The 123,698-nt window shown below is 37.7% G+C and overlaps 3 protein-coding genes across 4 annotated transcripts; 2 read left to right on the top strand and 1 right to left on the bottom strand.

Annotated features, from left to right (window-relative positions):
* The first annotated feature begins 2,557 nt into the window (after window positions 1-2,557).
* On the top strand, window positions 2,558-41,064 carry atp2a2b (ATPase sarcoplasmic/endoplasmic reticulum Ca2+ transporting 2b). 2 transcript variants are annotated; one of them, XM_084387007.1, is made up of 21 exons: window positions 2,558-2,841; window positions 2,945-3,169; window positions 3,642-3,659; window positions 3,753-3,835; window positions 7,136-7,240; window positions 12,627-12,765; window positions 24,422-24,502; window positions 27,169-27,254; window positions 28,375-28,839; window positions 31,303-31,391; window positions 31,486-31,588; window positions 31,938-32,069; window positions 32,234-32,353; window positions 32,495-32,713; window positions 34,368-34,703; window positions 35,328-35,548; window positions 36,850-37,052; window positions 37,148-37,233; window positions 37,316-37,449; window positions 38,361-38,478; window positions 39,488-41,064. In XM_084387007.1, exons 2-21 carry the CDS (start codon window positions 3,052-3,054, stop codon window positions 39,755-39,757), a joined length of 3,126 nt encoding a protein of 1,041 aa, XP_084243133.1. In that variant the 5' UTR covers window positions 2,558-2,841; window positions 2,945-3,051; the 3' UTR covers window positions 39,758-41,064. The 2 variants fall into 2 exon arrangements, with proteins under 2 accessions (XP_084243133.1, XP_084243132.1); XM_084387006.1 differs by having other exon boundaries at window positions 2,558-3,169.
* A 2,988-nt stretch (window positions 41,065-44,052) lies between these two features.
* bcr (BCR activator of RhoGEF and GTPase) lies at window positions 44,053-107,307 on the top strand. The gene is made up of 23 exons (XM_084387004.1): window positions 44,053-46,303; window positions 77,742-77,926; window positions 80,438-80,542; window positions 81,335-81,520; window positions 85,107-85,214; window positions 86,759-86,819; window positions 87,096-87,148; window positions 87,646-87,786; window positions 93,563-93,684; window positions 93,984-94,149; window positions 94,686-94,805; window positions 94,914-94,989; window positions 95,077-95,181; window positions 95,554-95,628; window positions 95,738-95,835; window positions 96,394-96,525; window positions 99,726-99,785; window positions 99,867-99,976; window positions 100,767-100,906; window positions 102,340-102,474; window positions 102,577-102,682; window positions 103,544-103,706; window positions 104,318-107,307. The coding sequence occupies exons 1-23, from the start codon at window positions 44,815-44,817 to the stop codon at window positions 104,405-104,407; spliced, it is 4,026 nt and encodes a 1,341-aa protein (XP_084243130.1). The 5' UTR covers window positions 44,053-44,814; the 3' UTR covers window positions 104,408-107,307.
* An 8,113-nt stretch (window positions 107,308-115,420) lies between these two features.
* gfi1b (growth factor independent 1B transcription repressor) lies at window positions 115,421-120,834 on the bottom strand. Its single transcript, XM_084386739.1, has 7 exons — window positions 120,663-120,834; window positions 120,052-120,161; window positions 118,810-118,995; window positions 118,437-118,666; window positions 116,999-117,136; window positions 116,728-116,893; window positions 115,421-116,208 (listed from the first exon to the last, which is right to left on the bottom strand). The coding sequence occupies exons 2-7, from the start codon at window positions 120,155-120,157 to the stop codon at window positions 116,030-116,032; spliced, it is 1,005 nt and encodes a 334-aa protein (XP_084242865.1). The 5' UTR covers window positions 120,158-120,161; window positions 120,663-120,834; the 3' UTR covers window positions 115,421-116,029.
* Window positions 120,835-123,698: the final 2,864 nt, after the last annotated feature.

Raw genomic sequence — 123,698 nt, 5'->3', positions numbered from 1 at the left:
TGGAACCTGTTACAGTCAGATATAAATCCATAAATTGCATCTACAGGTTGTGCCAAACAGCTTGACATTCATTGCACAGCGTTGAGATGCTGACTGAGTTGTTCTTTCTCTCTCAAGCCTGCTGCAATTAATGTGTCAGTCAAGAGGTGTGTGATAAATGGGCTATTACTGGCTCAGATGACCTTTCAGTGAATGGAATTATGATACAAAACGGAACATCTTTTGTTTTATCCTATAAAGCTTACTGTGGATGTTATTGTAGCAGTTAAAGCCTCATATGTTCACAGTTTAGATTCACAGGTTGCATTATAACTGTTAGGGAATCAAAACCTGAGCATCCTGGTTTCCACAATCTTTTGATTTCCATTATTTTCTGGTCGTTAATGATTTCTGCATAAAGAATATTTATTTCAGTTAACATTCCATGCCATGAAGTTATGAACATAACTACAAAAATCCACGATTAAAAAAAAAAAAATCCTGACATTTTTAGGCTTGAAAAACACAATTTTAAAAGTCCCTAAAATTATAATATAATAATACAGATAATATAATTAATATTTTAATCTAATATAAGTGGTGCTGTCAAATCGATTATTCGCAATTAATCGCATCTAATACAAGTTTTTGTTTATATAATGTGTTTGTGTGTGTGTGTGTGTGTGTGTGTGTGTGTGTGTGTGTGTGTGTGTGTGTGTGTGTGTGTGTGTGTGTGTGTGTGTGTGTGTGTATATGCATACATACAGTATATGGGTGTGTACACACACACACACACACACACACACACACACACATATATGATATAAACAAAAACTTTTATGTTAGACGTGTCTCGATTAATCGATTTGACAGCAGCAAATATAATATTATAATACATTTTAAATGCAGAATAATAAAGAATAAATCAGTACTGATTTGAGGTTCAAATTTCATAATCGTGTCATTCAAGGAAAATCACCTTCCATTGCAACTGTCAGAGACCTCGACAGATAGGCCATGAATCTGAGCTGTAAGATGCCTTTTTTTGGACATTTCTGTTTCCATGAGCCAAATCGACTTTTATGGAACCATAGGTCATAGGACATCAGCGTACAGTAATGTTTTTTGTGTATTTACCCATAAGTGATCAAAAGAACTTTCAGAGCTGGAAACAATTAGTGAATGTTAATTGCAACTTTGTATTCCAGATAGACATTTGACTATGAGATCGACTTATAAACAAGCAAACATGGAACGCCCCATGTCATATCTCCATGGCAACCCAGCTTTGGCAAAACTAATTTAGCTATTATATAGGCTATCTTTTTATCTGAGCCTGTAGGGTTGCAAAATGGCTGCAGACCCAGTGTCCAAGTTAATCTTAAGACATTGCTTCATTCCTCCTTTTCATCAGTGAGACAGTGTGCAGTGAGTGGCCTTATCTTGTGTGTTCAAATATAAGCTTTTTCTCCAAATGACGACTGGGTAATGGTGAAGAACAGTACAAATCCCTATATGAAGAAAATGAGTCCTCACAAGCCTGCTTTCTACATTGTCTCTTACAGAAATAAGAAGGATAACAGAAATACTTAAATGTTTGGCCACATGACCAGCTGTTTAACTGTTTAATTAGTCGGACACATCTAAGAAAAAAATATCTGTTTTAATTAGAAATGGGTTTAGCCATCCTGAGAAAAGAAGCGTGTCAATCACAAACATTTGAACTAAGGAACTGCACATGTAGTAATTGTAATTTACCCATTCATCTGTTGTTTTTTACATCAAAGGTTTGTGTGTGTAAAATAATTTGATATAATTTGTAACTGGGAATTTACCAATGTGGGAATACTGAAGATTCAGATTCAGGAATTACCTTTATATTGTCTGAAAAAAAGTTGTATAACAAATTGTCATACTTTCACTCTGGTCAATTTTTCTCAAGGTAATTGTATTTTTGGGAATTGTACAATTATGGGACACAAAATGGTTCATGAAACAACAAACATGTTAAACAAATATTTTAATGAAATAATAAAAATTAGGCCTACAACACATGTGACATTCAGGCAACGTTTCTCAATTTTATTAATGTAATGTACTAAAATTAATTTAAAAAAAAATTATATATATATATATATATATATATATATATATTAGGCCTAATGACAATATAAAGACATAAAAAAATTACTGAACCTTCAACTATAAAAATGAAAACAGATCATATAAAAATAAAAATTCATTCAAAGTTTTAATAAAAAAACATTCGGTCGTCAACGAATCGTATTTAGCGAATCGCGAATGACTCATCGACATTCACTCTCGCCACCTACCGGCGTAACCTACAGAAAGAGGCACTGAACGAGTCAGTGAATTAATCTTTTTGGTGAGTCCCCGCCTAGCATGAATCAAAACCCCTACCGTTTCTAGAATGTGCATTCTAGGGAAATTTCTTTGCTACACACTACACCCTTCTTCATCTGGAATGACGTCGGCCCGAACGAGGAGGGTCAGCTGATCCACACACTGACGTGACGAAGAAAAGTCAAAGGAAGGAACGGAATTTCCGGAGTCCGCGCAGCCAATGAACGCATTCCACATGCGGACAGCGAGAGCTTTGCATGCGGATCAGGAGAGCGGCGGAGCAGAGACACGCGATTGGTGCTGATGGTGCTAGAGCTGCGAACACCGGCTGCGGTTTAAGGGAACGAGCCGATGATAGATCCGAAATACAATTTTGACGTTATTTATCACAACATAAGGACACTAAGACTCCCAGCAGGCATCGAACATTTTCAAGATCAAGAACATCCAGCGTGTTTTACGATGTCTGTTGCGTAATTTTTGGTTGAATTAGCCCGGGTTAGTAACTTTTCTTCTAATTAAACGCCCTAACTAAAAAGTAAAATTTGGCTATCATCGCGTACCTGTTATCTAAAGTCACTACGGTTGTTTTTGGATCAAGTTGTTCGTGGATCCGAAGGTCTTGGGAGTCAGGACTGAAGGCTTTGAAGAAGCCCGTGTTTGGGGGGTTGCGAGTCCGTTTATTATCAGCGTGTCCGTCCGTCCACGATGGAGAATGCACATACAAAAACCGTGGAGGAAGTTTACAGCTTTTTCTCCGTGAACGAGAGCACTGGGCTCGGCCTGGAGCAAGCGAAGCGGCAGCGGGAGAAATGGGGACCGAACGGTGAGTGAGCGAACGTGGCTCGGCTAATGCTAACAGGGCAGGGGAGACTGGGATTGGCAGTTTACTAGTAAGCAAATAGGTTTAGGTGATTTCGCAATGTTCATCGAGTGCTATAGGATTGTTAGGCCCGTACAAGAGCTGGCGCACATGCGGTGATATTCATTTCATCAGCCGGCATGTGTCCGAAATGAAGGCGCGTGACGTCACTGCTGCTCGCCACCAGCGAGTATAGTCATGTTTTACACATTTGGCCAGTAACCAGTGTTGTAAATACAAACATAGTTGTATATATAATATAAAAAATGTAAATATTTTTATTTGAGTTAAAATACCATATTGTCTTTTGCTATAAAGCCTAAATGATGCAGATGATTTTTTTTTTTTTTTTACAGTACATGAACTTTCAGGATCTAATGTTATCTTTTTTTTCTCTTTTCTCTCACCATGCTGTGAATCTTTGGCTGTACCGCAGAATTGCCTGCGGAAGAGGGTAATCCTTTGTCATGTATTCTGTTAACGCCTCTTTTTATGCATTTCACGCCTTGGTCTTTATTATCATGTTTTCACATGCTTATTTTTTCAGGAAAATCACTGTGGGAGTTGGTGGTGGAGCAATTTGAGGATCTTTTAGTGAGGATTCTTCTACTGGCAGCTTGCATATCTTTTGTAAGTACCTCAAATTAATATTAATTTGAATACAGTAACGTTACTTGTTTAGCTTTCCTTATAATTTTTCCCAGTTTTTTTCTGGATTAGATAAAATAAGGTTAGATTTACTTTATCATTGTGCAGAGTACAATGAAGTTAGCATCTAACGAGAAGAGCAATTAGGCAAAACTTGCAATTAATATTAAAGGGATAGTTCACCCAAAAATGAAAATGTTGTCATCAGTTAGTACTCTTCCTCATGTAGTTGCAAACCTGTAAGACTTTCGAAACACAAATTAAGATATTTTAATGAAATCTGAGAGATTTCTGTTCCTCCACTGACAGTCCACACAAGTGCCACTTTGTCGCTTCAAAAAGTCCATAAAGAGATCTGTAAACTAATCCATATGAATTGAGCGGTTTAGTCCAAATTTTCATCAAAATCATGCCTCTTCAGAAAATTTGGACTAAACCGCTCAATTCAAATGGATTAGTTTTACGATCTCTTTATGAACTTTTTAAAGCTTCAACATGGTAGTTGCGTAGCTGTCAATGTAATGGACGGAAAGCTCTGAGATTTCATTAAAAAGATCTTCTTTTGTGTTTGGAAGATGAACCAAAGTCTTATGGGTTTGGAACGACATACGTTAGTGGACCAGAGCAACAGAATTCCCTTCACCACAAAAAAATGTGTGTAGTGTGTACATGTACATTTTGTTGTTTTGTTTTAATGATGTAATTATGTTGATTTATTATGGCCTTGTAGAATAGCAATTTTGATTTACTTAGATTTGATGATTTCTGTTTGTTTCATTAATCATTAAAAATGTTAGCGTTAAATGTTAATCTCTGCATGACATGTTAAAAACTGAGATGCAGCGTGTAATGAGTACCATGCTGAAAGTGTCGGAGTGCTTTATAAATGCTCTGCGTGATATTTTTATCATGTTACAATATGCTGTCATCAAGCTACGAGGCGATGATGTACAGTGGTTCACTCAGTGGTTCATTAATGCTGTCTGGAGTCTTTAACACATGTCTGTTTGGATAATGTTTCACCGCTGGAATGGCAGGCACGGTGCAAGTCCGAGAGGGCTTAGATAGCTCTCAACTGAGAACATGGTCCATAGGTTAGGTTACTGCGTTGAACCAACTTAGTCATCCACTTCCTCTGTTTGGATTTCTGGATTTGCTGAAAAAGCGTTGTTTGTTGCATCAACATTGGGGATTATTATTATTAATACAGCATGCTTGTTTACATGACAAATATATAAAAAGAGGGGGGGGGAAAGGACTTTTCTCAAATGGTGAGTTCACTTCTCTTATTGGCTGCTCGTTCCACATCTTCTCATCTGGCGACTAGTGTTGTGACTGGTAACGGGGAAGGTTGTTGCCCCTGTGTACTGTTTTAAGATGTGTCTTAGGCCCCATTTACACCTTGCTGTATATACAGGTCTATACAAAGTCCAAAAGCTTATGCTTGAATGCCCTCCCTAACCTCCCATAGAGATGCATTAACTTGCTCTCACACTCACCTTTGTTATTCCCACAAGGCAAGAGTGTTATTCAATCAGAACAGTTTATCCCGTCAGGACTAAGCACAGCAACTGGAATTTACAACCACAGCTCTTTCCACAAGAGCCTTTTAGAATTGAAGTCAGAATGATTTTTAAGTGGCATCTCATTTAATGGACTGAATATCGAGCAAGATGAAACCATTGTGCTTTGCACCCTTTCAGAAGTCGTCATTTTACCAGAAACAACATTTAATTTGTGTATTCTGTTATAATTCTAATTAAGTTGCTATGAAAGTAGCTATGAAAGTAGCACATTTGTAGTATGACCTACAGTTGTTCTATAAAGACAAAAACGTGTATGCCACAATTCAGTATATAAAAAAAAAACTAAAATTGGGGAATTAGATCTTGTGAAACATTACAATAAATGGATTATTCGAAATATATATATTTTTTATTGTATATAATGTATGCGCTGTAATTCAAAAGTTTGCGATTGGTAAGATTGTTTAAAAAAACTTTTGGAAAGAAATCTTTTATGCTCAACAGGGCTGCATTTGTTTGATCAAAACTACACTAAAAACTGTAATTTTATGAAATATTACAATAAAAAAAGTTTTCTACCTAAATGTTTATTAAAATGCAATTTAATCCTGCAGTAGTAGTGCTGCTTAATGTTTTTGTGGTTAGTGTAAATTTCAGGATTTGTCGATGAATAGAAATGTCGAAAGAACAGCATTTAGTTGAAATGGAAATCTTTTGTAACGTTATAAATGTTTTTGCTGTCAGTTTTGATCAATTTCGTGCCGCCTTGCTGAACAAAAACCACATGCCGAACTTTTTAATGATGGTCTATTCTATATTTATCTGTAATACAATGTATTAATTATACAAGTTTCTGTATAATTCTTCATAAACGTGCTGGTCATTGAACTAAATTGGGTAAATGATGCTACCAGACACATATCTGCGATTTAGCCTAATAAGAAAACAGTTTGTCTCTGTGAACTAGCTTAGGTACGCAATGTAGCACCAGAATCATGACAAAAAGCTGCAAAGGAAATCTGTCGTACAAGATCAGGGATTTAATCGAACAAAATTCAAGCTTCTCTTAGCGTACCCTCTGGGGGGAAAAAAAATACAGGATGTTACAGAAACAAAATATTCAGAATACTGCATAGGGAATAGAAAGCTTCTTGCCTCACTAGAACATGTGGGTTGGTGTTAAAATACTCGCTTTGGTTTTATGCACTTGACTGTACATAGCTTCTGTTGGCTTGTTCGTGATGTTTGCAAAGATGAGTTTTACTATTACATTTTTGGACGGGTGTTATGATGTTCTCTTGTGTGGTCCAGGTTAGCTTAAGCCCCTATAGTCTAGATTGATGAAAGCTGGTCTGTCTTAATTAGATCATATTACATAAAGGACTCAGTGCTTCAGCGTTCACTGGACCTTGTCTGGACAGTGTCAGCATGCCTGTAAATTCACATGGCTGGCTCGTTAATTACTTCTTTTTTTTTTTTTCTCGGTCGGTTGTGACACCTTAGAAGCGGCATGCATTAAATAGTCATTCTTGTGCAGTTGCTGATGACACTCTGTTTTGACACCTGGTTCACAGCCACAACTTCTGCCAAGATATAGACACGTGCTCTGGTACAGTGTAAAAACATGAAGCACTAACGTGTTTATATGTTGTCTTGGAACACTCTTCTTTGTTATTCAGTCATATGATAAAGGCTATTTGGTCAACGTGAAATCCTAAATTAAGAAGTATTTGTTTTTCCTGTTTTTCTTTTATAGGTACTGGCCTGGTTTGAAGAGGGAGAGGAGACCATTACAGCGTTTGTGGAGCCTTTTGTAATATTGCTAATTCTTATAGCCAACGCCATTGTAGGTGTCTGGCAGGTAAGTTTGGACTCCTTTTGTTTTAATCTTTGCCTTATTTTATACTGTATTTCTGAACAACATGAACACCAAGTGGAAATACAATAGATTTTTGCATATGGGTGTGCTCTGACAGAAGTTAATGAACGGCAATCGTTGAGGCCATACTCACGCAACGTTGTGTTGGAGCAAAACTGCTATTCTACTGTTCATAAGTTTGGGGTCAGTAAGATTTCTTTTTTGTTTAAAAAGAAATGTTGATCAAAGGTGACAGTTAAGACATGTATAATGTTAAAAAAAAGCCAAATTAATGCTATTTTTATTTATATTCATCAAATAATCCTGGAAAAATGTTTCACTGTTTCCACAAAAAAATTATGATAATAGTAAGAAATGTTTCTTGAGAACCAAATCAGCATTTATTCAGCTTTGCCATTACATGAATTAATTTGATTATTTTTTTTTTTAATTGTTGTAACATTTTACAGTATTACTGTTTTTACTGTAGTTTGATCAAATAAATGCAGCTTTGGTGACAGTGGTGTAATTTGTGAGGAGTGTTCATAATAATCTCCTGTCCTCCAGTACCAGCTGTTTCTGACAGCCGTTTCTCGCTGATAGAGTTTGCTTGTGCCTCGTAACGAATGTAGTCTTTCTCGTAAAGTGTAGTTAGCCTTGTTATGAAAATGAAAACATGTGGCCGTTTTTTTTCCGCTGCCCTTTTCTAAAGATAGTCCTGCTGTCCCAGTGGAATCCAGAATAGAGCCAAGACCCTATTTTCTCCGGCACCTCTCAGCGGCCCTGAAACCCATGTCCCAGATTTCTCTCTATCATTTTATTTTGGTCACCATTCATTACCCAGACTGCCTGAGAATCCTCAGCCTTGTCTCCTCCTATCAGTTTTCTACTTCTTCAAATGGTCTTCTTAAAAGGGCACAGCTGCAGCACAGTATTGAATGCCTTAGGCTAAAGTTTTGCAGATAATATTAGTGTATATAAATGGAAAAATGTATTTAAAGACCCTATGAAATCACAACTGAGTCCAGGCTTTAGAGCCTTTGGTAGCTCTGAGTTATCTAGACAATAATGTATTCTTATCATTTGCAGATACATTATTTAATCATTAATACATTACTGTTCAAAAGTTTGGGTTTGGTTTTTGAAATAAATTAATACTTTTATTAAGCAAGGGTATATTAAATTGATCAGAAGTGACAGTAAAAATGTATTGTTACAAACAATTTCTAATAAAAAACTGTTCTTTTGATCCTTCTAATCATCATCGAATCCTAAAAAAAATGTAGCACGGTTTCCACAAAAATATTAATCACAACTGTTTTCAACACTAATAAAATAATAATGTTTCTTGAGCAATTGTGTTGACAAAGAAATGAAAACTGCGCTCTGCGAGGTTTTCTTCATATAATTTTGGCTCACAGTTGGCCTACAAATGTTCCCATTACAATTCCTTATGGCTCATACCCACTTTTTGGGTGAATTGCATCCCTAGTGGCAGGTGTGATGTAAGAGGCGAGAGGACTAATTATCCTCTGGTTCATACAGCCACTTTTTCAATCAGAGCGGAGAGTAGCAGTTGCAAGCCCAGGGCAAACTTAATTTCAGGGAGCACCGGTCCATGCACCAGCTCTAGAAGATTTACAGGCCCATTAAACATCCGCGAGAAAGAACTAAGACTGTTTCTCAGCAACCAATGCATACTGAAGTATGGTGGTACAAAGGTAGTATTATCTGTTGAGTATACACTACCGTTTAAATGTTTGTCACGTCCTTTTTTTTTTTTTTTTGTGGTGGTGTTTAGCAAGGATGAATTAAATTGTTCAAAAGTGACAGTAAAGACATTTATAATGTTACAAAATATTTGTATTTTAAATAAATGCTGTTCTTTTCAATTTTTATTCATTTAATATTCAATTACTTTTCGATCTCAAACGGAGGCCCCTTCTGTTTTCAGGCCCGTTTCAATTAACCCTGCTGTGGGTAAAAGTTGCATCTTTATTTTCAGTAATAGCGGGGACCAAATCATATACACATGATGCCAGATAGGTCATTCCAGAATCACACACACATTCTTAATATCAAATGAAAACCCTCTGCTGTGCTTGCCTCATGCCAGTGTAAAGTATCTCTTAACTCTTTCCCCCCCATTGAGGGAAATTTCCAGCTTTCTGCTTTTCCGTTACATGGTAGAGGATGCTATTAGGCATCTTCTAAAAGAGTACTGAATCTCTTGATCAAAACACAGGTGAAGAAGCAGAGACAATCAATATCATATGTAAGCAGATGCATATGTAAAATAACGTGATCAACATTAAACCGCATATAAATCAAAACTGCCTAACGTTACTGAATGAAATGTCGACCCAGGACGAGCTATAGGACTGTACAAGCTTTAGGTGTGCTGATGAACTTGATCTACTCCATCTATGTTTTGATGATCATTCTGAATCCGATCTGGATGTAGTCTTTGAGCAAAAAGCTTAAAATCGTATTTTTGTCAATGTTGCCTTTTTTTATGAGACTTACCCACATTCAAGTGTTGATAAAAGAATGCATGAAGCTTTTTTTTTTTTTAAAGCAGAGGCTCTGTTTTTGCTTTTGATAAATTGCATGTTCAGATATTCATACAACAAAATATTCTGTGGGCCATGAAACTTTTGTGAAAATGATCAGAAATGCTGGCAACTTCTTTTCAAAAAGACTGGCGGGAAAAGAGTTAAATATGTTTAAAGGGTTCATATAATGCCATTTTTGTACAAGCTAATATGATTCTTTAGGGTCTAAATGAAAAGTTTGTAATATACTTTAATTAAATTCTCATTAGTATTGTAAGAAAACACTCGTTTTACCTGGTCAAAAACAGCTCTGTTTTCAGCACACCGTTTAAGTGCATGTGTCTTTAAATGATAATGAGCTTTACTCACCCCGCCCCTCTGTTCTGTGCGTACACCGTTTGTAATAACACAATAACCATAACGCGTTGTTCATTATAAACGTGGGATTATGAATTATATTGAGAACGTCGTACATAGAAAACATGCCATAGTGTAAACAGCCGCATTCATCGTGAAGCGTGCAGCAAGCGATTTGCAAAGATTAATATAAATATTAATATAAAGGTTAATAAAACGTTACACTCACTTCTTCTTCTGGAGGTACAGCAGGAACACGAATAGTTGGTACCGATCCTTTTTTCAGGAGCAGCTTCTTAGCAAAACCAGCTTTATACTGACCTCGTTTGTAAAGCAGTCTGGTGTGTGAAATGATTCGCGCAAACATGAAAGCAGTGACGTTGATCGTGGGGAATATTCCCTTCGAAAACAAACTCAGCCACTGCGTCTTCAGCGGTTTGGATTTAGGAACATCAAAATAACTGCTGTGTTCCTTATTACAGCCAAGAACAGGACACCACAATCGCTTAGATGCCATTCTGCTCATAGACAGTGCTCCAGCGTATCAACAATAACCGCGCGGGTCCACGCAGACTATGATTGACAGCTCGCTCACGATGTTGAAACGCTGCTGTCAATCAACAATCGTGGGGGGGCGTCGATTTGTGACGTCACAAAATCGAACGGCTTGATTTGAGATGGGGGGGGAAACCATATAAGAAGATTTAAAAAAAAAACACTGGATGGATTTTTATCATTTTATGATGGTTATGTACAGGCACTGCCAACACACATTTGAGTACAATCCACTTGTAAAAGTGCATGTACCATTATATGACCCCTTTAATTAATTTGCTCTGGTTTAAGTTCTTCTAGGAAATTATTTTACTCAGGAAACGCTCAACCCTGAATCCATTTGTTTTTATCTAAAGCAAATTTTAGAAACCTTATACGTTTTTAATTCGCTCTTTTATAATTTTTAACTTGTTACTTGCAATGAAAATAGCCAAGGAATTTGGCATTGGGTTAAAACCAACCCACAAGGAATTTGTTTTAGACGGTGTTTTCCTGCCACATAGACTTGTTTGAGCACTTACTATATGAATAAAATGCATTTCATTAATTCACTGACTTTGTTTTGGCAATTGTTTTAATCTAAATCCAAGTTTTGGCAGAACACAATCTGTTGGAAAGGCTCCATGCTTGAAACAAGTGTGTTTTTGGGGCAGTATGCTCTGCTTCTTCAATGATGTCTGACTCTGAATCAAAAGACAGAGTTAGATTGGCCTTCCTCCTTTCAGTTCTGCTCAGATTAACTGTGAAATGAATCGCAAGGCCTCAATCTTGGGCCAAATCGTGTGACTCAATCTGACTTTCCACCCTCTCTGGTTTATTTCTCATCATAACCGTAATGCACAGGAGTAATTTCTATCAACTTTTTTAGCCATCTGAAACGTTGTCACTGATGTACAGCACTGTGGTTGGAACAAGCATTTAGCAATTTCCCAACTGATTTTAGTGAGATATACCTTGAACTCTAGCAGCAGTTAATAATGTGGCATGTGTATTTATAGCTTATTGCCTTAAATGTCTTAGCAACCATAACCCATCCCCCCTTCATTTGTCTGGGTCCGGACATGAAACTGGTTTTTCGCCCTAAGGCTCGCCAGTTTTGTTTGTTTGACATAAGACTTTTTGTTCCCATCGTGCAAGACAAACCACAGGAAGTACGCTGCCAAATGCTCTGCCAAGCAGGCAACCACTATTAGGAAGTGTGTCCCTTGGGATTAATCATGCTGAAAGCAAAAGGTCACTTTAAACACAACGTTTAACATTAGAATAAGAAGGTTAGCGTCAAAGGCAGTTTCCCTTCAGTCGTATCTGATGGCACCTCAGCCATCCAAGACAAAAATTCTCATAGTGAGGTCAGCCAATTTAGCCCTGGATTGTCTTACCATCTCTAGGATGTGCCGTTGAATATTTAGTTCACATATGAAATAGTTTGGGTAATTTGAAGAGAATTTTTTTTTTGTAGCTGCTGATAATAATAATAATAATAATAATAATAATAATAATAATTATAATTATAATTATAATGTAGTCTTTGACAGACCTTTAAATACGATGGTCCAATTGTGAAAAAACCCATCAGTGTGATATTATAAACCATTTTAATTTACACACACACACACACACACACACACACACACACACACACACACACACACACACACACACACACACACACACACACACACACACACACACACACACACACACACACACACACACACACACACATCTGTCTATCTATCTGTCTGTCTATCTATCTATCTGTCTATTTATCTGTCTATCTATCTGTCTCAATTTTATATTTATTTTTTACTGAACTTTTCTATGGACCCCTTGAAGCCCCAGTTCTTATGCCTTTAATGCCTACTAGTACGATGTCCCAGGAATGTGAAAATGTCTCATTACTATTCATGTTCTGCTTGCAGGAGAGAAACGCTGAAAATGCCATTGAGGCCCTCAAGGAGTACGAGCCCGAGATGGGCAAGGTCTATCGCCAGGACAGGAAGACTGTACAGAGGATCAAAGCCAGAGACATTGTACCCGGGGACATTGTGGAAGTTGCCGGTAAGAATTTAAGTGACTATTCAAATTCAGCCAGTGTGAACTTTTGAATTCTTACCAGCAGTAGGAAACTGATCAGGAACAGGTGTAAAGTAGCCAGTGCCATTATCCAGATGGTAGGGTAGCTGTGTGAACAGGTTGGTTTCCCAGTGGTTTAGGCTTACAGTGACAAACTCTCTCTGAACCTTTGTGTGTGATCACACGGTTGCCTCGGAAGAGATCGTGTTTCATGCGTTTCGCAGTAAAGACTTAATAAAGAGTACAAATTAGAGCTCTGCTGGTACTTCAAGAATGAACTAATTGCTCTGTCAAGTTTGCCAAAAACATTTTTAATGTCATCTTTTTATTGCTTGAGAAATGAGAGCTAATGTTACATTTTTGTATGTGTTTCCTGTGCTTTTTGTCTTTGTGAAACTCAAATACAGCATGAGTCTCAATTGCCTGTACTATTGATGTATTTCCTATTGAAGCAGGAAGTTGAGGTGGTACATATTAGGCTTGTCACTTTTTTTTTTTGTATTGATGGAATTTAATCATTTTGAAAGTCTTTAAATAATATATACACCCTACCATTCAAAAGTTTTGAGATCGGTACGTTTTTTTTTAATAGAAGTCTCTTCTCACCAAGGCTGCATTTATTTGATCAAAAATACAGTAATAGTAATATTGTGAAATATTATAACAATTTAACACAACTGTTTTCTATTTTTATATATTTAAAAATGCAATTTATTTCTGTGATGCAGAGCTGAATTTTCAGCATCATTGCTTCAGTGCCTCATGATTTTTCAGAAAACTCAAGAAACATTTCTTATCACAATCAATGTTGAAAACCGATGTGCGGTGTAATATTTTTTGTGGAAAATTTTTTCAGGATTATTTGATGAATAGAAAGTTCAAAAAAGCGTTTATTTGAAATTGATTTTTTTTTTTTTTTTATAAATGTCTTTACTGTCACTTTAGATCAATTTAATGCATCCTTGCGGAGTCATTTCTTTTAAAAAAAACATACTGAAAATAAAATAAAATCTTGGCTACATATTTGAAGACACTTTTAAAATAAAATTATTTAACCATTATTTGTTTGGAAAGGAAATCTAGTATGAGATTATTTGCTACTTTTTTCTATTCAAAGGTGTTATTTAGTGGGGGGAACATTCTCATTCCAGAGGGTATTTTATCAGGCATTTTATTTGTGTAATGCAAGATGAGTCATAATTGTGTGTTTTTTTTTAATCCATTTTCATTGAAGAGAATGACTGTAAAAAGCATGTACTTTGTAATTTGGTTAATTTTTTTAATTAGAATTCCCACATGAATTCATCTGGAAAGGGATTATCATGGGTGACCCTTGCTCTATATTGCGTCACGTAACGCCACGTCTCTTTGCTCACTGGAATAGATCACTAGGTGCTTCCTTATTGCTTTAGTGTTTTAGACATTCAATGGCTGTTAAGGCTGCTAGACTCTTTCAGCTAGTGTGAAAGTGACAGTCCACTGTGACTAAACTAACCAAAACACTTTATCATAAGTGCCCTTAACATATTTTCATTTTTGACTCGGGGCCGGCACACAATTGTGTGCATGTGTAGCCTTTTTATTACCTTGTGTGTCCGTGCTGGGCTTGAAGAGATGTGTGCTCACCAGCTTCAGGTGGAGTTAGATGCTTAGTCATGATGAGATGAAACAGGCAGCGCTGAGTGGTGAGCCGCATGGTGCAGTAGAGCCTCCATCAGCAGGGTGGGGATTGGAGGAGCCGGTGTTTTTGCGGCTCTGACTAATAATACCCTGTGGTAATGTGACCAGGTGAGTGTACCTGTTACATAACCTGTGAGGGGTGCCTAAACAGACGGGTCCTGAAAAATTAAACGTTCCACTTACAATGCCACTGTGTGGGTGGTGGAGTTGCTAAGAATACATTTAAAGGGGTGGTATAATACCCTTTTCACAAGGTGTAAAATAAGTCTTTGATGTCCCCAGAGTGTGTGTGTGAAGTTTTAACTCAATACCCCACAGATATTTTTATATAGCATTTTAAAGTTGTCACTTTTTGAGGGTGAGCAAAAACGCACCGTTTTTGTCTGTTCCTTTAAATGCAAATGAGCTGCTGCTCCCAGCACAGAGGGCGGAGCTTCAAGAGCTTGTGTCCTTTTACCTCACACAGACATGCACTGGAAATTTCAAAAACGTTTTGCCTTTTATGTTCAAACCGAAGTCAGAAAGATGGAGACTCAAGAAGTGACATGTAGACAACATTTCTGAATGGTTAGTTGGTGAATTTATGTAGCTCATGTATAGTTATCCTCTAGTCATTAATTAGCATATTCTGTCTTGATAATCTATAAATTGTGTTCCTGGGGGCGGGGTTTATGTAAATTTTAGGGTTAGTGATGTCACTAACCCGGGAGGAATGTCGTGTGGTCCCTACCAGCCATTTGTTGTAGTCCCTACCAGCCATTCTTTAAAAGAAAATATCTCCCTTTGCTTTGTACTTCGAGCGTTGTAACTTTGCAGATGTTGTTTATGCTCAAACAGCAACATTACACACTAACTAAAGTTAGAAAAGTTAAATCATATTCAACCACCCCTTTAAGGGATGATATTATGGGAAGTGAATAAAGATTATTTTGCAGAACCTGGAACAAGAATGACTAGGCTGCTAAAATGAAACCTTTAGCAGCCAAATGTATTTATTTTTTATTTTAATAAAACTCCATCAAGAATGTGTACATTAGTTTTTACTTGAAGTTAATTATTTAAAGTGTACATCACAGTAACAGTTCCTGGTTCATTTGGAATTGGACATATGACTCAAGATTAAGTTGCTATCAGAATAATGGCTCTGAACGGTTCACTGAGCAAGTCTGATTCAAACAGCTGAATCTAAGTGAATTCAAAGGCTATTTGACTGACTCATTAAAATGCCACCAGTATTTTATTTTTCTCAGATCAGACATCACGGCTTTGACTGTTGATAGTTGCATGCAGAAAGCACTGTTGCGTCTCTAACAAGACGGTGTTTGACAACTTTGTGTGCTTCCATATGCAGGTTTTCCTGTAGTGGCTAGGCTATATTTTAAATCATTACTTGCAACAAAACAACAATCAGTTTAGTCACAGTCTGGAGCCTCACTTGCATCCATTTTAGTTTAAACCAGGGACTTAAATCTAAAGAGGGGGAAAAAGTCCTTTCCCTTTTTTACTTGGTGAGGGGGTGAGGCGGGTGATGTTGATTGGTTTAGATAGTGGTGTAGAGTGACGCAGGACAACCGTGTTTAATTTGTTGCTGCAGTCAGAGATGCAGAAAGAAAGAACTGCATTCCTTTTTGTCTTGTGAAGGACATAGGGAGGTCATAGAGGGCTCTGGTTCTCAAACTCCTGTATAGGAGGGATAAAGCTGGTTAAATGGATTTAGGTTAACCCTTCTTGCATGGTGGAAAACAGTGTCGCGGGAAGGTGGTGGTGAAGGAAAACAAAGAGGGAGGTGACTGCAGGGGGAAAGAGAGTCTCGTGAGTGGAATGTTAAGTGTCCGTCTAGTGGCAGCAGCTGTGCAACCTCGCCGTCGACACCAGAGCTCACAGCTGATCTCGCGTGAATCTTCAGCATCCACGTGCATCATTCAGCCTCTGCTGGGAGGTCGACAAACTGCCTTCAGCAGATGGTGCAGTGATGTTTGAAAAGCAATGGTCCCCCTGCTCCCTGATGAGGTCTGCATGACGTATCTTTAATCGAACCCGCAGGATTTGTGACGCAACCCCATGACGCAGGGAAATAAAAAATATTTTAAAACTCTTTAAAAGTTACCTTTCAATCAGACTGAGATAATTTGTCTTTTTAAAAAGATTGTCATTGAAATGCTTGAGTTTCCGCCGACAGATCAATTTTGAGAAGTCGAACTAACAGATCTCGATAATGCAATTGTAGCTCATACTGTACACTACCGTTCAAATGTTTGGGGTCAGTACAATTTTATTTTAATTAATACTTTTATTAAGCAAGAATCCTGAGTTGTTTTTTTGTGTTTCCACAAAAATATTTGAAGGATTTTTGAAGGATCATGTGATATTGAAAGTGGAGTAATGATGCTGAAAATTAAGCAATAAAATTAATTATTGTTAAAAGTTATGTAAAGTTATAATATTTCACAGTATGTTTACAGCATGTATGATCAAATAAATTCAGCCTTGGTGAGCATGAGACCTCTGTCAAAAAAAATGTTTTTGTAAAATTTGTCAAAATACAGACTTTTGATTAGTACTGTCTGTAACTGTGCATGCAAACATAAGTTGCTACATATTTCTCTCGTACTTAAGTTAGGGGTCTGTTAAAATTCCAAATCCTAAGTATTACATTTTAAAATGTAACCCTTCTCACATTGTTTGTGCTAAAGGCATAAATTATACCTCAAATCCTCCAGCAATCTGAGAACAGTGACAGCTGATGTAACTCCTAGCATAGCAGTGGTAGCATAGCAGTGGTAAGCCCCCATCCCTTGTTCCTGTTACCTTGTCAATGGCTGCGTCATCTTGCTAAATTGGTTAAATAGCAATAGATTGCTTGTACATTTACCTTTGTATTTTTTCCGCCTACCTCAGCTCTACCTCAGTGAGTCATAAACTCTAGTCTCTGTAGCTGCTTTTATTTCACTTCACTCTCATAGAAGAATGACCTTGCAGGGCTTTGCTGAAGATAACAGCCTCTCACATCTGTTATTACCTCTCGTCTTTCATACATCTGCCGTCTGATAGCATGTAAAGTGATGCCATCATGAAACATCTGATCTGTTGTGCCGTTGGTCCATCTCCTGTCATCTGCAGACCAGCGGCGGTAATTGACCGCTCAGCTGTGTGCATCTCCCCTTTCAAAATGCAGAAAAAGCTCTTTGTTTCTGAGCACTGCTGCTAATGCTGAACTGAGTGTATTTTGAGAATCTTTCTCCAATGAAAATATATCTGAGGCTATGTTTTGCCAGCAAAAAATCAGATTTTTTGCATACAGATATTTTCTAATCTGATTCTAACCAAATTTGGATGTGGTTTGAAATGCGATTCCAATCCAATAGAGATGCGTCTCAGTCTGGACTCTCAAACTGCCTTTTTCATCACTCGCATTAATGCGACACAAAGTGATAACGTCAAAACCAGTGACGGAAATGTGGGAAAGGTTTTGGCCGTGACTACAGCATTTATTTTATTTTTATGAAAATGGACTGTTTATTACTACAGTGATTTCCTATTTGAAATTGTGTGTAATGCATAACAGTGACTGTAAATGATGTATTTTAGGTGTTGGAGTGGGGTATTTAGCATTTGGTATTTGGTCTATATTTTGTTGGGAATTTGGCTGTTTGTTTTTTTCACAGATCTGGCAACCCTCTCTTGAATATACATGTTTTACTGCACTGGCAGTAAATTTCTTGTTTTTAATGAGCTGGTTCAGTTAGAGCTAAAATGTATGAAATTTAATATTTTGCACTTTGACAGTAGCAACCCCTGAATTAATCACATTGAGGTGATGCCTTGTCACTTTTTCTCTGTTTGAGGGTACGTTTACATGACAGCGATGTGCTAAAAACGGAAAAGTTTTCCACGGATCGTTTTGACAACATTGTCAATCTTTGTGTTCATACGGATCCTCAAAGTACTGTATTATGTATTGTTATAAAAAACTTTGTATTATGCATGCCATGCCAGTAATTGGCAATGCCACTTTGTAAAGAAAAACTACGTGCCTATACACTAAACGCATAATACGCATGCTCATGATGGTATAGTTTTTTTCAAAAACTTGCACTTTGAAACCCGTTTTCAAAAGTTTGTGTTTTCAGGGCCCCAAAATACTGTTGTCGTGTAAATGAACAGTCAAAACGCATAGTTTTCCGTTTGTACTCGAAAAGGGTGTTTTGTAAATGACACATCTTCTCTTGAGCGAAGACTCCCCTTAAAGGTAGGGTAGGTAATCCTGTTCAGAAACACTTTTTTTTATACTGGGTGAAATGGTCCTTCCATCCTGATAGTAGTCAATACATTATGTGTTTAGAAAAAGGAATGAAAAAAATCAGACCTCTGTAGCAGCTGCAGGACAGTAAAAACTCTGACCAATCACTGCCATTCGGTGCGAATGTAAAGAACCAATCAGATGCCTTCATGTCTCGTGCCCGAGCCCCACTGCGCGCGCTGCCCTGCGTGCACTCATCACATGTCACCGTTCCGGAAATATTCAGCTCAAAGCACCTGCATGCAGTCAGCGAAGGCAAACAAGGCAAAAACTACTTCCTCGGACCCTGCCCGCACTCTTGAACGACCTCCTCTGCTTCGCCCTCAACCCCGGACCTGTCCTCGAACCGACGATGCGGTACTTGTCTCCGGACTCGGAGTGTATGTTAGTCTTCATTAGAGTCAACAATGTTTTCATCATGGAAACTCTTACATGCAAAACACCGTATATGTTATGAATCTTACACGAAATTCACCTTCATCACAGTGTAACTGATGGTAATGGAAAAACGTGTATCAATGCAACCTGTTTTTAGTTTTGCCTTATAAATATAGCTCGTTACCGAATGAAACTTTACCATTATCGATATGCTAGCTTGATAGTGAGTACTAAAAGAAATCTTATGTTTATATTCATAGTGATAAAGTTAGGTATTTTATTACATGTGATTCTGACATGATGTCACTGTATGTACTGCGTTCCTTCCTCTCCACTCGTCTCAGGTAATAAATGCGTCTTCCAGCTGAGCCTGAGCGTTTGGCGTCGCGCGTTCATGTGTTTTGGGGGCGTGGCTTTGGAAGGAGCTCAGAAGGGAGGGGGTGGGAGTGAATGGAAATAATGAGCTGTGTTTATTGCGGATTAAAAGGTCTACAGTCACTCGATTTTTATATTTTCTTTTTCAGAGTACTTACATTTTAATTATGTATTGGTATATAAAGACAGTTTAAACAAATTTGGAATGTTTTTTTTTTAGAAAAAAGATTACCTACCCTACCTTTAAGGGACAAATGTCAGTGTAGTGAGACATTATCCAAGGACACTAGTTGCTGGGGAATGGAGACAAGTGTAGACAAGTCCCCACTGACCCAAAAGGAATATGGTGAAGCACACTGCTGATGTAAGCCACCTTAAAAGGGAATAGAAAGCATTAGAAACATTAACTAACTGCCGTTGCCACATGCTAACCGCGGGAGTGTGAATGCTGATCTTGTCTGGGAGAAAGTGACAAGCAGCCAGTGTAGATAGACACCGGGCTTTTGTGGTTTTAAATGTATTTTGTGACTTCCTGTTCACAAGTTAATGTCGTCTTCCTCCAAGTGACACACTTTTTTTGCATTCCTCCAGCCTCTAAATTTACTGTGCCTCTCTGCTAATGAACCAAGATCGTTTCCTTTGCTATGGTAATGGCTCGGACTCATGGGATTTGTCCTCAGAAGTATTAAATCGAGGCTGCTCTGGGATTGCTCAGGTGGGGTTTCATTGTACGTAAAACTCTGCAACATGACCTATCGGCAAGCCTGTAGTCTAAATGACCACCCTGTCCCAGTAGAGAGTGAGTGAGAGAGTGAAAGTAGGAACAGAGACAGGATGTGCAGTTAAGAGTTGACGAGATAAATAATCAGTGAGCCAGATGGCCGCTTTCTCTTCTCTCGTGTTTGAAGGGGAGGTGTTCTGCTCTTTGTCCTCTCTTACTGTCCTCAGCAGGCATCGGTTCAGTCCCATCAGCAGCAGTGGGAACAGGCTCTTGGAGGACAAGTTGTCTGCATGACAGAGAGCATATCCGGCCCTGTGTGTTTACGTGCTCGGGTCGTCGCAGCACTTGCGGCCTCTCGCTGTCAGTTCCCTCAGGAAGCGCTCCCCGGGGAGCCCCCAGCCAATCACTGCTTGGAAAGGAGTGTTCTTTGCACAAACCAGCCAAAGGCAATCAGGGACAACGCGAGGAACTGTTAATGCTTCTCTTTGAAAAAGGGATTAGACCTCCCTAAAGTTTGCTTACTAACATATTTATTAGCGGTCAAGATGTCCCTTATGTTTTCCCAAGAAAATATGAGCTAATGTGAACCAGTGGGGTTTTTTTTTTGGTACATGCTATGAGCACTATTGAGGTTTTGTGTTGTTCTTTTTTTATTATTATTTTATTTTGTTTATTTATATATTGTTTGCTATCACTTAATTTGATTACTTAAAGGCCCGGTTTCACAGTCAGGGCTTAGATTAAGCTAGGATTAGGCCTTTGTTCAATTAGGGCATTTAAGTAGCTTTTTTAAGTAGCTTTTTTAACTCTACCATCGAATATCAAAAAATGTCTTGTTCGGTACCTAAGAGGTTAATCTCGTAAACATCAGTGAGCCAATAAGCTTTCAGCATGATTCGGTGTGGCGAGGCATGAAGGAAAAACAGTAGTTTATGCCGGTTACGCAGAGACGTGACTGACACGTGAGGCTGTAGTGTGTAAGCGTCCCAACCCCCATAGATGTAAAAGATGTGATCAAACATGTGGCTACATTTTACCAGGCTTGATGCCAGCAGCGCGTAGTGCAATGTTTAAGACAAGATAATTGCTGGCAAGACCGGTAACACGACAAATCTGATGATGCTCTTGACCTGCTTTTAGCCTCTTAACATCCTTGATGTGTCATTACAAGTGCACAGCCACACAGGCTAAAAGCAGGTTTAAAACTTGCCCCATTTAAGTCAACAGGGTGCAAATTTTAAAAAGAGGATAACACGGTGTAGGCAACACCGATTTATGTCGTTGTTCTCTGTACTGACAGCACTCCAAATTTACAAAAAATGAGCTCAATGTTAAAATTGGCCGGAGTTCTCCTTTAAGAGCAGAAACTTGCTTCATCTTCGACTGCAAGAAGAACTGGAGCGCGTCACAAATGAAACGAAACTCAGAGTACAAGCTACTTGCCTCACAGACATGAGAAATAGGCATATAGAAAGCTTGAAATTTTAAACTAACCAATTTAAATGAACTAAATACTCTTATGTAATCCAAATGAAAGGTGCATTTCTCTCTAGGCGCGCACGCGTTCACTATACTGCGGAGATGACGAGTCGGCAATGTCAACTTCATCTTTGCTGCCAACACTGACTCAGAAAACACTAGTTTATTAATAAACAATTAAAATGTCTCCCTGCTTTTTTCCCAGACACATTCAAAATCAATAGGCTACTTTTGGGGGGAAAGTGACTGGACTTCTCTATCTAGACTTGTATCTAATGACCGGAATATCATAGAGACTTTGGGGTGGGCTCCCTTAACTCAACTATATCTTGACCACCTGCAACTGCATAGCAATGTACTATAAACATAGCTAGCTACCATCTTGGCTGCTTTTAAGTATTTCATAGTACTCTGGCTCTCTTTCTGTTCTTTTGGCTTGATCATCCAAAGGTGAATATCTCCAGCACAAACTGTCAAGTAAAAACGGCATCATTGTTTACCTGTGTGTGTGTGTGTGTATAACTCTCAGTTGGAATTGCTGCAAAGTTATCACAACCTAAATGAGGCCCTATTCTGTTTCTCAGGGAGAGGAAACAGCTGAAGCCTTTTTTTTAAGTCAATGAGGAGTGTTTGACAGTTTGTTTCCAACCACCCATTAGCAGCCAATATGATACAACCACTTGCTCTGTTAGCTTTTTAACTTCCCTGTTTTGATCTGGTGAAAGTGACCTTGATTTTTGTGTTTTGGATGAAATCATCTGGGGATCGATAATAAAACTCAAGCTTTATAGCATAGCGGGCCTTTGAAGGTGTTTTTTGAGCATTCTTTTAATTAAAATGCCTGCGGCTTGTGCAATTTTTAACTTTTTAACTCCGTCATTAACAAGTGTTATTAGAATAATATTAGGTGGTCCAAAAATGATTTTTCTATGATCTATTCTTATAAGACTTTCTCTCCTTGTCTACTTAAAGTAGGTTACCCTGTTATATGACCTTTTTCTAACTTGAGCTATATATCAGGATTATGTACCACATTCCTTAGTTTAGTTTAGAGTTATTTCAAAGGTGTATTGTTGTAAATTGGATCATATAACTTTTTTCTTTTTTTTTTTATATTGAGAGAACCCCTAGAGCTTCCTTAAGTGCACTTCTCTAAGTGTGTGTTTGATAAATCTAATAAAGCATGTTCATTGGCAATACATGTAATAAACAGTATGTGATGTATAGGCCTATGTAAACTATATATAGTTTAAAGTATATATATATGTATGTATGTATGTATGTATGTGTGTGTGTGTGTGTGTGTGTGTGTGTGTGTGTGTGTGTGTGTGTGTGTGTGTGTGTGTGTGTGTGTATGTATATATGTGTGTGTGTATATATATATATATATATAATATATAAAAATGTGTATATGTATGCATGTATATGTGTATATATATGTGTATATATATAAAAATGTGTATATGTATGCATGTATATGTGTATATATATGTCTGTGTGTGTAGGGATGGGAACCTCTCCATAGGAATGAAAGAACCTCTCTATATACATTCTATGGACTAACAATCTCATCTCAAACAAAATCTGTTTACGTTGGGTGTTAGCTTGACCGTGCACCATAGTTCATATCAAAATAACTTTTCCATTTTAGGAGATGTGTTGGTTGTTGGTCTGATACCACCCGTCATGTCCCTAGAGGCCTATCGGTGCTGTTGCGTGTTGGTAAAAACTTAGTCCAGAAAAGGCAAAGCATCTAAGACAGTATGCTCAGGTTATTTGAAGTTCTTTCCACCCAGAACATCCTGTGAAAAGATTCTTCGTCATGCCCGCTCTTTCATAAAATTGATTTACACATCAGGCAGATTTAAACAGACGCCATCTCAAATGACTAATAAACGTCAAGTGTTTTAGCATGCTCAAGTATCCAACGCCTTATTCATTAAGAGATTTGTTTAGAAAAGATTACGGTATTTACATTTGCTCTTTTCCTAGTAGCAATTACTAAACCCTCCTCTGTTTGTGGAAAGAATGAAGCTGAGTCTATTTTTGTCTACGTCAAAGTCAAACCAAAATGTTTCAAGCTGCTGATGCTGTTCATTAACCGCAGTGCAGGTTTTATCTGAAGATGTTGAGGTGGTCCTACTACGTGTCTTAAAAAGGACTGGATGAGATGAAGCATTGCCATAATTCTTGTGATATTTGGTTTTGTAAAGCTTAAGGACTTAGCAAGTGCACCTTAAAAGGGTTCTGAGAAAACTGTTGAAATTTAAACCCATCCAACCCATGATAACATGGTTTGTACTGTTTTCTTTTTAGATGAGTGATGTATTTTTGGCCTTCATTTCATCCCTTGAAAGCACAATCCGTTATCGTCAATTGCCAAGCCATTAACTGTTGAGATGATACTTGATACTTGCTTGCTTGGGGGTTCATGGTTTTAAATTGGCACTGTGCCTTACAAACATCGTTTGAAAGTGTAATGGCACCTTTGTTGTAATCAGTGTTAAAGCTTTTTTTGGATCCACAGAGCCTGACTTGCTTTGCTTATAGGGATCCATGTCCTTTCTCCTGAATTGTTCTTGCTCTTTTATTGCTGCTTGATTATGTTCTTATAAATTTGAAATGTCATGACATGTTGACATGTTGTTTTGGATTGCTTCGAGCACTGGATTATCTCTATCTAACAGCATGTTTTTGTTTCCTTTCAGTGGGTGATAAAGTTCCTGCTGACATTCGCTTAACTTCAATCAAGTCAACGACCCTGAGGGTGGACCAGTCCATTCTAACAGGTGAGAACAATGGCATTGCCTCAAGTTGTGTACAAAAATGTAGTCATACTAGGCTTTGAGTAGGTAAAATTACTATGGACATTGCAGTGTTTTATCAGCAACAGGATTTAATGTCACAGTCTGGAAATTCTGTTTTTAATAAATAATGAATCCCATATAACAAAATCAATTCAGAATCTTCTACTTTGAAATTTTGTTCTTAGTTTGTATTGAGCCAGGAGGTTAATCTATGATGTTGTGGTCAAACATCTTTATGCTAATTTGCTGGCTTCAGTTCATCGAACTTTGTTAGACAAGAATAGACGAAATTGCTTCATGCGTGCTTGCGTTTCCGCTCTCCTGGGTTCACATGCACATGAATGGAAGTAAATAGAGTCCAAATAGTATTTGTTCTTTGTGCCCTTTTTTTTTATTACTTTTTGATCTAAATAAAGGAAGAAAATTTGACATTGGCTTTCGCACCGGGTAGTTCTAGGAACTAGCCACCAGGGTGGTTCCCCAAGATCTAATAGTTCCCTAAGGGCCTTTTTCCTGGTTGCATACGCACCGCCAGTAGGAACTCTGAAGTGACGTAAGCCGTGCTTGTTGTTGCGACTTTTTTGACGGAGTGGCTGACTTTTATTTAGATGGTGCTGAGAACGCCAGAGCCTGAGGACACAGCGCTCCTATTTTCCATTAGTTTATGATCTGTTTAACAGTCCTGTCTTACGTTATTAGATATAATGTTGTACAAAAATAGATGTTATACAAAAAGTAGACAGTATATTAAAAAGTATTAGCATTTGCCGTGTGGTTGATGCCCAATATCTCTAGCTGAGCAGAAGTGCATAATCATGTTTTGCTTGGTCCAAAGCCGTGTTGGATTTTCTCCTTTGCGTAAAGGTTAAGAGTTCCATCTTTCACCATTTTCCATGTTCGTAGAGTTAATTTGTGGAGTAAATATATAGGCTATAATCTGTGTGTACATGGCTTTTTTTAAAATGGTGGGCGTGTGAGTTTGGCCATTCAGCAAACAATTACATCACTGGTAGTTTCTATTGCGCTGGGTTAGACCCTACTCTGAAGTAGGAGCTAATTGAGTTCCTAGAACTAAAATCGTTCCTAGTTCCTGTGGTGTGAACACACCAAAAAGCGAGTAAGGCTCAATCCCAATTCACCCCTTGCCCCTACCCCTCTGTTTTGCGCGTTCCCGTGAATTGGTAGGGTTGTCTTGATTCTCTTTTGGTTGGAGGGGTAGGAGTAGGGGGAAGGGCCAGATAGCCCTTGAAACGAAGATTTTTCGGGACCACACTTCAAACGAAGGGGTATGAGAAATGTACCTGCATACACCGGCTACAGAGGCAACATAGCTGCCAATAATCATTTTCTTTGTCACATTCAATCTTGTGTCCATATTTACAGTCATGTTCTTCAAAGAAACGGTTGCAAAAAAATCGTTAAAGTTCGTTAACAATATGACGCGTGTAAAAAGCAAAAGTTTGAAGCTAAGTGGATGGATAAACGCCTCATTTGCGCCGCAAGACCTCCAGACGCACGTAAACGCGTCTTTACATTGAAATCACTCGCGCAAGACGCTCTATTCGCGTTTGGTGTGAACGTAGCATTAGGCGTCGAAGATATCGTCATCTCCGTTGTTTTCTGCGAACTTCAGAAGAAAAATGCAAAAACAAAATAGCTGTAAGATGCGCAAGACTCACGCAGTTGTGATGACTACAGCTGACGACGGTATCTTGGAAGTTTGTGATAAACATTGGCGCATCTCCTGTGACGTAGGCGCTAGCGACAACGTATAATGACTTGGTGTCCCATTTCTTAGGGGAATATTTTCACCCCTACGCCTTGCCACTCTGTTTCAAGGGGCAAGGGTAAGGGGTAAGCGAAGAGGTATAAAATAGAATTGGGATTGAGCCCAATTCCGCCAATAGTTCTAGAAACTATGAAAAGGTTCCTCCTGTGCAAAAGCCCCTATACATTGAATATCCACAAATCAATATTTTTTTACGCAGGTGTAATTTTTTATTTTTTTTCAGCCTTCCTAATGCTTTATGTTCTTAGCAAAGACATCACAATCTTAGATGTTTTGTCTATTTTATTTTTGTATTTGTAAAATGTCACCGTACCCTTTTATCTCATCACAAAACCACGGTTAAATATAGTTTCTATTGCAGATGCGATTAAGATTTAGCAAAGCAGGGTGAACAGCAGTGCAGGAAACACTGCTGCAGTAAGCCACCTTATAAAGTCACTTCAGTAGTTGATATGAGGTGGAAAAATAAGGAATTTTTCCTGAGAAGGTTCAGTGCTACTTATTTTAAAGGTAGGTCAGCTGTGCCCAGTCTCTGCAGTCCAGTTAGGGGGAAAGACAGAAAGGAAGTGCTCTTGTAGGACTTGCGGGTCTTGCTTCACTGCCTTAATTGGTAACGGCCTGTTTGACTTTTCCACATCTTTTAGCTGCTCCATCCATGGCTATTTTTTGTTGGGATTCTTTGCCATCCTGACCAGAAATGAACCGTTAAAGCAATTGCGCAAATGCACATCAAGGACTTGAATTGGGACACCTGCGTGATGAACTGGAAACCTAATCCTCATTGTGTGGATTCGAGGGCAGTCAAGTAGTACTAGAACTTTGATTTCACCAACCTGTCACGTGTATCTTCTCTTCACAGGAGAATCTGTGTCAGTAATTAAGCATACAGACCCTGTCCCTGACCCTCGTGCTGTGAACCAGGACAAGAAGAACATGCTCTTCTCTGTAAGTCAGACCTCTAATGACTGCTGTCAGCATATTATTTGTGGTGCCTGATAATGCAAGCCTTATTATTACTCTTGCTCATATTTAGGATTAGACAAAAATACAATAAAAACAGTAATATTTTATTACAAATCAAAATAACGGTTTTGTATTTTAGTCTCCTTTCATGTCATTTCTATTATGCTGATTTGGTGCTCAAGAAACTTATTTCTTGACTTAAGGCGTATTAATGTTGAAAACGGCTTAATTTGTGGAAAACATGATTTTTTTTTTTTTTTTTTTTGGATTCTTTAATGAATAGAAAGTTCAAAAGAACAACATGCATCCTTGTCGAATATTATTGAGTATTTAGTACTGAGTGTTGATTTATTTAAAAAGATCTTGCCGACCCACTAACGTTTGGATGGTAGTATAAGTCGTAATATATATTTGAGTATTAGCATCATATCTGTAAAAGTATTTTAACAGATATATTTAAGCAAACAACCACTAAAATGTTTTTGAAGAAATTTTATTATTATCAGTTTTGCACAGATGTGAGGGATTTGTATTAGGGATTTTAAATTATGGTTAAGACCAATATGTTATGTTATGGCTGATATTAAAATGTATAGTTTTTTTTTTCTAAATAATAATACCAAAAAAAATTAGGCAATACATCATAAAACAGTAAAAAAATATTTATTTTTGGATGTTACATTTATTTTAAGATGTTAAATTACATTTAACAATGTTATTCAATTATTAGTATTTTTAATATTTACTTTAAGTGAGTATTAGATGATGGCAAAGGTAATCCGAAAGTAAAAATAGAGGAAATGAGCATGGCACACTGAAATATCCAATATTTCTCGTATGTGTTTGGTACAGCAGCGGATCAGTTACGCACTGCAAACGCAGTATATGTGAAAGCACTATTGCGCGTGCTGCTCCTGCACCGCATACGTACTCCGCACACAGAGTATGTGTGAAACGGGTGTCAGTTGCATGATTTAGAACAAATTTTGTTTCTAGAAAATTTGATCAATAGTAAATTTAATTGGGATTTTAGATTTTTTTTTATGATTGAAAATGATCATAATTTAAAACTCACCTTTTTTTTTTAACTAAACGTTTACAGGGTACCAACATTGCCGCAGGCAAAGCGGTGGGCGTGGTGATTGCCACCGGTGTGAACACCGAAATTGGCAAAATCCGTGATGAGATGGTGTCCACGGAGCAGGAACGCACACCACTCCAGCAGAAACTGGATGAGTTCGGCCAGCAACTGTCCAAGGTCATCTCGCTCATCTGCATCGCCGTGTGGATCATCAACATTGGACACTTCAACGATCCCGTTCACGGTGGCTCATGGATCCGCGGGGCCGTATACTACTTCAAGATCGCCGTCGCGCTGGCTGTGGCCGCCATCCCCGAAGGCCTGCCCGCCGTCATCACCACCTGCCTGGCTCTGGGTACCCGTCGCATGGCCAAGAAGAACGCCATCGTACGCTCTCTGCCCTCGGTGGAGACCCTGGGCTGCACCTCCGTCATCTGCTCGGATAAGACCGGCACACTTACCACCAACCAGATGTCCGTTTGCAGGGTGAGAATGCTGGGAATATTATACACAATTGAAGTGGGCTTGCAGCTTCAGGGCTCATTAAAAATAACTTACAACCTCTGCTATAATGAATTCTGTTTAGCCCATTATTTTATTCCTTGGCAAAAGAGTCTGTAATTGTTTAGGAATTTGCAGGCTGGGGTTCAGCCAAGAACCAAGAGTGATATTACTGCATAGACAATTGGCTCATGAATAAAAATGACATTCATGATGGTATTGATTTAGCACTAGTACGTTACTTGGCCTCAAACGAAAGTCGTGGGAAAGCTGTTAATCTGCAGCTTTGATATTGCCATGATTAATAATTTTATTTAGTTTTATCTTAGTTTCTCATGACCTTGTGTTAGACCACCCCAGGTTTCCTCTGTATGTCCTTTTATGTTGTTTTCCTGTTTGACATGGTTTATTTCTCTATTTCCCCTTCATTGTGTATACTGTATACTTATCTCCTCTCATCTTTTGTCACCCTCCTCATCTGCTCTTCTCCAGCTTGACTGCGAGAGCTGATCAGTATGCGGTAGTCGGTTACTTGCGGTAGTGTTACATAACTGACCGTGTGTGTGATATCTGCCTGTGATCCACAGCAGCGCCTTTGCTGTGGGCTGTACAGTCAAGCATGCAAGCCGAATGTGAAGCGGTTCTGGTTTTAATCAGTTTTGTGTGTGTAAAGGTTACAATTTAGTTGCAGGCTTGCTTTTCTTTTTAATAGAAATTATTTTAAATCTTATGCTTGATTTATTCTGTGAATGCTCAGGATGTGGTTAAACCAAAATTATTTTTACCCTAAATGTCCCGTTTGCCTCGACTGTCTAAAATAATACTATATGGGAAGAGTGCTTCTAAAATTAGCAGCGTTTCAACTGAAGGAATGTAATCTTGTTAACCCTAACCATTAAGCTTGTACTCGTGTTAAATAGTTAACTCGTCTTGCATCGTTTCCACTATAGACACGATTGATACCTCTATCTGTGCCTTATTGAGGTGCAGTTACTTTTTTAAGAGTTCATATTTAGTGGTGGACCAATATGGATTTTTGATAGATGCTGAGAGCTGGGTGCCTATTATATTATATTATATCATATCAGACCTTTTTTAAACACTGTAACCAACAGTGCACTTAGTAATCCGGCCGGTATTTCAGAAAACAGGTTAATTTACCCTCACATACACCCTGAACAGTTGATTAACCCAAACCTTGAATATTTTTTCACATTTCTTGTAGGGTTAGGGTCATGGAAATTCATTAAATAAGTGCATGGAAACATTCTGAAAACCACATAGCAACACAATGGTAAAGACTCAAGACACATAAGCATCATATCAGCATGTTTTGCCCCTTCATTCACCAAAAGCTTTTTCTTTAGGAAGCGTTAGGTTTGATATTGTTTTTCCATCACCTCACTTTTTTTAATTGCTAATATCAGATATATTTCATGTTTAAATGGTTAGTTCGTCCCAAAAAATGTCGTACTGAACCGTAAGACTCTTTAAGAACCAGAAGATCTTTTTGATGAAATGTTAGCGCTTTCCCTCCATTGACAAGCCTACGCAACTACCACTATCAAGCCCCAGAAAGGTTGTTAAGACATCATCAAAGTAATCCATGTGGCTCCAGTCCAGTGGTTTATGAAGTGACGCGATTGCTTTGTTTGCACCAAAAAAAACCATTATTTACCACTTTTTTTACAAAATATGAATCTCCAAAACACGTTCAAGAGAGCACCACAATGCATGCGTGTTGTTGACACGAGAACGGACGTTGTTGCGTGAACGAGATATACAATATTTTGTACTATCATGTCTTTACTATCTTTCTGGGGCTTTAAGTGGTTGTTGCGTAGCTGTCAATGGAGGGACAGAAAGTTCTCTGATTTCATCAGAAATATCTTCATTTGTGTTCCTAAAATGAACGAAAGTCTTACGGGTTTGGAACGAAATGAGGGTGAGCGATTTTTGGATGATCTAACTCTAAGTTTTTCTGCTAAACATGTCTTTCTCCACAGTGCCTAGCGCCTTTGAAATTAGTGCCTGTCTTTCTCTCCCCCACACTCTTCTGTCTCTGTGGTTCGACTGTTGTCCACTGGGTTTTATCACTACAGCAGGAACGCTGTTCCACTTTACCATCCCACTCACTCTCATCTCTTTTATGCTCTTCTCTTCCTTGACATATTGGGGGATCTGATTGTCTTTTGTGCTAAAAATATCCTAAATGCTCAGTTGCTTATGTTTGGGGGGTTTTGGCTAGGTTTTAAGGGCCCGTTGAACTCTTAAGTGAGTGTCATGTAAAGTGTTTACATTTGTAGTGCTGGTATATCCAGGTCAGGTGGAGTAGGGATCTTTTCATGAGGTGCTTTCAAACATCAGAGATCATCTGTGGTGGGATGGCCTGCCACCTGCTGGTTGAGATTTTGTTTGAATTCTTTTTTTATGTCTTTTTTGTTCCAGATGTTCATTGTTGATCAGGCAAATGGAAACAGCTGCTCTCTAAAAGAGTTCACCATTTCTGGCTCCACATACGCCCCTGATGGACAAGTGTGAGTTTTGCTGCCCATGTGCACACTGATATTTCAAAGTGCATGAGACACCTCTGTTTAACAACCTCTTTTTTTAATTCTTTTTTTACTCCAGGTTTCATGAGGGTAAACCAGTGCGATGCTCCCAGTATGATGCTCTGGTTGAACTGGCCAGCATCTGTGCCCTGTGTAACGACTCCTCTCTAGATTTCAACGAGGTTAGTTATTAACATCTTCTGGTATATGCAGCATCCTCTGTTCATCTATAAAAGGCAGCTAACTAATGTGCGGAACTATATTGTCTAGCATACAGCTGTCATTTAATGAATGAATTTGCTTAAATATCATTTAAAAAAATGTTTCCCATATTTTTTGTAATACATATTTTATACAGTATATTATAAAGTATAATACAAAATAGGATTGAATTTTAACATTGGTCATTTGTATTATATAACATGAAAACAAATGTCTGCTTATCAATATTAACCAGAATATTTATATCAGTGGATCCCTAGTGCTTGCGTTTATCAAACAGCAGTTCTAAAGAGTTTCTGTGTATGTCAGGCCAAAGGTGTGTACGAGAAGGTGGGAGAAGCCACAGAGACCGCTCTAACATGTCTGGTGGAGAAAATGAACGTGTTCGACACAGAACGAAAAGGCCTTTCCAAGGTTGAGTTGGCGAACGCTTGCAACTCGGTATGTCAAACATTTCCATCCGCCGATTATGAATTGGTTGCAACCCTAGTGGGTCGTGTGGTTGTGGAAGCCCACATTAATTTCCAAATTTACTTTCTGTGTTTGATGTAATGGCAGCTTTCATCTCTGAGTAATTTCTTGTATTCTTTCTTTCTTTGTCTCAGGTCATCAAGCAGCTGATGAAGAAGGAGTTCACTCTGGAGTTCTCCCGAGACAGAAAGTCCATGTCAGTGTACTGTACTCCCAACAAACCTCGCTCATCCATTGGCAAGATGTTTGTTAAGGTAACGCCACGTTTTCCATGGAGACTTTAGCACTTCAGTATTTCATTTACCTGTTCCAAACAGGATTACTTAACGTTTGAAATGTGTTGTGGTACAACAATATACCTGCAGCTTCCTTAAATTCATTATTTCTGGGTGCAGGGTGCTCCAGAGGGAGTGATCGACAGATGCACGCACATCCGTGTGGGTGGGAATAAAGTCCCTCTGACAGCAGGTATTAAAGAGAAGATCCTGTCTGTGATCCGTGAGTACGGCACAGGACGTGACACACTGCGCTGTCTGGCTCTTGCTACCCGAGACAACCCATTGAGCAAAGAGAGCCTTGTATTGGAGGACTCAAACCGCTTCATTGAGTATGAGGTGAGAAGAGCTTTTTTGTGTTACGACAATCACAATTGTGTGTGTGTATATAAATATATATATATATACGTGTGTGTGTATATTTATATATGTATGTATATGTGTGTATACGACAATTCACCATGACGTCACAACAGTAATAGACCTTAGATAATCTGCACCTTCGGTGGAAAAAGCCGAAGCGTTCCTATGGCAACGCTAGTAAATTGCTTGGAAGGGAGGCCCACCATCGACAGTAAAAATGTAATAAAAAAAAAATGTAATTAAATATAATGCATTTTTTTATCATAATAACAACTGTGTTTAATGATATAAGTAAAAAATATAATAAATATGTAATATAGTAGGCCTACACATAATTAGCAAAATACTCTCTATAGCTCTTTTTTTCTAGCCAAAATAACATGCTATATAGCCTGTCATGGTCATTAAATGGCTTTCCTGAGGTAAATGTTATGTGACAATTGTTCTCCAGCTGTTATATCGACCTTTGCGCGGTTGAAAAACACTGACTGGTCGATAATATGTATGAGGAATATACATTTCGGTAAGTTGCATGAGAAAATGGATGTGTGGCGTGAGAGCGTGTGAAAAGTGACATTTGCGTGAGTCACGGTGAATGCGTGAGAGTGGGCAGCCCTCTTTTACTTCAGGCAGTGACTGGCAATGAGTCTCTTCATCAAAAGAGACAAGTTTACTAATATTAGTCTCGAATTTCCCCGGCGGAAGATAAATGCTCTTCTGTGATTTTGTAGATGGACCGTTTTGAGAATACATGAAGCAGGGTTGGTAGCAGAAATGTAAACGTTGGATGAATCATATAATTTAGGGGATCGTTAAGATTTACTACTTTTGACGACACGACGTCCACTCGCTATAACCTCCTCACCCACAGGAAATCGATGAAACCCCTACACCTTTTGCTGTATATCTGGCAGCGCAACCCCAAACACAACACGTTTTCATCATCGTTTCAACTTTGATCAACAACAATGTTTTTAACTATGTAACTGTTGCTGGATCTCTTCAGTTAGTCAGTAGAAGCCGTTCGCGTTCTGCCACCCGGAAGTTACTCGGTGCCTATTGTTTACAAACATTCTGAAAAGGCCTTTTTTTATATATATATAAAACACACACACACACACACACACACACACACACACACACACACACACACACACACACACACACACATATACACATATATATATATATATATATATATATATATACACACATATATATATATATATATATATATATATATATACACACACATATATATATATATATATATATATATATATATATATATATATATATATATATATATATATATATATATATATATATATATATATATATATGTGTATGTATGTGTGTGTGTGTGTGTGTGTTTTATATATATATAAAAAAAGGCCTTTTCAGATGTCTCACATATATACATATACATATATATATATATATATATATATATATATATATATATATATACACACACATACATATATATATATATATATATATATATATATATATATATATATATATATATATATATATATACACACATACATATACGTGTGTGTGTGTATATTTATATTTGAATTTATTTTATTAATATATTTTATTATAATTGCTGTTTCTCCTTTAGACGGACCTGACCTTTGTGGGATGCGTGGGCATGCTGGACCCACCCAGAGCTGAGGTGGCAGCTTCCATCAAACTTTGTCGTCAAGCTGGCATTCGAGTCATCATGATCACTGGCGACAACAAGGGCACAGCTGTGGCCATCTGCAGGCGCATCGGCATCTTTGGCGAGGATGACGATGTCTCATGCATGGCCTACACTGGCCGAGAGTTTGACGACCTGTCTCCTGCCGCCCAGCGTGAGGCAGTGATCACTGCCCGTTGCTTTGCCCGTGTCGAGCCATCTCACAAATCCAAGATTGTGGAGTTCCTGCAGTCCTACGATGAGATCACTGCCATGGTAAATTAGATTGTGAAATTGTAACAAATAGTAACTGAATGATTTTATGTACAATTTCAATATAAAGTTTGGGGGTCAGTAAGATTTTAAAATGTCTCTAACCTTTGACCATTTATTTGGTCAAAATACAGTAATATTGTGAAATGATTACAGTTTAAAATGACTGGTTTATAAATGTTAAAATATAATTTATTCATTTGATGGCAAAGACGAATTTTTACTATAGTCACTCTAGTCTTCAGTGTCAAATCATGATCCTTCAGAAATCATTCTAATATGCTGATTTGCTGCTCAAGAAACATTTCTTATCAATGCTGAAAACAGTTGCTGCTTAATATCTTTGTTTTCAGGATTAGAACAGTGTTTATTTGAAATTGAAGCCTTTTTTTAAACATTATAAGTGTCTTTACTGTCAGTTTTGATCAATTTAATGCTTCCATTCTGAATAAAAGTATTTCTTTAAAAAATAACTCATTGACCTTCAATATACAGTTGTGTATATTTATGTATTAATATAATTCTTTATTAAATGACTATAAAGATGGAGGAAGGATTTCTTTTAGGTTTATATTGACAAAATCTTTCTCCCTCGACTGACTTGACATGCTGTCTTCATTCCTGCAGACTGGAGATGGTGTGAACGATGCACCTGCTCTGAAAAAGGCTGAAATTGGCATTGCTATGGGATCAGGCACAGCAGTGGCGAAGACCGCTTCAGAGATGGTCCTTGCTGATGATAACTTTTCTACCATCGTGGCCGCTGTGGAAGAGGGTCGAGCCATTTACAATAACATGAAACAATTCATCCGCTACCTCATCTCCTCAAATGTCGGCGAGGTTGTCTGGTAAGGATCCTAACCTTTTGCTAACATTTTTTAGGAATTCATTCTTTTTCTTTTTACTGGTCCGTCGACAGACCATTTCGAGTCAACATAAAATGGCTATTGCAATCTATTTAACTTGTGAAATCTTATGTACCATTAAATATTTTGGGCTTGGTAAGATTTTTTTTACAAAAGAAGTCTCTTATGCTCACCAAGGCTGCATTTATTTGATCAAAATGCAGTAAAAACAGTAATGTTATGAAACACTATTACAATTTAAAATGACCCTTTTTTTTTTTTTTTTCAGCAGCCATTACTTGAAATAGTAAAGACTTTTACACTGATCAAAAGTGATAGTAATTTTTTTTGTAACAATTTAATGCGCCCTTTCCGAAAAAAGGCCCGTTCACATAGAGGACGATAACTATAACGATGAAGATATAGTTCTAAAAATCTTTCTAAATATAAAATAATAAGTCCTCACCACAACTATAACGACACAGAGGAACGATATTGTTTGAAGCAATTTCACAATTATTTTCAGCTGATGAACAAAAACATTGACAGCAGCGGATAACAAAACTGCAGGGCGTTAAAGTTAATCATCTTTAGTTATAGTTCTTGATGTACAACGATTTGATTTAATACTATAAATCATACTTTTGAGTATCAATCTATTTCTAAGTGAAACAGGGTTTTCAGTAAGAGAAACTTATCATTTTTTTATCAATCAATGGGTGTTGGATACCAGAATGGTTATTAAAGCAATAAGCCCTGCAAAGCCGTGACTTACAGTGAATTTAGAACAGCTAAGGGACATTGTCTGCGGAGTGCCTAAAACCCCCTTAGCTGTTCTAAATTCACTGTAAAACACGGCTTCAAGGCTTGCAACACATGCAGCAACAAGGAATTCTAAACTGCAGTTGCACAGTAATACTAATGTAATGCGGTCACAGGTGTATGTTTGTTGAGTAATTTACAACGGCTTCGAACACGTCTCAACCAATCAGAATCAAGGAGCTGAACTATCTGTTTTATAATAAATTATATAAATTATATTGTATTTGTATCTTAATCTTTTTTTTAAATCGTTTAATCAAGTTTTACTATTCATCCTGTGTGCCAAAACGGAGCAAGTCAGTTTCTTTTCAATCTTGTTTTGGCACAATTTAGTCTCCATTCTAAAAACAGTACAATATAAATGTGAAAAAACACTGTGAAATGTATGCCTTGAGCAAACTCAGATCACTGCCAAAGTCCTTTTGACATTCTTCCAGTTGTTATCTAATCGCTTAACTCACTATGTGTATTCTCTCTGGCAGTATTTTCTTAACGGCAGCTCTGGGCTTCCCCGAAGCTCTGATTCCAGTTCAGCTGCTGTGGGTGAATCTGGTGACGGACGGTCTGCCTGCGACCGCTCTTGGCTTCAACCCACCCGACCTGGACATCATGAGCAAACCCCCTCGCAATGCCAGAGAGCCACTTATCTCTGGCTGGCTCTTCTTTAGATACCTGATAATTGGCTGTGAGTGCACCACTGGCTTTATTTGCTACATAATATTTATTTTTTTGTGTGTAAAGAAAGATTTGACATGTTATGTTCTCCATGTCACCCTAAAGGTTATGTAGGTGCTGGTACTGTAGGTGCTGCTGCATGGTGGTTCATTGCTGCTGAAGATGGGCCTAGAGTCACCCTCTATCAACTGGTTAGAAACTCCCCTTACATTTGAATACACTCTTTCTCGATCACTTGCATTCCAATGTCTTAATTCGCTTCTATCTCTGCAGAGCCACTTCCTTCAGTGTGCACCGGACAACCCTGAGTTTGAGGGCCTGAAGTGTGATGTGTTTGAGTCTCCCTATCCAATGACCATGGCTCTCTCCGTACTAGTGACCATTGAGATGTGCAACGCTCTCAACAGGTCAGTGTCGGAAGTTCGCTACAATAAAGGCACTTCTTGTCCCTGAAAATGTCACAATTATTTACATCTTCTATTAAGATTCATCCAATCACAAGCAGTAAGACGAGACAATGCTGTATACACCTGGAAGTCATTTTCTTATAACAATGTTATCTTACCGATATTTTATTGGACTGTTCCACTTTTAATACAAATAGAAAACATTTTTATGAAGTAAGCTCATCTAAGGACTTGTTTAGTAAGATTTTACCAGAAAGTTTTTAGAAATTGTATCATGTGTTAATGCTAAAAATCTTGTATAATATTAATTGATGAATATTACTGATTTTATTTTATTTTTTTTACATGGGTTTTTATTTTTATTGTATATAGAAACTATATTTTTGTAATCCAGTTTTTGTCATGAAGATAGATAGCCATAGATGCTGACATGGCATTAAATAAAACTATGCTGAAGTGATCTTTACAGTTTACAATTGTACTGTACAGATAGTGTAGTTACATGCATTTTCAATGAGTACTGAATAGAGTTTGACATTTTGAGGAATCACAAATCTTTTTATACCCTATTTATCCTTGTATTTGGCTGTGTCCAATTACAATCATATCAGCTAAAATGGATCTTAAAGGGATAGTTCACCCAAAAATGAAAATTGTCATCATTTACTCACCGTCAAGTTGTTCCAAACATGTATGAATTTCTTTCTTCTGCTGAACACAAAAGAAGTTCATGGGTAACTCTTTGGTTACCCATATTCTTCAAAATATCATCTTTTGTGTTCAGCAGAAGAAAGAAATTCATACAGGTTTGGAACGACTTGACAGGTTTTAACAGCATAACTGGTGGATTATGTAAATATGCAACCAGTCAATCAATTTCACAATGTTATCTTCTTGATGTCCTGTCGTAGTGTTTCAGAGAACCAGTCTCTGCTTCGCATGCCCCCCTGGGATAATGTGTGGCTGCTAGGAGCCATCTGCCTCTCCATGTCCCTCCACTTCTTTATCCTTTATGTGGAGCCCCTGCCGGTAAGATCAATTTTCATCAATAAGATCATCAGTGTCAGTATATTGGTTCTTTTGTTTTTTTGTTGTTGGTTTTTTTGCAGTCTTTGTAGAATCTAATGTTTTTTTTTTTTTTTTTTTTTTATAAATATTTTTTACTGTATAAACTCTTATACAATTAAATTACAATTAAAAACATTATGCAATACAATTATGCAATTGAGACTTTCTCTTACAATTCTGACTTTATCACACAATTCTGAGAAAAAAGTCAGAATTGTGAGATATAAACTCACAATTATGTGGGGGAGAGAAAGTTGCAATTAACTATGTTTTTTAATTCTATGGTTGGTTACTGTTTACTTTTATTTGTATTCATATTTTTAACATTTCTTTATTTGTGAAAAATACTATTATAGGATTTCAGAATCAAGCAATCTAAAGGATAAATCTTTAATTTATTAAGTTTTTTTTTTTTTTCGTATTTTCACATTTATTTCCAATTTAGGAAATATTATGTAAAATAAATATAAATTTAATTTCAGCGATTTATGCATGTATTTCTATCTTAAAATAGTTTGATATCATAAGCAAAAAAAATGTTTCAATGCTTTTGTGTTCTCTCGCTATTATATAGCTTAGGAATTATATTGTATGCAATTCACGGGCATCAAAGAGCCTCTATCAATATGCGTGGTATCGCTTTTTACCTTTGCTTTCAAATTTGTGATCAAGCGTACTCTCTGTATAGGAAGCAGCTGTACTGACCACTAATTTTACAAGATAAGATGTTTGTCAGTGATGCTCAGGATCAGTTGCGCACCAAATCCTCTGCCATCATCCTGTCAGTCACCTCTAATTGCTATCATCTCATATTAAGTGAAATCCACAGCATACCACAGCAAGCCCATGTTCCTTTAGAATGCTCCGTAGAATGCGTTATTCATTTTCCATGCTTTTCCAAATTCAAAATTGGGCTTTGGGCACATCCCTAATGTTTGTGTAGTGACTCTACCCTGGGCTTTCTCTACAGATAATCTTCCAGATCACGCCACTGAACGTGACCCAGTGGCTTATGGTATTGAAGATTTCCTTGCCCGTCATCTTGCTGGATGAATTGCTCAAGTTTGCAGCCAGAAACTACCTGGACAAGCCCAAAGACCTGGACAAGCCCAAGGGCATGGCCTGCTCACTCAGCACCTGCACAGAGGGCATTTCCTGGCCCTTCGTGGCTCTCTCACTCCCCTTGGTGCTGTGGCTCTACAGCATTGACACTAACTTGGCCGAAATGTTCTGGTCTTGACTGAAATGAGCATTGATGTGTGTAGATGGTGTGTACGTGTGTCTGTATGTGTGGTTGTGCGTTTAAAGTGTGCCTCCGCAAACAGCGAATGTGTACGAGAAGGACAGGATTAACACAAAAATAACCTTAAGATAGAAATATAACTTTTTTTTCTTTTCTTTTTTTAAACTGTCCGTTGGTGATTGAGGAGACCGTACAGACCTGAAGTCTTCAAGTATTAGTGACCATTAATATTCTTTTTGGACTTCTTGTTGGTTTCTTTTGTTATTGCGTTTTAAATTAATCATTTGTCTCGTCTATTTCAAACCAGTAACAATAATGGTAATATCCACTTTGTTTTCCCCCATATCATGTGTTCAAATTGCTGAATTGAGAAAAGTGCTTGTGTACAGACATTTAACACTATTTTATGCAATGGTTCATTTGTTATTATTTGTTCATTTTGCTAACAGAGTAGAGCAGGTTGGGTAGAAAAGAGAAAGAAAGAGAACAAGACAGAAGAACTGTTTACTAATGTTTACCTTTGTGTCTTCGGCGTGAATATCGCTCAGAGCCAATGGACAAGCATGGTGTTGCAAAGCAGCATGGGAAAGAGAGTATGGGTCTGAACGTTTGAATGCTTCATGGTCAAATCCTCAGATGAAAGCTGCATGTTCTGTATTTCGCATGCATTTTGTGTGGTTTTTTCATTTATGATTTGTACCTGTATGTCTTTCCCTATGTGTAATAACTTGCATTTTTATGGTGATACATTTTGTTTCCGCTATTACCTGACACGTTTGATTAGTAAAGCCAGTTTTTCTGCACTAGGCAGAGTACAGCTACCTCAGGACTGTCAGATTAGACTCTCTCTGGTTGCTTCCCTCCCGCCCCACACACACACACACACACACACTCACACTTAGCTTTACACCGCCTGTACACATTACTGCATGAGGCGTGCCTCTGTTTGAAAACTCAGATTATTTTGGCCCCAACCAATCTGTTTTAAGTTCTTTTTTGTGTGTGTGTGTTTGTTTTCACTGTATTTTATAATTGAATGAACTTGCATTAACTTAATTTAGAGGTTTTCTTTTCTTTTGTTGTGTTGTGGGGTGGGGTGGGTTGGACAAAAGATGTAAATGTTACCGTTTAGTTGGGTCCGAGATAAACAAGTAGAAAATTAAACAAGCAAAGGTTTAGGTGTTGCATTCAAAACATGAATTTTACAATGCAAAACCAAAATGTTTCATGCTACCTTTTTTTTCTCTACTTTTAAGAAAATGCACTCATGAACCATTTGAATTAAAGTGCGTGTCTTCATTTTACTAGCTGGTCTGTTCCTTCCTGCAATGCAGCACGGCAAGTTTTAAGAGCAATTATACTTGAATAAATGAAATTAATGTACAGAGATTTAGTTACATAGCTGAGCACAAGATTGACAGCTGAGAGGGGTTTCCTTGTGAAGCAGCCTCTTGTTCGGCCCTCACCAGCCAGTCTGGTAAGACGGGCCTGTATATTTGTACACATATATCCGAACGGTACAAAGTTTTTTTTTTTTTTTTTTTCTTTAAACTGAGCTTTCTGGCATTTAGTTGTCCATTGCATCACACTAATTGCTTGCTGAAATGGATGCATGTCCCTGACTATGCCCTTGGTGTGGTATTCTGGTGTCAGTATTTTAATAAACAACCATGCACATTCCCTTAAGACCCGTTCACACCAAGAACGATAACTATAACGATAATTGTAGAGTCCACAACAGCGGACGATATCATTCTGTTTATTCAAGCGAGCTGCAGCTTTGTTGTGTACCACTTCAAATGCTCGAGCTCTTTAACCCAGGACTGATTCTGATTGGTTGTCAATGATTTTATCGTTCTGAAAGTGAATCCAACTATATCGTTTTTCGGTGCCGTTATAGTTGTGGTGTGGACCTTGCTATTCTTTTATTTTTAGAACTATATTATTATTGTTATCCTTCTTGGTGTGAACGGGCCTTTATTAGCATTCAGTGGTCTTTCATTTAAAAGTTTTGTTCACCCAAAAATTAAAACTCTGATTGTGTTTGGCGGAAAGAAGAAAGTCATATACCCCTAGGATGGCTTGAGGGTGAGTAAATGATGGGGTAATTTTTGGATGAACCGACCCTTTAAGAAAGTGTCACTGACGTTGCCACTACACATTCCTCCATTCTTTTCACCACACGTTACAACAATCCGAAGCCTCAAGTTTTCTGACAATGGACCAACCCTGCTACGTAACTGCTAAATTCCTACTACGACTACTGCGGCTGTTTATAGCTGCACTTAACACATGGCCATATCAGCTTGAGTACATTCCACTGCAATATATGATGTTTTTAAGAAATATATAATATATTGTAAAGACTTGATGGTCAAATTACATGTAAGCATGATTGTTTTCTTTACCCATATAATTTCAGTCTTGTCTCTGAATGAAATGAATAGACTTCACCATTAGTTTTTATTAGAATGGTCCGTACACTGTGGTCTGACTTGCTCAGGAACTGAACTTGGATGTTGGCATAAATAAGAGTCAAATGTAAACACTATTGCCTTTTTTTTTTTTTTTTTTTTTAATGTTGCCTTTTGTATCATACTGACAATTATTTACACCTTATACTTGGTTATATGCTAAATGTTTATTTAGTGCACTTAAGCATTTCCATTTCATTCTAAAACATTAAAAAAAGTAAATGCTAAGTAGAATCTGCCTCTGCTTGTGTTGGGAAACCTCAGGCTTCTGTGTTGTGCATGTCTTTTTTGAGTGGCTTCATTTAGCCGAATATCAGAACCTGCATGTTGAATGTGCAGTTCAGAGAAAATAGCCACCATTGCGCTGCAGATCATGACATGTAAGAGTGGACTCAATAATAAAACTCAATAATGATGAATAAATGACAGAGAGATGAGAATAATAAGTGTGTATGGAAGCAAGCAGCAGCAGCATCATCAGTCTTCTACCATGCATGACAATGTCTACCATTGCCTATTGCTGATGCAAGGAGAGTTTGCTGCATTTTTTTCTGTGTAAATTGTCATAGTTTTATATACATGTATTATATAGTATAATGCATGCCTTCAGTTGTAATTAGCCAAATCATTTGATCTATATTTATATAGCAACTTGCTGTGTACATCGCTGCTAAATGTATGATATGATTAAACACATCATTTTACAAATAAACTGCAGTTAATTTGACCAATGCTGATGTTCATGCTTTGTGTTTCTCCATGTGTATCTGTTAGGAAAAGCCATTGAATAAATTAAAAATATATATATTAAATGATGGAGTAGGATTTTCTTTTATTACTCAGTCTATTATGCAAATTACCTGAATCAGTGCCATTGGCCAGCAGAAAAAAAAAACAGATTCCAATGTGGCCAGTATGTGCCACTTGTTCTTGGCCCTAAAATAAACAAATAAGACATTCATTTATATGTGTTGCCGTAAAATTATATAAATAATAACGATGTGTTTGTTGAAAGAAGGCGATTTTCAGTATAGAGATGTCCTAGCAGTCTCTTACGGCTGTAATGTCTAAGATTGAACACTTGAAGGCGTCAGAGACAAAATGTGGCGCTAGAATATGGTCCAATTACAATGACATCATCTTATTTCTCATGTAAACACAGCTGCATCTTTTATGTAACCAGTGACCAAAATCTGTTTAATTGACAATAGCACTGAACTGACATAATTATGAACTGCATAATTTTCCTGTTATCCCTGTACAGCTGTTTTGAAACAATCTGTTGGCCTATTGTACAAAGCGCTATATAAAAAAAGGTGTCGACTTGACAATAGCAATATTTCAAAAAAGAAGAGAAAGGTTTTATTTTTGCAAATTACATATTGTTGCATTATGTGCTGCTTGAACCACAGCTCGTGATATCTCTATCTAATTTTTTATAGATCTATATGTAAAAAAAAAAAAAAAACATTGAAAGAAAACATGAATTCTATTTAGTGCAATAACAAGGACATTACAAAAAGTGACAGCATGTCAAAGCAAATAATATTTGCAATACAGTAGTTATATTGTGCGTTTTCCTTCTCTCATAGTTAAAAAGGCTGTACGTGTATGTAAACGCGACTCTTTTTATCCGATTTTCAGGTTCAGACTGCATTCCTCCTAACTCATGTAAAAAGTCTGATATTTAAACCACGCCACACACATACTACAATCTCCCTGACCTATGCGGTGAAGCAGCCTGTCTCTTTAAATCGAACCCATGCTGGGAGAGCTGTCAATCATATGTCGTAGTCCCGCCCCTTCCTGCAGCAGCAGCAGCAGCAGCGGTGTCTCGTTCACACGGAGGCATTACGTACAGCAGACTCACCAAATATGCACAGTCTAATTATCCGCGACAAAATGGGATAATCGTGAGCGTCTTCAGAGAATTGCATCAACGGGAACTAAAAGAACAATCGAGGAGAGTGATTTTTTTAAAACCTTCAATCTACACAGACGTAAGCACAAAGGGTTTTGGGCATAATGGTGATAAAAGAGATATCACATTATCAACGCAGGACAACTGGAATACATCGCCACATACACGACCGGACCTTATAATTTGTTTATGGCGACCAGCTTAATTTGAAAAGCTTTTAAAGGAGTATTTTGTTTATTCCGTGCGCTCTGGAGAACAGATGCTGTCATTGTGCTGGGGACCGAGATTTGTGCGCGTGATATTCTGCAAGTGGTCTCGTCGGAATGGTGCGCGAGATGAGAATGCGCGTGCCTTTATTGTTTCCGCGCGATATGCTCAATAACGGTCGTTCTTCTGTCGTTGAACAACTCGACAACGACGACAATTTTGGTACAGAAAGATTGAGACTTCAAGTGACAATTCCAGGGAAATCATGAACGATGTGTTTTGTAAACATTTGTATTAAGTGTTATTAAAGAAATATCGTTTATTATGAACGGGCACTGCCGACTTTTCATACTTTCATCAGATTTGCTTTTCTTCGGCTAAATTCCACTTAGTTGGAGCTACTTGACCGTGTGTTTCTGACCAATTTGATATTTTCAACCTGAGAAAACACAATGGTGGAGCCTGTGGGTTTCATTGAAGCCTGGAAAGCACAGTTTCCAGAGTCTGAGCCTCCGAAGATGGAGCTAAGATCTGTTGGGGGAATCGAACTGGAACTAGAGAAGTGCAAAGCATCCATAAGACGTTTGGAAATGGAGGTGAACAAAGAGCGCTTCCGGATGATCTACCTTCAGACGCTGCTGGCCAAGGAGAGAAAGAGCTATGACCGACAGAGATGGGGTTTCAGGAAGCCACCTCACATGACAGAAGGGGACCCACAAGCTGTTGGGGCCGATTCCCAGCATCTCCATGCACAGGAGCACGGACAGTCAGAGCGCAGCAGGTTTCAGCCTGTGGGGGAGACCAGAGTGAAACCACGACCACCCCCTGCCAGAAAGTCAGCCTCCCATGGCGATGGATTGGAGCTTCAATCGTCATTTGAGGCACACCAAGCAGGGCCAGTCAGTGAGACCGATGGGCTCTCACCGTCCACACAGAGGGGCGGAGTCTCCCCTCGCAGGCCCCATCCACCCCCTGACAAGGAGCTGCCCTTGGATCCATCCTCGAAAGACAAGCCGGGCATGGGGCTTGGGGTGGCTGCATTACGTTCAAACTTTGAGAGGATCAAACGAGCCAACTCGCACTCAGCCAGCGAAGGAAAATCAGGCCATGAGAAACCGTTTTACACCAACGTTGAGTTTCATCATGACAGGGGCCTAGTAAAAGTCAACGACCGCGAGGTCTCGGACAAAATCAGCTCTCTTGGGAACCAAGCCATGCAGATGGAGCGCAAAAGGTCACTTCATTCACTTCCGGGCAACCTTGCTACAGTCGCAGGTGATCTACGCACCAGGCCTGTCTATAGGGGGCGCTCTACTGAAAGCACCTGCGGATACGATGCAGAGTATGAAGACGGCGAACCCAGTCCTCGCTACAGCACTGCGAGACCGAACGGGGCCAAACCACCACCGCCGCCATGGCAGCCATCAGATTTCCAGCCATATACTAGTGTTTACGTCGGAGGGATGATGTCAGGAGATGGTGGTGATGGTAGGGTCACTATGAGGGACCATGGAGGAAGCGACGACCATCTTCTCACCTGGCCCAGGAGGTCTTACTCGCCCGGAAGTTTCGAGGACGTGGGAGGCGGAGGAGGCGGCTACACGCCAGACTGCAGCTCCAACGAGAACCTGACGTCTAGTGAGGAAGACTTCTCCTCGGGACAGTCCAGTCATGTGTCGCCCAGCCCTACGACAGCGTACCGCCGCCCACTCCGAGAGAAGAGTCGCTCGCCTTCACAGAACTCCCAGAATTCTCAGCACTCGTTTGACAGCAGCAGCCCCCCTACACCGCAGACACAGAAACGGCACCGGCAGCAACATGTCGTGGTGTCCGAGGCCACCATTGTAGGCGTAAGGAAAACAGGACAAATCTGGCCCCACGATGGAGACTCTATAGCCTCCAGTAGGGCTTCCCATGACAACAGTTACCATGGAGATCTAGGTAAGTCATGATTATTACTTTTACATGTTGTTGTTCTTCTTCTTCTTTTTCCCCCACAGGTGAAGCGGTTCCTAACAAATATCGAATGTAACAAAAATGAACGGTTTTAGATTAGCAAAATTGGTTGTTACTGTAAGACTGTAAATGAGAGATAACATCACTGATGACGTCATTGTTAATCTGATACACTGGGTAGCAATTTGTAGCATGGCTGAATAATAGCAACTCAATGCTTTTGGCCAGACACGCTCCTCTTGGAGTGCAAATGAGTGGGCATCTTGCGTTTTTCTGCATTCTTGACTCAGTGTTTCTGTTTTATATCCCTTTATATTTTGCTTGCTCTTCCATTAAATCCCTCATCTGTCATTTTCTTCACTTCCCTTTCCAAGCTATTGTCTACTTTTGTTTCACGCTCTGCCTGTATTGGTCAGACACTGTGACGGCCACTTGCTGCGGTTAGTTAATCCGGCCTGATGTGTCTCATATATAAAGAGGTAATTAACTAAACAAGCTAATTTATGATCATGAGGTCAGAATGTGCGTGTCAGAGTTTGTTTCTTTGTACAGGACACGAGCTAAGTAGCTTTCACTCATGTCACATGCTGCTGTGGAAATCTCCCAATCAGGACAAAGACCTATTTGGTGAATAAATATGGTCATACGTAAATACCTTGCTTTTATTTTTATGGTACTGTATGTTAATGCAGCGATTTAACAGACTTTGGTGTTTGTAAGGAAAAATAGTAAGAAATCATTTGATTTCTGTGAGTTTCAATGGAGCGTGAAGTCAGTGGCGCCACGTGATACATCTCCTTTGAAATTCTGTAGTCGAGTGTAGGCAAAAGAAGGAAAAGTGAGCAATTTCACTGTTCTGTGTGATTTGTCTATCCACATAAAGCAATATGATTAAAAAAAATGTGTCAGAAATTAGTTCTGTTGTAAGAGAGTTTGACTCATGCCATCTAGCTGGCTAAGATAGATTAGCCTAGGTTTTGTTGAATTTACAAAAATGCTTGCGATAATCTCGAAAGCATCAATAAGAATGTGTCAAAAAGTAATGTTTATAAGCAGTATAATTTTCAGCTCATTGCAGATTTTTTTTGTTAATAAAAAATTATTTTAGTGAGCCAATTTTTTTTCAAAAGATGTTTTTTTTACCCTAACCCTAACCACAATTGGCAAAAATTGTGCCGAAAACTAAAGAACCAATCACTATGTTTTGTATTTGACTAATTTGCATCTCAGAAAACCAAATTTAAAGGGATAGTTCACTTTGAAATAAATTTTTGATATGTTTTAGCTTACCTCAAGGGCATAGGTGTCTTTGTTTCCGCAGTAGTTTCAATTTTGATATTTTTAGGTCAAACCGTTCTTGTCTGTCAGTCATATAATGCATGTCGATGGTCACTGGCTCAAAACACAAGCACAGAGTCCAAATTAAAACAATTCCCCATCGTCCAAATGAAACAATTCCCCATCATAAGTACACATTGATGGCCTAAGACACGAAACGAGCGGTTTGTGTGAGAAAACGAACAGTATTTATATCGTTGTTATCTCTTGAAAACAGCACACGTCCAAATGATCTGACGGCGCGGGCGGGTATAGATATATACATAGATGTCGCCTTGGCTACGGTTTCGTTCCAATGAACTGCAGTAGCGAAGGCGACATCTAGTGTATACATCTATACCCGCCAGCGGGCGGGTATAGATATATACACTAGATGTCGCTTGGCTACGGTTTCGTTCCAATGAACTGCAGTAGCCAAGGCGACATCTATGTATATATCTATACCCGCCCGCGCCGTCAGATCATTTGGACGTGTGCTGTTTTCAAGAGATAACAACGATATAAATACTGTTCGTTTTCTCACACAAACCGCTCGTTTCGTGTCTTAGGCCATCAATGTGTACTTATGATGGGGAATTGTTTCATTTGGACGATGGGGAATTGTTTTAATTTGGACTCTGTGCTTGTGTTTTGAGCCAGTGACCATCGACATGCATTATATGACTGACAGACAAGAACGGTTTGACCTAAAAATATCAAAATTGAAACTACTGCGGAAACAAAGACACCTACATCTTGGATGCCCTTGAGGTAAGCTAAAACATATCAAAAATTAATTTCAAAGTGAACTATCCCTTTAAGGCGTAAAAATGAAACTATCCTGAAGTTACAAGCAGGTGTCTGGAAGATTCAGCCAGAGACAAAGATACCCATGAGCGTGACTCACCTGGCTGCTATTTACAAATGTTAGACTGTCTTCATAAGCGTTAGAAACTTGATCTGCAATGTTTTTGCTTGTGTTATCTAGTATCTTTTAACCTGTTTCTCACCAAGAAGCAGAATAACATCAGCTATCAGAATGACTAGGGGAGGCGCTGTCATGTGTCACATTTGGCTTGAAATCCAAAGGCTTTGAGCTGATGAGGTGAATTGCACTTTGGTGTGAAGCAGACAGATGCCAGGAAGATTCTCTTTGTGCAAAAGTGAGATAACAGAGTGCGGATGAAGATGGATAGACACCAGCTGAGCACAGTCCAGTATGCTCCAGGGTCTTTTGTCCTCATACTGACTTGAAAATTGATGTGAATAACTTTGAAAGCCACCTCACATATTTTAAACAGTTAGCAAGCATGGCTAGTGTTACCAGAGAGCGTTGAAGTAAAAAGCTGTAGCCTAGATCTTTACTTGATGAAATGGCAAATGCTTCCCTACTTTAATATGCAATCAGTTATCTTCAGATCAATTTACATTTCGGCTTGAGATGATTTGCAGTTTTGCTTCTCTTAAACAGTGAATCAAGGTCAAATCAATCAATACAACGGCCATTCATCTAATGAAGAAAGCCCTCGCAGGCCTTACAGGTTACCATTAGCATGACAGTATGCAACTTATCTTGCCAAGAAAGAGATGCTATCTTATATGATCCTGTCTGCCTTTTTATTTAGTTTGACTTGCTGCTTAGAAATGTGATATTTTTAAAGGACACTGCCAAGGAGAGGAATGAAATCCAGTGGCCCAATACCTTAGTGCTGTAAAAAGGGAGACAGGAGGACATAGTGTGGTGTGCTGAACTGAACTGCTGTCTCTCGCCTCAGTGGAGATGTGGGGGATGCTGAGACTCAGATGGGAGAGGCTCACATTGCATAATGGTGTGAACAGTCAAACTCACGCATGTGTGCGTATGCACGTGTGATCTTATGTTTGCACGCGTTTTTTAGATCTTCCAGCCTTTACAATAAAAGAACATCCCTGAAGTAGATACTTCTTATAGGCACCCACCCAGCCTAACCCTATCATCCTTTTACTTTTGCAATTCAGAAGTATTTTAATAAAAAGCATTATTATTTCAGCGCACAGAATCATCTGAGGTTTATGCATCTCTTGTTTCCTTTTCTTCCCCAGGGGACTGTTCCCACAGTCAATGTCCCCCTTGTAAACAAGAATTGTAATTGTTTCCCGATGGTCCTCTGGCGTTTTGAAGCGGGCGTTCAGGAAGAAATGTCTTTCTGTGGTTTACAGATCAGTAGCAGCAGTGTCCTTTGGGGTGAAGAGCGAGTGAGTCACGGAGAGAACAAGAGGCAGGGAATGACTGAAAACAGAAAGTTCTCAGACAAATACCCAAGAAAACGTCAGTCATTCAGGACGAGGCTTAAGACAGCTGCTGTGCTCTGTGTTGAATATGGTTGCATAAGTCATGAATGACGTTTACAGTGAAGTTGGCATTTCAGGTAGTTGGAATTAACGGACTGATGGACAGTTGTGTGGAAACTCTCTTAGTGCACAGGGGAAAATTGTGACTTGAATATGAACACACAGGCACAGCATTTTAAATGTGTGGGAGCCGGAGGATATGCTAATAAAAAGAAAATGTAAAAATGTGAGTAGATATGTTGGGATTTGAGTTATTGTTTCAGAAATTTTTGATTTACTAAACTTGATTGTTTCACACTGATTTTGATTGACTAAAATAAACTAGTTCATTAAAATCATTAGTTCAGAATCAGACTACATTCCTGCCTGCATTTAAAAATCGCATATTCTCTGAGTAGGTATTTCTTTGAATAAATGTACTACATTTGACCTTTTGTCATGTGACCTGTCAGCGTCAGTTGTGTTGCTTCACTCCCATTCACAACTCTTCATCCGCTGCCTCATGGGATAGTAAAGGGATGCAGACTTAAGAAACTTGCTGAGAGTAGTAGGCTAGGTAATTTCAGGTACATTTTACCTATGCTGTTTTATGAATACTGTGAATAATACATAATACTTTTTCACCTACTATATAGTAGGGAAGCATATTTGGATCAGCCATTGTTCTGTAAATGAACAGGGTCATAACTTAAGTCATTTGTTCAGGAATCAGACTACACTCATAGGGCTGCATGGTTTTGATGAGCTAAAAGTGGCCTGTTCTGCTCTTCTGCTGCCTCTTCATAGAAAATATTTCCTATATTATATAAGATTTGTCATGAGGTTCCATGAAAGTGTTACCTGTGTCACATTTGAATGCCTTTTAAAGGGGTGAGGTTGAGAGAGAGGTGTGGACAGGAATGGAGGTTTGGGTTCAGCTCAATGCTCGCATTGTCCAGCAGCACCACGTTGAGGTCAGGCTTTCCAGTCGCTTATTTTTAGACGGACACTCCAGATCCACAGAAGTGTGATTTCTGGTGGCAAGTAAAAATTAAGAACAGAACGCATACTGAGTATGTGGAAACGATGACTGTGGTCTTCACTCTGAAAACAGGTGGTTGTTTGGTCTTTATTTCAGGCGAATTGGGCAACTCAGAATATTTGGCTAATCCACGTGTCTCTGCTGGTAAATTTTGTAATCTTTGCCAGATTTTGTGAATCCACAGTATTACAGAAAATAAGATTTCTACTCTAAAGATAGCTGTTTGTTGTGTTTTCTAAATAGAAACTGTCAAAGAATGGCAAAGTATTAGTAGGGGAATATGTGTGAAAAAAAAGTGTTGTGAGGCCCCGTCCACACTACTGCGTTTTCGTTTAAAAACGGAGACCTTTTGCTACGTTTGCACCTCCCGTCCACACTAAAACGGCAAAAACGGAGACCCAAAACGGAGAAGTTTAGAAACGCTGCCGACCCGTTTTTCGTTTTGAATCTCCGGAGGGCGTTTTAGTCTGGACGGGTCAAAACGGAGGACTTTAGAAACGATGACGTAGTAGGGGCTCACGCTCGGCTCTATGATTGGGTGTCATCAGTCATGGAGTATACACAGGTAATATTCAGTACCAGACAGTAAACTCCACCCGCTGGAACAGTTTCTTACAGTAAGAAACTGCCGCGTCTCAGGCGCGGCTCGTGCGGAAAACGTGTCCATGCTAGAAATAGAACCGACGCCTATTTTTCATGCGACACGCAAGCGTGTTGAAGCGTTTCCAGGCAAAATAGAATAGGAAAAGATGTTTATATGTCATTTTGACACAAATACATATTAATAAATGATATTTTGATGTTTGAAAGCATTTTTTTACAGTCTATGTTTGAAAGTCTCTAGGTTTACACCGGCACGCGCATGCCCAGTGTTGGTGAATGGTCACGTGATCCGCGTTTTCAGTCGTTTTAATGTGGACGGAGATCAATTCTAATACGCAGCTAAAACGCTGGTGTGGACGGAGATCGTATTCGTTTTAATTCTCCGTTTCTAAATGAAAACGCAGTAGTGTGGACGGGGCCTGAGAAAGAATATCACATGTGTAGGACATGCGGAGGAAAATGGATTAAGGCCAGTACAGTACAGCAAGGCTCTGCCTCCCAGTGTGCTATAGGAAAGAGAGAGTGAGAGCTTGTTGTCTGAGGACTTTCTGCCAAATAGCAGCAAAGACAAAATTTTCACAACCCTCTTTTAGCTCCCTTCTCTCCTGGTGAGGAATGAATTTGGGAAAGAGAAGGGGGGCACTTTACTCAGCTAGTGATTGGTGGTGTTAACACTCTAAAGCCCCTTTCACACACACTGTAAAAAATAATCCTGTAAAAAAACGGTAAACTACTGGCAGCTGTGGTTGCCAGCATCATACCGTAAAAATATGGTGTGTTACTGTTTTTGAAATTAACAGCTAAATACCGTTTTGAATCCCGAAAAATCCCACAAAGACACGTGACATCAGCTGAAGCATACAGTTGAAGTTGTAGATCAGGGCATAACAGGCGATGTGAGAGGTGTAGGCAGTTGGCCAAGTTGATGCGCTAGGCCAGGCACAGATGGCCAAACCCCTGCAGAGTGTTTCCTGATGCAGGGCACTGCTCTGGCTGGCGTGAGCTCTGTACAGGCCTGGGAACGTGGAGTAGACCCACCCTTTAAGGAAGAGCTACCCAACATCACCCCATTACCCTTGCACACTCCACCCAGACCTTAGCTTCGTCACCCTTTTCCAGAGCATGCGCAAGTACGCGTGTGGGGTTTGAGCGTGTGTCTGTGTCGCTGTATGTGCCAAGGGCTCGAACACAGGAGTTTTTGTCACCGCACAGATGCAGCCATTCCAACGGACAGCACATGGAGAGAAAAAAAGTCCAAGGAAAAGCTGAGGCCCACCCTGCACAGATTTACTGCCTATGTAAACTACGGCTGTTCTGTTTGCTGGCCTTTTTTGACAGCGGGGCCATTGTGGCAATCACAGTTTACATCCAAGATATGTGAGTCAGACAAGAGAAGGGTATTTAGATCAGCATAGGAGTTGACTTCTGACACGCTAAGGATTAGACGCAATGTTGTCATACAAACATAGCACATAATCTCAAATCCTGTTTAAATCACATTTAGGAACAGTCATCTTAATCTGTGCTTTATTCATCATGTTGAATGCCTCATCTCTTTCATAAGACACCAAATGGCCTTTACAAAAACAATGGCTTATTTAAAGTCAATTTATGAAAATGGGCTTGTTTGCATGGTCAGTGCCTTTTGTTTTTAACCTTCCTGAAAGTACATTTTGTGGCAAGACATAAATCAACCCTAATCCCACCTCTGCTGATAAAACTAAGACATTCCAGATTGTTCTTTCTTGTGGTTTAATGAAGCATTCGTTTATTTCAGCCAGAACTGCTCCCTCATGTAGTCTGGGCAGCTGCTTTGAATCTAGACTGCTTGCAGCCAATTATTACACTTGCACCTTTGTGATGTGCCTGTGGGTTTTCAACCAAACAAGGGGGAAAACCAGGAAGAGATCAAAGAGTTGGCCCCCAAGAACGCTGGGGGTCCCCTCATAACTGAATTATTTTAAAGAGCAAAGGGGGAACCCACGCCAAAGGTTGCTTTTGTCAAGCAATCCCTGCAAAAAAAAAAAAAAAATCAGGCCTTATGTGTTGTTCATGTTTTTATTTTTATTTCCTTCCTCCCTTAAAGTAAGGTATTAAAAGGGATAGTTGACCAGAAAATGTCAAATCTGTCATCATTTACTCAGCCATGTGTCTTTCCAAACCTGTATGCTTTTTTTTTCTTCTGCGACTTTTGTTACATTTTTCTTATTTTCTTTTGTGTTGAACTGTTGCTTTAATATCTGATTATATTTTATCATTACATGCCGCAGGATAACTGTAGCTTTAACATCCTATATCATATACTAGTGTTATTAATTTCTATACTATTGTAGGCTTTATCAATATATTAATAATATTCTTTTATTTTTCGGTTTTCGGTTTTCTTTTTTTTTTTTGATTTTTTTTTTTAATTTTGTTGTGCTTTTCATTTTTTGTAATTTTTTCTTTTTGATATCTTTTTTTCTAAATAGTTGTTTTAATTTGTGTTTATTTTAGTTGTATTTCAGTTAGTTTAAACTTATTTTAGTTTTAAAATACTAAGGCAACATTTAGACATTTTTGTTTAGTTTGTTTTTAATCTAATATTTAATTTTTCACCAAATTCACCAAATTTTGTCTTTTAATAGTTTGTTTTAGCTTTAGTTTTAATCAGTTTAAACTGATTCATACATGTGCAAACAACTCTTTGTTTAAGAGGCACTACACAGTGTTCTATTAGCCTGTCTGATTTTAATAGGATCTGTCACCTTCGTCAGCCACACGTGCCCTCCTTCCATGCTCAGAATCAAGATTTTCTATTTTCTCTAGGCTTCATGATACTCTCTCTTCCATTCCCCAGCTGTCAAACTCAACCGTCAGACTATTCAAGAGACGAAAAAAAAGAAAAGAAAAACCTTACAACAGTGTGGTCTGTTCTCTAAGCAAGAAATGGATTGTGTATCATGACAGATCAAAACACCGGTCCATTGAGGCTTAGGCCTGTGTCAGAAACAATAAATCTGGTTCCCATCACCACACGACTGTAAAGGATTAGGTCAGTGATGTGGCAAAGCGTCTTATGACTAGCACCTTTAATAGGGCTAAAAGTGGCTTTTAGATGAAAGGGTTAATACTCAGGTTATGCCAGAGTAAAGGCTTGGTTTATGCAAATAATGTTTGATATTTAGCTTGGTCTTCGTGCCATTATGGCAAGTCTAAAGTCACTGAATACTACTGCAGCCAGTGACAACTAATTCAACTGTACATTTATTGCAATCCTTTAAATTTAGACAGTGATCGTGAAATTTGTTTCTCTTAAAGTTGTAATTGTAGTTAGCTGCGGTTATTTGTATGTCATTGAATGGTGGATTGGCTTTAATAGACTGGAGGGAGGACGTGTGTTCATAGGAGAGAGGCTGAACTGGGTTTGGCAGGACAGTAGGGAATTTATTTGTATCTGCTCTCATTTTCTGTCAGTACAGTGATCTGAGAATACTTTACAGTGGCTTCAGGATTAATCTCTGTCTCTCTTATACAGCCTGCAGTTTATATAGCAAAATGAGCATTTTCTTTCACATTTGCCCAATGACTAATGCATTTGAGTGATACTAGTTATAAACTAATGCATACAAAAGATACTCAATATACATATAGCCTAGGGACCATATTGACCATTGTCTGATGACTTTAGCGATCTGAATCAGATATATTGGCCAATATTGGATATTTAATTGTGCATGCTCATTTACGGCTATTTTTATTAACTTTATAAACTCACTTTAAAATCACTAATAGTTTTAAAAGCTGTGTTAAATTATTAATCTTTAGAAGATCACAAGATGAATAGGCCTATCTGTCTGCATACTTTCAAATATAATGTGATGGTTTAATACCCTTTTAAATGGGTTTAAAATGGTTAAATATTTTTTTAATGGTTTAATTTAAATGATTTAATACCCTTTTAAATAATTTAAAACTGTTGATTTTATTTGTATTTTTACATAAAATCATATAAAATTGTGTTATTAGCCATTTGTTGACCAGAAATCTATTGCAATTATTGGACAAAATAGCATGCATCCTTATGTTATCAGCAACAAGTAATCAAAATAGAACCTATTTATTTTTAAATGCATCTAAATTGACATTTTAATGTCATTGATATTATATTTTATATGTCCCTGTTAGCCTAAATTTTGTTATTCTAAAGAAAAATGTCTGTTTTCATCACAATGCAAAAGTGTAACTTTCTTTAGCGAATATCTGAAATTACTTTTCTTTTCTGATGACGTCACTAAGTTTGCGAGGGTGGATAAATATATTAATGAATATCATGGCCTACTTTTTACAGATAAAACCAAATTATAAATTATTTTTGCACATTCTTTTTCACTCTGAAATCTTTCACATGACGAAAATTAAATGTCGCAGATGCTGTTTCATGTTGTTTCAACTATGCATTAGTCCCTTAGGCATTCTCGTCCCATTTTCGTTTTCTGTCTCTCTCTTTTTTCCTCAATGTCTTAGCTTTTTCTCTTTTTTTTTTCATCCCTTCTGGCTCTTTGTAGTAAGATTTATATTAGTGATGCTCATCAGGGAGAGTTTTCAGAATAAACTGCTGTCGGGTCAGAGGGGAATTTTGGTTATAATAATAACACATTATCAGATTAATGAGCGAGACTGATGTTTAGTGGCCAGCTGCAATCATAGCAGTCCTGGCCCGCTTGTTCCTCGCTGCCTCCACCCTCCCTTTGAAGGCAGGTGGGCCGGTTCTGATTTAAGGCTCAGAGGACGGGCGGAGTGCCACAGTGCAGCTGGCTACAACTCTGAGCCGTGATGTCTCCTTGACTTCGTCAGCCAGAATACAAATCAGCAAAGAACACAGCTGAGGAACACAAGCGTTTGACAGAAGAGGACTGAATATTTAGGGGAAAAAGAGGCGTTTGAGTACCGGATGTCTTAAACTCTGGGCTTGTATTGAGTTGGAGGAAGCTGTGGTGTCTCATCCATCTGTGCTTGTATGTGTCTGTCCTCTTGTTCTCCAGGCGGTAGTGGATCAGGGTTTGGCCAGCTCCTGGTCTCTCCCCCTGCGATCTCCAAGGGAAAATGTGCTTTGGATTTTAATGCTTTGGCTCCAGTGCAGTTTAGATATCCAATAAAACTCAAGCTGAGGTTTGGCCCAGCTACTTCACATTTTTCTTTTTTTCCTTTACTCTTTCCTTTCCTTTCCTTTTCTATTTTATTTTATTTTATTTTATTTTATTTATAAATTTTTTGGGATGCAATGTACAATAAATATACAGTGCTTTGGATATTTTATTGTTCATGGTTATCAGCCATATCATGACGCAAATTGTTGGCTTATCGTTATCAGTCAGAAGTTTTAATAATGTTGCTTCTCTTCTCTTCTCTTCTCTTCTCTTCTCTTCTCTTCTCTTCTCTTCTCTTCTCTTCTCTTCTCTTCTCTTCTCTTCTCTTCTCTTCTCTTCTCTTCTCTTCTCTTCTCTTCTGCTTTTCAACTGCATTAAGGCCACATATTAGCCCAAATATTATGGCCACAACCAGACACAGCAGCTGTTACACAGTTAAGTTCCATAGAAAATAGATTATTGCTCACCATTACGGACAAAGCCTCATGACAGCGCTGACCACACCACAGTGTCCCTCTGAACAAACACACTCTGGCCTAAATGGCAAAGTTTATCTTCAGTTCTGTTGTCTTTCACTTACACTCTACTATCCTACTTCATAATGTCTTTTCCCAAGGGGAAAGGCATGTGCAGGTGACTATTATTGATGCTGGGACTCTTTTCCTGCCCCACCAACGACTGCTATGAGGGAGTTTTCATGTTTTCAAAGTTTTTTGTACCAAAGACCCCTAAATATGATGATCCACTTTTTAAAATATAAAGGCAGCTTTATAATTTTATGTATAATAATCCATTTGTAATGTTTGCGTGTGTGAAATCAAATGTATTGAAACCATCAAGACATTTGTTATATTCATATTATAATAAAAAATATTAAATAACAAATATTTAATAATAGAAAAATTTGTTTTATAAATAATAAATTCTCAATTTTCTGTGAACACTCTTGCAGCCTCTTGGCCAATATTATCTATAGTTATTATCTATAGTTATTAAACCTTTGTTTGATTGACTGGTTTCAGTGTTCTACGTTTCCTGGCTGATGTGTAAATAGTGACACTGTGACAGGAGTGGTGTCCCTAGAGGGAAAGTGTATATGCTGTGTCCTCAGACTACACAACGGTTTGATGTTACGGTGTTGTACGAGGTGTAGCGTATCATTGAGGAGGTAGACCTTGTATCACTTACTTTCTGTACACAAATATTCAGGGCTCTACATTAAAGCTCTTTAGGTGGAGGTGAAATAAATGTTTTTACACTGGACTCCCTTGAATGAAATTAAGGGTTTAAACAGACAGCCTTGCAATTCATTTAATGTAAAGCTTTGATATGAATGCAGATAAATGGATATTAAATGCATTATAAATGCTCTGCTTTGTCTGGTTATGTTTTTGTGTCCTTAGTTCAACTCTAGTCAGTGTCATCAGTTTTTGACTCCGCTTCCTTCTTCAATACAAAATACCAGACCCCCAGACACCTCTGCTAAAATGCTGTGCATTCCTCCTGGCTGCCACCTTGCAGTCTTGTTATTCGATAGGAAAGATCTCCCTTAGCGAGGCGTGAAATATTCTTGCTGATATGGAAAAAGAGAAGGAGTGAGCGAGGGAGGGTGAAATGGTGGAGGGGAATGGCGTTCAAGGTGACCTTGCGTGTAGACACAGAACAAGAGATGACGTTTGATGTTGTTGCTGTATCCAGGAAGCTCAACCCATTGAAAACGGCACCAACAGTCATAGAGAGACACAAAACTCTACACTAAAATGACAAATTTTAGTCTTGTGGCAGTAAGGACAACACAAAAACTTTCAGTAAAGTAACATGATTACACGCAATGAATTGAATTACGCTCCGAGGTAAAATGGCTTCAGTTGAGAGTACAATGAACATAATCGAATACAATCCAATGCGGCTTAAATTCAGAGCACCTTGAACAACAGCCAGCGCCGTAGAAATATAATAAGCTGATATTGGGTCGGGGGAAGGGCCAGTTACTTGGTTTTGCTGTGTATGGTTTTTGTCTCTCCAACCTTGAATAGCCTCTCCAGATGTTGACAATGGGTAAAATCAAAATGGCTTCTCTTTGGGATCTTTCAGTGGTCAACCACCCCACCCCACCCCAAAGTGTATTGAGGTAGGAAATACTTAATTTTCTTGACGCCCCCAGGTTGAGACAAAGCGGCTGTGTGGTGTCCTCTCAGATAGCTTTGGCCTGGCTTTGAACCTTCACTTCCTCATCTGTTTGTTTCCTCCCTGTTGACACTCATTAGCATTTCCCTTTAGGGCTGTTCCAACCTACTGGCCGACTGTCAGTCAAGTCACTCACCTTTTACTGTGACCTTCTGTGTGTGTATTTGCATGGTTTCCTCTGAAGCAATGACATTCTCATTGGAAATAAGGGATTCAATGGATGGGAAAGGCTTTATCTTACCCACACAAAATAAAACATTCCACTGACATTTTGCATTCTTAATTGAGTCTTTATAGCAGTATCTTTCCCTTCAGAAGTGATTTTATTCAGTTTATATATTTCAGTAATGGAGCTCGGAGCTTACCGGTTAACTGTTGACATCACAAGTTCGAATCTGGTGTAATTTCCTGATCCAGTGCCACCCTAGACTATAAAAAGAAGTCTAGATGACTAATTTTATTGGCACAGGGCTAAAATGTTGGGTTGTGGTTATATAGTGTGTAATGTCTGTATTCTTCCTAAGCACAATGCCTGAACGGGAGACCTATTTTACATTTGTCTCTCCATTCTACCCTGATCACACACCAGCATCACAAATCTTTGGGTTTTATGTGTGCTTTGGCTCCAGATTGGAGCAATTACCAGGACGTGGCCCCCCATCTCACACACACACTGCTACACACACTCCACCACTTACCGTGTGCCAATGTGGCCACCCAGAGCTATTTAAACTTCCTAATTATAAGGCAGATTACTGACCCAAGAGAGCTCTAATTATTGGTGCTAATTTTGGGTCATCAGACACCATTTTGACGTGATTGTGGTAACTGTGTTATACGTTAGAATGATGCATGGCACATTGTGGCTCCACAGTAAAAGAAATAGTGCCTTGCTGTCTACTGGCTACGTTAGGCAGCATACTAACTGAAATGGTGCCTGTTATAAGTGTTTTGAAAAGCTTAACTTGGGCAATAACACATGTGAAATACACAATATTCCCATAGAGTTTGCTGTTAGCATGTGGCCAAACTAGCAACATGATGTTGGTTTTTTAAATAGTCTGTTTCTAATTAGATTGAATTGCTTTTATTGATGCTTTTTGGTATTCTTTGAATGAAATACATCCTCCATTATCTTGGATTAATTGTTTGCCAGAGCATTCTGAGATGATCTTCTCTCTCTTTGGCCTTTTTTGAGCAAGTTTTTTGATTACGGTTATGATCAATTTTTTCACTGCCCTGACACGAGTCATTATGTCATGTTCCACTCGACCAGGATTTTTAATGGGCAAAAACGACTAAATTATTGTGATAAATTGCCATGCTTGGCACACTGTTGAACATTTGTAGTTACTGATTTACTGAAGTGCTAATAGTACTGTATTTGTGTGCTCCTGACTGAGTTTTTTTTTCCTGAGAGCCAAGTTATATATTAGTCTGCGTTGCAGTTTGGTTAGGAACTATATAAGCCATGCACATCAGAACTCTCACACAGACACGTGTAACTTGAATAAAACGCTAGATTAAAATCACAAAGACGACACATCCTCAGTTGGGACTAGATACCTTCAGACATGCTAGGCTTTCCATGAGCTCAGCAAGTTTTAAATAGCTCTTCCAGTCTTTTCAAAAGGATAATACATTTAAGATGGCTTATGAAAATAACTTGCGGAACTTTCATGGCTAATGCACTTTATTTGTACTTAGTGGTGCAGTTATATTACAAGCTCAGATGCCCTAAAACCGTCATTCGTGCTTGAACATTTAACCACCATTATCATTGCAGGTATTATTTTTATTTTCAGGGTGACATTTTAAAAGTTTCTTTACAGAGTTAGTGCTAATATCGAAACACAGTCCTAGCTTTTTGTGTAGTTTATTGAATTGATATTGACATGGAGGTTTTTATATCCATAGCCAGACGCCAGAGCTGTCGATAGTCCATTATCTGAATTTTTAATGCATGCAGATTTCTGTTCTTGTCTTTAGTTGCTGTATGAGCTTCAAATGACTCAGTTTTGAGATTACAAAAGTAAAGAGGATAATGAAAAGTGTGACAACTGAATAGCTATCAGTTTGTACATTTTGGTCACATCACATTTACAATTTTTATCCATATTTGTGGCCATTTAGTGTATATGTAAACTACTGTTCAAAAAAAAATATATATATATATAGGCCTATAGAATTTTTTTTTTTTTTTGGAACAGACTACACAACGGTTTGATGTTACGGTGTTGTTATGGTGTTGTTGTTGTTGTTGTTTTTTTCTGGCTTAACAGGTATGGATGCTGAAAATTCAGCTTTGCTATCACAGTAATAAATTAAAAATGTAAATTATTATAATATTTCACAATATTACGGTTTTTACTTTTTTTGATGAAAATATGCAGCCTTGGTGAGCATAAGAGACTTCTATTCAAAGACATGAAAAAATCTCACTGACCCCAAACTTTTGAACTTTTGGTAGTGTATGTGTGTGTGTGTAAGCAGCAAAAAAAAATTCAAAAATGTCATTGCTAAGAGCTATAAAGAGGGAAAGACGAAGATGTAGACAAGGATGACGAGGATTGTAGACACAGACACCCGCTCTGCAGGGGTCAGACTGCTGGAGCCTTTCCTGTCTCTCTCTCTCTCTCTCTCTCTCTCTCTCTCTCTCTCTCTCTCTCTCTCTCTCTCTCTCTCTCTCTCTCTCTGTCTCTCTGGGGCTGAGAAAAGTAATAAGCTTCAGGAGAGGCATGGTGCCCTAAGGAATGCGAGAGCTACATACAGCCTGTCAGAACATACAGGATTTATGATGGTTATTAAAGAATTCAATTATAAACCTATTGGTGGTGTGAGTGTTTGTGATGCAACCATAGTGTAGTGCGTGTTTGTAGGTGTGCTTTATGGCACATGAGAGGGTGTGTAGTACATGTTGAATGAGAGTTTGTGTGTTAGTGTGTTAGTGTGTTGATGCCATATGACAGCTCTCTACTCAACTGTTGATAAACTGTTCTATTGGAGGTGACCAATCACAGCAGTCGTACAGCTGATATTGTGTGTCACACGGTCCTCTCAGGACTCCATTCTACCCAAAATTGTCATTCTGTGTGATTTAAAGGTAAAGTGTGTCCTTTTTGTGCTACTATAGTAACGTCATCTAACGGAATTGCGACATTAGACATTAATTGTTTTCCACCAGGTTTCCTGAACATTCCCCCTATCTCACATTGGTCAGAGAGATGGATAGTCCCGTCCCAAATTGGTCAATTGACCCTTCTGCGGGGAGTTTGATTGACAGGCGATCTGACCAATCATAATGGCATGGCTTGTCGGACATAGCAACAGTAACTAAAGGGGGCGGGTCTTTGCGAACGTGTCAGGTTGGTCAAAGGTCAGTGACATATATGTAAAGTTTTTACATAACTTATAGATTATTTTTTGTTTCCTTTTATTTATATATATATATATATATATATATATATATATATATATATATATACATTTTTTATATATATATATAAAAAATTTTTATATGTACTGTACTTTTCAAGTTTAAAAGTATCATTAGAGATGCACCGATCGACCGGCCAGGGTCCGGAATCGCCAGATTTTCCGCATGATTGGCTCGGACCGGTTAGTCTAACGGCTTTCCGATTACGAGCTGGTCTGTTTTGTTGCCAGCGGCACAGGCAATAACGTCAGCTGTGCGTTCTCGCTCTCTTCTCTCCGACGACGAATTTACACACATCCGCCGTCTCTCACTCACTCGTCCCACAGGTTTCGCGCTCAGTCCAAAAGCGCATGCACCACTGATCTATATAAGTGTCTCAAACAGCTTGAGAGTCGCAAGTACCAAAATTTGTGGATTACTGCGCTTAAATGGTCAAATACACAAAATTATCTTGGCGAATATTCAGTTAAACACAGTCAGTTTTGGAACGTAAGTAGTTGAGAGAAAATGCATGTTGTGTAACAGTATATTGGATCAGTGTATAAACTCTAAAGTGACAGCAACCTTATAAACATGCTGATGTCTGTAATGTTAATAAAAGAACAAAATACAAAGAAAATTACTCTATGCTCTTGACTGAATAACTTTTCTAACTAATTGTAAGCATTAAGCTGTATTTAATTGTTTTAGTGAAGACTATCCAGTGTTATTTACATTTGATTACTTTAATTTCTGTGTAGTATTTCTTACCTGAATATACTATATATACTGTGTGTATGTGGATATAGATAGATAGATAGATAGATAGATAGATAGATAGATAGATAGATAGATAGATAGATAGATAGATAGATAGATAGATAGATAGATAGATATTCTTGTTGTAACAGTATTTTTTCATTTCACACCTACACAATTACACATAAATATATACTGTACACTATACATAAGGACTATATATATATAAACTGCTGAAGAATTTTCTCTTTTAATGAATTAAGGTCGTCCATATTAAAAACATGCTCATCAATATAAGAGGCGGATCTATTCTATCATCTATTGTATGGATGAATTGCATTTTGATTGTATTTTTGAATACTTGAATACATAGGACAAAAAAAGAGCAGCACATCATTGACCCATGTACTTTTTTGGGGGGAAATCAATCTGCTAATTTACTTGCAGTATTCTCTGCCTATTGAACTGGGTTTTTGATTTGTACAAAAAAAAAATACAGCTTTAACGCCCCTTAAAACACATACGCATTTACCCTTGTCCTGTCGTCTCTAGGTCTGCTGACACACTCTCATTAGAAGGTGTTGAAACGCTGATGAGGAGACCAGGTTTAGCTGGGAACATGTTGATGGATCGTGTTGTTTCAAGAGGCGTGAAAGAGCTACTGATTTGGGCGGAAGTGAATGGAAGAGAGAAAGAAAATAGGTCAGCAGTGAGATATTGAGGCATGAAATAAGAGTTTCTGTCATTTGAATCAATAAAACAGATGGCGACTTGCTGTCCAAAACTGCTTGTTTAGATAAACTCTGTGATCCCTGACACTCAGACCACCGTCACCTTCATGACTAGTTAAGGGGCAGGGCAGAATAAGGTCGTGGGTTATCTTGTTTTAATGGGCAGCCATGTGTCTGGAGTCTGGACGCCCCCACAGACAACCGGAGCCCAGGGGGACAAAAATGGGAGGGCATCGCTAAGAATGTAAAGACATGGAAGACTGAACTTGTTTTGGGAGAGGAGGAGAAAGGGAGTGTGAACACGTGCTGGGTTCCCACACTCTCTTCCTCCACTTTTCTAAATGCTCATTTTTCTTGGGGTCAGCGATTAAGGATTGTGAAGTCCCCTCCACACACGCACTTACAATAAATTCTGGCATGACTGGGTATAGTGTGCTTTGGAAACCCACTATGGCCACACTGCTCTGTCACATCTGATTGGTCAACCAAACAGAGCATGAGGTCACATGGACAACCTGAATCCCTCTAGAGCTTTTCTTTGAGTACATTAGAGTGTGACATCCTCAGCATTTTTTAATGAGTTCCTGCTCTGACTTTTATTTGTTTTGTCAAGTATTTGACAGCGGATATTTAGAAAAGCCTCTCTGAGAGACATTTTTAGGCTTGCATGCTCTGGTACATCCAGTGCATGTCTTACAAGAACAAGAAAAGAAGACAACTGAAATGATTTGATGTGGCTAAATCTGACTTATTAGCTAACCAGACACAGTGGGATCAGTTATTTTTTTGTGTTTTTTTCCGTTCAATATGTATTTTTTGTGTTTTTAGCTTTTCTGTCACATACTCACCTTCAGAGCTTCTTTCAATTCTTTAATGCTGCGAGTTGTTTTATTTCTTAGAAATGGATGTTATAGCACTATTGGCCTTGATATGTTGGACAATGGAGCATAATACTTTTGACTATATTTTAAGCACTGTATGCTTCAATCAGATGCAGTTTGCAATAGATACTTTGTGAGAGCGCCGAGCAGCACTAAAGGTGTATTGATTTGTTTTGGAATATTATGATGCTGATTGATAATGCAGTAGCATGAGCCAATGCCCTGCTGTCTCATTAGGGGCTGCTGAGCGACCCATTAGTCGTCTTTGTTGTGTCGTAGATGGATGCATACGGTATATGGCTTTAGGCTCATGTATCAGGGTGGGTTTTTGGTGTCTGATGTGGAGGCTGTTCATTAATCATTGATGGGTGTAGGTTAGGGTTGTCTGTCCGTCTTACACACAAGACACACACACTGAGCTCACAAGTTGTACATAAGCAAATGGCCACTGCTCAAGGGCCTCCTTATTAAGACATACTCAGAAACTCATAAAAAAGTAATGCGGCAACTGAAATTCCCAAACCGAAAAGCATTATCGATAATTTGCAAATTACAGTAAGCCCTAGTGTATTAGCTTTTCAGATGGCAATTTCTTTATTTTCTTTATTAGCGCCATGTACACTGGTGTCAGTATGACTTTATCTGTTTTGTGAAACACAGACATTTTTTTAAGAATATCCTTTTTACACTATTCGATGTAATGAAGGGAATGAGGATAGAGTATGTCAAGATTTAGGGGGGAAAAAGTGGGATGTACAACGTACAACATTATATTCAAAGTCTTCTGAAGTCATATGATAGCTTTGTGTAAAATGAAGCTGTCATTCACTGAAAAATATTGACAACTGCCCTTTTTTTGGGGTCATTCAGACTACTTTGGGAATAATTTAACACTCATTTAAAGTTTATCTTTAGTAATTAAATTAAATGTATTTAATGCATTTAATACATTTTTAATAAATTAGCATTTATTCACTTTATTTAATGCATTTTTTTGTACATTTATAATGTGATTTCTAAATTCACTTGTAACATTTAAATAACCATTTGTTGTTTCAAAATATTATAGATGTTATTCAGAATTTTAAATATGTTATTTTAATAGTTATTGACCATAATATGGAAAAAATGCATATTATATATTTGATATAATTTGAATTAAACATCATCTTATCATTTTAGACCAGAGTTTTAATATCATAAATAAATAAAAATAGCTTTTATTGAACTTTTAAAGCTTAAACAGTCCAAATTTATAGTAATTGCGTACATTATTCAGTTTTTATCCTTTTGTGATAAACGTAAAGAAAGTCATACAGGAACGACATGAGGGTGAGTAAATTACATAATTAAAAATTTTGGGTCATCTAATGTTTAACCCTCTCCTGCTGTGCACCATTTACTTCTTAACACACAGATATCACTTTTGATTTTTTTACAAAAAAAAAGTAATTAGAGATACTGTTGTATTTTGCATGGACAGATTAGAGGAAATTATGTGCACAGAGTAAATGTGAGTAAATGGGCTGTACAGATCACTTCAGTCCCACACAACCCGCTTGAAAAACATCTTCACATTACATCACCACCCATTTGATATGTGACAGTTTGCCGCCTCTGCCCTGAGGTTGTTCTGGGAGCCCTTGGTGATATCACATATTCGTTTTATTTTCAGTAACACACATCAGGATTTTCTTCTCCACACATTCTCCTCCACAAAGTGGCCAATTACCACCACAAAAGCCTCCCCACTGAAAGATTACTAGAACAAACATGGTTGTCGATGGAATGTTTCTGATCATAGCCTACATTAGCTAAATGTTGATCTATAACTTCATATGGAGTTTGTCAAAATAAGATTTTAGAAGATTGCAGGTGGATGCCGGTGAACTGCATTTTTTTGTGAGGTACTGGAGGTGAATCCATTCACTTAATGGAAGGAGCCAACATTGTGTTGCCATGACACCGCACAGACCTTGTCATCTGATTGGTTGGTTAAGCACCTGGATGCTCCCATTCTAGTTCTGTTTAACGTGCATTGTTGCAATGTTGTAATGATCAGCATCCAGGACAAGCTTTTTACAATACAGTTTCATCCAATAACAATCTTCTTTTAAAAATGGTCTTCTTTTAAAATGCACCTGTGCTGGTTGGTCTTTTGACATTGATTGAGAGGCCATTCAGCCTACACCATTAGAACATTTGCTCTCTCACCAGCACACGACAAGATAAACTCTCTAGACTCTTAAATGTTGGTAATTTTTGCCTGTGATCACTGGATCTCACTTGATTATGTAGTATGAGAACAGGATGACTTGAGTAACATTTAGTGAATTCTCTTTGGCGTCTCCTTGTATTATATCATTTTGTGTTGAATTAGAACCCTGGCTGTTTCCCTGTCTAGATGACAGCTCCTGTTGAGAGGTTTGCTGCGTGGGCGGCTGACCTGTGGTACTTCCTCTTGGCCAGTTAGTACTGGTCACAGTGGGGTTGACTTTCCATCAAGTTCTCTCTCTGTGTGGATACAAGGATGAATTTACATTCAGATTTTAGACTCCATTCATTGTTTAGTCCACAAGTTAATTGAAATAAATCTAAAATAAAATAAAACAAGTATTATATGAAGAACCTTATTTTTTGAAAAATTATAAAAATGTCAAAAGCACATAACAAAATCACAAAAATTTTAAACAAATTGAATGAAAACTGAAAATACACAAATAATAGCTAATTCAAAAATATTAATAAATACAATAGATAAATAAATTATAATATAAATCATGTTAAAATAACACAGGGAAAATCTGCTTAAATAATTCTAAAATAACACCGGGAAAATCTGCAGAATGAATTTTAATATGAAGCATAACCAAAAAATAATGAATGACGGGCAATCAAATTGCCGGGCAAAATGACGGGCATGCATCGAATGCTCTTGACAATCTAGTCTGTGTTCTGACTGTGTTCAGAGGAACAGACAGATAAGATAAAGGGAAGTCAGTGCATCAATCCAGCCTCAAGTTGTCTTATTATGGACCTTTATGTGTAATCCTTTTATCAGTCAGGGAAAGAAAACTGCACATCATCCTGAAATGATATTGGTTGTGTGAAGTATTGACAGCATGATGGCTGTTCTAGTGACACATCCATCCTCAGTGTCTACACTATATGTGCCTAAAAACCATCTGTCTGTGGTAACATCATGAATCAGTGGTTTTGTAGTGGTTTTCGATGCATTTGTGTATTAGCTTTTCCATCCCCCTTTTTGGGCCATTTTGCTCTCTCTACTAGGACCATTTTTGAAGGGTGAACAATGCTTTTGGGGATAATTAGAATAATTTTGTTTTACTATTTTATAGTGTATATGGGGGTACATTATATTTTTTTGTATATTTGATTGTGGTCCAGCTGTAATGTTCTGTGTTAATGTTTGTGTGTGTTGATCTGTGGAAAAGCAGATCGTGGCCTGAGGGTTGTTTTTGAAGTCTCAGGGGAATCGGCCACATTCAATTTGTGCTATTGAATGGCAGTTTCTGTGAATCCACCCCAAATTTATTGATTTTTCTCAGTGTCTCATGTCACAATGATGACCGAATGCAGCGTTCTTTTGTTCTTTTAGGTTGACACATGCTGAATATTGCCCCTCCTGTTATTGCTCTCTCTCTCTCTCTCTCTCTCTCTCGCTCTCTCTCTCACTCTCTCTCTCTCTCTCTCTCTCTGTCCATTTCTCTCTGTCTTTCTTCAGCACATTTGGTCTGTGTTTTGGATTTAAGTACTGGGTTGTTTTCTCCGGTCTGGCAGGATCATGTCCACCTCACTGCCATCATTAGCCATGTGTGTTTGTACATTTGCGAAAACCTTATATCCATCACTTTGACCTTGATGCATGTTATTAATGATTATGTTTGTGTGTACTCACTCCCAGTGCCCTTGATGTGCTGTATTGTGTGTGGCAGCCATGTGCACATCTGGTCGGTGTAGTAGATGGTGGTGCAGCACTGCAGAGGTTTTGTAGTACCACCTCCCCATTATCCCTTTCTTATTTTTGCCCCTCCCCCAACCCGCCTTCAACTCCATCTCAGTCCTAGACCCCCTAGCATGCACACGGAGGTCTTTTCCACATTGTTTTAGGACACGTGCTCCACAGGGAAATCTCCTTTGTTTGACAGAGGGCTGCCTCTGCTGACGGAGGCATTCTCCTCGTTTTGATGGAAAGACATTTAATTTTAAAGAAAGCTTTCACTTGCAAGTGGATGGGGGGGGGGGGACATGTGGCATGGAAGAGTTGGCAGAATAGATTTTTTTGTAATTACAATTAGTAGTTTGATTAGGCTAACTCTGGATTAGAAGAATAGAATTTTCTATATTGTAAGAAAATCTTAAGATCTCAAAAAATAAGGCTTCTTATGCTCAAGGCTACATTTACTTGATCAAAAATACAGTGAAAAACATAATATTTTTATATTACAATAAAATAAAATCAAACTATTGTAATATATTTAAAAAATTACATTTATTCCTGTGATGGCAAAGCCGAATGCATGGGCGTCAGTTTGGTTTGAGATGTGCTGGGGACAGAGACGCATTCGGAAGTGCATTTTCAGAAGTGCTGGGTACAATGACGCATTCATTTTATAAATTTTTTTCTTTCTTCGCAGGTCATGTTTTGAAAGACGATGTCCTGTAGCGTACTAATGTAAATAAATAAAAATGTATACAAAAATGTGATGATGTCCGACTCGTTTTATGAAGAAGAAAGCCTTAAGTTTTCAAAAAGCATTAGACTATGACCCACTATTCTGCTTCATAAGTAGGCTACCATGTTGACAATATGACATGACGTGGTTTATTGTACATAAACAATGATTACCAAATTTCTCTCTCATATTGCTCCTCATAACCACTGAAAACGGTCAAAAAATCGAACCCAAAGTATTATGGACGTTATCTGACATTAAGCGTTTCTGCTTCACATTTTCAGCAGGGCAGCGGAGCGGCTGTGGGTTGACTCCCCATGGTTCTCATGGGCTTTATATAAGTCCTAAGTGGTTTAATGTACCTAACCCAAAGTCCAATTATTATGGACGTTAAGTTAAAAGTGGTGGGTACAAAATGACTTATGACGAAATCTGGTGGGTACGCGTATGGCCGAATGCTGATCTAATATGCTGATTTGGTCCTCTCGAAACTTATTATTATTATTATTATCAATTTTGAAAACAGTTGTGCTGATTAATATTTTTGTGGAAACCATGACACAGTTTTTTCAGGATTCTTTGATTAATAGAAAGTTTAAAAGAACAGTATTTTGAACTAGAAATCTTTTGTAACATTAAATGCAGTCTAATGCAAAATCGTTACCTAAAAGTATTCATTTCTTTAAAAGAAAAATCTTTTGAAAGGTAGTGTATGTAAATTAACTACATGAATACAAAGTGAATTCATTGTCATAGCAGAATTTGTAATGTTGAAGAATATTCATTGGAATGAGAGGTTTCTAGTAACGTGGTGTTGGCCTTAAATTCTCTAGATATGTGTGCACTGAGGAGGCCTGATGTTTCAGAGTCTGGGTCAGATCTGCTGACTCCACTGGTTGAGTCTCACTGTGGAGGCCATTTCTGAAGTGTGGTCAAGGCATCTGTTTCAAGGATTTTTCCTCTTCTCTGTTTCTATTGTGGAAAGGGATGTTCATTTATACACATTCATACACACAAACAAACATGCACAGATACAATAACTTAACATAACAGTTTTGTGCAGCATGGAGAAAGTGAAAATTCACTGAAGAATTTATATAAAACATTAGTAAGATGTTTCAGAAAGAGAAAAAATATAATTTTCTTCTTTTTTTCCTCCAGTAAAACAAAAGATGTTTCCTCACACAAACCTATTTTATGGCTTCAGAATGCTTTTTGTAATTTTTGAAGTTTGACAGCTCCCGGTCAGTATTCACTTTCGTTGTATAAAAAAAAAAAAGAGTAAGAGTTAGATCTTTGTTTTATTGCTAGGTTTATATGAAATATTCCATTTTAAGGTGGCAGTTTTTAGCCTAGGAGTCTGAAACTCTCAATCATAAATTAGAGTGAAACAGAGAGAGCTGCATTAATCCTACGATCCCCACGCTTTACTCGCAGGCCAACCAAGAGTTTTTGTTTTAAACATACTCTTTTAACCCAAAGTGAATATATTAACTCCTTCCAAAGGAGCAGAGGAAGGATAGAGCTGGTCTCTACGGCAGCTGGAGGATGTAATGATGTGTGTTACAGCGGGACGTATCTTCAGATCTCCCTGTGCTCTGTTGTTTTGACAAAGTGAAAAATCATATTGATGTGACATGAGTGATGGAAGATGAATGAACCAGGTGTTGCTCAAAAAGTTCAGCAAAAGAGATGGAAAATAGACAGCTCTATTACGTACATGGTTCGTAGGTAAATGTGTAGGCCTGTACGGTCACCTACTGTAAAAGTACATTTTGTTACCCTCATCAATTAAAAGAAAACCAAGAACCCATAATTACACCACCAGCAGTAACATGTTTTTAAATGTGTTTGAAAGAAGTCTCTAATGCTCACTACGCAGGCATTTATTTGATAAAAATACAGTGAAAACAGTAATATTGTGAAATATTAATACAATTGAAAATTTCTATTTTCATATACTTTAAAATGTAAAATCTGTTCAAAAGAACAGCATTTATTTGATCAATTTAATGCATCTTTGCTGAATAAAAGTATTAATTTCTTTCAAGAAAAAAAATTCTCACTGACCCCAAACTTTTGAACGGTAGTAGTGTAGGTGATTTCTAATGAGTTTTCAGTCTGAAGGGCTGGTCATAAGACTGGATGGGGAAAAAAAAGAATGGTGTTATTTGCATTTTAGAGCAAGATAACTTACCAAACACACAAATCCGACCTCTTTTGTCATTTGCCAACCAATCAAAATGAAATGAATCAACCTTTCAGTTTGCTTTGCCATTACCTGTGCTACATTTCCACGTTAGCTCACAAATCTTTCAGCTTGAATTCTGAAAAGAGCAAATGCCACAATGCCAGGGGTGTGATATTGGGCATCTGTTTAACAGCAGATTAAGCAAGATTTGCTCCTTTGTCAGAGGCTTCTGTTTGCTAATGATAAGAGCAAACTCTGCGGCTGCTGTTCTGTATGCCACTGCCAATTTTGGTCCTGCTGGGCTCAGTACTAATGTGCATGTGGATTTTTTTTTTAAGCTAGAGAAAGAAAAAAAAACAGTGTAAAGGGCCAGTATTAAGATGGGTCTCTTTTCACTTCAAACCTCCTGTTTGCTCAGAGAGGTTGTGTCAGTGATAACAGCTGGTTTCGGATGTCATGGATACGTTATCGAAAATCTGTTATGGGTGGCGTATTCTGCTTCAGTCTGAGCTTGGGCCTGTTGTTTTTCCTAACAAGGTGGTGGTTGGTTTTTAGCTAGACACACCACTCATGATCGACAGGACAGATTCTTGACCCTGCTACTCATCTACTACAGAAAGAGTACAGAGATAGGACATCGAAAGAGACACAGAAAGCACCGAGATGGAAAGGGGAGTGTGTTTTTCCAGCATTAATGTTCAGGGCTGACTCAGCTTTTTCTGGCATCTCCTTGGTGACCAGCACTGAGAGCCATATGCCATTTGAAACCCGAGATACATGAGCACACAACAGGCCACCTTTAACCTTTGTCCTTACCGGTGACCCCACACACACCATGTACAATCTTTTTAGGAACTATTTTTGACTGAGACACACTTGTTTTGTGAGACAAGTGGTGGATGAAAGAACCTGTGAAAGCTTAGAATAGATTTAACACCATGAACGGACGCTGATCTCAGATTTATTATTTTTTTAATCAGCCTGTTTTATGCATCTATAACATGCTCTTCTGCATTCTGAATCTGCATTTTACGAGGAAGGAACATCTCTTGAAAGCTAGAGGATGACTGTAAAGCACCAGGTAATGCATAGATAAATTAATGACCTCCCGCTTCAGATCCAGGATATCACATACTGATGGTGCATTAGGGGGAAGCAGTCATGTGTTTAAGACCATCCTAAAGATTTAGAGCTCCAGTGCATTCTCAGCCTGCCTCTAACCTGGATTGCAAAGCCTCCTGGGAAATTGATGGTCCTGCTTGGTACATTGTGTTTTTAAATGCACAATTTCTTTTGGTTGAGCAAACAGGACAACTGAAGATAAAGAATACTGTTACCTAATAAGTAGTGTTTAAGACAGGCATCACTATTACAGTGTAGTCCGATTGAAAAGAAACAAATGACTCTCATGATTAAAAAACATACAGCACAACCAGTGTAACCCAAGTCACGAACAATGACTATGAATAAGTTATTTTTAGTGAATCAGTAATAAAGCTTAATCAGTGTCAACTGATTAACAGACAAATGTCTCTTAACCTGTTCTCTTTGACTCAGAAACATACAGCACAACCACTGTAATCCGAATCATGAACTAATGACTCTTCTGAACCAGTTCTGTTTAGTAAAACAGAAACATATACAGTGCAACCAGTGAAGCCTTTTTCGAAGACAAATGACTCTTGTGAACCTGCACTTGTTAGTGTTTCAGTAACATACAGGTAATCAGATTCACAAACAATTAACTCTAATGAACTGTTTCTGTTGTGAATCAATGACATACAGTGTGACTAGTCTCTTTTAAACTGGTTCTTTTAACTGAATCAATCAGAAAATGTACAAATCTAGTATGTTATGTCTGATTTGGTAACATTCTGAACCAATATTGTCATTAGATCATTTATGTAATATATACCAGCCTTTTTTGGTCACACTCTTCAATTAGGCCTGACTGCATAATTGTCCACTTGACTCGAAGATTTTAATGGTTGTTGAATTCGTAACAAATTGCAAAATATCAGTCATGCAGATGACATGACTTGATAATTAATGGTGTCATTAGAAGAGTGCTGAGACAAGTGTGCTCTGGCGTCTACAGTGATCAAACAGTTGGCTGGAAGTCATCTCGCTGGGCCACCCTCTTTCTGCCATGCGGTTCTGGGGGGACATAAACCATATGGAGTTGGTGAGTCTGACATCAGTGAAAATTGTGTAAAGCTGAAATCAGTTTTGACATAATCACAGTTGTTACCGTCCAGGTTCCCTGCTGAGCCATCTCCTTGAAACGGATGCTAGTTTTTCATGTTTAGCACTTTCCTTGTCTCTTCAACTGGCATGAAATGTTGTCATGAAAGCAGATTGGTAAACAGAGTTACCATTGGGAAGGGTGCTAGATAAGACGGTGCTTGTTTTTCTTGCTTTTTAGACACTTCTGGGAATTTCCTCTGACTTAACTGAATTAGTCATGATTTAATCACAGGGAACTATTTATGAAGATTTCAGTCTTTCTCAGTCTGTTCTGCAACAGCACCTCTCTTCTCCAGAAAACATAGTACACATTTTTCTTAGTTTACATGACAGGACTGACATAGTTGCTAGAATTTAGCAATAATATAGACATCAATTCAGTCAGACAGGACTACTTTTTTTTTGTCATTTAATACTATATTTTCCAAATCACTTTTAAAGACTTGAATGTTTGGAAATGGAAGTTTAATGGATCTCAGGTTGTCAGAAAAATGGACAAAAGTGCATACTAACATACACATAAACATGCATTAAGACATTTGATTTGAGTGTGACAAATCCGTGTTTAAGTCATTCATTCACATAAACCTGTGGCAGAGGAAGGACTCAGGGGGGAATTTGTGGCAGCATCATGGACACATTTGAATCCGATTTGCAGTCATGCTTTTAAACATGGTCAGGGCAAACAGAAAGATAGGGTTTGGTAGTAGATGGCGGCTTGTTGTTGATTGCAGGGTGCCTCTGTGTGTTGGTGTGTTGTGATTCACTCTTCCTCTTGCTGGGACAAAGGCTAATTTACTCACACTAGGACACTTCCCTGTGCGATCGCAACACACCAGACTTGGCTGCTTTCCTGGATTCAACCCAATCACTTCTTGTGTTTATTTCTTTGGAGATAAACATGCCACTTAGATTAGAGATAACCACACGAATAATCTAATTGCCTTGTTTTACTCAAGGCACATATTTGGAATAATCTGTAATAGGCTTCATTGGACACGTAGACCCTCAAATTCAAGGGTTAGGGTTAGTCTGACAGTAATTTTCTTAACATTTATTGTTCAAGGTGGTGAATTTTTTTTTTTTTTTTTTTTTTTTTTTTTTAACAAAGCGGTGCTTAGATGGTTGTGGCAGTGGTGCTTTAGGGACAAATTTAGAAACTTCTAGGAGAGGGCTGACTGTGTAGACTGTTAGCATGCTAAAACCCTTTCTGTTAAGTCACGTCTCTAAATTCATACTCGGATTTTAATCATTACTTAAAAAACAGTGATGAACTCGTTGACCTCAAATGATCATTGAAACACCAAACACTTCACAAATGCACATGTAATTTGATCGTTTTCTACATTTTCTTTTTGGTTATATATTTTTAAATTGATTTTTTTTTTTTCTGTGGACAAGATTGCAAAAGCAATATCAGCCAACACAGACTGTATTATTTTATTTTTATGCCCTTAAAATGACACCTCTCATCAAATTAGCTTCTTTGTGCAGTCCCATTTTGATTCAGTCGTGGCCCGAGGTGGTGCTTTACTCATTTCTGTTTAATTTTCACCTCCCCTTTTCCATTCTTCATATTCATTTATTTTCTGTGTATAGGATGGTTAGGGGTGGGGGGTATTAAATTGCCAGAAAATTGGATATTTAGGAAAACCGACTGTGTGGAAGAAAATGGACTGACTTCTTTATCCCTGATGTGTCATTTTCCATCTCTTTTCCCAGTTTTTGTCCCTCCCTAGAGGCTGGGTACCACACATACACGTTCTTCTGCACTCTTATTTCCAGACTTTAATGGAACATGTGACACATGGGAGGAGGAAGGCGTGTCTTTAATTTATCTGGCAGATGCAGCCCCCGTCACTACCCTCACCTCTCCATCCAAAGACCCCTTAGGAGATGTCTGCACTCACAGAAACATTAGTACCCCAATTCCTTCCACAAATTCGTTATTTTTTTCTGAGCCCAAATGATAGGATTATCTTGTGCTCTTTGGCACACATGATGATGAGATTTTGGCAGGTTTGCAGCAGTTCATCTCCCAGGCTTCCCCACTTCCCATAAACCCGTTGGCCGCTAAGGGACATCATGCTGTAGGTTTCAATCTACTCTTCATTCCTGCAGGGAATAACCCTGAGTTAACACACCGTAGAAGGTCAAGCACTGAGAGATCCTGGGATTAATTCCCCATGAGCAAGCCCACAGTTATCTTTTGGTTAATTTTATTATGCTTTCAGCTAGCAATATTATTGCAGTAGTATTATACAGTTCTTAACACATTTTACCATGTTTAAATCTAGCAGATTTTTCCTCAAGCCAATGCAAAAAAAATGCATCTGCAGGTTACGTCTGGGACTGTCCAGAATTTATATGGAATTTGTGTTTGTTGTTACTGTACAAGCGTGTGTCTAGACTTCACAGAGAGTTGGAAGTGCTGTCTGATTTTAAGAATTGTTTATAATGTTGATGATGTTTCCAGATGTACATGGCATGCTGCTCCTTCGGCTAAAGAGCAGCAGACATCTGTGGGAAGCTATAGGAAAGGATGAGAGAAAGAGTGAAGGAAAGAGAGAGAGAGAGAGAGAGAGAGATGACAGAGGCAAGAGTGCGAGGATGAACGCTAAGGCAATGACAAGTCTGTGTGACTCAGTCAGCTAAAGCTGTTTTATGCTCATCTGGCTTTATGCAATGGGTCTCATACTGCCATATTTATCCTTAAAACCTGTGTCTGAACATTTTCACACACATTATGATTCATCGATAATTTTTATATTTAATCATATTCTAACTAAATGCTATTCTTTTGAAGTACTTATCTATTCACTATAGAATCCTGAGAAAAAAAGTATCTTTCCACAAAAATGTTAACCAGCACAATTGGTTTCAACATTGATAATAATAATTTTTTTTAATAACTAAGTGACTCTACTGTAAGTTTTATTTCAGAGTAATCAAAATGATCCAGGAATTTTTCACGCTAGTCATACATACTAAATGTTAAAGTCAACATCTATGTTGGCTGTGCAATTAGTAAACCTCACGAAACACTATGAAAACCTGTTTTCCACATCAAGTAAATACTCACATTGCCCATCCTCTCTCCGTGTGGTGGAAAAATCACTATGTTGCCATGGCCTTTTCTTTGGTTTGAGAATTGCAGGAGTTTTCCCCCCTGCCTACAGAAAACTGCCCCCAAAAGGGGAGTTTCATCAGCAATGACTTTAAATTGACAGTTCACTGTGTCTGTCAGTCCTTTAAAGCTGGCAGTGAGTCAAGCGTTTTTGGTGTCACCTTTCTGAAGGACTTAATGTCCTGCATATTTCTCTCAGGGGGTAGCAGATGTACTTGTCTTATACGAGGGCAAAACAGTTAGTTTTAACTGAGAGCTTTTTGTTGAATAAATATGAGATCCTCCGCCGGTGTTGCTGCCAGCAGCTTAATGGCCAAACCAGTCCAGGAAGAGAGAACTTGGGCTGTTATTCTACAAATGCGTTTGTCTTCCTTTATGTCTCGTCCTCCGATGGGGAAAAACTCTTTAAGCCAAAAAGTTATGTGTGATCTTAAAGTATATAGAAAGTTCTGGCTTGTCTGCATTAATTCAAAAATTCAAAACCCACTCCAGACATAATCTCATTGCTCTTTAAGAGCTCTAGGCTAATGTTAGACTACCACTGAAACGGAATCAATTGAACACTGAGAATATGAAACTGACTCTCTTAGCTGATGACATTAAGAGATGGGGCATAAACTTTAATATTAGTTACTGTTCTTTACCAATCAGTTGCTTTATTTCTGTGCAGTACATGCTAGTAAGAAGTGTTCAAAAGATATTTTACTTACCATAAATAATAGGATGCTGCTCTTGTACATGGTTTTGTGAACTACATCCCTATTTTTTTCCTTCTGTTTTGTCACAGATGTTCCATTTACAGGCACTCCGCCCACCTACGGTTACGACGCAGACCGAGCGGAGGAGCAGCGCCGACACCATGACATCCTGCCCTACATCGATGACTCCCCCTCCTCCTCCCCTCACCTCAGCTCCAAGAGCCGCAGCAGTCGAGACACCCTCTCCTCCGGCTCGATCGAGTCCTCAAAGTCTGTAAGTCACTTCCCGTAAACCCCTTGCCAGACAGAGAGAAATCTGACATTTAGATTTTTTTGACATTTTGACATTTGAATAACTACATTATTTACTTGTTTATTATTACAGACTGCTATGAGAGCAATAAAGCTAGCACAGCTATGTATGAAATTTCTTGCCATGGACAATACAAAATATTTGACTGCAGATTGCCACAAATGACCAGTCAGACTTCTCAGATGCCCTTGTAATAATAGTAGCTAATTATTTTGTTGGGCATTGAGAGATGAATGCTTTCTTGGTGGAATGCGAAGGTAAAGAGTATGCATTAGAGATTTATTTATGCATGCATTGTTCCATGATAAGAATCCAACCCGTATGCCATCTGTGAAGCAGTCCATTATAAATAAATGTACCAGTAAACCCACATGTATTTATAGCCTCAATGGTAATGGTACACAACAAATCCAGTGAGCTGTGAAATTTGGCAGTTTTCAAAGCTTGCAGATTCTGAAGTGCTGAGTCTGCATATAGTACTATTCTAATTAAAAATGTACTGCTTATCTTAGCTTAGTAAATATTATATAGCTCGGCACTGTGCAAAAGAATCTCACATCATTCATTTCATGCAGTCATGCGTGGTCTAAAGAAATTCTTTCTAGATGCTGTATCAACCAAGGTTTAAAATTATCATAGCTTTCATTTCAGAGCCTCAGGAAACTGTCTTCATCGTGCGTAGTGGCCATGCCATCAAATTAAATTACTGATGGTAAAACAGAGCTTACTTGCTTCAATGACACAGCTATTGGCTGTCAAATTGATTGATATCCCTCCCTGCCAATACCATGCCCAGAGGCGAGCAGTTTATTTGGATCCTTATGACCTCAGTGTTTAGCTCCCACATGGGTTTTTATTAATACAGAGTAGATGCTCACCTGCACACATTTGTACACCCTTCCCCAGTAGCAGACCTACATGCTCTGTGTTTACCCAACATACACACAGTCAGGGATTTAAAATATGGATGATTCAAAGAGGGATTTGCTATGTAAACGTCTTAAATTGAGCTGCAAATAAACCTGCAAATGACACTACAGAGGGATGGTCACCCATTTTTTCATGCACATTTTCTTAACCTTGTAAGAACAGAAATAGATCAGATTTGAATGAGTGTAATTTCTCTGTGTCTGCACAGAAAAGTTACATCATGCTGTCACTGAAAGCTGTTTTAGATGGCCACTCTATTCAAATTGAGCTGAAAATAACCAAAAAAAGGTCCAGTGTCCTTTATTCAAACTCCCCATTTTCAAAAGATTGAATGTGGATGAGCAAATATGAACAAATTGTTATGTTCAAGAAAATAACTATATTGAAAGTTATACCTTTTCCATACGTTTTTTTCTGTATGTTGGCCTCATATTGTCACATTTCTGTTTTTTATTAGGTCGCATTTCAAAGTACAATATGATGTATAACGTATGAAAATAGCTTGCAGAAAAAACTGATATGGGGAAAGTTAATGTAAAAAGTTCTCTACAATGTTAAATTAACTTAAATTTTAACCCTATGTTTAAAATGTCATCTAATTACATGTGGCTATTTTTTTTTATATTATCTACATTTTCCTTGTTATTATTGATGTACTGTTCTGTTTATGTTCTTTAAACATATGTTTTTAATTTTTTTACTTATAAGCCATTTGTAATTTTTCGCCTGTTTTATGTATAATGAGAAATACGTATTCATCCTTGTGTTTTCAATAAGCAAGGGTTATTGTTTGAGCAGTAGAGATGAGCTCAACTCATTGTCATGCGCTAAGACACTGACATGCTTTGATTAATAAATATGTGGATGAATAAAAGATGGTGGTCTAGAAATACAGGGCTGCCCCCTGGGGTGAGAAGTCTCGCACCCATGAGTTCATGAATAAAACCTTGATTTCCACCTTCCCCCTGCTGCAGGATTCAATGGCGGGATTTACTCTGTCATCAGTTCGTGAATTTAGTAGAAATGTATGCAGTGCATCACTTTTAGCGTCACTTCAGCTTTAAATCTCGATACAAGCCAGCAGAGTCCGCAATGATAACACAGTCATGTTTTTTCCTGAAATCTGGATTAGAACGTCTCATGAGACTATTACAAACATCTGTGGTTTCCACTACCTGTGCTGTGGCCATGGAAACCAACATTTCAGGCCCATTTAGCCTTAACCAACACACATGACACAAGATAGATATGTCTCTTCTGGATGGATTCGTGGTCTGTAGTATCTTTGATGCTTTTCTCAGAGCTTGGTGGTTAGCAATTAAAGGCCTTATTCAGTTCAAAGGTGTTATGATTCTCATGTAGCCCATGATTCTCCTGTAGCCAAGACAGTTATTGTAAGACCAGGGAGCAGCTCCATTGAACCAGTGCCAAATCACTTTTTTATAGCTCATTCCAGCAATGCCAGTATGTAATTTAACGTCATGTGATTTAAGAGTGTGTTGTTCAGAAGCGTGTGAGTGAGCTCTTTCTCTGTTAACGCAGGCGGAGTTGGACCTAGAGAAGGGATTGGAGATGAGGAAAAGGGTGTTGTCTGGAATCCTGGCCAGTGAAGAGACCTACCTCAGCCATCTGGAGGCGCTGTTACTGGTGAGAGAGATGCAAGTTTGAATCTGACAACAGTGTGCGCTTGAATTTGCACAAGGTGTGTTGCAAGGAGTCTTATTAGTGAGATGTATGGGTTGGCTGGGTGATTATGCCACAGAGCTTAAAGTCCATTACAAAATGGCCTATCCATCATCTGCAACAGGAATGTCATGCATTTAAATGCAAGTGAATGTGATGATGTACATTAGCAGTGCTAATTTAAGCTAAATGCACTCTAAAACTCTGGCTCAGTACAGTCATACATTAAACATACTTTGTTTTTACACTACCACTAAGATTTTATTTGAAAAATAACACATTAAATTGATAGTTTAGTGTAAAGGCATTTATAACGTACAAAAGATTTATATTTCAAACTTTCTATTCATCAAAGAATCTTTAAAACGTATAACGGTTTCCAACTGAAAATTCAGCTTTGCCATCACAGGAATAAATTATATTTAATTCGTAAAAGATAACGCACATCATTATCACATCAATATACTCACAATATTATGTATTAAAAATGATCTTACTCCTTTTACTGTAGTTTTGGTCAAATAAATGCAGACTTGTAGAGCATAAGAGACTTCTTTCAAAAACAACAAACTATTACCAACCCACACTTTTAAACAGTAGCGTATGCTTGATTAGATTGTTAAAAACACATACCTTTGGGTCTTTCTCAGTTGCACTGCAAATTGAGATTGTTCATACCTTGTCTTTCTTTAGTGATAAGCAGACTTACTAAAACATGTTGACATGTCCAAATGTCTATTCCTGCTCCTTTGTCAGCCCATGAAGCCCCTGAAAGCAGCAGCCACCACCTCTCAGCCTGTCCTGACTGTTCAACAGATCGAAACCATCTTCTTCAAAGTGCCTGAGCTTTATGAGATCCACAAAGAATTCTATGATAGCCTTTTACCCAGAGTGCAGCAGTGGAGTCACCACCAACGCGTGGGAGACCTTTTCCAAAAACAAGTGAGTAACATTTTCTAAACAGCTATTACATTAAAATGGACCCATTTTAGTACTTGTGAGATTTTGTGTCGTCTTATGTTATACATTTTCTCATTCTCTGGAACATTGGAAAAAATCTTATGATCCAATAAGATCCTCCCTTTTTTTTCTAGAATATATCCTGTTTACTATGAATTACTATGAATACTATGAATTTCATGTCTTTTTAAAATCTATATATTATCAGAATCTGCTTTCCTTCATGTGATGTAATTGTTCATTTTAGAACCAAGAGTCAAAGAGTCATTTAGAGTCAAATTTTATTCTTATCATAGTGGAATCGCATCAGCTGTCCGGTCTCTTTTGTGCGCCATGAGGCTGAATAAAAATTAACATTTATCTCCAAATCAAGGAATCCTAAATTAATCATTTATGGCCCTAGATCAACACCGCACAGTCACACAATGTCTGGACTGCAGGAGCCTGTCTAATGTTGAAAAACACATCTCAATGCTTTCTTTTTTCACCCAGCCACTTGGGCAGATACTACAGTGTGTGCTTTGTGTCTCGAGGAGAGGGCTATTAATAGTGCCATTCGAAGATTGTGTTCTCTATCTCTTGCCCCCCCGCTCTTTTCCATTAAGTTCTTTCCTCACGTGACTCTACTGTTAGGGGGGGGGGCAGATAAATCCCCCCTCTCTCTGTCCACGCATTGTGCGCGGGAGTCTTATTCTACATTTATTTATCTTTCCATTTTCCCCTTCATTGTTCCCCACTTTCACTGTCCCACATTCAATAATCGAAAACTATAGTCAGCAAGTTGGGTTTTCTCTCAGAAGGTGTTGGGTTTTCCACAGACAGTCAGTTAGTCTGTCATTTTGACCGGAGGCTATTTGTCACTGATCCCCTCGCCCTCTCCCACATCCATTAGCGAGAATCCGGAGGCAGAAGGCGAGGCAGCGCTTGAGGAGGCAGCTCCCTAAAAAGACAGTTGCTCGCAGCAGGAGAGAGAACAAGATGTATGAACGAGAAAGATTTAGTCAGTCAGTGGTAGAAATGTCTCCTGCTGTTTGTGTTGTTCCTTCCTTCCAGACAGCTCATGTTGAGTAAGTAAACCCAGCGCAAATCATGAAGACAGTCAAAGGTGACGTTTGTCCTGCCCAGCTGTGAGAAAGATGCAAAATATTCCCGCTTTTACTTGCACTTAATAATTTACGCCTGTCACTGACACTCGTATGTAAATTCTCTCCTAACAGCGAGAGATTCTGAAATGCACGTTTTTTTAATGCAGATCTGTGACCTACTTAAACATTAAGTGCAGAGGAACATACTTTCATCTTCAGCTGGGCCTGGCATATGGTCATGTCATCATGAGGAAGTGTGTTGAGGCTGAGAGGATGTGAACACTGCTGTGCTGAAGCCTCTGACAAGCTGTCTCAACCAGCTGACGTATCAACTTTTACATTTCTGTCATGTTTAGATGCATCTCAACCTTCTCAAAACAGCCTTAGCATACATCTTTCCTGTATCAACACTTAATGGGCTGGTTATGTGTTATCTGAATAATGAATACTGACCTGTCAACACGGTGTCTGTGACAGCATTTGCAGAGTAAACTGTAGTTTTCCTTTTTGATGGTGGATTGGGGAGTCATGATATCAGATTTTCACATAATTATCATGGCCAAAATAATTCACAATAACAATAGTTACACTACATTCAAGTTGTATCTATACAACTTTTTTGGTCAATGAATCACACACAGGACATGGAGAGTGAGTTTAAAACCATAACCAGCGTACAAAAAGATATTTCCTGCGGACTGGAGTGTCTAACACCCCATCTTTATTAAATACAAAAATACTACAGTCTGAAAATCTAATTGAGTTTCTTCCACTACGTTTTTTTCTCTGTATTTTCTTGCCATAATGATTCACACATAGTACACAACAGCGACAACCTGAACAATTTGTATCCCACAAATAAAATATGATGTCTCCTCTGACTATGGTCTCTTAGATTAGTTGGTTTTGTATGTTTTAAATACATTTGATTTGAAGTTGCTTCATCATGTCTGTTTACATTGCTAAATTTCCAGTTTCTTACTACAGCTTAACGCATCTCCTCACAGCGCTCAGCCACGGTTTGACTCGGCCGGGCATGTGTTGTCGTTGCTTTATTACGGTCATCATCTCTCTCCACGCTGTAATGAGGTTGTCGCAGAGTAAATTCCCGTCCTCCACGCTGCAGATAGATTCTGGCCCAAGGCGGCTGTTTCTGCTCAGCATGGAGAGGATTGCACACACTGAGAAAATGACTTCACTTATGGACTCTTTGGCCAGTGCAGTGAAAGATTCCCGGACGTACCACCAAGCCTGGACGTGTACCAATGGGGTCATACCAATTTATCTTTCGTTCCTGTCCAACAGTTGTTAGATGGTTCAAGGATGGGTCACCCAAAAATGAATGCTCACCCTCATGTTGTTCCAAACCTGTACGACTTATTTCTTCTTTGGGACATGAAAGAAGATATTTTGAGAAATGGCTCATTTCTGGTTTTGTTTTTTGTCACTGGAAGTCAATGGAAGTCAGTAGTCACCAGAACTGTTTGTTGACCAACAAACTATCATCAAAATATCATGTTTTATGTTTAACAGAAAAAATAAAGTAAAGGCCAATTCACATTGCTCCGACAGACACCAAGCAACAGCAACAGACACTTTGCCGATCAGTTTGTTACTCATCATCTGTTTTTGGTCTGCTCTCATTTGTCGTGTCTGAGAAGTGACGTACTGTAATCTGGTGATTGGCCGCGTTGGTCGGCGTCTGTCTGTGCAGTGTGAACTGGCCTTGATACATGTATGGAGTGACATGAGAGTAAATAAGGATAGAATTGTCATCTTTTGGTGGACTATCCTTTAAAGGTACAGTAACAAAAACATACTGCCCAAGGGCCCAAAAGAGTGGAAAGTGTAAAGCTAAATGACTACAGATTAGGACTGTGTAAAGAAATCAGAAACATATTCTACAGTTTTGTAAACTGCCCAAATCCGCATAGTCAGTACAGACAGACAAATACTGTTTAAGTTGGCTCTGCTCCAGCTTGTTTATTATCGCGCATATACACCCACACAAACTCTTTATCATCTAATGTATACAGTATTTGTGTTCTCGGAGATTGATTGATCTGTAAAGAGGTTTCCAGCACTGGCAGGAAGGCTATTGAGTTTGGATGGGCTAAATCAGATTTCCAAATGTGCTTTTTACAAGCGCCAGCCACATGCATTAATTGCTCACTGAAGAGTTGGCCTCTGCTGCCATGGCAACCACTGTAGGCTCTATAGCCACGCACGGCAATGGCCCAGCTGCTCCTGCAGCGAAGACACTGTCCCGGCTGTCTGCCCCATGTCACCATGGCGAGTCCATGCGTGCATCTCACTCATTAATGATAGTGTCACTGTTAGCCAGGAGCGGGAACTGCCATCTTGGATGTACTCATAAATCTCCACAGTTTACATCCTACTGTTTTAAAGTCCACCATACATGGGCAACAAAGACAAAAAGATGCATGAGTGGGAATGACTCACTTTGTTTTCTCTTCCTGCAGGCTAGCCAGCTTGGATTGTACAGGGCCTTTGTGGATAATTACGAACTCGCAGTGGAGACCGCGGAGAAGTGCTGTCAAGCGAACACACAGTTCGCAGAGATCTCTGAGGTAATGCCTACTGGATTGCTCAAGGTCTTTTTTATTCTAATACTGGAACAGATACCTCTACCCAAAATTCCCAGCTTATTTCTTACCAAAGCAAACAAACACAAGCTTCTGATTGGTCAGAAGCAATAGCATCCTGTAACAAACCCAGGCTAGTGAAAATATTAGTTGCTACCAATACTAGTGAAATTTAATGATTTCGATACCAGAGCAAAAACAATTATGCACTTATGCTTCAAGTTTATAAAATAATTTTCCACAGATATCTTTGTGAACAATTCATACATTCTTGTTTCATTTTTTTAATTTGTTTTGACCATGTAATTTTTTTTCCAAAATGTCATAACTCTTTAGGTGATAACACCACCGTAGACTTAAAACTCAAACTTATTTGTGATCAAATGCAAGCTTGCATTCAGATCTGCCTTCATCCATTCCCCCTCACCCCTACTTTTATTTATTTATTTATTTATTTTATTTAAATAATAATGTTTCACTCGGATGTATGCAGATTATCATTAGACAGCATCAGGCCTACTTGGCTGCATTGAGATCTGATATTGTGACACAAATTTTATATATACATATATATGCAAGTAAGAAAACAAGAAAGTGGAATTGTTGCCTCAACAACCTCCAATCGGATCTACTGTGATATGTTGATGCATCCTGCCATCAAAGAACAAGTCATTTCCATTGTTTATGCAGGCCTTTACCTGCTGCACTTCTCCATGGGGTCAATCAGAGTGAATGATTAAAAAGAGAGACCATTACCAACCAGCATAGCAGATCTAAAAGCGGTGCTCAACCCTCTTCAGAGTTCAGCGGGAGATTTTATGCCTTGCTAAATGTTATGAAGAGGGTGTCTAGAATAAAATCTACATGATGATGCTCACCTCGTCCCACTTTATTCCCCCTACCAGCTGTTGTCATGCCAACTACTACTTCCTTTTACAGTTTGGATTTTCCTCCCTTCTAACACGAACAAAAGCAAACATTAGGATAATTGTTTGTTCGCACTTGCGGGGGTTGACAATTTCTAGTGGGTTCTATAGTGTATTGCCGCCAGTGCAAAGCTTGCAATAGGAAACATTTACTTACAGCAAATGTAGAGCAAATGTGACAGGCTAATTTATTAATTTAGTCTCTCCCGAAAGGGATTCTTTCGATATACAGCAAAGGGAGGAGGGAGAGTTGAATATACACAGTAATAGAACAAGTAGGCTACACTCTCAAGCATGTAACAGCAAGTGTTGTTTGTTTTTACATGTAATGTTTAGACTGTTGTGTGCAACACTGATGAGCTCTGAGGTTGGCAAAACAGCTGACTAGTGATGCCAAATTAACCATTACTTTGTTCATGACTGTGAAATGAGCTGAGAGCCAATGAACACCGTTTGTTAGGAGAATATCTGCTGTAATATGTGAAATAGTGGTTCTGTAATAGTAATCTGATGTTCTTTTTTAGATTTTAGTTACCAGGGCTGTGTGATGGTGTGCACTTCACAGGTTTATTGATCATGAGTTTGTCTCTGATATCTCTGCAGAGTCTCAAGGTCAGGAGCACCAAGGAGTGCAAGGACCTGACAGCCAAATACTCACTGGAAAGTAAGATACAACAAGATTGCATTCATTGTTTTCATGTATATCGTTACATTTAAATGATCATTATATTATCTGTGGTATTTTCATTGAGTTTAAGTGTTGCACATTTTGCTCCCAGCATGTAATATGTATCCTTCTTTTAAATTCAGTCGCATAAAACCCATTGAGTGGGTGGATTAGATAAGGTTTCAAACATCGGCATTTGAGCCTGCAGTATGAAAGTGGCTCTTGGGAATAATCACCCACTGTGTGTGTTCTCTTCTGTCTTGTTTCTGCCAGCTCTGCTCTATAAACCAGTGGACAGAGTGACACGGAGCACGCTTGTTTTACATGTGAGTCAACCTTAATTTATCATAATATTTTTTTAGCATTGCTTAAATGTGTAGTGTTTATCATTTTTACTATTGCTCATATTTAGAGAATGTTCCATTTGCCAGAGAAACACTCTTCTGCGGCCATATTTTTGGCAATACCAACTTGTGGCATGCAAGACCAACTCCTATCTATTTAAATGGGGAAATACAGAAATCTCAAAAACTGCTGGCCAAACTCACATTTAAATAACATTTCAAATCAGCCATAAAATCTGACATGAATTATCTCATAAAAGTTGTTTCTTGCGCTCAAAGAGTGTTAAAAAAAGCATGCGGATGTGCAGTTCTCAGCACGAGTCTCGGGTTTCTAAAGAAACTGGAGCTTCTAACAACCGCTGCAGTGATGCAATAACTTTACCAATTGGTGATTGACTCTTTTATTTAGAAGGTGGGACTAATACCGTGTCTACACCAGACGCGAGCTTATGTTTGATGTTTGCATGTATTTTATACAGGATCTTCTGAAACACACACCCTCCAGTCACCCAGATTACCCCCTCCTTCAGGACGCCCTCCGCATCTCACAGAACTTCCTGTCCAGCATTAATGAAGAAAGCACACCTCGCCGCCAGTCCATGACAGTGAAGAAGGGAGAGGTGAGTGCAGAAACCCCTCCTTCCTTCCATCTTACCCTTCTCCCTCGCTCTCATATGTCCTCCATCTTGTTTACGATAGAGTGTATTTGTCAAAAACGTATTTTTAAAGGGTAAAGGAATGTCAAAATTCCAGGTCGCATATAGTTGCAGGTGCCCTGAAGCCATTCAGCCAATGAACTCCCATCAGGATATACAGACTAGTCATTTTCATCCATCTCAGAGCCAACCCACCCTCTGCTCTCTGTACAACCTGTCCTTGGGCGACAATGCCTTCTCTTTATTTCACACTAACATATACTCTCAATCTCCACAGAGGCTTTATGCTATAAATAAAACATCCTCTATTTGTTACTGAACTCTTCGCTGCATTTGAGTTGTTTGTGCTCAGATCTAGTGGGATTTATTTTTAATCACCTCTTCGGTTTCTGCTTACTAATGCTCTTGAGTCATGATGATGTCACAGGCGCATACCCTTCCTGACCCCAGCAGAGAAACTCATCCTTGAAAGGATCTTGGGAATTAAAGATATGTTTGGTTTTAGACACAGACTCTCTGTACCACCCCCTTCATTCCAGCAATGTGGCCTCAGGAGAATGGCAGATGAATTGTTGCTGTGTGATTGATGGCGAGCAGCGCTTGCTTGTAATTTGCCTTAATGAGCCACCTTGCTCTGACTCGCAACTCATTGATTATTCATAATAGGCCATCTTGTGTGGAGCAGGCACCACCCACTTTGAGTAAACGGTGAGGAGGAGTTTCTACAACGCTCCCACCTTCCTCCCTCGGGCGCGTGCGGACAGACCAACTGATCAAATATTGATAGTGTGTGCATGAAACGAACTCATGGAAATCAATGTGTTGTTGTGGAGCTTATTGTCTTTCAGTCCAGTCGAAGAAAATACAAGCTTTAGTTTGCCTTCCTTCTAGATGATTATGAAAGCATGCTTTCTTTAATAGCTAAGACTAGCTTCACTAATACTATTTCTCATGCTTCAGGGATTTAAATAGTATTTGAGATACTGACTTGAATCACGCGTCTTGTTGACGATCACCTAGCAAGCACCCAGATTACCATAGCAACCATATATCAGCATTCTAAACATTTCTTTGAACACCTTAGCAACTGTATAGCTATGCTCAACTTTTTTTGTAAAATATTTTGTTAGCGACTAAGGAGGCACAATATATTGTTTATAGGCCAATATTAGAGTTCTTTTATTTTTATTTAGTGTTTGTAATTCATTGATGTTGGACGATATTGGATATATATCAGCTGATATGTTAGGGATTTTAACCCTGGATGATCCTGCGTATACTATGATCATTTTCCAGCATTGAAAAATTAAAGCTGTTATTGATGTTTGCAGAGCTTCATTTGACTGGAAGTGTTAAAATGGCATTTATTTTTGTCAGCTACCACCATTATTTGACTCGCAGATCTAGCATTCTGTTTGCTCTGTCAGACAGAGATAAAGTAGTGTGGTAAGGTTACATTGAATTATAAAATGTATTTGAATGAATTGGCCTATAGAGAGAGAGAGAGAGAGATGTGCATGTGAATAACCTGCATCTGTGCAGCGTCTCTCTACTAGCAATGAAGCTGTGACTTGAAACTAGCTGTGCATTAAACGGTTTTATTACACAACTTCCATCCATTTAGAATCGAGTTTTCAGACAGACAATGGTATAATGGATTTTTCATTGTACCTGCTCATTTCCCCTTTTTTCACATTTAGATTACCATCTAATGCTTTTAAAAAAAAAAAAAAATCATTCTTTAATGCTGTTAAATGTAATCTTTAGAAAATCCCGAAATGAATATCCTTTTTTAATAATGTTGTGATGCCTACATTTGCTTGTAGCATTCTAAACAATTAATTTTAGTTTTTAGTGTTTTTTTTATTTATTTAGACAAAATAGTATAGTAGCCTATATTTTATATGATATTGTATGTATATAGCCATCAGTTTCCTGCCATAACATAAAAATAATTATTGGCTTATTCGTTTCAGCTATAATTTTTACATCATTATTACTTTATATTGTTTAATTCATTTATTTCATTTAGTTATTCTAGAGATGCATCTAGCTTGAGCTGAGAGGTACAGTATGGTGCCCTAAGCATACTTCTTTGGTTGATGCCACTGAACAATGATCTCATTATTTAAGAGTAACTTCAGAACTGATATCAGTGGGCAGCTATAAACATTAGCATGATTGTTCAGGTCATGGTTGCGTTGATGAGCTAGCGCTTCTAGTGTTACCCGTGCTGGAAACTGGAGGTATGCGGGTGAGAGAGAGAGAGAGAGAGAGAAAAGATTCAGGGTGGCCCCAGAGGCCTGCGCTAGCTGGGCCAAAGCCACTTAATTAAAATGCAAATGAACCTGCCGTTTTCAGAAAGCAGCTTTCCGCGTCTGCGATACAAGCGCGCACAGCAATGTGTGATGGGCTTTTTATATGTAGCTGCACACATGTAACATTGCTGACTGCGTACATACACACACTCATTCAAAATGTAAATAGGCATATGAAGTCTATGCACTAAAGACACATAAACGCCAACACACAGAAGAAATTAAAACATGCTAAATCCTATACAATAGATACACATCAAACGAAAGTGCATACAAAACCAGATGACCTCGGGCACTTCAAAGCCACCTGCTCTATTCAAAAGACTATCAAAAACATATGCATGTCAACGTACCACACACAGACTGATGTGAAGAGCGTTTTGCTTCTTACCTTTAGGGCACAATCTGTTGAGAGGTGATTTAAGCACATAAATGTGGGGCTTTATTCCTTATTAAAGTGACACTTAATGATAGGCTCAAAATACTAATAATAACAGAAATATTCATATAAAAAAAAAAAATTTAAGTAGCATATGTTAAAGAGGCTAAAAATGTGCACTCCAGAGGGTTTTTTGTCTTTACAAATACACATTGTTTGAGCTCCACAAACTGCTAATGTTTTTATTTTGAATGTTTAATTTTCAGTGGTTTCAGTCCGTTTTTAGTGGGTTATTATGAGATATTGCCATTGTCATGTTTCTACTGGAGGCGAACTGTTGGAAAATGTCATCTGATGTGCTGAGACAGCTCATTTGAGCGACTCCTCTTTTACAAAGAGGGAAAAAGCACATCGTGTTAACTTTAAACTGATACGATATGGGGAAAGATTTGCACACAGTGTACAGTGCATTACAGTACAAGTGTTTGCAGATGAAATTTAAGTAGGATACCAGGCCTGTTTGTTTTTGGACAAGTGTGTGTGTGTGTGTGTGTGTGTGTGTCTTGCAGAGTGAAGAAGAAAGAGAAAGGAACAGAGGCTTTTGTCTCTTTGCATTTTGCCTACAGTGAGACTGTTCTGGAAATGCCATTCATGTAAACAGTGTTTAGAGTTTTAGTCTGTACTGTTGGGTGTATGTTTTTATTACATTGTTGTTTTTTGGAAAGTATAATGGATAAATGAATAAATATAGTAAACTGGTCACTGGTCTGCTAGGGGTACAGTGATTTTTATGTACAATGTATCTTTTAGTCGAAGTCTTAATATTTTTTTTGCTGCCACTATGCAAGTAATAATAATAATAATATGAATTATATAAATAAGAACAATAATTAAAATCAATCATAATACAGTACCATCACAATAACACAACAGTAATTTTTATTACAATTATTTGACCAAGATTAACTAATAATGAAAAAAAATGTAAAAAAAAAAACATTTTTAACCAAGATTAAGAATCAACTAAAAGAATATTTTTTGTTGTTTGATTTATAATAATAATTGTTGTTGTTGTTATTATTACTATTATTGCCAAATAACCAGTCAAATGTCAATTATACAATTTAGTGGTCATTATGCAAAACATATCTGACTGCAGAATGCCACAACAATAAAGCTCCCTACTACCATCCCCAGGATGGCTGAGTGCATTACCATTGGGACAAGAATCATAAATATGTGCCTCATCCTCCCTTTTGATTTAAGGCTTGTGGCAAAGTGAGAACTTTGAAAGGTCCCTTACTCACACTGATGTGACCAGAAACTATTGTTTCCTGTAAACATGTGGCCCTCCCTTCTTTTCCCGCATTTCTCCTAAGAAGAGTTCAGCAAACACGTTTTGGACAACCTCTTTTGCAATGGTATGCGCTTCCTGCATGATTCCCCTTTGAAACAGGACCATTATAATCTTGCTGGTGTGGGAGCATTTGGGAACATTGTGTTTCCCAGGATCCCGTTTCAGTATTGCTGAGTGCGATCTTATGGGCACAATCAGCTCTTTGAGTCTCTGAATTCACTGGAATCATCTTCCCTATTTCAAGACAGTAACCAAACTACTTACACAGGACCCCGCAAATGATTTACTGTCAAAACGGCTGAGCTGAGGAAAAAGAGGCGCCGTTAACCGCTGATTTAACTGTTTAAACAATGTAATTGCTCTTCCTCTTGGTAGAGATGTGGAAAGAGGCTGTCTTATCTTGTCCACTGCATTTCTGTATGCTAAAAATGGAGCCATGTTTTTGGCGGTGGCATAAGCTGAAATCAAGCCATTACACTTTGTTCTTGAAATGCAATGACGTACTACATATCTGGCACGCTGGGAGTTTTGGAACGAGTATGTGGTGACTCTTCCATCTCTTCCATGTCCCCAGCTGCAGACAGCACATCACTGGGAAATTCACTCAAGCATCCATATGTGTTTGGGTGAGTCAATTGCAGTAGTGATGCTGCACCAAAAAATTAGTGGTCTTGGAATGTGGAGGTGAGTGGAGCCAGGTTAGAGCATCCAATTGGATGAGATGCTTGTGATATCATCTTTTGTTTCCCCACTGCAGAGGTGATGTGTCGTTGTTGGGAGCACTGATGCATGACGTGGCCAGGGGCTGTGTTATGCGTATATGTGTGTGTTTTCACACATTAACTACCGCTTAGGCTTGTGGGACTATCACTTAGCATATGATCTGTGGTCAGGAGTTACCTGTTTCAAAATGTCCTCCCAATTTTCTCATTTCATAAACACAAAGACTCAAAACACACCAGCTCACTGCTCTTTTCTGAGAGTTAATGTCGTTTTTGAAAATAAGGTGGGACTGCCACCTAGTGGCACTTCAGATAAGTCAGAATTGTTCTATTGTTATGTTTGACAGATACTAATATAAACATTTGGGGTTAGTAAGAAAGAAAATGAATACTTTCATTCAGCAAGGATTCAGTTCAAAAGTAACAGTGAAGACTTTTACATGGTTACAAAAATAAATATATTCATATAAATGCTGTGCTTTTGAACTGTTCATCAAAGATTACTGATAAAAAGTACCAGTTTCCACAACAACAAAAATAAAGGAGCACAACTGTTTTTTTACATTGATAATAATATTTACTGTTTCATAAGCACCAACTTAGCATCTTAGAAGGATCATGTGACACTATGTGTATGTATGTATGTATGTATGTATGTATGTATATATATATATATATATATATATATATACATAAAGTCACATGATCCTTCTAAGATGCTAATTTGGTGTATATATATATATATACATACATACATACATATATATATATATATATATATATATATATATATATATATATATATATATATATATATATATATATACATATTATATATATATATATATATATATATATATATAATACACACACATATATATATACACACACACATACATACTTTATTTAATTAATTGTATTTTGTTTAATTAAAATTTGCCTGTTTTATTTTTCTGTATGTCAGAACCGTCAGCTGTTGAAGGACAGCTTTATGGTGGAGCTTGTGGAAGGGGCCCGGAAACTACGCCATGTTTTTCTCTTTACTGACCTCCTTCTCTGTGCCAAATTGAAGAAACAGATTGGAGGGTAAGGAAAATCTCCTTGTCTCTCATCTTCTCTATTCATTTCTATCTTTCCCTAATTCTGCCTACTCACTCTCTTCCTATATTTATGAAATTCAGCTCACAATTACCATATAGGTGTTGTTGAGTCAGACACTCTTGTTATTTTCACAATATGAGCCTAACATCGTGACTCTTCAGATTTGTGGGCTCAGTCTGCACCATCATCCATGCTCTATAATCAAATTCTAGGATGTATTTTTGCCTGAATATAAAATTATTTCCCCCATCGCCCCTTCTTCCCCTCATGCTGTCTGTCTGCAGGAAGAGCCAGCAGTATGACTCTAAGTGGTACGTTCCTTTCTCGGATCTCACCTTCCAAACAGCGGAAGAGTCGGAACCCCTGCCTATCCCGCAGGCCCCTGATGAAGAGCTGGATGCCATTAAGATCAAGATCTCATCCCTGAGGAGTGAGATCCAGAGAGAGAGGGTACAGGATATTTTAGGCAACTTTTCACTCAAATTGTCATGTATAATTTGTTATTAGTTTTTATGAAATTAGAAAAATAGTACAGTTATATTATATTATAATAGTATATTGGTGCTAGTCTTCTCAGACTTAACAGATCTGACTGTATATTAATGTTTTTTTGAGAATCAAACCAGCATATTACAAAGATTTCTGAATGATCATGTGACACTGAAGACTGGAGTAATGATGCTGAAAATTCAGCTTTGCCATCACAGGAATAAATTACATTTTAAAATGTATTGAAACAGAAAACAATTATTTTTAATTGTAGTGAAATTTCACAATATGACTGTTTTTGATCAAATAAATTGAGCCTTGGTTCTTTTAAAATCATTAGAAAAATCTTACCACCCCAAAACCTTTCAATGTTAGTGAATATTTGACTGTAGGAAGCTGTCTTGCTTATCTAGACTGCATTTTTTGGGCCGCATACATGCATTCAAATGTTGACGGCATACTAGGTTTTAAGATTGTTTTTACTTCTATCTCAACAGAGAGCCAACAAAGGGTCAAAGGTAATGGAGAGGCTGAAAAAGAAGCTGTCAGAACAGGAATCGCAACTGCTGCTGAACTCTCCTAACATGCCCCTCAGAGTACAGAACCGCAATGGAAAGGTAAGAGCCAGTGATTCACAGCCTTTCTGTCGTATCTGATGTTCATCCTCAAACTCCTTCTCAATGTTCCTTCTCATGCTCACAGTCCGTGTCGGTTATGCATTTCAGAGCTACATATTTCTGATCTCATCGGACTATGAGCGTGCGGAGTGGAAGGAAGTGATTCGAGAACAGCAGAAAAAATGTGAGTGGCATTGTCACTGAAATCAGGATTTGAACAGGTGATAGTTTTTTTTTTTTTTTTTTTACTGAATGCTTACTTATTTTCCAGGCTTTAAGAGCTTCAGCCTGACATCAATGGAGCTTCAGATGCTCACCAACTCTTGTGTCAAACTCCAGACGGTCCATCAGTTACCCCTCACTGTCAATAAAGATGGTAAGAAAGGTGCACAGGTCTTAAAGACTACATGAAATCAAAGCTGCGTTGTTTTTAAATGTTCCTAGATTTATTGTGCATGATTCTTCAGTGCAAAATGTAAATTAAAAAAAGTAAAAAAAACACCCCTCAAATATAAAATTTGCTCACATCTTGAATGACATTTTTTCTGTTGATATAACCAATAATGCCATATCTTATCCAAAGCAATTTGATTAAATTACAGGAAAAAAATCCAGAGACAATTATTTATTTATTTATGTAGTATTGTTCTATTGTGTTTAAATAATAATTAGTTTTTTTATTGTATTCTTTTTTTATGTATTTAAAATGCATTGAACGGTCCTCTCCACTTTTTTTCTCCACTTGAAGAGGATGAACCTACTGGACTGTATGGATTCCTGAATGTAATTGTCCATTCTGCCTCTGGACTTAAACAGAGCTTAAGTACGTGTCTTTTTCATTCTTCCTCTCTCTGTGCTCATCAAAGTTCATGTATACATTTGCTTAGCCACCACATTAAAGCGTCAGTAACTCTTCCTTTTCCTCTCTTCAGATCTGTATTGCACATTAGAGGTGGACTCCTTTGGTATCTTTGTGAATAAAGCCAAAACAAGAGTGTACAGATACACCACAGAGCCCAAGTGGAATGAGGTAATCCCACATGCCCGTCCCTGTTTATATACCACTGATATGAAAAGACCTGCCTGCTAATACGCTCTTGAGGCTTTAATTCTTAAATAAGAGTAGCATAAGTGAGGCCATGTGGAATATGAAGTCCTCCTGGGCAAATTACATTTTATATTTTAATTAAAAGCAATTACCATCCCCCAATGTAAAGGGGAGAAAAGGAAAGGAAATGAGGCATAGCGGGTGTTAAATCTGGTCAGAGGTACCCTTACACTGTTTGGTGAATTGAGTTCAAAAATGACATTGTATTTGGTTTTTCTAACAAAATGTTGGCATTCTGTGTTGTTTTATTAATAATAATAATAATAAGAAGAAGAATTGTATTATTATTCAGTAGCATGCTGCTTTTTATTTTATTTTTATCTATATTTATTTATTTATTTTCCCAAAAAGAAGTTTTAGCTGCTGTATGCATATATTTGTTATATACTGTGTATTTGTATATATATTTATATATATATATACACATACACATACATATATTCTGGATAATGTAGTTCTTCTGTATTGTTTCTGCCTCAGGAGTTTGAGATTGAGTTGGAGGGCTCCCACACATTACGTCTACTTTGTTATGAAAAGAGCTACAACAAAGCCAAGATGAACAGGGAGGATGGAGACAGCACGGATAGAATTATGGGCAAAGGACAAATCGCGGTATGATCTACAGTCCACTGCATAAACACTGCAACAAACATTTTGCCATTTGTTATTTTTTTGATAAGTATTTAATCATATTTTGAATTAGGTTTTATTTTTATAATTGCTGTTTTCATTTATTATTTAATGTCCTTTTGTCTTTTTTGTCATATTCAAGTAATTTTAGTACTTAAACTTGTTTCAGTTAGTTGCTAAGGCAACACTTTAATTTTTGTTTAAATATTTAATCTAATGTTTTTTTTTCCATCTAATTTTATTTTATTTCAGCTTTATTTCAATGAACAAAAATGATAGTTTTAGTTAACAATAAAAACACTGGTTGGTACCACCCAGGCCTTTGGTATGCACATTTTAAACCAAAAATTGGATGGATGGTCGACTAGTCATTTGTCACTCCCACTATTTAGTTAGTGAGGTCAACTAATATGTTTGTGTCTATTTTGTAGTTATTTAGCCTATATATTGTTGTTGACATCTATATATCAAATTGGCAAATTCCTACTGGTTAAACAGGTGCGTTGCGGGCATGAATTTGCTTGGCTCTCATGTAAACTATTGTGAGCTAAGTGTCATCCTCCATCTGGGCACTCAGTGAGTCTGGTCAAAGGTATATCTGCTCTTATGAGAGACATGGTCCCAGATGGGGACTGGCCTTTATACTCCAGACATTTAATCTTCTTTTTAATAGGTAGGTTGTTATTCACTCTGCCCTTTTAAGGCATCAAATCATCCATAATTCATGTGGCCTGTTTGAAAATGTCACATCCGAAACAACATCAGATCAGCTGACCTATCAGTCCCCTCCCCAGAGAGTTTTGTGGGGTCATACAAAGAGCACAAAATTCTTCTGCCTTACAAAAAATTGCTTGTAAAGTCTAGGTTTAGATGCAGTTGGTTGAAAGTGTCGGTTGGTGTATCATGGGGGAAGAGGGAGGGATTTAGTGGGCTGTGTCCCTCTGTGGTTCTGAAAGCAGACTTGTTTCATCAGTATATTTAGTTGTTATTTTAGTTAGCATTTTAGGGCTTTTTAATGTGTTTACTAATATTATTTAAATATGTTAAAAACTGTAATTTTTTTCAGGGGTGTCTAGTATATCACCTCCATATTGAATATTTTGATGAACTAATGTTTATAATTTATAAAGTACAGTAGAGTTTGTCCAAAAAAACACACATTATTTTAGTTTTTAGAGTCATGAAATGTCTTTTTTTTTCAGTTTCTTTTTAATGTTAGCTTTTATTTTAGTTAGCAAAATTTATTTCATGTACATAAATGATGACAACACTGCATGGCAGCAGTATAAACCTGCTCTGATTGGTGCACTGGATGTCAGTGGCTATGGAGGGATTTATGGGCAGGGCAGGGCAGCTTAGTCAGACTGAGGTAAGTCAAGGGATCATCTACTCTGAACTTGAGGTGCAGAAAAATACAGCTATGCAGATTTACACAAGGAAAGTGTCGAGAGTCGAGACAGTAAAGAATGAAATAAAAGGAAAATAGATCCTTCAGTGAACAGCAGTAGATTTGCGGACTCTTGAAGAATCTGGATGTATTTGCAGTGCAGTGAGTAATTGGATCTCTGTAGCTCAATACTTGCACTAGACTGAGGATTTATTGTTGTTAAAAGAGCTACTGAAACACTTTATCTGATATTGTAGACCTTCTGAGTTATTTGAGTTGATTACAATAGCTCATTGTTGAATTGCAGCTATGGATCTTTTAAGAACAAATATAACCGTTAAGGATGATCCTCAAGGTCCATATTACACCACATCCTAAGGGATTTCCAGTTCCAGCTGAAGATCTCAGTTTCTACACAGTCATAGATGGGATGGAGATGAGTGAAGATGCGGTGGTAGGGCTGGCTGAGGAGGGCTGGGGCTGTTCTCCACCCTTCAAGGACTGTGATGTGGGGCTGGTGGAGGGTGTAGAGGTAGACATTTCCACGCAAACTGCCCTGGCAGGCAAAGGAACAGGGTTATGGTGCCGTGTACAGAATGTCCTGCACAGAAGAAAGGTAAAGAGGGGAAAAATTACAGCTTGTTGTTTGCTAAAAGGGAACTGTATTCAATCATAATAAGCAGTTTAACAGTTGTATTTGGGTAAATGTTTAAGCAGTCATTAGCAGTGTCCTGCAGTGTGACATGATATACTTCATCTAAAATATTTTAAAAAAAGTTTTAATTTATTAGAATGCATGCATTTTTATAGCCTTATATTGAGAGACATTAAATATTTGTTTTAAAAAAAAACATATATTGTATTATAATTACACTTTGATGTTGAAAGAAATCCATGTTATCTGTCAATCAGTTTTAATGATTTTTCCCCCCACTGTTTGTTTATCATGAATACAATATTTTATTTAAAATGTATTGAAATTTCAGTTACCTTGGAAATGAGAATATGAACCACAAGAGATTATATTACTATTGACATCTATTCTGGCTTCCTATATAATATGGATAATAAAAATAAATAAAAACTTTACAAAAATATTTTTCAAGCCAAAATAATGATAATATTATTATATCTATTATTATTATTATTATTATTATTAATATTTTTCAAGCCATAAGTCAAAATGTACCAAAAGTTAATATTATAACTTTCAAATATTGCCATTCATGTCAGCATTCTCACACACACACACACATATATATATATATATATATATATATATATATATATATATATATATATATATATATATATATAATTATGTGTGGGTGGGGTTTTGTTAGCCATTGGAGCTCTAATGACCTTAGTTGGCACTGGTGTTTGGCCGGGCTAAGCCCCAGTTCTCACTCTCTCTCCCTGCCCTGTTGACAGACAGGTTGTAATGACTGAGATGATGAGATTAGATAGCAGTGCAGGATCAGGCCTTACACGAGACCATATGGAGATTAGGCCAGGATGAGGGAAAGGAACATGCTGAATTTGGCCCACTCCAGATGGCCCCACGTTTGCTTAGAGGGATCATGGAAATTGGCTAGTGATGTGCAAAACTGCTGTATGAGGAGAACTGGTATTATAAAAAATGTTCACATCACATCAGGCCCTTCATAACATCTGTGGTGTAATTAACAGATAAAGACACACGTGTAGCCAATCCAAAAGCCCTCTAGATCATCAGAGCCCTCAGAGTTCATATTGGAAATCCCATTGTATTTTACTTTTTCTGTTTCATATCCAGTTGGATCCTCAGATGCTCCAGGGTAAAGACTGGCAGAGAACAGTTATCCCTATGAATGGGGTGAGTATACCCACATCTGCTCCTCTGCTGTAATCCTACCATCCATCTCTATAATTACTAAATATACACCTTTTTCTGAAGATTGAGGTGAAAATATCCATGAAGTTCACCAGCCGGGAGTTCAGCCTGAAGAGAATGCCCTCACGGAAGCCCATGGGTGTGTTTGGAGTAAATATCTCCTCAGTGACAAAGTGAGTCAGCACACATTTTACATGAGGATTAGACATACACTAGAAAATAATTTGGTCCTTTTTACAAAAAGGCGCTTAAAGCACACACATTTTGATGCTATTTTTTTGCATGTTTAGGCATTCACTGTGGCAAAGGAAATTAGAATATACAGAAAATTATAAGCTTCATAGAGCTGCCTTTTTCTATGCAGTGTTTATGGTCTAATTTGATTGACAGTAATGAGGATTGTCTGTAATGAGCTTCCTAATGGGGTTAAGGGCAGAACCAATTAATGCTTTAAAGACAACATGACAATACCAGCACAGATACTTAGACCCTAACATGCGCACTAAAAGTCTCTACATACCGCTGATTAATGTAAAGCATTAAAGAGATAATTCATCCAATAATACATTTTGACATTTTCTCACATTTACCCATTGCAAATCTTTGTTTGTTCTGTTGAACAGAAAAGGCATTATTCTACTCTTTTTCCATACAATGAAAATGTACAGTGAACACAGGCTTTCAACTATTAAGCAGCACAACTGTTTTCAACATTTATAGTAAAATGAAATGTATCTTGGGCACCAAATCACTATGTTAAAATGATAAGAAGGATCAAGACTGCAGTAATGGCTGCAAAAAAAAAATGATATGCAAACCCAAAGAGTAATGTCAAAATGTTAGATTTTGTTTGCATATCTTGTTTTTGCTGAATGTAAAAAAAAAGTGTTGCCCTTTTTTCTGTCCATCATCATTAAAATCAAATGGCTGGTCTTGTGATGTTGGTATTATTTCTTGTCTCAGACGGGAGCGCTCTAAAGTGCCCTACATAGTCAGACAGTGTCTAGAGGAGATCGAAAGAAGAGGAATGGAGGAAGTGGGCATCTACCGTGTCTCAGGAGTGGCCACTGACATCCAAGCGCTCAAAACTGCATTTGACACCAGTGAGTGAGCATTGTCATTTCATTTCACCTTTATTTATATAGCACTTTATACAATACAGATTGTTTCAAAGCAGCTTTACAGTGGTGAACAGGAAAAAATGATACAATGATGCAAACATAATTCAATTCTGCTCAAAAGCAGCTCTAAAAAGACAATAGTAAACAGTAATTATTCAGTTAAAATCAGTTCAGTGTTGATTTAGTTTGGTTCAACAACTGTGTAAAGTTCATCAATTATGGAATGAGTGGAAAACAGTGATTTCATCATCCAGCACTTTTCAGCTCTTATCCAATAGTGTATTCAAGTCAGTAAAATTGCTGAATATTAAGTGTCCTCAACTAAGTCCAAATCCAAACTCCAAACTCCATTGGTGACAGAAAATGGAGGAAAAAAACCTTGGGAGAAACCAGGCTCAGTCCGGGGGGCCAGTTCTCCCCTGGCCAGATGAACAACATAGTGGGCCCTATTTTAACGATCAAAGTGCATGGTCTAATGTGCTGGGCGCAAGTGCACTTAGGGCGTGTTCAAATCCACTTTTGCTAGTTTAACGATGGGAAAAATGGTCGGCGGAGTAATGGGTGTGTTTTGGCCATAACGTAAAAATAAACCAACCAGAGTCTCATCTCCCATTCCCTTTAAAAGCCAGTTGCGCTCGCGCCTTGACGGATTAGCTATTTAGGCTACATGATGGAATTTGCAAGCGTAAAGACAATGCGTCTCCAGAGAGGAAACGGATCTGCTCGTGCGCAAGGTAAAAGTGCGCAAGCAGACCATCTACGGGACAAGCCGGATTCCACCATATCTTTATGTACACTGTATTAATCTTTTACATTGTAATCTTTTTATTTTTAATATTTGGCTAGTTTGTGTGCTGCTGCGCGTACCTGTGTGTGTAATAAGCAGAGTGTACGCGCATTGTGGACCCGTCTATAGGCACACTCTTTAAATAACCAAAAAAATACTGCGCCATTGACTTTAGACCAGGTTTCAGTTGGTCAGTGGCGCAGTCTATTTCAGTTGCCTCAAAATAGCAACGTGCCAACAATGCAACAAAACACAACAGCACGCCCATGGGCGCATAAATAGGCGCAAATGCATTTGCTATTTGAACAACTGCGTCGGGCTGAAACTAGCAAAAAACACTTGCGTCGTGCTTGGCACTGCATTGCGCCGGGTGTATGATAGGGCCCAGTGTGGTTTAATTCCAGGCTTCATCACAAGTCAGATTATGGATTAATATCATTCAGAATATTTCATCTAGTTCCTTCTCTTTAAAGATCGGGGTACATCACGCCGTGTTTTGTTACATGGAGCAATGACAGATATATATTTTGTCAGCCAATTTAGTTTCTCTAAATTGAAACTTTTGTTAAAAATAAATAAAACATTAACTTTAGTTTCTGATTTCTCTCTTTTTCTCTCTCTGTAACAGATAATAAAGATGTGTCAGTAATGATGAGTGAGATGGATGTGAATGCCATTGCCGGAACGCTGAAGCTGTACTTCAGGGAGCTTCCTGAGCCTCTGTTCACCGACGAGCTGTACCCCAACTTTGCAGGAGGCATTGGTTCGTCATTTGTTTTTACTTACAAAACACAATGCCAAGTATTGAGCAGGCTTGGCTTCTTAAAGGTAGAACTATATTGATTATGTCCTTGTTACTCTGCAGCTCTCTCAGACAGCGTAGCTAAGGAGAGCTGTATGCTGAACCTCCTGCTGTCTCTACCAGAGCCCAACCTGGTCACCTTCCTCTTCCTGCTGGATCATCTCAAGAGGTAGACAAGATTGAATTGACTTTCACAATATTTTCAGAGGCTTAACAACAAGGAAGACAGGTTCCTGGATCAACATCAATTGTTTCTGGAACATTCATATGAAAAATAAATAAATAAATCAAAGCTGGATGATTTTAGGGGTAGGATTGGAGATGGTGTTAAGGCTATGATTGGTTAATAAAAACATTGTTTCCGGAGCACGTTCTGCTTGTTTACATCACATGGTACCTCTTGGAGTGCTGTTAGCTTCATAATCAAAAGATGTAGTTGGGTGAATCTCACCATGAACATATCTAGGTCAAATTTCATCCCAATTCCAAAAGAGAAAAAAAAAAAAAATATATATATATATATATATATATATATATATATATTCCATGATAATTACGCACATTTCCCCCTCAAATTCTCATTTCCATAATAAAAAATAAATAAATAAAAAATATATATATTATTAATATTATATATATATATATATATATATATATATATATATATATATATATAATTTTTTTTTTTTTGTATTACATTACAATTTTAGTTCAATACAACAAAATATTGTATTACAAATATTGTTAAAAATAATATAGTAATAATTAATGCATTCATTTTTTTAATAATTCATTTTTTGGAATTGGAAGGAGAAATGTGATTGTCATGAAAATAATTGCACAATGCAAAACAATCTTAATGGGTCTAAAGTAAGTTTCATTTTCCTTAATAGAATAGAATAGAATTGAATCTTTTCACATTTTATGGTGAAATACGGCTTGAACATGTTCTTGACAAGTCATCCAGGTGCTTTTTTACACTAATCATCTCTCCTTCTTCGCTTTCTGCTCTTCCTCTTTTTGTTTTTAGGATTGCCGAAAAGGAGAGTGTAAACAAGATGTCTCTTCACAATCTGGCCACCGTGTTTGGCCCGACCCTGCTACGACCCTCTGAAAAGGACAGCAAGATCCCCACTAACCCCACACAGCCTATCACGATGGGGGACAGCTGGTCGCTGGAAGTCATGTCACAGGTATGCTCAGAGTGAAACCACAAAGAAAACCATGATTGACTATTTACATTTTAAAGGCACACTATGCAGTTTCCGTTTTTCTGAAACAGCGACCCCTAGAGTCACTGTGGAGTACTTGTATTTAACGTTACTGTCGTAAATACCACTCACGCAGAGCCGTCTCTGCACTCTTCCGACCGCGCTTTCTTCGTTTTCTTCGTCGACTCTGCCGTGATTCACGTCTGAAATGCGTGCTAGTGTCTTCCATAGAGGCTGCTTCATATGTTGTTGATGTATGTGACGTTGTGCCATAAAAGCAAGATTTGTCGGGGCGCCACCTCTCAAACCTGCATTGCTGGTTTTGCCAGCGGCGTTCCCCCTTGCTTTGCTATAGGGATGAATCGCCCTACTACGAGTTTGTTTACCATCAAAATAATTTCGAAGCTGTTATATTAAGGTACAAATCTTGCATAGTGTGCCTTTAAGGTCTATGAACATGCTGGCATCTACCACAGAAAATTATTTAAGCGTGTCTCTGTTTGTTAAAGCAATGGGAAACACATTTACAGTATGTGCTTGTTTTTTATCAGTTACACGTCTCCTGAAATGTTCTGTCTTTTTTGGTTCTGTAGGTGCAAGTTCTGTTGTATTTCCTTCAGCTGGAGACCATCCCGACGCCAGACAGTAAGAGACAGAGTATCCTGTTTTCCACAGAGGTCTAAAGGAGTGCTTATTCTCATTGTAAGTTTTACACCAGTGGGAAAGAGAGCAAGCGAGTATGTCCACCCACTAGGTAATGGACACTGGAATGCACAAGAGCTACGTCCTTCTGGGCAAAAGCAGGAGTGCTTCGCCTTTCGCGCATTTTCTAGCTGCCGCCACTAGGGGGCACCTCAGCCCTTTTAAACGTTGAAGAACTCTACTTACTCGGAGCACATCTTGAATATTACTGAACCCTCCATGTAAACCGCCTGTTTCTCTGAACATCAGTGTCCGTTCAGCACCTTCGCTCCGCATTCTGTGACTCCTCAGATCGCTGAGCACGCTCTTGTGTCCTGTATGTGGGCCTCTAATGGTCATTCATATCAGCTGGTGACAGTGAATTCTGTCTCTTCTGGCTTTATGTTTGTCCTCATTTTGTCTGTCCCCACTGGTCACTGATGCTATTTCTGTGCTGCTACAATTCAGTATCCAGCTCCAAATCCTTTTATGTGATAGATAATTACATGGGAGTTCAACGTAGTTCTTATTGCAGACTCTTTAAGAGTCAAATGACTAGCTTCTCTCAGTGTTCGTCAATCATTTAAAGGACTTAATTTAATAGGATTTCTGTGTAGACGATGGTGTTTGGTTCAGTTTTTGTCAGTGTTGATGTGATTCTAATTTAAGAACATCAAGAAACAATCTGAAAAACAGATTGATCTGAGTAAAATCTCGTTATTATTTAATTTTCCTCTCTCTTTTTCTTTTTCTTCTTTTTTTTTTGACCCATTCATCTCTATCAAGCAATATTTAAGGATTCAAGGTGTGCTTAAAAATATTGTGTTTCATTATGCTTTTGTAGTTTAGATCTTTTCCCTCATATTTTGGGAGAGAGATAAACCTTCATAAATGTCTAAGTACATAACCAAAAGGGTCAATATATTTTTCATTATTCTAAGTTTTTATGTAATACACATAGAATAATTATGATTATTTATTTGGGGACAGATATCAACATCACTGTCATTTCAGAGTATGTCTACATTTATCGCTAACTTATCTGTGTAATGAAGTACTGTAGATTCCTTACATACCCTCTTAACTTTCCTTTCTTTTTGAATCCGTTCAGGATTTGAAGATGCTCTGAGGATAGCACACAATACTAGCGTTTCCCCTGCCGTATATCTAGTGTTGAGAGATGACCAAACACAGAGGTTTTTAGCGTGCTTTGGCTTCACAGCACACTGTGGTTTATGAGAACCATACAGCTGTGCCTCTCTGTCTTATCGTAAGACATTAAAGGGATAGTTCACCCGAAAATTTAAATCCTGTCATCATTTACTCACCATCAAGTTGTTTCCACCCTGTATAAGTCTCTTTCTTCTGTTGAACATAAAAGAAGATATGAATGAGTGAATGTGTGTATTTGAAGAATGTGTGTAACCAAACAGTTGGATTTTTTTTAAATAATTGACTTTCATAGTATGGGGAAAAAAATACGGAAGTCAATGGCATCAACTGTTTGGTTACTGACATTCTTCAAAATATCTTCTTTTGTGTTCAACAGAAGAAAGAAATTCACACAGGTTTGGAACAATTTGAGTAAATGATGACAGAATTTTCATTTTTGGGTGAACTATCCCTTTGAAGGTAAGAACACAATGCTGTATATAGCACAAACTGTTATCCTTGAGTCCTGTCAGATGGTTTAATGAAGGAAGGGTTAATAATGGACGCCAAGAACGATGCAGTACAGGAACAGTACAGGTATTCTGTCTTTATAGCATTTCTGTTAATTATATCAGTAAAAATGAGTGCTCTTAATTATTATTTCAGTTAAAGGTGCTTTAGTTACATTATTTAACATGCAGGCATGTTTTTTGATTTTAAAAGTGTTTTTTATGTTTTTGTTTTTTTAAGTTTGATAAGTGTTGTTTGTTTGTGTGTTTGAGTTGTAATGTTAAACCAAATTCTGGCTACTGTAGAAGGATTTTTGAAGTCTGTGTCATATATACAAAAAGGGGTTTTGCAATTGAAAAGGAATTTCTGTTAATCCACCGTCTTTTTCCGTTATCGTGTCCAGTAAAGGTGCGTTCCCATTATCTCATCTGTCCTATTCTCTGATTGTCGGCACTAAATGTACATTTCCTGTATCTTGCACCTGTCCGAACTGAATTCAGCATACAAGATATTAATAATCATCATTTTACAGCATCACACGTGGTTCCTTCTAGAGATTTCCCCGATTTTCTTCTTGTAAAATGAAACTCTTAAACTCATAAACTGTGATCTGTTGCTACCAGAAGGCATTAGGTGATTCAAAGCATTCCAGTTGTGTTAATTGCTTATTTAATGTGCTTATTTAGATTGTTGAATGTTACTGGGTTAGAAATATTGGACATATGCTCCAGTTCAATGGGAGTGATACAGCGCATGATATTTGAGAAGCAATTTCTTTGCACTGCACCACGTTTAAAGACTAATGTGATCATTTCTTCTCGGCGTAATGAGATTGTATCACACACAGTGAGAAACGTCTATAAACATCACACTCTCTGCAGTCTGATATTGCATTATGCAAGAAACAGATTTATTTGTATCCACGAAGTATAACAGTTTTGAAATGATTGGTCATGAAAGCACTGCAAGGGGTCCATCTGTGTCATCCATTGTAATGTTCTGATGATTTATTTTGAAATCTTGCCTTTAAACACATGAACACGTGCTGGACAGCCACTGGGACAGGCTATGGATGCTCTCCCCTTTTCCTCTTAAGGTTTTTGTCACTATTTATTATTGCTAATATCTTAATGTTCTGGTTATAGGACTGTACAAATAGATAATGAATTCTGCAGACTGAAACGTTTGGAAGGCATTTGCGGCCTATGTTTATACACAAAATGTTGAATAAAACCTCCTGTATATGAACACCTGCTGCTTCATGGTGTTTTTCCCCCAAAAAAAATATTACTTGTCATATTTATTCTGGGGTGCCACAGTAGTTTCCTGCCTTGTATTTGAGTTAATATTTTTAATTTATTTGTTCATTTTGCATGTTTAGCAGAAATGTTTTGAAACTCATTTGAGTTTGTATTACACGTAATGTAATGTATATATGTGTCCACATTGGGGCAGCACAGCCATACATTGCTTCATATATGTATATATATATATATATGGACGGAAGATTGAAAACTTGTTGTTTTCATCAGTGTTTGCATGCTAGATGTTGACAAAAATAGCACTGTTCAGTGTTCAGTATAGATTAAATGAAAATAGATTTTTATCAGATCACATGACTTTTCAAAAACAGCAATACTATTGCCAATAACATTGCAAATGGAGGAAAACATGTAAATGTAACTAGGTAATGCTGCTGATTAATGTTTCAAAATTGGAATTGTATATATTATTATATTTTTTAATTATATAGTCAGTTTCTGTATGTCTGTTTTTGTTCCATAGAGCCTTATTTGAAAGTATTCCTCAATATGTCATGATGACATCAGGAAAGATGGCAGCTTCCTATAAGATTTATTTTTGGTGCATTATGTCTAGTCCTGTGCTTTTGCAGAGGCAGCACAGTCCTCCAGTGTCCGATAAGAAGCCCTGTTTCCTCTTCATAATATGAGACTCTGAGCTTTGAGGAACAGGAGGGATGGACTGAGTTAAAATACAGACTGACATTCTGTCATAGAGCTGTTATGAGAGCGAGTGAGAAAGAGAGTGTTGTGTCGTCTGTTGCTGTCTGATTACTCATGTCCACAGTTCTATCTCTCTCCTCCGGCTGTCGCTCCTCCCTCAGCAGGCCATGAAAGCTGTGACCGTTGCAGTGTGGATGGGGTCAGATAAGACTATCCCGCTCACATCACGGCCCTGCCTGCTCTGAGAGGCCTGCTCCCTTCAGATTTCACCAACCCTAGGTTTGTTCCTCCTCTCCCACTTCATTTCCATGTCTCCCCTTTTTACATTCGCTCACTTCTAATGTGTGGTTTATGCTGCTTCATTCTGTTGCCTCCTCTCCAGGCCGTTTTGATGATCCTTGTTGTGTCTGAGGCAGTTTTGCTCCTGGCTGGTCACCGAACTTGGTTCAAACCCTCTCACCCCTCATGTCCGGTATCTGTCAATCACTCAGTATCACTGGTTTGATATTTGTATGTGACCTGACACGTTTCCTGCATTCACAGCCAGACAGATCTGCTCCCTTTAATCTTGCGAGGGAAATTTGTATTGAGCCATGCGTTGAAACCTCATTGAGTTAAAGAAAAAACAGATTTTAATGTGCAAATGATTTATGGTTTATGATTTATAAATGTTGTGATGCTTGGTTTCATCGTCTTATCTGCTGATTTATTCAAATACATAAAAAATGCAATTCATACATACAGTGACTTGAATATACCTCTTCCACGAAAAGAATGTTTAAGATGTATGTGTATAATGTTTATACACATACATACATATACATACATAAATATATGTATGTGTATATGTATGTGTGTGTGTGTATATATATACATAATTATTTTAAATTAATAAGATATGTTGATACTTTTATGACAAGCCGAGGTTAGTTCTGGTTGTAAAATGTCTTGTGGTGCGACTTCCCCAAATGTAATATATAAATGAATAAGTCTTTATAATTGTAAAGATAAATTTATATATACTTTTATTCGTTACATTAATATGAGATATTTTGAGTCTAGTTCAGGTTATAAAATGGCATGTGGTGCGACTTGCCAAAAGGTAATTTTTATGAATTAGTAAGTCTTTATATTTGTATAAAATAGTAATAATAATAAAATAAACTATTTTAAATTAAATATTTTAAATTGATCATTAAGATAGTACACACTTATTGATATGAATGTACAATCTTAAAGGATAGTGTTAATAGAAAAAGCTAACTTTGTAAACTTGAACTTTTTTGGGGAAATGGTACAAAAAACCATGACACCAACATAGCCAACACATTTCTAAAACCTTGGCTCAGGTGTTGTAGGCCAGCTTTTTAAAATATTTTTTATAATTAGATCAATATTTGTTTATTTTTAACTGCACTGTCCCCTCAAAATCATACGAGATCATATGACACTCAGCATTGCACAAGCACAAACTAACATCAGGACACTTTTGCAATAAAAGCATTCATTTGGTTTCCCTATATCTTTAGTTAGGCACATGCATAATCCTCTGAGTGGATTTAAATAATGATTGCCCCTTATCTGGTGGTGTCCCACTCTAATCTGTGTGGTTCGGGCCTTGCTGTGTCATTGCTCCGCTCTTGGTGTGACGTGCCAGCTGTCTATCTGCGTCTTCTCCTCATCTCCAAACCCATAAAACTCCCTGACAGGCCCTTTATTTGAGACGCGCCTGTAGCACTGTTTAATATGTGGACTGAGGTCTCGTAAGACACACACCGTACATGTTCAGTTCTCTGTGCATGATTGCATATGCAAGCACTTGTAAATATACTCTTATGCTCAAACACATGATTTCCATATGCTGTAAAAAGACTTTAAAATAATATTATTATTCTTTTTTGCATCTGTAGCAAGATGAGAGACTCAACCAAACATGTTTTAAAGTAAATATATATTCTCCGCACGATTCATTTTCTGTGTTTGTTTTATGTTTTCTACTTTTACATTCTTTAAGAAGCTTTGTAGTGCTGTTTAGGAGCTTCTCTTGCTTTTGTGAACATAAAATCCACAAAAAAGTAGCATATAAAGTTCATTTTTGAAAATAACAAAGATGATGTTTTGCTAAAGCTGTGTTTTTTGCCATTTTGTCATGCTCTGCTACACAATCAGTCAGTTTAAAGTCTTTATTTTCGAATGTGATCATTTTCATTTATGATATAGTCCTTTCTGTGATAAGGTCTCTGCTTGCGCTCACACCATCGACTGCTGCTTTGCCTCGGGCAAGCGCAGTCAGAGTGATTTGCATATCTGCTCATTTGTTAAGCAAATCTCTCTCCTTCTATCTTTTTTCTTCATCCCTCCCTGTTTTCTCCCTTTCGCTCTACCACTCTGCTTTTGTAATCTTGAAAGGTGTTGTGAGCTTTTGTGAATGTTTCTGTGCACATATATGAATTTATGTGTCTGGAGTATTAAGTGTCATATTTTGTGCCGATGCATTGGTGTTAACACTGTTTATAGGAGCGGACTGATGTACACTGTAGGTCAAATTTCTCTTTTTGCCTGCAGGCTTTAACAGCTTTTGGCAGCGGACCTATTGAAGTTTTTTTTTTTTTTTTATGATGTCGGCCAGTCCAAAATATCTTCAGGCACATCTCTTTATTGTTCCTGACAATTAATTCTGAATCAACTGTTTCTACAAACACAAAACAGCTGCAAAAGCTGAGAGAATTTAACATATGGTGGGTATGATTCGTTGGAATATATTAAAAGATTAAAATCAAACTTTATACATGCTTAACTGAATTTGTTTCTCATTATCTCATGATCGATGAGGTTTGTGTGTAAATGCCTGAAATCAGTATTGTAGACAAATATAATTTGTGATAATATATGAATTTCTTCACAAAACTAAAAAGTAGCTTTTTTTTTTGTAGCGGATAATCTTTTGTAGACTGATTTTCTCCACTGTAGACCGTTTACAATTTTTTTAAACAAACTTTGTCCGGGTTACGGGACTCTTTTTACTGCCTTTTTTCTCTATCACATATTTTAGTAATCATCATATATTCATATATATTGAAAGCTTAAAAACTGAAAATTCATCCTGTGAAAACTGTTTTGAAATTGGACATTGTGTTCCCATTGAAACGGTATACTTTAAAACCTTTTAGCAGGCTCAATTTTTGAAATATCAAATTCAAATTTGGAATGCAACTTGGTTTTAGGCTTTGATTTTCTAGCAATTTTAGAGTCCAAATTATTTAGCAAAATATGAATATTGTATAAAAATAAAAAAAAGTTTAGTTCAGTACATTCGCTTTTAAAATTGTATAACTTTTTTACACTTTCATTTGGTGACGTGCTTTTCTGACACTGCTGAGTGTCTTCATGTATTACAACCGTTTAAATTCAGTTCTACACTCAGAAAGGGGGATGACAGTCAACAGGTTAAGAAGTCTGTTGAGTCCCTGGATCTGTCAGAGCGGTTACTGAATCAACATCTGATTGAATCTCTTACTGAACTAGTCCATACGTTAGGCACTTAAGGGTTTTTCACATGACAATGTGCAGTTAAAGATATAGACCTACATAGGCAAATTCTTTTTGACCTTATGTTGCCCCGTACCTTTTCAGCGCTGCGCTCGTTGTGATCTGTCTTGCGGTTTGTATTTCCATTAATGAATGAACCGCTCGTTTTAAAATCTTCCCGGTCTAATGACATTTGTTATGACATCCAAACATTACAATGCTCATGATAACTTTTGTCTTTTTGTCATGTTAACTCTACGTTAAAGGGATAGTTCACCCAAAAATGAACATTTTGTCATCATTTACTCACCCTCATGTTGTTCCCAACCTGTATGAATTTCATTCTTCAGTTGAACACAAAATATATTTTAAAGAATGCTGGTAATCGAAAAGTTGATGGTAGCCATTGACTAGGAATAAAAAATTATATGGAAGTCAATGGGGCCCATCAACTGTCTGGTAACCAACATTCTTTAAAATACAGTGGGTACGGAAAGTATTCATACCCCCGGTAAATAGGATCAAAAATGGCTGTAAAAAATCTTTCATTATTATTATTATTATTATTATTATTATTATTCATTATCACTATTTATTGAAGTAAAAGAATTCAAATTGGGGGGGAAATCACATTATGAAATAAATGTTTTTCTCCAAAACACGTTGGCCACAATTATTCATACCCCTAGAATGTTTTATGAATAAAATATATCTGAAGTATATTCCCATTAATATTTACCTTTTTTAGCACACCAGGGTGACTAGGAACATGAAACTGTCCAGCTATGACTTCTTGTTTCACAGGATTTTACATATGAGGAAACACAAAGGCCAAATTCCCTTAATCATCCATCACAATGTGTAAAACTAAAGAATACAGTTCTGATTTGCAGCAAAAGATTGTTGAGCGTCACTGTGGCTGTAAGAAAATAGCTAAATAATTGAAAATACCCATTTTGACCATCAGGGCAATAATTAAGAAGTTATAATCAAGTAAAAATGTTACAAATCTGCCAGGAAGAGGACGTGTGTCTATATTATCTTAATGCACGGTGAGGAGGATGGTTTGAGTGGCCAAAGACTCTTCAAGGATCAAAGATGGAGAATTGCAGAGATTAGTTGAGTCTTGGGGGTCAGAAAGCCTCTAAAAAAAAAATCAAACAACCCCTACATCCCCACATGTTGTTTGGGAGGGTTTCAAGAAAAATGCTCCTCGCTCCTCCAAAAACAAACTCCAGCATATTCAGTGGTCAGACACGACTGGATCTTCAAACGGCACAGGGTTCTGTGGTCAGATGAAACTAAAAAAAGAGCTTTTTGGCAGCAAACACGCTAGATGTATACAATTTAATATACCACTGGATCTTTAATGTTGTGGGCCTATTTTTCTGCTGGAGGTCCTGGACTTCTTATTCAGATACATGGCATTATGGATTCTATCAAATATCAACGGATAAAAAAATCCAAACCGGGCGGCTTCTGCTAGAAATCTTATAATGGGCCGTGGTTGGATCTTCCATCAGGACAACGATCCAAAACAAACATCAAAATCAACACAAAAATGTGTTTCGGAGCACAAAAAGCATCTGCCATGAGCGTCCCAGTTCCCTGACCTGATGAGTGGAGTGAACTGAAGAGAAGAAGCACCAACATGGATCTGGGAATCTGAAGGATCTGGAGAGATTCTGTATGAAGGAATGATCGCTGATCTCCAAACTCACCAGGCATTATAGGAGAAGACTCAGAGCTGTTATCTTGGCAAAAGGAGATTGCAAAAAGGTATTTACTAAAAGGGTATGAATAATTGTGGCCAACGTGTTTTGGAGAAAAACATTTATTTCATAATGTGATTTCCCCCCCAATTTGAATTCTTTTAGGTTAGAATTTGGCCAATTTTTTGAACGAAAGATCAAATTTTTTGAATGAAAGATTTATTTTTTACAGCCATTTTTGATCATATTTACCGGGGGTATGAATACTTTCCGTACCCACTGTATCTTCTTTTGGGTTCAACGGAACAAAGAAACTCATACAGGTTTGGACATGAGGGTGAGTAAATGACAATTTTTTTTATTTTTGGGTGATCTATCCTTTTAAGTAAATCCACTTCAGAAACATACAAAGCGACTGCAAAAACGGAAGTTCGAACACAAAATTCTAAAGATAGCTGTGCTTTTTTTTTTTTTTTTTTTTCTCTGGTGATTAAGGGCTATATACGTTCAAAAGTTTAGGGTCAGTGATATTTTGAAGGAAATTTATACTTTTATTCAGCAAGAATACATTAAATTGATCAAAAGTGATAGTTAAGACATTTCTGTAATGTTACAAAGATTTATTTTCCAAATCTGTTCTTGTGAATAATAATAAGAAAGAAAGAAATCCTGAGCACCAAATCAGCATATCTGTCTGTCTGTCTGTCCCAGTATAACACAGCCTCTCACACCTCACTGAAAGAATAGGTGTGTCCAAACTTTTGACGAAAACTGTATGTTGTATGTTAAGGTGTAAGCTACGTGGCATTACACCAAAACCTGTTTAATTTTCATAATCAGAAATTACTGTTGTGTAAACGGTGGACAAACAGTTTTCTTATTTACAAAATCATGCAAAATCAACACGCGCACAAAAAAAAAAGAGGAAGTGGAACTCGGGTGTGTGCTTGCCCCTTCATTTCCCCTTTTCTCCATTCAAGGCTATACCCCACCCTCTTGTCTTGGTCCTAAAATCCTGTTTGCTCATACATGGTCTGTCATCCAAATCTGACACCGATTGGCTCCCTGAGCAAGATTGTGATTTGCTATTGGATTTGCTGTTTGTTCCAGGATGTGGCTGTAACTGTCCTCAGTCTGACTCAGACCCCGTTGCTGAGGTAATGAAAATAATCATTTGCATAGGCACCACAGATTTGTTTACCAACTGTACTAGAGAGGCACTGTTTCCACCCCGATGCGGACACTGATTTCTGTTCCTAATTTTTTAGACAGGCGAGCAGGTGTGCAGAGCGCAGATGGGGAACAGGTCAGCAGTGGAAGTGAAGAGATTTCTGATCAACTTTCTTCAGCTTTTTTCTCAATAAGTTCCTCTTTCCTAAATGACTGCACATACCTGTCCTGTTTTTCTTTTGCGATCAGGTGATACCCGCTGTTTAGCATTCTGAGGGAACCACATGTGTGATTTATGTTGCAGTTCGGTGTAAGTGGATTGGATTGTCCTAACTGTCTCTCTTGTTTGAGAGGGGAAGGTGTGTGTGTGTGTGTGTGTAAAGCTGTGTCAGTATAGGAATTTGTTTGGCAAAGCAGCTTGAACTCCACTGATGGGGAGTGACCTGAGAAGAGACGTCAGTAAATCTCTGAGTTTTCTGCAGTCTAAATGTTTGCACAACTAAGACTAAGAAGTCCCAGTTGGTCAAAGTTTAATCACAGGAATCATCCCATTCATAAACATAAATGTCTTTGTTTCGCTGCACTGCCTTTTCCTTCCAAGCTCTAGCCCACAAGGACCGTTCGTTCAGACACATGAAGTTTACAAACCTGCCAGGCAGGAGATTTGCATGTAGAGTTCCAGGTACCTATTTGAATGAAGCTTTATCTCCAGTCACACCAGAGATTTCATACAGCCTCTGGCAGTGTGCAGAATCATCGGCAGGGCCAACGGAACTGTGTATCCGGATCCTCGACAGGGCGGAGACACAAGAAGACAAACACAGCAAAGCCTTGTTTGCTGACTCTTCTCATTTTTCACTGTAGCAGGACTGATTTCTCACACATTTACAGTACGTGCAACCCCCCTCCCCCTTCTCTTCATCTCACAACTAGATTTAAAAATCCACTGTTATGAATTATTGATCAAGCACTTTACATCTGATTTTAAACAGCATTATTTATTTAGTACTATTTTTGTGACAAGAGTTTCTATAAATAACATGACAAAAAAGAGTTCAATCTAAACACTAACATACAATCTTACTACTTTTTATACCAAAAGAAAAGAAAATGAAAGGCATATGTTTGGACTCCTTCATGGTGGCTGTACCTGGCGTGTGGATTTCATTTAAATCATTCGATGGTTGTTAGATTACAGTTCTGATGCATAATTGGATCAAATAAAGAAAGTCCTTTTGAAATCAATTGAAAAATGCTGTCATCATTTACTCGCCCTGCATGAGTTTCTTTCTTTACAAAAGAGGATATTTTAAAGAATGTTGGTAACAAGATGGCCACTGACTTCCTACTATGGAAGGCAATGGCTACCGTCAACTGTCTGATTACCAACATTCTTTCTTCTTGTGTGTTCAACAGGTTTGAAACAACATGAGGGTGAGCAAGTGAAGTCATTTTGTTATGTGCTTTTGTCATTTTTATTATTCTTAAATTGTTGAACTATCCCTTTAACATGAGTCTTTTTTTCTCTCCAAGCAACAGCCATTCTTCATTTCCTCCCCGCCGTCCGCCATGCCATGTTCAACCTCCGTTATTTAAGGCTGTGCTGGCTCTCGTGGTGTCTGCGAAGATCTACCTTCCTCTGGAAGCCTTTGGAACAGATCTCGCAGCCGAACGGCTTGAATCCGGTGTGTTTGCGACTGTGTGTGATGAGGTTGGAGCTCTGGCTGAAGGCCTTGCCACACACCTGGCATTTGTGAGGTTTCTCCCCTGCAAACAAACAGAACCATTTTTAATAAAATGTCATTTGAAACCCATTTTACTTGGTATAAAACACTGGAAAAATCTTTGCTTTAAAACCAGCTTGAAGCATGGATTTGCGTGCCACCCAGATTTGTTCTGTTTTTTCAACACAGGAGTGGCTGTCTGCTACATGCAAAGGTAACTTTCCGAGAGTCATCAGGAAAGCAGGAAGACCAGCTATGCAAATCAAGACAGCATTTGTTTAATCTCCTTTTCTTGATTTATCTGTAGCTGTGCCGCTCTTGGAAACACACCCTAGAAAGCAAGCCAACTTCAGCATCTGAAGTGAATATCTGTTCAGCATATTCAGTTTTAACGATTTACATGGAATGAGTGTATAGATAACATGCATTTCCAAATAATATGGGAAGTTTTTTTTTGGAAAACTGTTATTGAGAGGGGCATTAAACCACATCTGCTTTTTATCACAGATCTCTTTTCAACCACGACATAACAAACACGCAGTCACACACCGTGGCGTCTCACCTGTGTGTATGTAGGTGTGTTTCTTCATATCGGATTTCTGGTGGAATCTCTTTCCGCAGAACTGGCAGGGGTACGGCCGCGTGTCCGAGTGGATCAGCAGGTGAGTGGACAGCGTTGAGGAGCGTTTGAAGGTCTTTCCGCACATCTTGCACTCGAAACTTCTTTCCTTTAAATGCGACAACAACAACAAAAATGCATTATTTCATAGCCGTTATCCAAATGCCAGCTGATGTCCGATGGGACTAACTGGATCAGGGTGGTTTGTTCTTACCTGAGAGTGGACGTTCATGTGTTGCTCTAAGCTAACTGCGTGGCCAAAGCTTTTTCTGCAGATGCTGCATCCAAAGGGACGTGTGCCACTGTGAGAACGTCTGACGTGAACCTCTAGTCCATGAGGGGTAGAAAACACCTGGAGAAGAGGACAGAAACCACAAATGAAATTGAGATATTAATATATATATATATATATATACATACATACATACATACACACACACACACACACACACACACACACACACACATAGTTATAATTTTCAATAAAAAATAATATTCTTTATAATATATCATTTTAAAATCTAATTTGAATATTTGCTTATTCTTTTTAATTATAAATAAATTAACATATATCATGTATTTAAAATACAGACAATATTTAAATGTTATAATTGATTCACTGATATATATATATATATATATATATATGTATATTTATATTTTTATATATATATATACACACAACCACCCGTGTGTGTGTGTGTGTGTGTGCTGTCAAATCGATTAATCACATCTAACATTAAAGTTATGGTTTACATAATATATGTGCATATATATATTATTTTATTTGTATTTATCATATGTATGAGTATATATATATATATATATATATATATATATATATATATATATATATATATATATATTAGGGCTGGGAAAAAATTAATCGCGATTAATCGCATCCAAAATAAAAGTTTGTGTTTACATAATATATGTGTGTGTACTGTGTATAATTATTTTGTATATATAAATACACACATATGCATGTATTTATTTTAGAAATATTTGCATGTATATACTGTATATACATTTATACATAATTTATATTTTATATAAATATAAATAATTTATATATAAATAAATAAAAATCTTAAATATATACATGCATATGTGTGTATTTATATATACAAAATAATTATACACAGTACACACACATATATTATGCAAACACAAACTTTTATTTTGGATGCGATTAATCGCGATTAATTTTTTCCCAGCCCTAATATATATATATATATATATATATATATATATATATACACACACACAGAGACAAAGTATATATAAATATAATAATATACATACACAAAACATTTTTGTTAGATGTGATTAATAGCGATTCCTCGATTTGACAGCACTAATACATATATATATATATAATGCCTATAATTTTCATAAACAAAATGTAATTGTTTATTTTTATTTAGATATAATAATTTAAAATACAGATATAAATTAATTTTAATATAGATATGGTGTGTGTATTATAATTTATTTAGAAATAAAAATAATAACATTTTAAAATCAAATTTCTTGAAAATTTTAATATTTTAAAATAATAATATATTTTTAAAAGAATCCTAAAAAAAATACTAAAATAAAAATATACATGCAAAACAAACAAACGATGAATAAATAAATATTGATCTTACCTTATCACAGGTAATGCAGTGGTAGGTGTTAGACGTAGGTGAGTAGTGTGTGCTGCAATCCAGTGGTTGTGGAGTCTCCGAGCTCTGCTTCAGGTGAGCTCCGTAAAGGCTGCTGGCGTGCTGCAGGAGCGATGGAGGGAAGCCCATCTGCCTGAAGTCATATGTAGTGGGAACATGATCCCAGGCATAAGAGCTCTTGTAGTAGGAAGGAAACTCTGCCAACTGAGGCTCTGTTGGAGGTACAGTGAAATCATTAAGATGATGATTGTTATTGTGTCTAAACATGCCCTAGAGATGTCACGTGATACTTAACAATATGTTTTTTTGTGCCTTACACACGCAGATATGCATGCCAGTGCGCCGCCACACTCACCAGATAAGTAAAACGGCCGCCTGGTTGTGACGGACAGCTCAGGTAGAGATGGTACAGGGCAGTCGGGCTCTCGCTCACACTTGATGAAGTCATACGGGTCTCTGTGGGAAGGTCGAGTGAGGGAATCTACCTGGGGCCGCTCTGGGGAATTGCGTTCCTTTGGTTCCAAAGGGACCAGCGCCGGGACTAAGAAATCACAATGATCATAAAATGCATGTGTTACAAGGTTGCAGGAACAGCAATCAAAGTGAAATTTATTAAAATATTAAACCATGATATAGTTTCCATAAAAAGTTTGTCAGTGGGATGTCAGTGTATTAGAAACAAAATATTAAAACCAAGTTGTAACTGATGCTATATATATTACATATATATCATAGATTTGATCTCAGAACTAACTATACTTTTCAAGGCTTTTTTGCAATAATGATGCATGACGTGCAGTTTGTTTTGCTTCAAACGTGAGCTAAAATGAAATGCCACTTGGTTTTATATTTTGTTTCTAATGCAATGAGATTATTATGCAAAAGCGTTCATATATTTTTAATACTCGCTGAGCTATCTAAACATGATTCATCCAGCCATCCAAATTTTTCCTCTCTAAAGGCACTTTAAATAAGAGTATTAGAAGTGTGTGTGTGTGTACATAAAAAACCTATGGTAGCATGAGACTGACAGATCTGAGATTGTTCCTAACACTACATTTTCTCCAAACCCTAAAACACAGTTAGAATCCAGTGACAGTACTGCTCTCTTGTTTGAATAGCCCTAGTTTGCATATTCGTAACATCCACCCTAACCGCTAGACAGTTTACAAACTTTCATGGAATACAGCCTATTGAGCTATGTCTACATAAAGAGCACGAATGAGGCCCAAAATGCTGTCTTAAGTAAGCAGCTAAGGTTTTGAGACACAGCCCTAGAATCAAATAACAGTCAGCCTGAGGCTGAAGCATCAGCAAACATCAATCTGACAGGTGCTCAGCGCATCTGCTCACCACCACTCACTGAATCATTTATTTCCCCCAAATAAGAGAATTAAGAGATTTGTAATTATGAAGAATGAATATAAAACCTCCAAAAACAAACAACGTTTTAATTATATATAGATTGTTTATCTCATGAACATCATATGTCAGATGCACGCAGGGGAACTTGAAAGTCTAGGTAAAATAAAATAAAGCCTATACTGAGAATTTCAGTATAAATTCAGTATTTCTGAAATATAATAATGCCATTTACTTGTTTTGGGTGCTGGGTCCGGGACTTTCTGTTCACTTTCCTCCGTGTCGATGGGTCGGTGCACATTGTGGGACTTTTTACTTTTCACCAAAAACGATCGTGGCATGATTCTGTAAAATGAGATTTGTTTACTGTGATACTTCCATTTTCATATTTGTATGATAGCATGTACATAACTATTACAAATCATATAACAAAACTGTAAAATTATCCATATAAATACAAATGAAAAATATAGCTACCCTGTATGATGACAGAGTCATTTCATAAAAATAAAAAACAACAACCTGCTCAAAGCTCTTGTAATAAGATCATTTTCCTTTCTGTGTCTAACAAAATAATAATAATAATTGTGTGAAAATGTATACAGTTATTATAAGCTACAATACTTGGTGTTGCTGTTGATGTTTTGAAAGTTTCAGTCGAACTTTGTTCTGGTTTGAGACAATTTTATAACATATGTTATATTAAATATACCAAATTATTGTTGAATAATAAATAAGAATTATTTAAAAATAAATATGCATATACATATATTTTAATAATAATATACTTGAGGTTGAAAAAAAACTTTTAATTGCAAATGTATTATAAATATGAAGACAGCTTACCTGAAATGGTGTGGATCCTGAAAAAAAAAGATGTTTAAAGTCCTTTGATGGTTTTCGCAAACTTCGTGATGAAAAGTGCTGGGAAATCCGTTGTGATGTTTAGAAACTTAAGCACTGCATCTCTGGAGTTGGTTGCGTTGAGTTTTTTTTTCAACTCCCCTCCCTGATTTTCAATCCGATAATTCTGCGGTGGAATCTGACTGAGCTTTCAACCAATTACAGGCAGAGCAGGTGCGACATATGTCTACAAAACGCAAACACATCCTGGTTTAGCCACTATTTTGAAATAATGGTAAACTATATTTAATATATTTGAACAAATATTAATCATCATTTGAAATTGATAGTTAGAATATTTGTTTACATTTTTAGGCCGATATATTGTTTTATTAGGGGCAGGCTAAAGCCTAGTCACTTTATTAGACCGCATCTCTACTGCTATATGGAGCGTAAAAAAGGTTAATTGGTTAACAGAGCAATGCGTTAAAGGTTAGTGATATTTTGCAAAACAATTTCTCAAATCATCTGCCGCCAATTTAGTAATTTATCATCATTGTTATTGGTCATCTGTTGACTTGCCTCCTGTAAAACATCTTGCGGGCTTAAACATAAGACCATTAAACCAGCAACAAACTTTGCTTGAACGTACCCCTCAGAAATACACACCAAACCTGTAATGTTGGTACCTCAGAATGTTTGCTTACTTTTATTTGCACAGTTGTGTTTTGGTTGCAGCCTTTAGGCGTTTTATCTTTGATTATTAAAAGCACAACTATGCTAATATTTCATTGTTTGTTAAACTAAGCGCTGGGAGACTCTTAAATGTTTATTTATTGAGTGTCTATAATCCTGATGCGTTTTGCCCATTTCATAATTTTCATTTAAAGATTTACCGGGATCAGTTTTATATTGCCTTGTGCGCGCGCATTAATGTATTTCGATTAATGTATTTACACGCCCCCGTGTGGATTTGATAGTGAACTGCAGCTCATTTTCAGGTGACTTCAAAATATATCTAAATTCTTTCTTATAGGGGCGCTTAAGAGTGTGTGTTGCCGTTTTTCTTTTTTCTTTAACTTGCTTTACTTCACCTTGTATACCAATAGTGAACGTTTGCTGAGAGCTGAAACATGCAGTAGGTTAAATTACAAATGATAGCTATTTTGACTGGCTAGTTAACTCAGAATCGCAAATTCTATTGTCACAAGGATTTCTTAATATATTTTGGCTGTTGTAGTCTGTCGTAAAGGAGTAATTATCATAAGGAGTCATTATCATGAAGATTCATTTACATTAAGAGTCATTATCTCTCTCTTTAACGCCATCTAGCAGAGTGGCGCAGCGGAAGCGTGCTGGGCCCATAACCCAGAGGTCGATGGATCGAAACCATCCTCTGCTAAAGATTTTTTTTCATTCTTTTTTTGTTGTTATTATTATTGTGTAGTGATTTAAATATAACAGCTTGTAATCTCAAGGGTGAAAATACAACCAGGGTTATTATAGGAAACTAAAACCATAAAAACATTTTCGTTATTTGAAATAAAATAATAGTAAACTGAAACAAAGTATGAAATATATATAAAATATATAAAAGTTATTTTATTTCGGCTAGTTGCAAACATTTTTCATTTTAATTTAATTTGCACTTAGTTTTACTGAAATAAAAAGTAATTAATCTAGGTCTAGGCCAATATACACACAATAATAATAATAAACGAATAAAGAGGACAAAACACACAACAACATTAAAAATCTAAATCTAAAAATCAAAATACTCCAAAATATTAATAAAAACTATAGCCTAGTCAGTGATATCCTAAATAACAACGTAGCTAGGAATTACACAAAAGGGGGACATATAAGTAGCCATATTACTATTTTACTATCTATTTTAGTATACTATTTTACTAATTAGCCATATTACTATCAGAGATTAACAAAAAGGACATGCATTGTAGGGAAACACTATCAATGGAAGATGATTCAGGCAAATTTGTAGCCTACTATTTTGAGGGAAGACATCTTTGATGTAATTAAATAGAGGTCTATGACCGTGATTAACCACTAGAGGGACATCTCCACTAAAAAACAGTCTCATCCAGAACATTTAAACCATTACTTGCATTAATAGGCCAACTCCGTGTAAGTTATTTTTCACTTCTTATATCATACTCTTTTTGATGAGCAGAGGCAGAGACGAGTCTACGAAATTAAACATTACAGTAAGATGAGATAACTATGAGTATAAGGCTGTGAAAGATAAATACGCACAGTAAGAACTTCTGTGATCTCACCCTCATGTGATCACAAAACCCCGGAAAAAACCTTCTTCATTGGAATATAAATGTGGATGTTTGACAGAATCAATGACAGCCTCAGTCACAATTCACTGCAGTTGAATGGGGGGAATATGTAGGCTGCTAATGAAAGTAAATGGTGGCTGAGGCTTGTCTTTCTGCTTTACATCTTCTTTTGTGTTTAATGGAAGAAATTCATCCCACGGGTTTCCAATAACATGAGGGATGAATAGCCTACATGATGTAGCCTATGTCAACAGTTTTTTTTTTTTTTTTTTTTTTTATCGATTTATGATTATTGGCCTATGGAAGCTTGACTTCATTTTTCCCTTAAATGTTTTTATTATTTATGCATAGGAAAAATACTTTTAAAATGCAAATAGTTTATTAGCCTTTAGATTGTAAGCTAGCTACGTGGTTTATCGCACCCTCATTCATTCATTCATTCATTCATTCATTCATTCATTCGATCTTTCTATCGTTCAGTCGTTTATTTATTTAGCTACTGAAAAAATCCTTCACTAGTTTATTCTATTTGGATTTTAAGCTAGTTCACTTTCTTTCTTTTTCATCCTTATTTATTTATGTATGTATTTAGGCCTATATAGGCTCTAGGCGATGTTTAGCAAAAAGTGCTTTTTAAACTTAAATAGTTATTATAGGCCTATTTGGATTTTAAGGTAGCCTAGTTTATTTTATTTTCCTCACCTTTATGTATTAATGTAGCTATTTATTGTTT

The sequence above is a fragment of the Rutilus rutilus genome (genome assembly GCF_951802725.1).
Source record: "Rutilus rutilus genome assembly, chromosome: 18".
NCBI classification, from domain to species: domain Eukaryota; kingdom Metazoa; phylum Chordata; class Actinopteri; order Cypriniformes; family Leuciscidae; genus Rutilus; species Rutilus rutilus.
The sequence above is the reverse complement of the archived record's forward strand: the minus strand, read 5'-3'. Positions and strand labels throughout refer to the sequence as shown.

Excerpts from the sequence above, each read along its gene's own strand:
- atp2a2b (XM_084387007.1), top strand. The coding sequence starts at position 3,052 with ATGGAGAATGCACATACAAAAACCGTGGAGGAAGTTTACAGCTTTTTC. Across the intron at positions 37,234-37,315 it reads GAGTCACCCTCTATCAACTG|AGCCACTTCCTTCAGTGTGC; the intron begins GTTAGAAACTCC and ends CTATCTCTGCAG. Across the intron at positions 38,479-39,487 it reads TTTATGTGGAGCCCCTGCCG|ATAATCTTCCAGATCACGCC; the intron begins GTAAGATCAATT and ends CTTTCTCTACAG.
- bcr (XM_084387004.1), top strand. The coding sequence starts at position 44,815 with ATGGTGGAGCCTGTGGGTTTCATTGAAGCCTGGAAAGCACAGTTTCCA. Across the intron at positions 86,820-87,095 it reads AGCCAAATACTCACTGGAAA|CTCTGCTCTATAAACCAGTG; the intron begins GTAAGATACAAC and ends TGTTTCTGCCAG. Across the intron at positions 99,786-99,866 it reads CAGTTATCCCTATGAATGGG|ATTGAGGTGAAAATATCCAT; the intron begins GTGAGTATACCC and ends CTTTTTCTGAAG.
- gfi1b (XM_084386739.1), bottom strand. The coding sequence starts at position 120,157 with ATGCCACGATCGTTTTTGGTGAAAAGTAAAAAGTCCCACAATGTGCAC. Across the intron at positions 118,667-118,809 it reads GCGGCCGTTTTACTTATCTG|AGCCTCAGTTGGCAGAGTTT; the intron begins GTGAGTGTGGCG and ends TACCTCCAACAG. Across the intron at positions 117,137-118,436 it reads ACTGCATTACCTGTGATAAG|GTGTTTTCTACCCCTCATGG; the intron begins GTAAGATCAATA and ends CCTCTTCTCCAG.